This window comes from Fundulus heteroclitus, chromosome 17 (genome assembly GCF_011125445.2).
Source record: "Fundulus heteroclitus isolate FHET01 chromosome 17, MU-UCD_Fhet_4.1, whole genome shotgun sequence".
Classification (NCBI taxonomy): domain Eukaryota; kingdom Metazoa; phylum Chordata; class Actinopteri; order Cyprinodontiformes; family Fundulidae; genus Fundulus; species Fundulus heteroclitus.
Window position 1 is genome coordinate 15600529 of NC_046377.1, and position 144179 is coordinate 15744707.

Below are 144179 nucleotides of genomic sequence, written 5' to 3' on the forward strand. Positions count from 1 at the left end.
AACACCTTAGACTTGCTTGAGATGCACAGAAACCCAGAGCAAATTTCCAAAATGCCTCAAGATCTTCCATTAATGCGGTGTGATCTTCTTAAAGGCTGAAGAAGAAGAAAAAAAAAATCACAAGAACTGGAAAAAATACTGCGCAGTGTATAGAAACAATTCTGTAAGGAAAGCCTTTACCAATCGCAGGGTGAACATGGCCCTCCAGAGGATGTATTCGGTACTGCAACCAGCAAAAAAAAAGGCCACGCATATATCAAGAATACAAACAGAAAACCATTACAACAACTGTAATGGTTTCTGTAAGGCGTTAGAAATGCCAGCTTGAAAAATCATTGATTAAAGGTCTGTTTCTCCAATTATATATTACTAATAGTGCTAGCTTTCTCTCCACTGAGAAAATTTATTGTAGAGGTATAGCGCCAGTGTTGCATCTGAGAGAAATTTTAGAGTTGCCAGTCCCTTGCTTATCTCACTTTGCCCTAACGATATCACTTAATTTTGTTGAATTATAGGCTTTATTTTTAATAAAAAATGTGTTAAAATCAGATGACAGTAATGAGTGTGTTGCTGTTTATTGCAAAAGCTTTATTAGTTGGACCCAGGAAAGTGACAGGTGGGTCATTGATTTGCTTCTGACTTAAGGCTGCGCCTAGGAGGATGGGCGTCCATGTCCTTTTAAAACACAGCAGTGCTCAAACTGCAGGTTGTTCAGGTTTGAGCTGCAAGAACTGACAAAGAATCCAGAATAGGCGTGGAGACGTTTTCAGAAAGAACTGAGCGAAAGTCCGGTTGCCTCTGATTTAAGCTTGTTTGCTGTTTAATAGTTGGTTTATCTGCTTATATTTCAAACTTTTCCCAACATAATTTTAGATACTAGATCTAATTAAAATACTGTTAAATGTTCCAGAGTGAACATTTAAAAAGGAGTATAATGTTTAGATATTTTTCAGGTGTATTTTAGTGGCAGCAAGACTTCGCCTTACAGGTCTGGCATAGCCACAGGAGGTTTTGTTTAAGTTGAGACATTTTCAAAAGGGTTTAAGGGGGACTTCTGGAAATGACAAATACAAAAATTGTTCTGAAATGTTGTTATTATGTGGACAATGTCTACAAACCTTGAATTGATGGGTGACATTGAGTTTACTTGTGTGGATAGGACCTCAAAACTGACTCACATTTAAATCCTGTCCTGGATATAAGCTTCAAACCACAATCAGCATTTTGATACTTAATTTTGGAGAAAAAAAAAACATGGAACATGGAATTGTTTTATGTTGCCCTTTTATTGAAAGTGAATTGTGTTGGAATCGTTACGAGGTATGATTTCATCTTTGAGGTTCTGTTTTATTTATGTAATAGTCTTGTTTCTGTCACTTTTTAAGATTATTTAGTTTATCTTTAAGACAGGACTCACTGACTGAAGGAATGCTGTATTTCAATGAGACTTTCCCATCTAAATAAACTATTTTCTTATAATTTCTCCTTCTTATAGTGGTGTCATTTTCCTTTTAGCTGATCCATAAAAATAATACTTAAAAGGATTAGCTTGTTTTTGCATATCCATTTATCTCTTGTCGGTAGTGTGTTCATCAAAATATTGATAGTTGGAACATTCTTTCTGAATGTTTGCACAGGAATAGAGATGAGTAAAATATAATTTACTAGTGAGCTTAAATAAGGTAATGAATGAAATGTGCAGGCTCTGCCCAATACGTTTATTATACTAATAATCAAAAACTGCACCAAAGATTTGGAGGAAAACTAAGGGGTCAGCCGCAGAAAGCCTTTTGTCATTGCCAAAATATCAAATACTGCAACTTAAGAATCCAGAATGTTGGTCTTTCATCTTCAGAAAAATACATTTGGGAAATTTAATCACATTCTGATGCCAAAGTTGTGCAATATTACCCAATGTGAGGATAAATACAACTGAAGACCATCTATTCAGACTACTTGCTGTCCTTCCTATTGAACCAAAGGACTGCTTCAGAAAGAGAAATCAGACCACTGGGACTGGTCACAAAACAGCAGGGAGAAGAAGTACTGAACACGTCAACATTTCTTCTAAATAAATACATTTCTTGCGAGGCTGTTGACATGAGAGCGACACCAGATGACATCAAGAAACCCTATTTATAAATTTTACATTTGTAAAAACGTGAAAGTATGAAGAAAAAGTATTAAAATATTGAAGACACACAGGAATATGCATTGAAGGTCAAAGGAATGACTAAAATCAGCCATATTTATAAAGCAGTTCTGCCCTTTATTAGTGCCAGTTAATAACAGCTGGATTAGCAATAAGAAATGGCCTTTAAAAAAGTTATTACCAAGTTATCACTGACTAAGGACGCAATGATGAGTAACGGGAATGCACTCAGTTTAGACCTCACGACCTCATTGTTGCAACACTGGTTACAGACACATTTCTAAACTTCTGAATATTCAACTTAAGCCCCAATAAGGCCATCGTTCCATTGGGAAAACAAGAAACATTTGCTTTCGCTTTAAAACTGCCTGGAATTAGCAGCTACAGTTTTTAATGAAAACATTAATGCACCCAACCGTTAAGGCCCCATACATTCTCATCACACAAGACTCCACTTGTTGAGGAAAATGCATGTTGAGGCTAATTAAAAGTTTCCTGCAGACAGTTGGACAAGCTAGTGAAATACCGGGAGAAAATATTTCTATTATGACAAGCAACGACACCGCAGACAACCCCAAAAACTGCTTATACCCCAAAAGTGTAGCTTGGGGGCAGGAATATCATAACGTGGGCCTGATGTAGTACTGTCTGACTTTATGTCACTGAAAAAACGATGAACAGCGAAATGAACCGAGACATTCCGGATGAGAATCCAAAGATGAAGAGTAACATTTTCTCTGAGAAAATGATCCCAGAACATTTCGTTTGTTTCAGAGAAACAGAGTTAAGCCACCAGAACGGCTAGAGCAATCGCCCAACGATGGTCCAGATAAAAATTCATGAAACTAACTAAAGAGCAGAGTAACAGTGAGAGTTTTTAATAATTCATAGGTCATTGTTCAGTACTATAAAAATCTTAAATTATTCATTAGTTTGGATATCTTTGTATATTTGGATTGCTTTGGCTATGTCTAATACCTGGAAGGGATTTAATGTCAATACACTCAGAGGGAATAATGTTACTCAAAATCAAATACAAATGATTTACATAGAGCTGGTGGATGGGTGTGTTGCTTTTTCACTGAGCAATCCGTCTTCCATGTCTCAGATTGTTTTTTGTTTTTTAGTACGGGGCTATGACAACAAAGATTTAAAAGAAATGCAGATAGTGAAACTTATCCTCCAGACCAGACATCAGTGCTGATTCTATTCTTTTTCGGGTTCACATCCAGTTATTCTTATTTTCTGCTTGCTGTGTGCACTACAACCTCACAGATTTCCTGACAAAGGTGAAAGGAGGGGCGGGCGGGCGGCTCCAGTGGGATCTGGCCCTCTGCCATGTCAGCTTACTGGAATTGATTAAAGGATGCCTTCCAATAAATATCTCTTCCCAGCTTTCCTTTTTTTGAATGAGCTTAAGTATTTCCTTGTGCAACGACCTCTTACATAAAACAAAGACTAGTTATTGTGTAATAGTAGTTTGACTGGGAGGTAAAGGAGTTTCATTATGTAAAGAGTGAAAATGAAACTTCTGTTTTTCACATGGAAAACCCTAAAACATATGTTTGCCTCAGTTAATAAGGAGTTTAGCATGGATAGAAGTAAATAGGTTAAAATATTTCTTAGTACTGGGAATGTGTGGGAAGATCCAATGTTCAAAGTTTACCAGGTTAAAGTTGCTACAGCTTTTTGCAAAAAAAGACTTCAGCAGGACTTGATGGTATCCAGAGGAGGCGATGCAATCATTTGAATGAGGTGCGGTAGATCAGAGTCACACCTAAAACATGCAGGCGCCTGAGGACCAGGGTAGGAAACCATTGCCTTATAGTATGGAGTAAAGTAGCTTTACTTGGCAAAACCTTAAACAGCTTTTTTGTTGTCGTTTCTTTATCTTACTCAATTTAAGCTAACAATCTTCTTACACACAGCACCCTCTGATATTATGTGCACCCCAGCGAAAAGTTAAAATGAATGATTTACAATATTAAGGAAGGTCAACATAACAACAACAAAAACTCCCAAGCTTGCTGTTAGAGAGCTGCAGCAAAGAGTGGCTTCTCGGATGCATAGTCTCCACACATTTTTTTTTAAAGCGTTTCAGAAATATTTATTAGCAGCACAAAATATATATTTTTAAGATGTTTCATCTTTACCAGACAGATTACTTTTTAGCCCTTATATACTTTTAAACTTTTTGTGGAACTGATAAACTTTTATTAGTACCACAAAATACATATTTCTGGTGACTTTCTCTTTTTAACAAAACGTGGCTTTTGTGGTGGTTATGAGATAATCTAAATTATTTATTATTCATCATAATAAATATTTATCATTCATTATTTTTAAAAGAGACAAAGTAGAATGGAAATGGCAATGCAAAATGGGGAGCTTGTTGGTGCTGAAACTAAAAAAATATTTAGCTTTTTTTTAATCAAAAGCAAACCTGACTCATGCCAGATGTATGTTGCTCCTCCTAGCTCCTAGGCGGAGCGACATGCGTCTGGCTTGAGTCAGGTTACAATTTGACCACAAATGGATCTTGGTCGTTTTCTTATACACTGCACATACATTCATGCACAGGGAGAACATGCAAATTCTATACAGAAAGACCCCAGATTGGGCTTTGAACCCAGAACCTTCTTATTAAGGAAGGTCAACATAACAACAACAAAAACTCCCAAGCTTGCTGTTAGAGAGCCGCAGCAAAGAGTGGCTTCTCGGATGCATAGTCTCCACACATTTTTTTTAAAGCATTTCAGAAATATTTATTAGCAGCACAAAATATATATTTTTCAGATGTTTCATCTTTACCAGACAGATTACTTTTTAGCCCTTATATCCTGTTCTACTTTATTCTAAACAAAGATGTTTAAAGCCAGTCTGGCTTTAAACCCTTTTAAACGTTTTGTGGTACTGATAAACTTTTATCAGTACCACAAAATACATATTTCTGGTGACTTTCTATTTTTGGCAAAACGTGGCTTTTGTGGTGGTTATGAGATAATCTAAATTATTTATAATTCATCATAATAAATATCATTCATTACTTTTAAAAGACACAAAGTAGAATGGAAATAGCAATGCAAAATGGGGAGCTTGTTAGTGCTGAAACTAAAAAAAATATTTAGCTTTTTTTTAATCAAAAGCAAACCTGACTCATGCCAGATGTATGTTGCTCCTCCTGGCTCCTAGGCGGAGCGACATGCGTCTGGCTTGAGTCAGGTTACAATTTGACCACAAATGGATCTTGGTCGTTTTCTTATACACTGCACATACATTCATGCACAGGGAGAACATGCAAATTCTATACAGAAAGACCCCAGATTGGGCTTTGAACCCAGAACCTTCTTGCTGCAAAGCAACAGTGCTACCAACTGCACACTCTCTGGCCAAATTTAAAGCATTTGAAAGATAATTTGAAATAAAAATTTTTGCTTTCTATCAGCTCTCCCCAGATTAAATGGGTTTAACATGCTCTCAATATGAGACAACAAAAAAATACTTAAATAGCTCAAGGATTTAACAAGAAGAATAAGCACAAAATCTGTTTCTCGTGCTGCAACAACATTCCTGCTGCCAACTGCTTAGTGGAAGATACAATCATGATCTTAATTCAATCTGCCTTTGCTTCCCATTTCTAAAACTTTGTAGTTTTAGTGGCAGGTAAGAACCTTGCTGTTGGACAAGTCGCTGTAGTGGTTGTTGCTCCTTTTGGAAATATTCATATTAATTGTGTGATTTCACATGAAGAGCCCCCTGGATTGAAAAAAAAAAGCATGAATTGCTTCCAATCACGCAGTTTAATTTGTGAATGACTTAAAATAGTGCAATATTGTTCAAGCAACAGCAAACCATGCTTTTGTTTTTAAATATGAAAGGATTCTGTCAAAAGAGGATCCTACATGCTAACAGATATCACAGCATGTGCCTCCCACCCCTTTCAGTGAAAACAACACATTCAAAGCAAAGCAGCAGAAAAAAATAACAGTGACTTATACCATATAATAAATCAACATTTTTGACTTTTTGATGTAATGCTGCAGTGTAGTCACCCGAATATACATCAACACTCATGGCAGGTTTTCATGAAAAAAAAAAAAAATAACAGGGTCCAATAAATGTGCACACCTTAAACCAACACTTTGGTAAAACACCTTTTAGTTGTCAGTCCTCTTTTTTCTGGCAATACTTTTCACATTAATGAAACACTTACACATAAAAAATAACATCTTGATACCCTTTCTGACCCAGTCAAGAAAAAAACACACACAGGAGAAAAAAACAAAACCTGACAATGACTGTAAGTTTATGTATCCTTTTATATGGCTGCACACAATCCTATAGAGATATTTGTATAGTGTCTATATAAGTTTCGCTGGTAGAATTTAACTAAGGTTTTTTAACTATTTATGAGATCGTAGGTAATCCTTCTGAGTGGAGCACAACTATCATCCCTGAGAACCATCTGGAAATAGGGAGTTGGGAGTTAGATTTCCATGTAATGGCTCTATACTTTCTGGCAACACACAGAGCCACTTCTTAGAACTTCTGTCTGACTTTTTTCCTTAATTGTGTCCCCAAATTTGTAAAGTCTCCTGATAAACATATTCCGGGATCTAATGGAAATTATATAATGTTATAAAAGTCATGCACAAATGTGGTTACTTATTAAAATACTCACGTGCTGTTTGGGAATGAATCCTCTTCAATGCCACATCTAAAGCAAAGGACCAAAAGTAGTTTTAAGAAAAAAAAAATTCTGCTGGACAGATTGTACTTCTTCCTCAGGTCCTCAAAGAACATCAGGGAACGGTCCTCATAGCAGTCTTGCAGGTAGCCAAGCCCTTTCTGATGCCATTGCATTGGAATCTTGTTACCCAATGATAGAGGTATGAGTCCATTTTCCTTCAAAGGTGTGCGAGATGAAATAATGTTTTCAATACAATATCTTTATGGGCTCTATGCCATCTTTTAATCAAATGAATTAAAGCACGATTCTTCATTATATTAGGAATAGTTGTAGGTCTTCATTTATAGTTGTTCTTATGAGATACCTTACAGTCTTGCCATTCCATATAAATGTTCTGATATGTTTATTGAGATATTTATTTCTTTTTTAAATTATGAGGTGCTGGTATAGGTAGTGACTGGAAGAGCTGCTGCACCCTGGGTGACATATTCATCTTAATGCAATGCCTTCTGCCAATCAAAGTAGTAGGTCTACTCTCTCCCTTTGTAAGTCCTCCACTACCTGATTACCCAGTTCCAAATGACTGCGTTTGTACAGCTATTTAAGGTTCTTATCTACCATCACCCAAGGTATTTTATTTCATCTGGCGACCACTTAAATTGATCTATTTGCTGATATTTAATGTAAGCAAAATTTAAGACTGGTAGAATTTCTTTTATTTTCCACAATTAACTTTATATCTGGAGATGAAACCAAAAAAAATTAAAACTGTCAAGAATACGCAAGGGACTCAGATGGGTTTGTTTAGCAGAGGAGTATGTCATCTGGTAGAAGATTGATTTTGTGTCATCCGGCTCACTTTATAGTTTTTATCTCTGGATCCTGCATTAATATCTTGGCCAAAGGTTTAATAATGCGAAAAGTTCTGGAGACAGAGGACAATCCTGCCTGCTGGATCTGTTTCAAGATAAATCTGCAGGGATATGACCATTTGCTGTGATCATAGCTTTGGGTTTCTCATAAAGTATTCTAAGCCCCTTGATAAAATGACCACCAAATCCAAATTTGGACACGACTGAACAGATACGACCATTCCTGCAAATCCAAGTAATTGATGGTGTGCAAAGTAACAGCTATACTGGAGGTTGCTACATGAATTATATTAAATAACTTACTGAAGTTATTGGCTGAGGATCTCTTCCAAATAAAACCAGCCCAATCAGAATTCATTAATTTTGACAGTGACTCAATCTGTTCACCAAGGCTTTGGAGAACAATTTGTAATTGGTGCCCAAGAGCGAGATTGATCGGTAGGTAATAAGAGCATTTAGGGGATTTTTGTCTTTTTTAACAGATCACTTTACTTATAGCTCTTGAGAAAGACTTGAGGAGAATGCCAATCTTCTTTGACTGGAGTCTATCAGAACCCCAACATCTTGACCTGGTAATTTTTGTCTATTCAACCTCTCAAAAGCTCTACAGATCAATCAGATGGCAAGACATTCCTTGTCCATGGCTCATTTGAGGTAATCCCACAGATTTTTTTATTTTTTGTCAGACTAAATTCTGGTTTATGCTAAATTTGAAATGTATTTTTTAAATCTACCCTCAGGTTACATTACAATATAGAGTGCAGCAGTGATAAGGATGTGATTCGTCCCTCTAGAAAACAGAAAACACATCTCCCCTGCCCTGTAGTCCAGTGGCGGTGGGCTTTACTCCACTGGATGCGATGGTTTGTATTGGACTTGGTAATAAGGCTTGGATGCAGCTGCTCAACGACACAAACACATTATATGAAGCTCACCTTCCACTTGAGAAAATGTGAAGGTCACCTGAAGTTTGGAGATCTGTATCTACTGTCTACTGACTCATTATAAAGTTGCCGTTCTCTATTGCTAGACACACACCTAAAATCTTCTTACCCTGCTCTGTGATTGTTGATGCCCCACCACTTCATGGCCGAGTTCCTGCCATTTCTCATCACTTTCCCTTTGTTATAATAGCACCAAACAGTTGACAGTGGAACATTCAGTAACACGGAAATTTTATTGCAGGATTAACGCTATATTGTCCAAAATATTCACTTACCTGCCTCGACTCTCATATGAACTTCAGTGACATCCCATTCTGAACCTATAGTGGTCAGTATGACATTGGTCCTCCCTTTGCAGCTATAACAGCTAAAACTCTTCTGGGAAGGCTGTCTTCAAGGTTCTGGAGTGTTTCTGGGATTTTTTTTTACCATTCTTCCAGACACACATCTGTGAGGTCAGACACTGATGTTGGACGAGAAGGCCTGGCTCTCGGTCTCCACGCTAATTCATCCCAAATGTGTTCTATTAGGTTGAGATCAGGACTCTCTGCAGGCCATCAAGGTCATCCACACCAAACTGTCTCATCCATGATTTTATAGACATAACCTCTGGGTATGCGGAATCATACAAAGTGAATTCTACTGGAACTAAGGAGCCAAGCCCAGGTTTGAAAATCAACCCCATTCCCGAACCTTCCCTCCACCAAACATTACACTTGGCACAATACAGTCATAACTTCCTGGATCAGATCAGATTACCAGATGGAGCGTGATAGATTCTTGTGACTAATACGTTTGTGTAATGGTATGTTTTTATCCCGTGTACCCTTTTGGCACACCGCAGCTTGAGCTTAAATGAAATGAAAATAAGAAAATGTTAGGAAACACTGAATAAAAGAGCCAAAATTTACCTCTGATACATCAGCTTCCCTATAAAAAATGATTTATGTAAATCCAGGAACACTAGAAATGAAACAAAAAGGTGCTTTAGCAACAAATCATTTTAAGGGTGCTCACATTTATGCAACTGCACATGTTTTCCTTTGATTTTCAGTTGTACTGTAAAGGAACATAAAAAGGGTTTTGTGTTTTCAAATGTTTGTAAATATTTGGTTTCCCCAGTATGTCACAATAAAGTTGGAAAATCTGTTAGAGTGATTTATCACAGCCCAATTTTTTTTTACATCCCATTTGAACAGGCATTTAAACAAGGGGGTGTGCACTTTCACCTTATCTTTTTTCATTGTGCAGAGATAAGCAACTAATACATCATGTGACCATAACCCACCAGCACGTTTTCCAGTAAATTTCATTTTCATAAAAAAAACCAAATGACAAAAAGCACAGGATGTGAGTCAGAGGGACGATACCACGAAGAGTTGTCTACATTCATGGTTTCGAGCGTAAGATTTCCTGACTAACCTAGCAGGGTCAGACTCAGGTTTGAGCCAAAGGGAGGTAGGAGGGGTAAAGACCCAGGCAAGACCAGACAGGACTTGTGCTGGGAGCAGACTATTTAAATGAGATCTGTAACAAGGGATGAGCTATCTCTTTCATTCATTGTCTCTGGAGAAGAACCAGAAGTTGAAACACTAAGGTAAGGAATATGATTTTACCAAGGGTCCTGGTTTTATGAGGAAAAAAGTAATTTTCACCCTTCATTTGGCTTTTAAATGGCATCCAAAAATGTTGTCATTGAAAATCAGATGTTGAACTGTAATACATTACTTTGTGGGGGATTAATTAATTTATTGTGTGAAATGCATTTGCATGACTTTCTCCATTTCATTTTTTTTTTTTAGATGTGTATCCACCTAGCCCTTTTGTTCATTACTCTAATGGCAGCACCTGAGTGCACAAGTCTTCCAACAAAGAGCGACTCTATCAGAAATAACATACACAACATACTAAACATTGCTCGGATAACTCTAGTCCACATTCAGAAACTAAGGAATAAGGTATGCACATTGCCCGATGCACCAAATGCTTTAAATGGGGTTTGAACTAGATTATTTTACCCCATGAAAAGAGCAGCCAGAAGCATCCCAACTAACTCCTTCTCTTATTACTGTTCTCCTCTGCGGCAGGAGCCCCCACAGATCGAGGTCTCAACTCCGCCCATTGATGGACTGACTGGTATCAGCCTCTACCTTGAACATTTAGATCACGAGCTGCAGAGCCCGTTCACAGATCTACTGAGTCAGATTCAAGTTGACGTTTCCAGCCTGGACAGAAGAGTGCGCTCTCTCGCCTTAATGATGGACTGTCCCATCCAGGGGAAACCGAGTGTGGAGCCCAGGGAGACTTTGTTCCCCGACAGTCAGCACTACGTGACACTGGCAAAGGTGCAGCACTACCTGGAGAACCTTCCTACGAATAAGGACAAACTTGGAATCTGCTGACAAATGATCATGTTTTACAAAATGTTGCAATGGTGACAATGTCATCATGGCTGAGTGTCTTTGGAATTTACAGATTTTATATTTTTTTGTGAATGAGTTTTATTTACAAAGATGTTTGTTAACTATTGAATACTTAGGCCAAAGAGGACATTCAACAGTTGTTAAATCAAAGATTACACTAAGGGAGCGTTTGCTGCATAAAACACAAAATAGCTTTAATAAATATTTATTTTTCTTGCATGGATATATTTTGACTATACAGTTTGTTTTGTTTGCAGTTTTTTTACATAACATGTGAAGTAATGCCAAAAACTGTTGTAAGCAGGAGTGAAAAAAATGACAGTTTGTAGGGGCACTTCATTTAAAGAAAATTGTGCAACCAAGTTAATATATTATTCATTTGTATAGTGCTTTTAATTATTATTGTCATTATTTTTAAAGTGATTTCTGATTTATTTAATGAAATAAAAAAAGGAATTATACATTTTCCAGTGCCTTGAAAAAAGTAAGAACCTGACTATATTTGTCATATTTTCTCATTTTGTTACCACTTAAAAAATGTGTTTTGACCATTAACCAAAGTATTTTTAAATTGTCTTCAAGTTTTGTTTTTTACAAAAACGTTTCATGAGACTTTTGCAAGATTATTTTATTATGCAGGTGATTTTGCTACTTTACAGAGATTTCTGGTAAGTATCATAAACACCAAAAGTTGAATAAATAAACTGTGACTCATGAAACATTGGCAAGTGGAGATACATTATATTTGCCATGCGTCCCATGAATAACTCATGGGTACTGAGACACTTTGGCAACAACATTGATGTCATGTTAAAGTGCTAAACTTAACATTCTTGCAGACTGACACCATTTCAAAAGGAGGGAAACCTTGCTCTCTAAAATAAAACATCAAGACCAGACTTTCGGAATACTGTTTTTTGGACAGATGAAGTGAAAACTAAATTATATGGGCACTAGAACAGAGGACATGTTTGTCATAAACCAAATACAGCTTCCCAGGGAAAAAAAATCTCCTTTGAACTGTGATACATGGAACTGGGAGAGTCATGGTTTGAGAATGCTTTCCAGTAAAATGGAGTCCACACAGAATCGGTATGTGTCAGAAGGTTTTTGAGTAAAATGTAAGACAATCTGTAAAAAACTAAAAAATCATGTAGCGTTGAAACAGAACTGGACCTTGACCGAAAAACACCAAAAAAATCCACCAAGGACTGGCTGAATTATGGACACGTACAGTCCTGGGCCTAGTCAAAGCAGGGACCTTGAGCTCATTGAGATACCAGGAGGTGGCTAAAAAAGGGATGCACATGCAAATAACTCCTTTCAACTTCTCATAGCCAACAGTCATAGAGGGAAAAAGTTTCTTAAACTAACACTAGGGGTCAGGATGTCCCAACTTTTATAACAAGTATATTTTGTTGCTATATTTTTCTTAATGGGAAAAACATAGTTAATATTCATTGTTTAAATAAATTTCCATTTCTCGGAAAATGAAAAACATGATTAGACGTAGATATAAACAAAGGTTTCTTAATAAAGAGCCTAATTTATTCCCATGACTTTATCTCTGAAACTTTGAGCATTTAAAAGTTGTAAGGTGGCTTCTGGTGCAAAAAGTTTGATGTATTTTACACTGAAACAGTTTTGCATAAGATATTAGAAATAAAAATTAAAATAACTATGTAGTCTAGTAGGTCACTGGCATCACTCACACTTACAGCACACCCAATACCTGATCCTAAAGCTGACTTGTGGTTTGATGTCCAGCAGAGGTAATTGTAGCCTCTGGCTTGTTCTCTAAAACTGACCTTTAATTATTAATGTAATTCAGAAACATCAGACAGTCATGATCCTTTCCTTTGTACAGGAAAGTTGGCAGTTTTCACTTTATAGTTGGACAACAGGTACAGACAGGGGCGGTTCTAGACCAAATTTACCAGGGGGGCCAAGGTGGGGCCAGTGTTTTTTCACAGGGGCACAGAACAAAAAAATTAAAAACAATAAAATGGCAATATTTAACTGTGTAATAATATTAAGTGAGCCACTTGTGGCTCTGGAACTGCAGGTTTCAGACCCCTGATCTAGCAGTTGAAAACTTTGCCCCCTGCTCAATACGGCTAAAGCTAAACGTGAAACATCTTAAGTTTTAAATTCTTTTTAGAGTAAAGCTGTATAGGTAAAAAATAATATTGGTCAAAGTGACCAATCAGTTATGGTTTCTTTGCCATTGCAAATAATTATGAGAAGTTTATTTAGCATCATGCTTTTAGTACAGGGGCCACAACAGGGGCCAAGGCCATTTCTACAGGGGCATGGGCTCCTGTTGGCCCCTGTCTAGAACCGCCCCTGGGTACAGATAAATAAGATCTTCCTGAGAGCCAGTTAAATCATCAAGTAGCTCTAAGCCATCCTCAGAGATGGGGCTAGTATGTTTCCTATGAGAGCATAAATATATTTTTAATGATTTCAACTTTTTGAAAACATTTACTAATGTAACTGCAACAACTGCAATGCACAAACTAGCAAGAAGCACAACCTATTGGTGCGTGCCAAGGAAAATGGACCAAGATCTTAATTTGAGGGTCTTAGAAACATGCAAACGATGATTAAACCCTTCAAAATGATTCTGAAGAAAACCAAAGCAACTGTAGTAAGATACATTTTAAACAGACACAATTATTTCCGACAAAAGCCTTTAAGTTTGTAGATGCTTGGTGCGTCTTCGTTCTCATTCAAAATCAGGGATGCATTTTATGGGTCTCCGCTCAACGAAGTGTTTTCCATCAGACAAAAGACCATAAGCTCTACGTTCATCCTGATATTCTCTACATCTGGTCACTGCATCCCTGACCTATTTTATGAGTGGCTAGGATAAGCCCCGCCCCCAAATCCTCACTTCAGTAAACTGGAACAAAAACCCCTCAGTATCCTTTCACTGGCTGCACCACTGGCCTCCAGCCAACGCCTCTCTACCTTTTCTGCTAACTCAGACCATCCACTGATGATACTGTCAGGTTTAAAGCTGTGAAATATATGTTGTCCAAAATATCCTATATGATCAGAACAACAAACTAAATTAATACACTTGACAAATTTGAAATAATCTGAAATAAATAAAAATGTTATTTGCAAACCTCAATTACAATGAGACATAAAAATAAAGGTGGTTTAAAGGTGAGGAAACTATTTAAAAGTTGAAGTTTTTCAATAAAATCAGAGCTACAAGATAATATAGAGTTCATTCTGCTAGAAATAGTAGTTCATGTTGTGCAAGTGTAATGAACATTTTTAAAACTTAAATGTTGCCAAAGCTGAAATTTTAGATTTATTGGGAGGAACAGACGGAGTTTAGGAAGTGCTGCAATGTGAAAACATACTCTTCTGGGTGGCATCGCAGGTGGGCGGCGTGCGTGGACTCCTTCCACTTCCTGCTGTCCACAGACACTCCCCTTCGCCTCCAGAAGTCCATCAGCTTTTCCAGGACAGCAGGGCAGCACATTGCATCATTTTCGCTGTAGAAGAAGAGGGCCGGAGAAGTAACCGGGCTGTTGTGGAAAACCTTGACGCCGCTCTCGTATATATCTGCAGTTTGGGACTTGAAGAGCCTGAAGTAGAACATGGCAGTAGTTTTGATGAAGCCCTCTAGACGTGGCATCAAAGTCTTGCCAAGCCCTGAAAAATAATTAAATGTATATTGTAGCATTATTGATGCAAATAACTAATTGGTGCAGTTTAAAGCCCGAATTTCTGTTATCTGATTACCATAAAAACTGTTTATACATTGAAACAATAATTATCTTTGCTCCTTAAATATTATAAAAACAGCACAGAATAGAAGCAATAACATGTGCCTTGCAAAAGTACCCCTTAAACTTCTTTTAGACTTGTCAGGTTATAATGATAAACTTATATGCATTTTATTAGGATTGTATATATGGTCAACAAAAAGTAGTGCATGGCAGGGAACATCCCCACTGTAAAACTCGGTGATGGCGGCAGCATGATGCGGGAATGCTTTACTTCTGCAGACACGGAAAACCTGTTCAGTTGATGCAGAACTCAATGCAGCCCATGACTCTAAACATAGAGCCAGAGCTACTGTAAAATGGTATAGGTCACAAAGCATGTTCATCTGTTAGAATGGCCTAGTCAAAGTCCAAATATAAACATACATCTGGGGGGAAGTTTTTGTTTTCTATGTAATTGCAGCAAAAACTGGTTCAGCAATTGAAATTTGTATTTGTAATTGAAAAGCAACATGTTTTAACACTTCTCAATTATAGACAACTTTGTTAGTCTATCACTTACAATTTGAATAAATTACTTCAAGGTTTGTGGTGTTCTGTGGTGAACAAAATGTTAAAAAGAAATATGAATACTTTTGCATGGCACTGTATATGTTTGTATACAGAGTAACAGAGTACATCAATTACAGAGTGGCAACAAAACTTTAAATAATTGGGAGAATTTGCCTTTATTATTGGCCTTAAAAGACAATGTCACAATTAATATTCTATTATTTGTTTTTTTTTTATTTGACTTGGCTAAACTTGTGATAAGAGGTGTGTGTTTACTTATTGGGGTGTTTCTTAATAAGTTGGAATTCAAAAAATAAACAATGACTAGTTTGCAAGACCTAACTAATGTCCTAAACAGAAAAAGACTGGAAAATCCTATACTTATCACAAACTGGAGCAGTAGGTCAGCAGTAAATTAATTATAGAAAGTTCTGACGCACAAAACACAAAAGTAACCTGAGCTCCTGTACAATCGGGGGGCATCAGTCTCACTCACCAGTCGCCATGTGATCCAGAGAGCCAACCACTAGACTGTCATAAATGTGCCCTATCACCCTGTGCGCCAGGTCAGCGTGCTGTTTTGGTTGCTGAGTAATGTGGGTGAGTAGCTGGGTGAAAGTGAATCCACCAATGGAAGAAGCGTGTACAAGTACGAGCCTCCCGGTGAAAGGAGGCTCCTCTAAAATATTTAAAATGTCCAACCCGTAGTTGAGCCCCCATCGAGGCCAGAGAAAGTGCATTACGCTGCTCTGGACGAGGAGGAAATCCATACCACGGTCAAGATAAAGGTCTCTGTACTTGGCCACGGCCCCAGGTTGGGCTCCGAGCCAGGAGAAGAAGAGGAGAAGAGGGCGAGAACTGGACGCAGCATCTGACTTCGTTTGGGAGGAAATAGCTGTGTGGGAAAGTGTTTCTGAGGACACTGAAGATGAGACGGAGCCCGGAGAAGCTGTGGTCTGAGAGTCTCTGGCGAGGCATACTGTCTGCTGCTCTGCCGCTGTCACTGGAGTGTAGTAATAAATTATACCGTTGCAGATTCTCCTGGCTACAAACCTCCCTGACGGGACTGGTTCAGATGTGGTTGCATCAGTCCTGAAAAAACTAGAAAAAAAAAAGATCATATTTAATAATAAATCATTCTTGTAATCTAGGAGGAGAGAATAAAATTGCAACATTCCGAAAATATTTGAGTTTTTTTAATGAGCTAAACATGTCCAAGATAACTAGAAACTGGAAATGGCAGTGAGTTATGAATTTATACAATGCTGAATAAACATTTTAATAAAACAAGTATGAGATAAAAACTACGATTCTTTTCGTCACCAATTTGTACAGCTTTGGTTCCACATGCTGTTATATTTCATCTCTTTGATTTGAATTAAAAGCAATTCAAATTGACACTGAAACTTTTCTTTTAAAAAAAGGATGCTAAAAAAACAAAATTTTGGAACATCTTTTTACTATTTAGGCTGTATTACTAACAGGTTAATAAAATGAGCATGAAAAGAATAGCCCAGGGGATGTTTTACAATTAAAGATGTGGAAGATTTATACAAGAGTGTGGATGCAAAATAACTATTAATATGATCTTACTATTACTAGTCTTTATGTCTTGCTATTACTATTACAACTGTTATTGTCGTACTACTACTACTACTAATACTACTACTACTACTACTACTACTAATAATAATAATAATCATCATCATCATAATCCAACACTGGGGAAGCCCAAACAATGACAAGTATTCCTTCATACTGGTGGGAGGAAGGATTCTATTTAAGCAAGGCAATGTGAACAGCAGCACAGTAAGCTCTGATTGCCTAAAGCGTAATTAGTTATTGAGCAAGAGTTGTTATGAAAGAAAACAGACTGTTGTTAAAAGATAAAATGGTGCAACAGAAGGCTCTTTGTCCAAATGGTGTTGAAACTGGCTGACCCTCAAACTGTAAATCAGCAGATTTTTTCAGCTAAGTTCAACCTTTTGTCTTTTTACACCGACACCGTTTAAAAATGTTTGCAGTTTCTTCTCATTCAAGTTTCATTAAAAAACACATGTAGATTAATTGCTAGATTCAAACTTAATTCCTGATTTCTTTGCAAACTACCTAAACATTTTAGCATTCAAAACCACTGGACTTGTTAAATTCACTGCAATGTGGACCTATACATCTTTAACAAGAGTACCAACGTGGTATAGAATAGAGTAGGGTGCTGGAGTCTGGTCATTGTTTGGGCTATGATTTAAAGATTCAAAGTTCTTTATTGTGACCGCGTGTTACCCTGGTGAAATTTCTTTTTGGCCATTCCAGCTAAAGAGAACATATAAGAAAGAAAAACAAACAAACAGGCAATGAACAACGATTACAGTGTTTTTTCCCCCCATTATAGCGTTCAAGAGAGATTAAAAAATAAAAAGATGAAGATTCAAAAGTTTGTGTGAACTAGTTGTCCTTCATGAGTCACAGATAACAGATAAAGGGGTAATAAGATGACGCATGCATTCACACACATACATGATACACACATACATACATATTTTATATATATATATATATACATACATATTTTATATATATATATATATATATATATATATATATATATATATATATATATATATATACACACACACACACACACACATTATATACACATATATATATATACATACATACATATACATACATACATATATTTATATGTATATATGTTCAGAGATAACCAAACGTCAACAATAGCGAGGCACAGATTCCGGAAGCTCCTGTTTCCTTTATAATAATAATAATAGAAGCTAAATGTAAGGCTGGAGGCGGTACACTTGATGTCATTTTAATACACACCCACCGGTTGTTAGGAGGATATCGGCAGCCTGTCCTCATTTTTCCTGAATTATGTCAAAGCAACGTTTCATTTTATGTTTTACCTGGTGGGGAGCGCCAGGTTTCCCATGACGAGAGACTGGAAACGCGTCCTTGTCCGCTTAGTGGTCTGGAAAATTACTTTTGCATGCCTCGCTCAGGATCGCCAAGGAGCCAGCTCGCCGTGGCAACGAATAGCCGTGGATTTAGATGACAACCGCGCGCCCGTGCCAGGTTCACGCGCTCCACACGCCCCCAACTAAAAACCCGCAATATCCCGTGCACGCGCTCTCCTCATGCGCTGCTCGCTCCCGTAACCAGAATTTAACCAGATGAGTTTATTAACCTATTTCGGATTGTTTGGTGGCCACAACGCAAAAGAAAGAAGCGAAACGATACAGATATTAAAAACATTAAACGTTCTTGAAATGTTTATCTTTCAACAGAGAAAATTCCAGGCTTTACAACCGATAGTTCAAGGCCACAGTGTGATTCAAGGCCACAGTGTGAATGCAACAAAGTCACACGGACCACCTCTGTGGGCTAAATCAGGAAACATTAGAAGGTCATATTATGATGGTTTATCCTGACCTACTAAACATGTACCTGCAATACCTCTCAGCGCCACAAGATGGAGCCATGTTACCTTGTTTTTCTTTACAAACCACTACAGGACGGTAGGCAAGCTATGATAAGCAGATACTGTATGTAATTTATATATTTTAGAAGATCAAATGTTGCTGATGTAAAAAAAAAAAAAAAAAAAAAAAATTCAAAGCTGAAAAGTACCGGGGTACTTTACTTTAAAAAGCATATGCAATGAGAAAAATATTCATATTTTCCACACCATATGTCAATGGCTATGCTGAATCTTGTTTTCTCCGAACCTAGAAACTATTTTCAAATTGTGACTTAAGCCTATTCATTTGTACAGCAGTCAGACATGATCAAATATCCATCCAACTTAAGGCTTACTGGTCCCCTGTAAGATGCCAAAACATATCCTACCCATTGAGGGGGTGACCCCACTCGGCTGTGGTATCAGATAGTAGCAACACATTCTTTAAGACCTGTAAATTTTGAGGTGGGGCCTCCATGGATCAGATTTGCTCTTCCCATCCCAAAGATGCTTGGTTGGAACTAGATCTTGTGAGTTGTACTCTTTAAAGCATTTCTGAATGCTTTATTGCTTTGTGGCAACTCAAATTGTCCTGCCAAAAGAGGTCACAGCCTTCAGGTATGGTGTAGCTATCCAGACTGCTCGGCAGACTTGGCCTCAAAGACAACAAATCTTGAATTACTGAATTAATTTTAGCTATTTCAGCTGCACTTCGTCATCTGTTGAATCTACTTACTACTTACTAATCAACTTAGCAACTTACCCCTCTTCTGTGCTTTGTTTCTAGCAGATCGCTTCTCCTTTGTTATATTTACAAAATATGCCACAGATAATATTTTGATGCGTACTGAATAAGGATGTATTCATGAAATATGTGTGGACTAACAAAAATATTTAAAGTAATATTGAACAAGCACAGAGGAACTACAGGAGGAAAAAGATTTTGATTTGACCTTGCTTTTTACCTTGTTTGAACGTTGATAAAGGATGAAAGCACGCATGCACTATGTGGACTGTAGTCTGCTTAGAAAGTCAACAAACTTTAATATCAGACATAGATAACCTGAGTAAACACAAAAAGCAATTTTCAATTATGATTTTATTTATTAAGGGGGGCAGGGGTTTCTGTGAAAATATGTTTGCTGCCCTTGTTTAATCATACATTAAACACCATAAACCACATATTTTGAAAGTTGAGTTTAATTTCACAGACCGCAGCCAAGCGTGACTTGCAGAATCCAACTTTACTCTAAGTAGAACCTCTCCAACATTTTAAGAAGTTCAACAACAGATGGGGAAACAAAGTCATTGACATTGATCAGTCTACAGAGTATTAGAAAGCCGTTTTTAAGCTTTTGCAGCTATAGTGAACTACAGTGAGAGACATTATCCACAGCGGGGAACCTTCCCAGGAATGGTTGGCCGACCAGAATTACTCCAAAAGTGTACCACTGATTTAGAAGAGTTCCCAAAAAAAAACAAGAAAACATCTAAAATACTGTAGGTTTTGCTTGCCACAGTTAAGTGGCAATGTGTAAACACTAAGGAGACAAAAACGTGGGCTAAACTTTATTCACAGTGACTCATTGCCAGTGATCGCTAAAACTTGATGGAGGTTGTTGTCATCAAGAATGGCTCAACTAGTTATTAGGTTTAAGTAGGAATTATTTTTCCTCATATAATCTTCACTTGAAAGCTGCATTTTGTGTTTCTGGTAGTCCACGTTAGACTTTTGAATCTATTTGATCATTTGAAATGTGAACAATAAAAGGCTATGGCAAATTAAAGACTTTTTCAGTGAACTGTATTCATTTGGGAAACAGAAAAACATGTTTTCCATGGCTCAGCTTGAACATATCTGGGCTCAGCCAGCAAGGAAAATGTTTAAGTTCCATAAAAAACATCAGTCTTGCCCTTCCCAGGCCATGTTTCTGAAGTAGGTTTTACACCAGCAGCCCCTCCCTCCACTTTACGCCTCTTATTCCCATCTTACATCATCCTTTTAAATAGCCCTCCGCCTTCATCGCTGCCAGTTTTCTATACATACCCCCCAAATCCCCCTCAAAACTCACCCTCTAAGGAAAAAAAGCTGTGAGGGCCACCTCTCCATTTGCTGCCACAGCACCCCATGGCCTTTCCTTTTTGTATTGTTTCAACGTGGCCTCTATTATCCAAGCAAAGCGAAAGTTGGGAGGGAGGTGAATGCATAGAAGAAAAAGAGGGACCAGAGGGGGAAATCTGCCCTCTCCGTTCTATAATGCAGACGGGGTCCACCCACATCAGGGTGTGGAAATTCCACTGCAGCTTCCTGCTTTTTCTCTCTGTCTTTTCCTTTTTCCCCTTCGCCCAGCATCACGTGCCCTGCAGGCGTTTCACGTGCACAATGAAATCATCACAACAAACTGCATGTGAGGTGTCAAAGCACCGCATCCTTTAAATAACTTTTTCTCTTTGGCAAGTATGTTATTTTTTTTGGGGGTGGGGGGGGGGGGGGGGTTACAGTAAGGAAATGGAAACTGCAGAGTTAGTAGGGAAAATGTAATTAGATCAGACTATAATACTCGGAGAAATTAACATTCTTTATGGTGATTTGTGCTTGAAGGTTTTTACAAAATATAATATATAAGGAAAAAATGGCTTGGGGCCCAACCATATATTCTTCTCCGGGCATCTTCTCAAAGTTCTTTAGTTGCAATGATACTCCAGCAGGTTCTTGTCCTGTTATTTGGCCAGAACCTGAAGCATAAATCTTTAAGACAGCAACCTATAAAGTTTTCAGTAGCAGTAAATCATATTTTCTCTGTCATAAAATTAGGGTTTGGGTGATTAAAAAATTGGAATAGAAAATACAGACAAATAAAATTGTGATCTTTAACCTTGAAGAGTTGACTTGCTTCCTGCTGTCAAATGTTGGAAAAGTGTTGCTCCAACTTAAAAATAAAAAGTTTGGTGAATGAAAAAAATGAAAATAAAGTGCTTTGCATCGTTACAACAGAAGCTTGTGTTCCTGCCAACTGTCTGTTGAAGGCTGTATTAATTCTGTTTAGGGGTTTCACAGAATAATTAATTATAAACATTAAGAATGCTTAAGGGGACTTATTTTACATTCATGAGAGAAAGAGCAAAGTGATGTAAAGTAAAGCTATTCATCTGAAAAAACAAAGCAAAAGTGAGCAGACTGCCAGTGAAGACTGTCCAACATTCTTTAAGCAGGTTTTGATTTAAAACCTGTCTTGGGAAATATGACCCCTTATTTTTGAGGAATGCTTATTTTTCCATTCTTTGTGTGATTTTTCTATTTGCTTGTACAAAGACAACCCTAAGCAGAGTGAAAACAAAGAAGTTTGATGGTAACACTGCATTTTTACAAATGACAATGCTGATCGATGGTATTCAGCCTCTTGGAGGCTCTCCTCTGTAAAATAGTTCAAGCTCAGTCAAACTGAATGGAGACTGTCTGCAAATATCAATTACCACAGATTCTCAGTTAGTTTTGTCCCTGCCTTTATGCTAGTTTTCCACCAAACAACGCATTTTACATGAAGGTAAGTGACTTTCAAGTTCTGTCCAGAGCAGCTCCTAACACATTTTCTGTATCTCCTACATCACTTGTGGCAACTTGTAAACAGGACTTCTCATGGCTTTCATACAACAATGGCATTTTTTTTGTTGTCACTCTAGTGCACGATTGATGCAGTAGCTATCGTGCCAATGGAGTCTTCCCTCTGAGCTACAGTCTCTTTAACTCCTCCAGAGTGACCATGGGTCTTTTGGCTGGTACACTGATTGATGCTTTCCTTGACTCAGCTGTCATTTTAGTTGAACAGACATGATTCAATAGGCATACTGCTTTGTTATGTTGGATTAAACCAGTGGTTCCCAAATGTTTTTTGTTGCCCCCTCCCCTCTTTAAAGAAGGAACAATTTTCCATAACAAATATAACATAACTATGGTTTCTAACAACCTGAAAGTTTCAACTGTGACACACTTTTTTAACAATATAATATTAACAATATAGATGGCTTTCAGCCCGACTTGTACCTGCAGTACACTTTTAACTAGCTATGGACCTCATATGGAAAAAATAATGTCAAGCCATTAATATTAAAGACACAGATCAATTTCCTTCCACATATTAATTATGCACTATGTTTAGGTCTAACACATAAACACAATAAAATTATTTGAAAAATACATATTAAAGTGCGCACACTTCTGTCAGACAAATTTAATGTCTCTGTATCTTCTAAGACACTCCTCTATTTAGATATCTAATCATATCTTAACTGCTTTTGTCTGTCAAGACTGTTCAAGACATTACAACCATACGTATCATCTTTGTTAGCAGATAATATTGTACAAATGTCAGCATGTAGAACATAGCGTTTGTAAATAAAAATTATCATGCCACACCATGATGTAATGTGACCCAGAAAGAACTAAAAAAAAATGTTCGACAGCCCCATCACAGTTATTCATTAATTCACTCATGCATTGGAGATTGCTGTTATTAAACCTCTGTTTTAAATAATTTCGTATTTGTACACTGTGTAAAGGTTTAGCCGTTTTGGGGAAACGGATATTGATATTTCTGTTATGGTGGCAGAAGTACTCTGTAGCAAGATAAGGATACACAAAAATATGCTTTCAGTAAAATAAGCACAAACTGATAAAAGGACAATTATTTTAGGCGGGTGTAAAATCTATTTAAATAATCTTAAATATAAAATAACAAAACAGAATGTACTCAAGACAGGGCCTGAATACATGGGAGAGCCCATAAGCTCCCATTGTTGTCTCCAGTTTTTTTTTTTTTTTTTTGAGGAACTCTCTTTGACCCTCACAATCACCCATTGTCCTGGACTTTCTGTCAACTGAAGCCAGCAGCCTGTTGAAGGAGAGATGACAGTCACACAAATGCAACACTGAATTCTTGCTGTCCCAAAGACGCCACCAAGGCTCGAGAAGGCACGAAACACACAGTGTCTCATGTACAAGAACAGAGCCATTTGTGACAGTAATAAGGCAAGGTAAGTTTATTTGTATGACACATTTCAGTAACAGGACAATTCAAAGTGTTGTACATGAACAGAACATAAGAAACATTACAGAGGAAAGCACATTGCAGTGGAATAGTAACAGAAGGTCAAAGCTATAGTTGGTAATCCTGTTCAGAAACACTTTTTATTATACTGGGTAAAATCGTCCTTCCATCCTGAAAGTAGTCAGTACATTATGTATTCAAAAAAAGGAGGTTAAAAAAGTTTATCTGTGGCCGCTGCAGGCCAGTAAAACCCTAACCAATCACTGCTCTTCCCACCGAGGAGCAAAGATTTGTTCCTGCTTCTTCTCTTCTCTGTCCCTTAGGTTATTTATTGGTTGTCCCACATGCCAATCATTCTGAAGAGCTCACCTAACCCCAGTGTGCATGCACGTTCCTTGTTAGTTTCTGTTTACTGGCTGTGCATGCACACTTCTAGTGTTTATGTATCCGGTTAGCTTAGCGGCTAGGTTAGCAGTTAGCTTCGGTGTTAGCCGTTCATTGTAGCTCCGCTGCTCTCACCGTATACTTTGAATGTGCCTGGCAGTCACAACAAAAGAAAACATGTTCATCAGTGGCGGCTGGCCCATAGGGGGCGCTCGGGCGCTGCCCTCCCTAGATGTGGAGGGGAGAAGTCAAAATATATAGAGATTTTAAAAGTATTATTAATGTCAGTTTTTACTTAATAGTACGTGGCTACATGTAATAAGAATTATTAAAACACTTCTACTGATTTACTCTATCATTTAACAGTGCATTTCCACCAACAGAACGTATCATTTCTCTTCTTCTACACTTTTGGGGCTGTGACTGAAGTAGCCCTACAAGTGTAGCGAAATAACCAATCGTATACTGTTGCTAGGGAAGATTTATAAATATTTGGCCAATCAGCATCGCCAAAATGAATGGCTTTGGGGCTCCTGGAGTAGTAGCCCTAGCTGCACAGTGATAGGTGCACTTCACGCGTGACGTCACGAGCTACATCCGCGCTACATCCGGGTAACGTTGGACGGCAAACACAGCACTGTTTTCGCTTACCAGCGTGACAAAACGGGTGAATTAGAGCGTACTTTTAGTTTATTTTTGGAATCTAAACAATGCCTACGACTTGTTGTGCTCCGGGTTGCACACAGAGGCATTCCAAATCGTCGGATGTACGTTTGTTTCGTTTACCGAAGGACAAAGAAATAAGAAAGAAATGGATCATTTCAATGAAAAGGATGCAGGATGCCAATGGACTGGGGGAGCCATCATACTAAGATAGAATTTGCAGTCTACACTTCATCTCCGGTAAATACAACTTAATTTTGCACTAGTCATTGTTCTACTACTTAAATCATTATATAATTAAAAAATTAGGATGCATATATTATAGTCAAGACGTAAACGTTTGTTTTGTAATAATATACGTACATGTACAATGTATGCAAACCCTCTGGCATGAGTCTGTGAAAAGGATTAATAAGACAAAAACACCAAAATAATCCTTTGTGAACGATGTTTTTTTTTTATTAATTAAATGCTTATTGTGGAATCGTAGTAATTTTCCGACTTTTAATTTAAATGCATGTACTGGGTTAGGCAGGGAAATCTATTGGCCAGCCCCACCAAGATTTTTTTTCACCAGCCGCCACTGATGTTCATGTTTATGAAAAGAAGAGGAAGGCCTCAGTAGAAAGAAATAAGACCAGAGTGGATTTGGGAGATTTTTTCAGGCAATCCCCCTGAAGGGCAGAAGAGCAAGGAAAGAGGGTTTTGCACATGCGCAGTTTTCAAAAAGAGACTTGGGGAGACATCCGGAAAAAAATTTGGCGACCCTAGCTTTAAGCTATGAGACAAGTTGGACTATAAACATCAACATTACATTCAAAGGCAACTCTACAGAAATATATTTTTAACCTTGATTTAAAGGAACTCAGGATTTTACATTCTTCTGAGAGTTTGTTACAGATAAGTGGAGCATAAAAAATAAATGCTGCTTCTCCATGTTTGGTTCTGAGTATGCGGAGTAGATTTGAGCCAGAAGAACAGAGTGGCCAGGAGAGTTGGTACACTGATAAGTCTGTGATGTATTTTGGTGCCAAGCCATTCAGTGATTTATAGACTAACAGAAGCATTTTAAAGTCTCTTCTCTGAGATACAGGGCTTAAAAAGTCTGATTGATTTAGGCATACCTGTGAAAACACTGTTGCAGTAATCGATTTCACTAAAGATAAATGCATGGATTCGTTTTTCGAGATTCTGCAAAGACATTAGTCCTTTAATCCTGGAAATGTTCTTTAGGTGATAGAAGGTCGACTTTGTAATTTTGTTTATGCTGCTGAAGGTTCAAGTCACCCAGGATAAACAAACATGTAGACACACACACACCATTTGGGACCAAGTTATTACTTCCCAAGTCACAGGTAAGTATCAAGTCGTTATAATCAAGTAGGCTACTAAGTCAAGTTCAAGTCCTGGGTTTCAATTAAAGAGTTATAATGAGCTATCCGTGAAACACTATACACACATAATTGTTTGTTTAAAATGTCACAAAGCATCTAAAAATGCTTTCTGTAAATGTTTAATATAACCCTTTTCCATTGCAGGCACCTTAAGCCATTGTCTGGGATTTGGATAGCCCTCTGCATGTTTCAACACAATTTTCCCCCAGTAATTTCAATCAACCGGGTTCACACTTTTTCGGCTAAAAGGTCCTGGTGTGGGAGTAGGACTTTAAAATTTTAAAGTCCTACTCCCAAGTCACCAAGTCATCAAGTCAAAGTCAACACCTCTGACACACACCTGCTTGTATCTAAAAGCAATTTGGAGAAACCACGATTCAGTATCCCGAGAAAACCCACAAATGCAAGGTGAAAACATACAAAACTCCCTGCAGAAAGACCCCAGGTCAGAATTCTTTTTTTTTTTTCCTAGGTCAGGATTCTAACCCAGAACAGTGCTAATAATCATATTCATTTTGAAAGAGTTGTCAAAAAAATAACAGTCCAATTGCTAGAAACATAAGTACAAGTTTTTTATTTCCTTAACTGTTGTGCATCTATATTTGTATTTAACAAATTTTTAAATAAATGAATACAAACAAAGAAAAATAGCATGTTGTACAATTGAAATATGAACTATAATTTAAATCATTAGCCATTTTATTAGAGTTTTGTCAAAATGTCAACATCTTAAAAAAGCTACACTCATTTGCTTTTTTGTTAGGCAATATGAGCAAATGTGTAAATCCAGAATCAAAATCATGTACCATTGTTGTTATAGTAAAGCGTTCCCCAGGCATAGTTCATAGCTTAAATATCTATCTGTCCTAAACTTAGCTTCACCACTGACATCACTCTCCTTTGTGGAGCAAAGCCTGAAATCTAAGCAAATATCTCTAAAATATGAAAGTCATTTATTTTAAAACTTTCTGCAGTGGGTCAAAATGGGCTTGCTACATGCTTGAATGAATGATAAAAAAAAGAAGGAGAATCCCTTATGATATGATGATCTGGGCAATCTTACTCCCAGACATCAGAATGATGTGCTAGAATTTCAATTATTTTATATGGCAATCCAATACATTTGAATAAAAATGCTCATACAAGGGAAATTAGTTTTCAATACAAACTTAAACAAAGGGGATAAGAATAGAAATGAGAGTCAAGGTGAAGCCTTCCATTATCAAAACGATCTCCCCTGAGCTGATGGGACCAAGTCAGACTGAGGAGGGGGCTTCAACACTGCTTCGAGCACTCAGGCACCGTTCAGGAAATTATGTTTCCTTACTTTGCTGATTGTTTCTATTCTTGATAGTCCAGGGGTTCATTTAATCAAACATGTTAAGACTATTTTGCCAAATAGTTTGTTGAGTAACACCCCTTTACTGTAGGCTCCAGATGTCATCAGAGATACGTTTGTTCTTTGATTTCAACACAATGCCTCAAACTGTGCCCAAGTTTATCTGCTACTTACATTGTGTGTTGCTTGATAAATGTTTGCCTTTATAGTCGAATAGAATTATAAATTAATAGGATTAAACAGTCCTTCTCATTTTAAACTGTGCATATATAAAAATTATAAAACATAAGCTATAAAGAGATCTACAGGTGTTCACCAAGGATGGCTCCTTGGACCATTGTTGCTTAATCCTTATATCAATGACATTTAACCATGTTATATTTGTAACATCTTCATGTAAACCATTAGTACTTATTATATATGTTACCAGAATGAAGTAGGTTGAGCACTACAGTTGACAGAGTATTGTGTGGAAAATAGTATTTTTTTTTAGTCATGTCATCTTAAAAATATTAAGTTACAGCACTAAATCAATGTATGCGTAAATACAAAAATAAACTATACATTGTTAACCTTCCAATTTTAAATGCTTCAGCCTTTAACTAATGACATGTGAAGAAACTACTTTTTTGTGTTTTTATTACTGGTGAGCCAGGCCATTTACGGTAATCTGTCTGGTTCTATTTTCTTTACCCTGTAAAAAATCAAAAGCATGGACTGTTTGGTTAACATTTTGTTAAAAAAAAACAGCTACATGCAAAGGTCAGCAGTTTCAGAATGAGTGTATAAATGCATGAATGTGTAGGCTTTGCGTTTCATTTTCAGAAAGCTTGCTTCCATAAACCAACATTGTCCCAACTGTGTGCCCCGGTGTCCATGGTTGTGGGTGATCTTTGGTAATGAACAATTTGCTCAGTGAGGTGTGACCGTGGGCAATATGACGGGAGCCGTGCAGTGAGTCAGAGAGAGAGACAGATACCAACAGGGGGAGTATGAGAGAGAGAGGGAGAGAGAGAGAGAGAGAGAGAAGAGAGAGCGAGTGGGAGGGAGGGAGACTGGAACTCCATTCCACACAGGCAAACCCACAGAGGCTCGCAAAAACCACCTCGACTGCAGCACACACTCTCTCCCTCTAACACCACTGGATGTGGATTCTCCATCTTACTACATACATCTGCAGGTAAGCGGCTGACATTCTCTTCTCCACGTAAATGTCTCTGTTCAACCCTGAATGTTTAATTCAGCAGGCTTGTCTTCAAGGATATTGAACGTATGGGTTTGACTCATGCTGTAGCTTGTAGATGCACACTGTGGAAAACAGCTGCAATAATACTGCTGGTAAACAATCCAGAATATGCAAACTCACTGTTTTTCCTCACAAATGCGAGAAATTAGCCAGGCTGTTGACATTTAAATACAGAAGGATAAACTGGTAAGAGTAAACCATTTCTCTTTCAAACAAGGTTTATGTTCAGAGTGACATTGGTATAAGAATCATGGTAACATCTGTCATTTGCATGTTAATCCATAATTATGGTGTAACCATGACTGTTCATCCCATTTTCGGTGAAGGATACTGGTGACATATGGAAGCATGTGCATCTGTTTTGAAACATTCTCGCCAAGATGATTGGAAAGGGACACTGCCCATTTGCACTTGAAAGCAAATTCTACACTTCTCCAAATGCAGCAGCAGAATCCAAATGGTTCTCAAATCTGTGGGATTAGCGCAACGTCTTTGGCTTCGGCTGTCACCATGGCAAAGGCAGCAAGTGGAACGCTTTGCTAGAGAGAATCCTTTAAAGTGAGCAGGTTCGGTGCATTCATCAGAGCTCGGATTAACACAAGCGACTAACCTGATCAATTCATGTCTCACTCAAGCTGTGTTTCAGAGCCTATTTAAAGTGGTGAGATAGATTATGCACTAAATTAATAAAATAAAATGCACCGCGTCTTGTTCTGAGTGGTGCTAACTGGAGGTACAAACTCACGTGCCAAGGATTACGAAAGCAAGGAATTAATCTTGTTTGTAAACAGTAGGAGTCAGGATGCCTTCTGGTTGTAAAGCCACCTGTGGTCAAGTCACCTGTTGGAGTCAAACTTCTGATACAGTCTTTTCTGAAACAGCAGTGTCTTATCTTTTTTTTTTTTACTATTGGTCAAGAGAGCAGCTCTCATTAGGGTCGATAATGTCCAGGGACTATTGACTGCAGCTGGTTGCATAATTCAATCTGCGGGTCTGCTGCAACTCATGAGTTGATTACAGGACCTCTGATGTGGAAGATAAAGTTGAAGATGAACATAAGGAGAGCTCGGTCCAGACTGTATTCTGACCCAACTAAAAGATACATACTATATTCTTTGTTGAGTTGATGAAAATGATACATAAATTGCAGATTTTACAGTCTTAAAATCAAAACAGTTAAACTCAGTGACAAACCAAAATCTTAAAATGTAATTTAAAAAAGCCTTCAATAAAGGAGTATTGCAGTTTTCCTAAAAAATATGCTAAAATGTTAACTGGCAGCTTTGTGTTGCTAACAAGATGCCAAACCAATAAGTTAATACATGTCTTATTTATGGAACCAGTGCAATATCAGAACCCAACAACCAGTGACTATGGTGCTTTGCATTAGAGTACTCCTTAGCCTTTAGCATACAATACCCCTTTTTTTCTAAAGCTCTCAAAAAAAAAATAAAAAAATAACAAGGCAGCTGCCCAATGCGCTGTACAAAAATATGTAAGAGAGAGAGAACATAAATAAAACAAATAAAGAACTGCAATTAAATACATAGAAGTTACAGAAAATCTTAAGTAGTACAGGTACATACAACGGGTAAAAGATTAAGACATAGATGCCAACTCACTTTGGGTTAAAAGCCAACAAAAAGTGTGTTTAAACCGAGTTTTAAAAACAGCAAGAGATGGAGCTTGCCTGACCTCCAGATGAAGCTCATTCTGGCTCCCTCTCTTCTAGATATATCTAGTGGGTTTATAAAAACGCTTTAGAACAGTCAAAAGCATTTGGTCAGCTGATGTACGAGTACACAGTGTCATGTACGGGTGAAGCAGTTCCGACAAATAAGAAGCGGCTGGATCATTAAGAGACTTAAAAACCAAGAGAATAATCTTAAAATGGATTCAAAACAGAACAGTAAAGAGATGCTAAAGCTTGAGTTATTGTGGGGCATTTTGTTCCAGCTGTAGACATGAGAAGAAAGCCTGGCTGATTGCCAGTCAAAAGAGAGTTACAATAATCCATGCGTGAGGTGATAAAGGTATGGAGCACTGTCGCTAGGTTGCATCTAGACAGGGGGGAATTTGTTTTTGACTGCCGCTTCCACTGAAAGAAATAGGACTTAACCACAGCGTTGACACGTAAGTCATGTTTTAGGCTATGGTCCATTTTTACACCTAAATCAGTGATGCTGGGTTTTTCATGCGGGGCCAAAAGGATAAATCAAAGGAAGGGATACAACTGGAGTCGCTGTTTAAAAAGCATAACATCAGTCTTTGTTTCATCAAAACTAAGGAAATTCAGTACCATTCATTGTCTTGATGGCAACAACACAAGGAGAGGCTAGACACAACCAATGTTTTAAAGGGAAATAGGCTTGACAGTCATCAGCATATAAATTAAATGACACCCAATGCTTTGTAAAAAATATTTCCTTTTTTAACAAAACAATTTTGCCCAAAGTTGTAAGACAGCTGAAAACATAGCTCAGATTTTTTTGAATTCTGATAAAAGCTGTTAATATATATTACCTCCTTTAGATATATCTACTGCCATTTTCATTTGAATCCATATTAGCTGGTCTCAGAGGCTGAAGCTAACGGCTAGGGGCCAAGACCAAACCAGACTTTAACCATCAAAAAACAAGTTCAGTCTCAAAAACGTCAAAGCAGTTTATACAAACACCCTTGAATGAACTTTTAAACCATTGTCTTGTTTGTATTGGACAGTTATTTACATAGAGGCAGATGGTTGTTTACACGAAAAAGGAGCTATTCCTCTTACAGGTAGAGCATTTCGAGTCAGAGCAACTCTGATATAAAAATAAATCAGACTAAGAGATCAAAACTTCTTTTTTACAGTTTAAGTTAATACTGTCATCACTTTTTACAGTGCCCTCATTTTTTACTAGGAAACTGTAATTCTGCCAAAAAAGCATATGATCATACAGCATATGTTTCACACAGGAAGATTATTGTTGGTGCAGCTTCTAACTCCACCACTTCCCATGGCAAAAATCATCAGCTTTTGTGTAAATAACCACCAACATGGAAACATGATTGTAGTTTAATGTCTTGTAAAGTAATATTTAAAAAAAGTATTTTTCTTTAATGGAGTCATTTTAACATACATTTCCCTTTAGATTTGAGATTAGCCCAGAATTTCAGCCTGCAAGACTAATAATATAGATTTATGCTATATAAAAAGGCAAAGTCAGTTATATTTTGCAGGTAAGACATTAATTGCTTATAACCTTTCGAGTATTTGTGCTTACAAGAAAAGATCAAAAACTGGCAATTATGATTCATCATCTATTTGCCAACAGTTACAGTGTCCTTTGCTATTTTGTACCATTGTAATTTTGGTTGTACAACATGGGTCTGTCTGTCAAACTTTTTGCACTCATGATGTGGACATGTTAAGGATTGAAAGATCAAAGTGATCTAATCATAGCCTCCTTTAAGGAATTTTGGGTTTCCCCTGAGCTAACGCGTGTAAGCGCACCCCTCGTGGATTTTGCTCCGCCTGTAGGCTTAGTAGGTTGGATTTGGTTTACAATGAACGTCCTATATTAGACCCTCTTGGAATGCTTAGATAAAGCCTATATTGGCAAGAGCAGTGCAGTTTCTCTGGAGGTCTCAACCAGGCCACAAATGGGTGTTAAGAGAATCAGTTGAAATCAAGCAACACACATTGGAACCATACTGGCCTCCTTTTTAACCCAGAGATGTCCAGTATCAAACTTATATCAGCAATTAACATGGGGCCACTATCCAACTTATGGGTAAATTCTTTCAGGGACAGTTTTTTAGTTAATTTATGCCAACATTGTCCCCATATGTAAATGTCTGGGATGAGTCCAAAGAATTGCTCAGAGCGATGTTAGTTTGATTTGGGGTCAGAAAATTTATTTTCATGAGTCCTGGCAGAAAATAAAAGAAAACAGTGTGCAGTTAAAAGTCTTAAAAACCTAACTGAAATCAATTACATGGGTACAATATGGCAGCACGAAGGGACAAAATGGCAAAGAGGTACAAGTTGGTGAATGGGCAAATTACTTTACCTGAAACACCAGCAGCAGAAACAATAAAACTAATAGCGTGAAATTGTAATATTGTTAATATAACTATCAAGCTGAGAATAACACTTTCTGTGTTTACAACTAGAACAATTATCTATTTGTTTAAATTGAGAATACATTTAGATTTTACATTGCACACAGTTTTAAATGCTTAAAAAGAGCTCTTTTATAACTGGTGAACTTAAATTTGATGAACACAACTGTAAAATCTGTGTTTTGGGTGGAAGCTTAAATATTCTTGGGCATCCTAAGTGGCAGTTTAGTTCACTTAAATCACTCTAAACACGATGGGTTAAAAATAAAGTCAGTAGTAGCAATCCTTTTACTCTGTGGGAAGCACAATGATTCATTCTAAAGTGCAAAACTGATCTGGAATGTCCTATCTAATCAATCTTTATGGTAATGTCTGAGCAATAAACAGGGCATTGTGTTGTTGATGTTTACAAATACGTTAACCAACAGATTTAAATCCAGTGGAGCAAATTCAAATTTATGCTTCTTTATATGTTAAGCATGTAATTTAATAGAACCTCAGAACAAAATTCAGGTTGTATTTTATACTTGATAGATCTTGTCGACCAACTTTTCTTGCAAAAAAAAAAAAAAAAAAAAATGCTCAACACTAAAGTTAATTTTTCCCATATACCACTTGACATGAAATACCGTCCTGCTGTTTAAAAAAGAGCCAGTATCATTGAATTTTTGCAGAAATGACATCTGGAAAAGGCCACTAAATGTGAAAACCAGTTAAAGAGCTTTTACCGAAATCATACAAGATCACAAGAGAAAAAAACACGTGTGCCCACATGCAAGAGAGCTTACATATAACCATGGAAATAATACTATAGTGAAAAGTTCTGCTTGTAAATATGCACACCCACACATGCAGGGGCAAAAAAAAAAGACAACCATCACCCACAGCAGTAACCATTTGCAGGAACGTGAATAACTCCATTATCCTGGACTGTGTCACAGATACAGAAACCTCAGTATGCCTACAGTGGGTTGGTTAAAAAGTAATGACATTGGCAACTGTCATTTCATCTGTTTGTGGATCCCTGGGTTGTAGAGCCTCTCTTTTAGCCTATTAGCGAAGACAAACAGCTCTACCATGACAATGTATCTCTATTCCGATCCGCTATGTGATTCTTTTACAAGTTTAACTACAACAGCAATATTATGATCCACCAGAGGCTTGCAGAGGCAAAGTCCTGGCGTCAGATCAGTAAAACAAAACGAAACTTCCACATGAAGCAGGTTATAGTAAGGTGATGGCAGATTAAGATCAAGATGGCTCCTTGTAATCAGAAAGTGAATCAAGTGTGGGCTTCTCACAAGCGCACAAAGAGACGCAGACAATATGAGCATGACAGAGACTGCTGCAGAGTTTTTTCTGCTGCACTGATAAGGCCACAATAGAATGATAACATGGTGGGTTTGGGTTTTTGTCTCTCCACTGCTGCCCTTGTTGTTTGCTCTGTGCACCTCCGCTTCATTGAACGCAGCACAGTATCAGATCCAAACTTCCATCCGAAGCAGTATGCCAAAATGGCAGCAAATTAACCGAAGGCAGTTGTTAATTTCCTGACAGACACTTGTTATACTTTCGTCAGCCCATGATTTAAGCAGGCATGAGTCAGATGTGGTGGGTGATCATTGGGGGAAAAAAACAGTTGATGAGCAGCTAATGAGGAAACTATGTGTAACTTGACTGTTCATTACTCATAAAATTGTGGATGTGGCAATCAAACTGACCAAGCGAAAGCTTTTAACTCCAAAACCACAATTGTTGTGGCTTGTTCAAAAATTTTCTGATTTTTCTTTTTTTCCCCGGTATCATTCTTCTTATTTTTTCTCCTTTTTTTTTGTATAACTAGATGCCTTTTCTGTGGCTCACTGTGGGAGTATATAGGGTGTCAGACATGCTTCTAACAGGTATCCAGTCCTTCCATAACCAAACTAAAAGGTTTATTCATATATTCTGCACGGAAAGCTTGATGCCTGTGCAGGTTGGGCTCTGCAAGGGCTGCCTCTCGTCACTGATCCTGTGGATAGTGTTCATGGACAGAATCCTAAGGCATTGTTACGGAGATGATGTCTCCATCTAGTTGGGTAACGTCATGCTCCGTGTGCTGCTGTTGGTATCTTTAAGCCGTGACCTTAAGCAAGCACTGGAATGGTAAAAAAGCCGAGTGTAAAGCTCCAGAGAAGATAGTCAGTTGTGTGAAGAAGAAGTTTTCAACCAGAAACCGGTAGACTGCTTCCTATAGTTCGAAGGTCAGCCTTTGTCTCAAGTGGAAGAGTTCACAACTGAGTATTAAGTGGGTTTAAGTGTGATGTTGTGTTGTTCATGAGTGACTGTAAGATGGAAAGGAAGATGGATAGAAATACTGTCACCTAATAATAATGCTGGTACTGCTCCTGTCTGTTGTGGTGAAGAAACAGTAAAGCCAAATGTAGAGCTTTGGTTTCACTGGTCAATCTACGTTTAGACTGATGCCTGTGGTCATGAGATACAGATCATGGTAGAAAGAAGGAGATCCTAGATACAAACGAATAAAACAAGCTTCACTCCTTAGGGAGGCTGGGATCAGTTTAGAGAAAAGGTGAGGAGCTCCGTCATCCCGAGGAAGGTCATAATCTTCCTTCGGAGGTTTTATCAGCCTATCTTACTGAAAGGAGAAACTTGGCAGACCAAGTAGGTGCGGGTGGAACTTTCTATCCGTTCTGACTTAAGATCAGCTTGGTGAGACATGCCCTGGATTCCTTCTTAGACCCGTCCTCCCTGACCTGATTTTAAATTAGAGTAAGAAAAGGGATAGATGGACAGATGAGGTTGTAGTCAAAGCTTTTGCATCAGGAACTCTATTCAAGTGTTGAACCAGATATTTGGGCATGGTGGAGCAACATGCAGATTTTATCATGCAAAGGCTTGAGGGGTGATAGCAGGCAAGGGCTTTATTGTCTTTTTAGGCAGAGCCACATTCTTGCTCTCTTTCCACATTTGTTATAATATTTTAAAATGTGTGATAATCAAGCCATGTCAGAAGCTCCCAAATGAACAGATGGATATAATGGGTTATATCAGCTCAGTGTATGATGTTTCACTTTAAATACAGAACCAGCAACATACTTTTCAAAAGTATGGATCAGTTTACTTGGGCCTTTAAAAATAAGTTAAAAAAGCAATATGGTTACCACTTTATCCAAAATAAACAAATTTAGCATTTGATTGTATCAGGAGTTTCAATTAAATCTTAAAATATTAACATAATTCAGAACTAAATGTGTGACAAAAAGTATCCGATATGCCGTAATCAAATCAGACTTGATTATTTTTCAGATTCTATGAGTTTTCCTTTTACGTGAAGATGCTCAATGAAAGTGATACTGCAGTGAAATGTGAGAATGTAAGCCAAAATAAATTATACATAGCCTCTGCTGCTTAAATAATAAATATTGTCAAGGTCAAATGAACAGCTAAGCAACCAGAGACATAATTTACTTCATAGCATTAATTCTCTTTACTGTCCTGTTTATTACCATAATAACTGTTAGCAAAATTCCTCTAAGAAACCAGAAGGAAGCGCATGTGTGGGTGTTTACACCTACTACAGAACAGTACTAGTAGGCAAAAGAGTACACGGTGTGCTAACATACAGACTTCAGTCCGAATTCGACTACAATCATGTATCTGCATATCTAAACTATGTGCAGGTTTTTCACTACAAGCTCCAAGGAACAGCTACCAAAAATAAGCATCGCCCATATGGAAATTGATTTTCATGCTGCTCAATCACAGCTCCAAAACTAGAGAGTGTGTGGGAAGCTCTATGTTTAACACACTGGTAGTCAAACTTCAGACTTTTAAGTGAGAGTGCTTGATTTCTGGAGGTCTAAATATAGGGGGAAATGGCTTTTTAAACCTGTAGCTTACTGACTAGTGAGCCTTTTTGGCTCTGGCTTATTGATCTAGTTTATGAGCCTCTAAAGGGAAAAGAATAAAGTTAAGAACACATTTTAAATCAAAATAATAGAGATTTATTAGAGCAGGAAAACATTTAGAAAAGGAGTAAGAGCATCATAGGGAGAATAGAGAGGTTCAGAATGGTCGCAGCTTTCTGTGAATATTGATGTTTTTCTCACTCCCACATAAAGATCTTTGTCGGCTTGAAAGAACAAATAAATCTGAGATTTAAAGGCAACAAGGCCGGAGCCTGGGGATGTTCAGAGGAGTTTAAGTACAGCGGAAGCACACAGGTTGTTGTTCTCGCAAAGGAAATTCCTTTGGTGCTCCAATCTTTTCACTGAGGCAACAGGCTGGTGACTTTGAACCATCTAATGCTTTACAAAAGAATAGGAGGTCCCCTTATTCTTAAACTGAAAAGCCAGACTCAACTTCTCTACAACCCCCAACTCAGTACAACTCAGAAAAAAAATTCTTGACTACTGCTTTTTGGTTACATTAAAATGCAAAAGGATGGGTGTTGTGTTTTTCACCCTGTCTTATTACTACTGGATATCAGTTTTGTGTTTGAAACTGTTGATTATAACATTACTGTTTGACAGATTCCAGGAAAATGGGTGTGAATTTCTGGTTCTGTATTCAATCACTACTTTGAATTATTTAATAATCATAAATCTAATCAACAAAAATCACTTGCGAGGTTCCTCAAGGCTCAATTCTCAGTCCATTTTAATCAGCTATTAAAGGTTGCCGGTAGCTAAGATTATGGCCTATTATAACAGTGCTTGACATTATGTACGCTGAGCAAACAGAACTTTATTTATCTGTCAGTGTATGACTAAATACCTTGCAGTCACTGGTTAAGTGAGTCCATAGATAGGTCTGAACATCACAAGGGGAATGTGGAAAAGACTGAAGTCATTTTGTTTGGTCCTAAAAATATGTTTTATTTTCAAAACTCAACCAAACTCAGTGTGGCTAAAAACTACACAGGGAAGCAAGAAATAAAGTTACATTATCGACTCAGACCTAAAACGTAACAATTACCTCAAGACTATTACAAAAATATGCCCACCGCCATCCTAATCTCATTGAATGAGGTGTTTCCTAAATGCTGCTACTGGAGCCCTGACTAACATCAAGAAAACAGATTATATCAGCCCCGATTCTTAAAACGTAAAAGGATAAGTTGTAAAATTGTTTTTGATTTCTTAATAACTGAGTGAGTTGTTACTTAGAAAGTTTTGGCTGTTTTTCAATTATGAAAAAAAACATTGTTTCTTCCAGCATTCCTTTAGAATGGAATATTAATTAATCAGTTCATATTTACTGTGACTCAGCTATTTGTTTTAAATTAGCATTTTGCTGTGTATTCTATGCTTGAATCTTTCTATATAAATTAAATTCTTGTTATGAATGTGATTGCCTTTACATTGTAATTTCTTGTAAAGCACTTTGAATTATCTTATGCATGTATGGTGCAATGCAAAAACCAAGAAGAATTAACTTGTAAAATGTTTTGAACTGTGTTATTCAAAGTTGGGAACATAGCATAGTTAGCTGCTCTCTAACAGTATTTGCTTGTCATGAATTTTAATCATTTCTACACTTATTTTCTATATGTGGGGCACTAAGTAAAGCTCTTTTTTTAGTGTGCTTCTTGATAAGCTAAACAAACAGATGCCTTCTCTGTCAAGTCAAGCCACCCCAAATGTTGCAGAGGAAAAGTGTGTCACCAATTGTCCTGTGTGTTCTTGTCTTCTAGGTCATTCAGTAGAGAAGCCAGTGCTATCCGCCTCAGGGGTCAGAAGAACAGAGAACAACATGTGACAATCAGTGCTCCACAGTCGGCAGCATGCTTCGATTTTCTCGGACCTTGGCTCTCTTCTTCTGGTATTATTTGCTATTTCACAGCCAAGCTCTGGCCGACGAAGAGGCCACTGGGGAACTGACACCATCAGGCAAAAATTCACCTGAGGAGAAATCTAGCTTTTACTCGTGGTTTCCATCCATACCCAAGCTTCCTTCCCTGCCCTCTTTTGGCCTTTTTGGGAGCTCAGATGGCAATAATGAAGAAGCTGTCTCAACGGCAACTGCCAAAGGGGTGACAGAACTAATTGGTGTCCTTCAAGACTACACGGGATCAGGAGAAGGGAGCAATTCTGAGGAATCTCAGCAAACCACAACATTGACTCAAAGGCTCTTTATGAGTGTGGCAGAGATAGGAACTGAACCACTTCCTGTCGGGACATCAGATTTGCAACACAGCAGCATATCTCAGAGCAATAGAGAGGCTTTTGTTTCTCCCACAAGCAGCTTTATCAGAACTACTCTGTTCACCGACAGCCCTCACAGAAGTAAAACTCCTGAACAAAACACAACACATACCCCAAGATCATGGAGATCCACAACAGTTGTGATGTCTAGCACAGGTGTGACTCAAACGCCTCTTCCAGATAAAGAAAGTGGTTATCGGGAGGCTATTATTTTCACAGAGAGGATTTCTTCAACAACCCCACCAGAAACTACAGTTTCCACTGCCCTAACATGGAAAACCGCCCAAACCACAACACCCAACCCAGGACTAGTGGAGACGGCTCAGACCAGCACACACCTTGTGGGGCGTGTTACTCTTCCCACCATTGCAGAAACAAATTATTTTGGGGAACAAGAAGATTTAGCTGTCAGTGTTGCTCTTCACTTATCAGAAGGATCATCAGAAATCCCCCCCACAAGAGGTAACTCAATCCTGGGCGTATCTGAGACCAGTCTGGTGAATACTGAAGGGTCAGGGGTGCTTTCTACCACTCCAAGGATGAATCCCACCATCGTGGAAGGCACAATATCAGATATTTACCCCACGCAAAACCATTTAGACCTGGATTTCTCTGAAAAAATTACGGTGAATGCTGAACAACAATCAGAAGTATCCCCTGCTGCCTTCAGGACGGATCATAACTTAATAGTGGAGATCACGACATCAGAAATTCATCCAACAAAAAGCCATTTTGAGTTGGATTATTCAGAGACCATTATCCCAAACACAGAACAACAACCAGGAGTATTGCCTACCAAGCTCAGGATTGATCATAACTTGGAAGTGGACGGCACAACATCAGAAATGTACCACACACAAAGCCACTTAGACTTGGGCTTCTTTGAGACCGGTATGAACACCAAACAAGACCCAGGAGTCCTCTCTTCTACCCTCAGAAAGGTTCTCAATTTAGGGGTGGAGAGTACAACACCGGAAATTCAGACTACACAAAGCCATTTGGGCTTGGGCTTCTCTGAGACGAGTACGGTGAATGCCAAACAGCCTGGAGTATTCTCCACCACCCTCTGGGTCGATCATAATTTATCTGGGGAATCCATACCAAGCACGACTCAAAGCGAAAGGACTAACTTTCCAATAGCAGAAGGTAAGCAGACTCAAGCAACTCTGCAGACACTGAATTGATTGAGTAAATGTAATCTATTCAGGGCAATCTCTGGAGTTCAGTTTGTTCAATGACATCTCTGCTATAATGCCCCAGATTTACTTTAAAGCTGGATTCTATTAAAAAGTGTTTTTATAAGGGTACATATTTACATTTATGTAGCAAAAATAGTCCCAGTTCTGTATAAAATATGTTATTTATCGTATCAGTTTCAAATCTATCAAAAATCAATATGGAGGGTGATTCATAACTGCATAAGTTAAAGAGGAATACACAAGTTTTAGATATCATAACTCTATCATCAGAATGAAAAATATTGATACTTCCATTAAAATTAAATTGAATGATTTGCTAACAGAAACAAAACTTACTAAACTGTGAAATGTATTCTAAAGATTTCCCTCTTAATTTGGATTTTATGTGATGTAACTATAATTTAAGGTGTGGAGGAACAAAAAAGTAGAATTCAACAGGATTATTGACCTCAAGGTGACCTATGAGTTCCCAACCAGAACTGCCATGATCAGAGAACGCAGCAAAAGATTGCAGCTGCTTCGGGTTCTGTTCCTTTTCTCTCTCGCAGATGGACGGATTTCCAGGCTCTGTCATAGCAGCCGTTCTGTCTGAACAGTGCGCTCACTCTGAGGCTGGAGGCAGTAAAGTCTGGTTGTCTTAGTGTTTCCTCTCTTTTGAATTTGGGACCAAATTGTACACAGTGTCAAACGGTAAACAGAGAAGATCCAGGTTTTGTCTGGAGAGCAGGTGCCTGAAGGCCAGCCAAAGCAAAAGCTTGATAACCCTTTAAAGAAGAATAAGTAGAACAACAAGAGGTAGTGTGGAACATAACCATCCCAACCAAAATCTGATTCTTGACCTGCTTTGAAAAAATAGGAGGAAGGACATCTTTAATGGTGCTGAGGGTTTCTCTGTCAGTAATAAACTGCTCTTAGAGATTCTCCCTTGTTATGACATCAGGTAATGATCACTCCACAAGGGGAAGAGTTTGGTACATGTGTGTTTGTGGCATATAAAACATCCTATGGATAGATTCTGCTATTTTTTTTCTTCAAATCTTGTTGTTTACATTTACATAGAGAAATAGTTCCAAAAGACCAGATAAAAATACACGGATGTTGTCAGATCTATTTTACTGGGTCACATACCTTAGGACATATCTTTGTGCCTCAGTTAAACATCCTACAACGAAAAGTTGCCAATGGTAAATAAAGAGCCTAAAGATCCCCTTTAAGAGATATTGAGTAACTACAAAATAAATATGTATATAAAAGGAAGACCAGAGAATTATGCACATCATTGTTTGTGCAGATGACATATTTGAAATATTTATCTATTTTTGAAAATGCAGTGTAAAGTTCAGTACATTGTTTTAAAAAAGACTTTAAAACATTTCTTTTTAGCAAAGCTTTTGTTCCCCTTTAGATGTTTTTTCTCTCTTCTAAAAATAGCTTTTTTATTTTTATTTTATTTTATACTTTTCTCTTTTTTTACTTGTAGTACTTTAAGATCTTTTGATGGAAAGTGCAGTATAAATTAAATGTATTATTATTTATTATTATTACATTTAAGGAATGTTGCATATATGTCTGTAAATTTAAAAGCAATGAATTAGACTAAAAGTGTGTTTCAACGGTAAATGGAAATGTGGTTTTAGTAAAAAGTTGTCCTACAGAAGACAAAAAGATTGAGATTTACAGCATAAATTTAGGTTCAACCTGGGTTTGTTTCCCTCACATAAATGTTGATCCTTCCATTGTCATGAGCTCATTAAAAATATTGATGGATAAAAGAGGAGATTTAGGCCTGAGCTTTGTTTATTTTTAGATCGTATAACCCAGTGTATTAAGAATTAATAAAACAATAAAGGTCCATTTAAAAATTATAATCCCCATAAAATGAATTACCTATTAACTGTGGATCATTTTAAAAAGGTTACAAAGTTCTCAGCTTAAAAATTAGATAATTCAGTTTAAGTAATACATTATGTTTCACAGGCACTGAAGCAGCTTTTTGATTAGAACCCTTCAAAAACACGTTGCATGTTTTGAAAAGATCAGAGACGTTATCAGTAGGATAAAAGATAATTTCAGCTCAATTTAGCGTCAAGGTGAAGGCACTTTCCAAAAGCCTTTTAATCAGAGTGTGAAATATCTCCAAAGGTCAGATTTCTAAAACTTCGTGCCACTACAAAATTAAAAGCTTGGAATCAACTTTCAAATGATACACAGATGAGTAGCTTAAAATGACATTTAACAGTTTTTAATGTGATATTATGTGATTCGGTGGTCAAACAGTCAAATGATTGGATCGACAAACTCGTAAAGAGAGAATGGCCAGCAACATAGGAGCTCTTAGAAATATGAGCTTTAGAAATAACAGGAACATAATTACAGAATCTTATTAAATTTCCAGTCCATCCATCAAGAATAAAGCAATTGAAGCCATTGAGCAATATGCTGTGGGTGACTCGAAAGACAGTTTGGATGTTGTTTACTACTATCATCTACCCTAAATCCCCATGTTAATTTTCCATTTCACTGTTACTTCCAGACGTAATACATCACACCCCCTTTGAAATCCTCTCATACTACCACTTCAACCAGCTAGGATGAGTTTCTCAAAAGCAAAACCACTTCAACTGTGCATGAGTCACCCTGTAAATAAAGAGAAGACAGTCTAATGTGCAGATTTTACCCTTGCACGAAAAGGGAAAGGTGATGAACAAAGCCAGCTACTGCTGGAGTGTATGTTCCAGGAGTCTCTTGTTTGACATTGAGGCAGTACCACCGTTTTTCTTGCCCAACCCCCATACCTGGTGTGAGGCTGGTGTCTGTATGCTTAATGAGATTTCAAAAAGAGATGCTTCATGCAAGTACAGACACATTCATCATGTTGGGTCAAAGGTTGGACAAGAAAATGATGAGTCGATTATTCTAAGCAAAGGAGGGCTTTGGGATGCATTTGATGAAATCCTGATTGATGAGCTTCCATTGTCTAATGTTGCCACCGCAACGCATGTCTTTTAATATATACTTTAAATACACCATGGCATTTAAATGAATTTCAGACTGTAATTTATGACATTGTGTCATCTTATTTTCATTTCAGAATACTCTGAATACTTGGCATTTCTGATTGACCCTCACGTTCCTCCTTAGCCTGCATATATTTCACATCAACTTCATTGTTTAGAGCTACAGTTTAGATATAATTGCATAGGTTTCTGGGTTTTTTAGCACTGAAAAGCTCATTTTCAATGTTCAAAAGCCACTGTACGTTCCATCTTGGGGAACTGATTCCGTTTATCATATTTACAGGTAATATCATACATTAAGAGGTATACAGTGAAGCCTTCTTTTATATATCAGCTGTGTTGGAATGCACCAATCCCAGATCTTGATCTCGCACCCTGTGCTGAATCTGCTGGATGTTTTGTCTGTGGCGACTGTTGTGTCTGCTCTTGTATGCAGCTGTGCACCGTACGCTGGCAAACAGCAAAGCGAGGGGGTTTCAGCTGGGCGGAGAGGGCTTCTGTGTTCATGTATCAGTATTCTGAATGCACACTCAGCGAAACCACCATCTCTCCTGTGGGACCGTCTGTTTGCCAGTCGCTATTAGGATGGCGAACAGGCTTTGGCCATTTGGACTGATCTGTCTCTCCCAACCCCCTTTGGTTTTTAAAATTGTTTTATCTTTGTAGAAACACAACCCCTTTCACTTTGTTCTATGGACATAGAATTCAGCTTTAGGGACACTGATGGTGAGAGATAAATATATATAAATAAGTGTACACACAGTAAAGGTGAATCAATAGGTAGTTCAACATGCACTACCTAGTTTTGCAGAATGTGACTAATCCCATCTCTAAAACATCTTCACCACAAAAGCAGGTAGCCTTTAATGTATCAGGGGAGCATTTGCTGTGTGGCCTTGCCCTTGAGAAGGCTGTCAGGAATGAAAACGAACAGCAACGCTGCACATCTGTGCCAGATAATCTATTGAGGGACCATGCAACATGTGCAAAGCAAGGGCAATTATGAGAGAGGAGGACAGAAATAGAGGTTAGGGATGTAGGTTTTTGAGAGGCACTAGTATTAATGCATTTAATTTTATGCTCCCCTCCTACCACTGTTTCTGGGATAAATCAAGAAGAATAAACCCATAGCAAACAATTTATAGCCTGCAAGGATATGTCATTATCATTGTATGACAGATAAACTTTTTTTTCTTGTAAGAAACCATTTTTTATGTCTGACCAAATGTAGGATTACATTTTAATTTCTGTACTATCTTTTTCTTTATGAAAGTCAACCAAAAAATATCTTATAATATCTTACACAATATTTTGACTTTTTATTTTATTTTATCAAAATAAAACTATATCAGTATTCATTTTCAGCTGCACAATGACACAGTTGGTAGCACAGTTGCCTTGTAGCAAGAAGGTCCTGACTCCAACCTGGGTTTTTTTTTCCTGTGCATGCGTGGGTTCTCTCCAGGTACTCTGGCTAACAGTCCAAAAACATGACTGTTAGGTTAATTGGTTACTTTAAATTGCCCTTAGGTGTGAGCGTGTGTGTTTATCTGACCTCTCGCCCATCCGACCTATCCGTGTGACCCTGCACAGATAAGCAAGTATAGAAAATAATGGATGTTCATATTCAACCCTAAAGACCTAGAATAAAAATGGAGAAGCTTATTTTTCCCAAGAGTAATACTCCTTTCGGCCACCAGAGGCACTAAAATAGAGCCCAAGCATGAGAAGTGAAATGGAAAGTCAAAGGGCTGTAATCCAGAAACCAATCCCCTCCTTTCTAATCACAGTCAGACTGTTAGGAATATTGAAAAGAACAAAATCAACCAATTATTGAATTGTAAGGTGGAAGAACAAAAAAATATTGCTTGTTTCATGAACACAAATAAATAAATATACGGAAGGTTATTTTCTTGTTTTCTTGAAAAAGTAGTATTTCTATAGATTAAAAATAAATTGCTGACAGATTTTGTTCCAGAAAAGAAAATCTAAAAACTTAAAATGACTGAAAGGTCAAACTTTTGAATCTTAGAAAGAAAATCAATCTTTAGAATAAAATCAGATATAAAATTATCTGCGATCCCAGAACTAAGCGTGAAAGCATGAACAGTGACTGGCCAACCCGTTTAAAGAAAATGAACGATTTTGGTTTTATAGGTTTTAAATCAAAAGACTAACATGGTTGAACTTAAGTGTTACACCACTTAATCAATCTACCATCAGTGGTACACAGGCTGTACCACTGATGGTATACAAGAAATATAGATATTAGAAAAGTCAAACAGATTAGTTTTTATTCATAAACTGTGACTGGAGATCCAGTAGAACAAAATATAAAATGAAAAGCTGAAGAGAAAGCCAAGGAAATATGATATAAGCACTTACTGAAACCTGAGGACTATTTATTACTGAAGGAGCAACGACCAGATGCAAGGCAGGTGTAATGATCGAGAAATTGCTCTCATGTATACAGAGTACAATTTAAAAAAACAGAAAGATCTTAAACCCGACATAGAATGACAAAACCTAAATAAAAAATAAAAACCCTGGCACAAAAAATCCTTCTGTATCATTTTAGTTTTCACCACAGTTTTCAGCCTGAATTATCCAAAATAGAAGAAAAGAGCTGCATGATGGAAACTTATATAACAGGAAAAGAGCAAAACAGAAAAGTCAAAACATGTCGCAGCAACCCTTTATTATTATCCATTATGATGTAGATTATCATAATGCTGCTTTCTTCCACTCTGCCCTCCAACCAATCTCTGCTTTCTCGGTCAATTTAAACTCAGCCTGTTTCTAAGGAACCCATGGGAGATTTCTTTTCACAAGACTCACTCAGGCTTACACTGATAATGATGAAATATGGAGCAACATCATCTTACTGTAGACTACAATTTGGAAGTCTACAACACAACGTGAAAACTGCCTGGCCAAAAATCACAACAGCTCAGATTTTTGTGGGTTCTACATTTTACACTCATTGTTATTGTTGCTGATTGTGATAAAAAAAAAAAAGAAAAATGATTTAAAATCCAAAAAGGGAATTATTTGCTAATCATTTTCAGATATTTTTTGTGATATGTAAAACATATTCTTGCATTTACAAACAATGAATTCTAGTCCTTTGTAGTCACATGGCATTTTCTATAAATATTTTATAGCTTTTACATACTTAAAAATAGCAACAACAACAAAAAAAAAAAAAATCTAAGAGTGAGAAACCTCCAAAAAACACAAGGGGACCTCTTTAGGAGATGATAAAAGTATATTATGTATGTACTCATTAGACATTAAAATGATAATTCAGCACTAGCCTGGAAAATTGACCTGCTTTGCAACTAAAATGGAAATTCTGCTTCACCAGCCTCCTTTACAACCCCTTTTGATTTTATTTTGCTATTCAAGCATTTTCTGCAAGCAGTCGATCATTAGAAATGTTGCGTATGATGAGCTAATGACCCGGAACCCGGCTGTTCTTACATGATTAAGTGAGTTTGTGCACATGTTTACTCTCATTAAACCATTTGCAGCAGATTTTATTATACATAATTTAATCTCCTGTCACATGAACATGTGACGTTGTCTGTAAGCAGATGTAAGAAAATGGACTGAGCTGGTTGTGCAGAAAAGTTTTACAAGCTTATCTTTATACAGAAAGTTTTTAACTCTACAATTTATCTTTATTTTCCCATTTATCTCCATCAATAATAATATAATTTTAAATTGTTCAACAAAACCACATCTAATCAAGGTTTGCACCTTATATTCTTACATTTGGTATACCCCTGGTACAACACTTGCCTTTACTAAACAAAACACTTTAACAGTTAACACTTTAACTCGCTCAATGTTGTCTAACTTATTATGGCTTTGACTTAAAGGTAAAAAAGTAAAAATTTCCTGCTAAATCAGATTAGCATTTCTAGAATAAAACACACAATAGGAAAGTTAAGTAGCTTATCCGTATTTCAAAAACGATATCAAAGAGTTGCCATGAAAAAAACAAGAACAAATGAAAACTGCTATACAGCATTGGTCAGAAGTTTACATTCGTTCATCCTGGGAATGGGCAGCATACTGATTTGGGGATTTTAATTATACATTTTAGCTGTTATTTTTCCAGGGTTTAATGACAATACAACAAATAACTGCAATGATTTCTTTTGAATCAATTAGGTGCACACATATGAATACATTGTGGATAATCTCTCATCCCCACAGGCTATTATGTATTCACTTCTTATTTTCACACACATTCCTGAAATGTCCCTTAGCAAACTGCACCTGAATCATAATCTTTTCTCAGACGTTAACAAGTTTCTGGCATCGTTCTAGCTGGATATTCGACCACTCCATTTGGCAGAATTGATTGAGTGCATTTACATTAGTTGGTTTCCTGACACAGATGAGGCTTTTGTGCAGATCTACAAATGTTCAACAGGCGTGATGTTGAAGGCTTTAGAGAGGTCTCTTCAGTCACTTAATGCTTGTGTTCTTTATTAGTTTAATACCATTTTGTGACGTTTTATTTTTTTATTTTTAATAAAGGCTCTGTGTAGCTTCCAACTACACAGAGCATTTATTTTATTATTTTCTCAATGGAAAACATAAAGGTGTCCCAAGTTTCAATCCTGTGACCTAAACCATCCACCATCAGATGAAAAGAAATTATTGAGGATATTCAGGAACATCACAGAAAACTACCAACGTTTAAATCTTATATTAGAAGCCACTGTATTTTAAGCAGTATGAGGAAGACTTTTTGAAAGTGTTTTATTGAAGTGATCCTCTGCATCCAGCAGCCTGTTTACAGTCTTCAGAATTATCATTATTAACGATAATAATGTTTATACTTATGCAGCTAGTTTTATTCTTAAAAATTATATATATAGGCTGTTGCACATTTTAGTAGAAGGTGTTGATATTACAGGCGCCTCATTCTTGGGTGGCACTATCTCAATTAATGGCAATATAAGGTTTGCCTCATTGTAGACAGCAGGTGTGTAATGATGTGAAAGTTTCCTATTTGAAAATGAATGATCATTGCATGTATATATATATATATATATATATATATATATATATATATATATATATATATATAAATATATATATATATACTAAAATGTGCAACAGCCTACATGAAAGAGCGAAACGCCTTCTGGGGAAAAGTTGTATGGTCAGATGAGACAAGGATTAAGCTATTTAGCTATAATGACCAAAGGTTTCAATGGAGGAGTCAAGATGAAGCACTGGAACCTAAAAACACAACTTTTAAGCATGGTAGTAATGTCAGTGCTAATAAAAGTTGCCTGTCTGTGCTTAAAGGCCAAGCATTTCAGCATTTTCTGACAAGAGTGCACAAATATCCAGACAGACTTGTGCCAGGATCTTGTTCATTGCTCCTGTAAGTGTGTGCATTCTCTGGAGATATAAGTACTGTATGCTGTTATGACACTGACACTGTATGGAATAGAGAAAAATCCACTGTAAATAGAAATTAATTATCATATAATTTATGTCTGGTATTAACAGTCCATCCAAAAATGAAAACAAAAGAAAAACACCAGAATGTTTTAAATAACTCATAATAAGCCCAAAATTTCTTCTATTTATGTTGATAATGTTTATGTAAACCTCTGCCCAGAGCTGTACCACTGACCAATATCAGATTTTTCACATCTCTATTTTTCTACACTTGTGCTTATTATTTTCCTCATGATCATTTTAATTTTGAAGAGTTTTCTGCATGGAGTTTCAAAATCGTTTCCCAAATTGTATCTGGTATGATTGGTATCCAACACTGAAGACATAAAAGGTCATCAATTTATACCTAATCAAAAGACAGGAATTTGTATTACTTTTAGCCATTAAAGTCTAAAACTTCAGTTTCCCAGTGGTTACACTAGTAAAGAGTCTGGATTTGCAGTGAGCCAGGATGTACACACCCATCCACATAAGGATGTCAATGTAATTAGACCACAGAGGCCCAGTCTACTGTTCTATGGATGGCTGCCTGCGTCTAAGTGGTTGATAGGCCAATCCCTGACAGAACTGGGTTGAGAAAAATCGTCGTTCCATTTCCTACAGAGTTAAGTCTCAGATATGCTGTGTGCAGCGTAAAGAAACGATTCAACTGTCCTTTGGGTTTGCTAATCTATTTTGCTTTACCAAAGATGCAGTGCTTCGTAAATGAAATTACGTCAAGATCACTATGAGGCAAACCTCTATGTGTCTTCCTAGATCTGCCGGGCGAAGAGGCTAAGGAGAAGGATGAAGGTGTGGTCACTTCAGCTACAGGCGGGGTTGCTGACATACATTTGACAGACACTTCCACATCATCCGCTCAGCTGCTAACAACATCCACGGCACAGAGCACAGGTGAGTAAACACCGCAGCAAATCATTACGACTTCATTTAAATGACGGTCCTGTTTAATCATGTATTTTTAACAGAAAAAGGCTGTTTGCTGCCTTGTTCATAAGCTCTCCTGCATGCTTCAATATCTGCAAATGTCTGAGATGACTGGAAGAAACAATTACCCTGCATGCTTTGCTTGAAATTACTAATTGCTTCCAGTGGGAGAGGAAAACTGCTCACACAAGCTAGCTGCTTTTGAGAGCACCAGAGACAGAGAGGAAAAAATGGGGATAAATTCCCACCCACTGAACATACATGCCTCTGTCCACTCTGTCAGATATAAAGACAATAATGGGTTCAAAGACAAGCAGCTACCACTGAATTAGCTACAAACACACTTCTTTTATTGGCTGATTAGATAAGAGTGCTGCAGTTTTTGCCAATAGGCCATTAATATTTCTTTCTCAAATTTGCTGTCGCTGCAGTCCTAGCTATTAGTCATTCAACACACAAGCACAGTTACTCCAGCTGGCACAACTAAATAAAGTGGGATATCCTCAACGAGTTCATTTCTTTCTATAATTCAATATGTTGCTCGTATAAAATATGGATTAAAATTTTCTTTTTTTATTTAATTACATGCCACCCATAATCATTAAAAAAAACTGAAATTTAGAAATGTATCATTTCTGTAGCTATCACAGAACTATAACTGTGTGTAATGAATCTATGGAAAGGGAAAATTAATTTCCCTTTCCACATTTAAATACTGATATAATAATGTTAATAACAATTTGAATTTATTGGGATTTATACATAAAAAATAATTAACTTATTTGCTAGAATTTCCCTTTGTCAGGCATTGCTGTAGTCAGAACTTCTAGCGTTACAACATTTTACCTATAAATCTTTAACATTTAGCAATAACTTCTGTGTTGTGCTAAAATAATAGTATACAAGATATTGCTGGAAGAACGTTAATTCATGGTGGATATTAATCCAATCCACAAAACTAGATTAATGTACTGAACAAAACACCAACAGTAAAAACTGCACACACGTTAGAACTATCTGCCTAAATGCCTTCCACGTGATAAAAAGATTTATAAACAAACCCACAACAAAGAAAAGGCTCATGGGAGTTTAAAACTATTTTTCTAACCTCCTGCAGCAGCTAGTTGTGCTGTATGCCGACAATATATGTACATAAGCTGGAAGAAAAAAGGCAGGTTTGCTTTCAGTTGGGGTGTTTTATTTTTATTTCTGCTGTCCTCTGGTTTTTCTGACATTAGAATGCTGGTTCAGCCAATGTTTTCTTACACCTGTGATGTGAAAAACTGATTTATTAATTTAATATGCTAACCCACACCAGTTGGCTTCTTGGCCGAGTGCCATCCTTGTAACCATCACATTTAAAACAATGTATAGAACTGACTTCCATCCCAGCTCCTCCTTGTCATCTTGCATCTATTTTCATTAGTGCTTTGGTTTTGCCTGTCCACCTATGAAGAGTCGTGATATACCAAAAAGTGAGCTATAATTCGAGATATGTTACTGCGAACAGAAACAGACCAATTTCTTTGACAAACTTGATCTGACTCAGTTGTAAATGAAACTTCTAAATCAAATAGCCCATTTAAGACCCACAGAAGCTACAGTTATAATAAAACTTTTTTACCTTTTATTACACCATGTGTGGTTTGACTTATGTCTCTAATAGTTAAGTTTGGATCTGCAATGGCTTAATAGTATGCCATTGGGGAATTTAAAGCAAACACCCCCACAGTGAAAGTGTATAAAAACAGATTTTTCAAAAAGTCAGTTTTAAGTTGTGCTTTAAATTAAAAAGCCTTCATTGCTACAGTTAGGTACATTATCCTCATCTTTACTGCCAGGATCACTGCTAGTAGAAAAGTGTAGGTCAGGGATGTATTCACATAATGTAAAATGATCAAATATTGTTATGAAGCCAGTTTTAGCAACTAAAATTGTGAATACACATAATTACGAAGCTTATTTCTGGTCTGACGTGTTTTTGAATGAATCCACTTTTGGTCCCGTTAACAGCAGCAGCTGTAACCTACATTAGCTCACCCAGAATAGCCGATGATGTGAAGGGATTTTCAAAAATAGACCTGTCAAACCTTTCATGCATTACTGATGGAAAGTCATGGGCTATTTCATTTGGTAGGTCAAAAGTAAGTGAAAGAAAAAAAAACAATTATTGTAAGTTGGTCCAATAAATATACCCAAAGTGACTGATGAAACAAATTAGCAGTAATTATACACACTGTTGACAGCAAGGTTTTTTTTCACTGCCTAAACTGTTTAAGCAGCTGTTGTTTCACAATTCCTCTCAAGTAAACTTGTCCTTCTTCTCATAATGTTTAATTTAACTTCCCTCAGAGCTCCCATTTAATTGCTTTTGCAGAGGTAAACCTAATGGAAAACAAAGTCAATCAGCTTCCAACTACACAGAGTCTTTAGTTTCATGTTGCAGAATCAACTTACTGCCAATCAGAAATTTATGTGGGTTTTGTGGTCCTTTGAGGCTAAATAGAGTGCTTTGTCTTTATTGCTCCAGCTCATCTACAGGTTAGGTGCCTCAAGTGAGACATTGCAGTCGTTAAAAGTGAGGCTGAAAGATATTAAAACATAAATACAGCCCTGTGCTCCAATTGTGGATTTTCTTTTTGAATATTCTGCTGTTAACCTTCATTAAAAATGGAATAGTCTCAGCTTAGATTTGTGCAAAATAAACCTACAGAACTTGCAGCAGAAATCATCAGCTACAGATAAATTAAATCCCCGATTGACTCGTAATTTTTTTTAAGTAAATGGGAGAAATACGAAGTCCTCCCACCATTTTGTTTTATATTCCTCTCAAATACACTATTATTTATATTTACTTTATAAAACAATATAACCAGCTCTCCAAATATGGAAAGTATGACAACTGCAAACATACCAAGACATGGCCACCCAACCACCTAAACTAACAGGTAGGGCAATAAGAGGATTATCCAGAGAGGTAGCAAAGACACTCACGGTGACTCTGGAGGAGCTGCAGAGCTCCAGATATCAGGTGGGACTATTGGTTAGGGCACAACTATGTATCATATATATCCCGCCCCTTTGCTATGGAGCCCTTAAAAACTTCTGGTGCAACTAATTACCTTCAAAAGTCACACAATTAGTGAAACGAAGGCCACCTGTGTGCAAAAAAACAACATTTTTTTTGAAAAGCTTGTGAACCTTATATGGATCGGTCCCGAATGGTTGAGGTGGGAGCGTGACAGGATGGATTCCCGGGTGTTCGTGAACGCACAACTATTGCAAGACTTCAACTTGCAGGCAAGGTTATCAGCACCACTAAGCAGGAAGCATTACACCATGAAGACCAAGGAGCTCTCTTAACAAGTCAAGGACAAAGTTGCTGAGAAGTAAGGGTCAGGGTGGGGTTATAAATAAATTACCCAAATCCTTGATGTTACCCCAGATCATCAGCAAATCCATCATCTTTAAATGGAAAGTACCTGGTACCACAACAGACCTGATCAGTCAGTCTGCTCCTGAACCTTCAAGTGTTGCTGAAGTTTTCATCTACCACAACAGACTTGCCAGGAGAGGGCACCCCACCATTGCTCACATACCGGACAAAGAGCTTTAATCAGAGGCAGCACAGAGACCAAAGGCAACCATGAAGGAGCTGCAGAGCTCCTCTGCAGAGAATGGAAGATAATTAGACATCCTGCACTTGAAATAAGATGATGGAGACGAGTTGTTCCTATTTTAAGCGCAAAAGTCTTACCCCACTGGCAGATCATCTTATTTACCTACTGAAATCAAGGACAGATACACTCATTTTAAGAAAATATTACTTATTTTTAGGTCCATTTTCGCAGTGTAGTGTTAAAAATAAGATGGGAAATTTTGAGTTTGCCAAAAAGGCACATGGGCAACTTCCCAAATATTTGGAGGAAGGTGCTCTGGTCAGATGAGACTAAAATTGAAGTTATCAGCCACCAAGGAAAACGTCTTGTGAACACATTGCAAGCCACTGCATGTTGTCTCTGTTGGTATCCATCATGGTTACTTTTCTGTTTGCTTCTGATGTGTCAACACAGCTTAGCACGAGAGACTTGTTAAGTCAGGAATGTGTCAGATAACCAGGCAGCATGAAGTGGAATGTCATGCTCTCATGTGTCCGTGCACCGTAGCCACCCACAGCGAGCCGACGGATCAAATGTGGCACCAACTGACAAGAGCAAAAGAAAAACATGAGTCTAATTCAACACCCATCACTGTTTCCACTCGGTCTGACTCACTGGCTTCACTGCCCTGAAAAAAAAACAACAACAAATGGCCAGACAAGTCATTGACCTGACACTGTGCCAAACACCACTTTCTTTATCGGCCATCTCCGCATTTAAAATACCCACAGCTGTGTTTGTTTAACATTTCAGCCAAATTTCCTAAACCGCTTCTAATCTGCTGCTATGACAAAATCACCGACCTAAGGTGTTTATATTCTTGGAGTAATACCATATGTTCTGATATAGTGCCAAGCAAAGGTTTTAACATGCCAAACATTTCCTCTTAACAAGCAAAAACACATAAATTACCATTTTGTGATAGACCAGCACTACGCAGCGCACTGTCAATTGAAAGCATAATTATACTGAGTTTTTATACAAATGTATTCAGACCCCTAATTTTTTTGTCTGTCCAACCCTCTTTTACGTCTTTAAGTCTTGCGCAATTGCAGGCTGAACATTAAAAACTGGCTCAAGCTCAGTCAGGTAAAACTGTGAACACATGAGAACAGAAATTATAAAGTGCCAAAAAGTCTGAGTTAGATTCAGGTCCAGACCATTCTAACACATATTATCTAAATCAATCGATACGTCCTGCTGGAAGGTAAACTTCTGCCCTAGTCTTAAGTCTTTAGCAGCCTCTAATAGGTTTTCTCCCAGAACTGCCCTGTCTTCTATTCAGCTTCCCTATCCCTGGTGTAGAGAAGCAGCCCCATAGCATGATGCTGCCACCACCATGTTTCACAGTGGGCTTATAGTATTCAGAGTGTTAGTTGTCCACCAAATGTATTATCTTGCAGGGAGCTGCCATGTCCCTACGTGACATGTGGAATGAGGCAAATTGTAATTCCATTCTTAAAAAGGATAAACTGATCAAGATCTGCCTCCCGCTAAAAGCTGACAGCAGTCAATCTGTAGTGAATCTGCTAAAATGTTTAAGGGATGTCAAAACATGGATGAAGCTGAACATTGTGTCTAGATAAAAACAAGTCTGAGGGGATTCTCTTTGGTAAATCTGACCTGCAGACAGAATGTAGCACTGCTACTGGGCCTCTAGACTCATTTGCTTCCAACTCTGTCAGAAATCTTATTATTATGTTTGACACCGACCTCAAATGTGTTAGGCGGGTCTGTGCAGTAGTTCACCATTGCCTTTACCATTTGAAGTTGATAAACAAAAGTAAGTCCCATCTTCCTTGGAATGTCCTTGAAAGTGTTATTTATGCTTTTATTTTAACACTAGACTGGATTTCTGCAACCCCCTCTGCAGTGGGATCAGCAAAACCCTTTTCCGTCATCTTCAGCTTGTCCAGAAATGCTGCTGCGCACTTGCTAACTAGGAAAAGACTACTTGAACTCCTCATCCCTATTTTATCTTCTCTATACTGGTGGCCTGTTACTTTTAGAACTGAATGTAAGGTTTTACTTCAGGGTTTTAAATCTCTAAATGGCCTTCCACCACCTTATCTCACTGAACTTTAACATAAACACAGTCCTCGAAGGACTCTGAGAATCACAAATCTTTATCATCATTATGCGTTAACACAATGACGTTATTGATAAGACAGACACCGGCTCAGAATGTACACAGATTGCACATAACATGCAGACTCAAAAAGAAATAATCTCTCCAAAACCCTTTCATTTCTTCCTGAAATCAGTTGTTTGTACTGACCAACACCACTTCCTGAGAAGCTTAACGCGTACAAATAGTCCTTAGCATCTATTAAAGACTCAAAAAGTCAGATAGCAGTCCCGGAGATGTGAAAAGCCAAAGCTTTGAGTCGTTCTGATGACTCAGCTGGTGACTGAAGGAGACCGAGCTTTTTCAGCTGCAGCTACTAACCTGTGAAACACTCCCACAATATCCATAAGGTCCACCAGCACCTTGGATGATTTTAAACTACATTTAAAAACTCTTCTGTTTTCATTGGCTTTTGTTTATGGGGAGCTTGATGTCAGTGTTGTTGGTTTTTGCTTGTATTGTTTTATTTATCCTAACTGACGGTGTTTTATTGGTCATCCCATTTACTAATTTATAGTCTTAATTTTTGCTTGGTCACTCTATTGTGTATGATAGTGCTACATAAAAAAAAAGATCTATTGATTTAAACATTTGCTCAGTGTTAAGGACAGAAAGTTTCTCTACTTGTGAAAAAAAAGTTCTTAAATACTTCTTATTACATAGTAAATACATTTGTGGCCACAATAACCAGATCAGGATATTATAATTAAAATGTATTCAAGTCGTTTGGCTGATTTAATGGCTGTATAATATTCCTTTCCTATCTGAAACTAACATCCACATCGGAAATGTAAGATATATAAATACGCTGACATGTTTGCTGTCACAAAGTAATGATTGTGGAAACGATGCAAAAGAAAGTCCTTAAAACAGCATTTTGTTTGAAAAGTCATCAGACTGTAATATATAAAATAAAAAAAAAATCCATCAGCTCCACAACAAAGCCTCTTTAAACAGCTCAATTATTTGTTTTTTTCTTTGCTCCTGTTGGGGAAATGAGTAAGTTCTGGATACTTCAAAGCACTCTGTGACGTAAAGCTGCTGTATCACGCCGACAGATGCACTAGTAGCTCACTGTGGGGTCATATTTCCTCAAGCTTGACATTTTCATCAGAGCCTAGGACAGCTATTCAACACTGAGGTAAAGAAACAAGAGCGAAAAATGACAAAGATAAGCAGCATATAGAGGGAAGACCGGAGTTAAATGTTTTAAAACTTTTGAAGCAGTTAGACGAGACAGCTTCCAATATTGTTCCTTGATTGTCAGCCTTCTCTACATTCCTCAAGATTAACACACTTGGGCTGAACAACACCCATTGGCCTTGTGCAATGCATCAAAAAATGCAAGAGAGGGTAATAATATTTACCCCTCAGCAGTAATGCAGGGATAATAAAAGATCTCTCACACCCTTTCTTTCTCCCCCTGCCGCTCTAGAGCCAGACATCATTAACATAATACAACAAGCAGCAGTCTTGCATTTAGTTTACACACCTAAAAGACAGAAAAGCCAACAAAGCAGATAATAGCTTGTGAAAATTCTTTTACATTTAAGGTCTGTAAAAGAAAATAGTGTAGTTTGCTAAAAAATAAATAAATAAGTTTAGAAATAGCAGACCCACCTATGGGTGTTCCCCCTGTTTTGCCAGCATGGGTTAAAGGAAAATTATCAGCAGCAGCAAATTAGTAGGCTCGAAAAGGGAGGGTGAAACATAGGATTATATCTTAACTTAAAAAAAAAAAAACAGAACAGAAAATGTCAGAAATATCCTTGCGTGACAGGAAAGGGATGGTAAAATGCTAACATTTCCCACTTCTCTAAAGCTGCCTTCAGTGTGATTAACTCTGTTATCAGTTTATTCTGTCTGTTGTTCTCTGTCATTTGGCGTCCATTATAGCACCCAGAGGTTCATGAAGGTGTTTTTGTCTCTGAAGCGAGCAGCAAAAATGACTAATGAGTCTGTGTGTGCAAATCAGAAGCTGCTTCTCCTTGTGTGTTGCACTATTATAGCTATGAAAAGCTGGCAAGCGCTGGATAATGACTATTAGGAAATAGAACAAGCACAAAAATGAGAAGCTCGGTGATGTGGAGTCTACAACAGACACAAGCCTTCAGTGTGAACTCGCTGGTTAACATCCAGTAATAAAACCTCACTGGCATATACAACGAGGATTAGCTTTGCATGCTTCTCTGGAAATTTCACACAAACACTTATAGACACGGTTCCTCCCTAATCCTCAAAGCTAAATGACTTCCTTTGTAGTGCCAAAACATGACAAAAGTAACATGGAAAGTCCAGATGGCTTATGTAATGCAGGAAAAAGTAGCTCTGTGGTTGTGAGTGGGCGCTTGTGCGCGTACACACACACACACACACACACACACACACACAAACACACACACTTTTTTGGTTCTAGCTCAATTTGAAGTTGTCTACTTATTTTTCCACAGGATTAGCACATTCAGCACTTATTATTTTTGCATCGAGGATCAAAGAAGATTTGTTTTCCAGTTAGTTTAGACTTTTATAAAATCCTTTCTTATCCTTATATCTTCTTAAATGTTATAAAAGATTTTTTGCACTGCTAGGCCAGTATTGGAAATGATCCATCATCTTGTTCTCACTTCTCAATTTTTGACTGCCACTGTAATCTGACCTATACTATCAGATATGTAAAGTGAATTTAATCTTATCATGGTCTTTTGCTGCAGGGGTTTCCTCTGAATCTCCATCTATACTTCTGTATGCTGAAGACTGGATGTCTAACCTACCAAGCAGCGACAGCACCTTACTTCCAGACTGCAATAAAGAACGCTCTGGAATCTGCAACCTCTCCTACACCTGGGATGCCACTCCTTCCCTGAGCATGAAACCCACACAGAATATCACTGCCACAAACCACTCCACCAACCCCTTCCCAATCCCTGCTACACCCATGTTGGTGCCCTTGTACACAGACTGGAACAGTGCCATGGCGGCCTGGGGCCTGGCATGGGAGGCACACGTCTACGGTGCAGGTGGCGTCTTTGCATTGCTAACGCTTGCCTCTGCACTCAATCTGCTTTGTTTGCCACTGAGATGTCCATCAGGGTGTGGCTACTTTGCTCTTGTTAGCTTGTTCCTTCTAGCTGCAGGATGCACCAGGTCCTTCTCCCTTCTATATGATGCCTATGGCCACCAGGATCGCATATCCTCCACAGAGGCCTCGCTCATGCTCTATGAAGCACCTTTTCCCTGTCTTACGGCAGCATTTGGTTTGGTTTTTCTTCTCCTCTCAATGCGCTCAAGAATGCAGCTCTCCTATTCAGCCTTCCAGAGACCCTGTTTCCTGGCCTGTCTGGTTGTCTTGCACTTTGCCGCTGCATTTGGTCCGGTGACTTTCTTTAAGTTCTACCAGCAAAAGCCCCCTTTGTGCCTCTTTCTGTCATTGATCTCCCGGGGAGCCTTTGTGGTACTCGCAACATTTTTATCTGCTGCCTATTTTGTTTTCTATATCTATGTCCGGGCAGACTCAAAGCACATCTATCATCTGAACAACACATCTCCAACACCTGCTGAACGCTACAACCGCTGCCCATTTGCTGAGAGCAGGGACTGGAATCGCGCGGCTTTAACCGTTTGTCTTTCAGCCTTGTTCTCTTTAGCGTGCGCAGGTCTGCAGCTATACGCAATGCTTAATGCTATGGGTGTTATTGGTGGAGAGGAAGTCTTCAATCCTTGGCCCTGGTGGGCGTTCCAGTTTAGCTGTAGACTATGTGAGCTTGGAGTTTGCCTCACCTTAGCCTTGGTGGTTGCCCAACCAGTTTTTTGTTCTGACCAACTTCCAGCAGCTGGAAGCTGTTGGACTGAACTCCTAGCGTCCAAGTCCCCCATCCTGCCCGGGACCTACCAGTGGACACTCAGCCAGCAGGAGAAGCTTGCAATTGTTGACACCGTTGGGCTCGGTGAGACGGAAAACCTTCCACTGTACACTCTGATGGATGAGAGGCTTGGAAGCAGCCTGAACGGCTTGGACCTCCTCTACCACAGCAACCGGGCCTTAGCGTACCGAGACCTCGACTTGGATTTAGGCTTACTGGGTTCGGAAAAACCTGAGGATGGAGGAGGCAGAGAGCCTTCGGGTGGATCCTCGTTTACAAGCGACTCCACTACAGATCTGCGCCCCCCTTCACCGATCAATTTGCGGCGCAGCATAGACGAAGCACTCTTCAGCGAAGCCTTATTTCCCATGAGCCTCTTCAGCCCTATTCGCTGCAGTGACACATCGGTAAAAGACCACTGGACGCTTCCGAGCAATGGTCCCTGTGATCCTCTCTCCACCGACTCCAGTCTTTATCGAACCTCATCTTGCCTAGAGATGTCCTCTCAGCCACAGTTCCCTCCCACCCAATCTCAAGGTGTAGCCACAGACGGAGTCCCAGCATCTCCCTCCGTGGGCTCGTCGTCGAGTGGTTCAACCCCTGAACGTTGGAGAGGCAGTTCCTCTTCCTGCTCTCTTTACCGTGCCTCGCTTGCTGGCTCCTCGCTGGTCCTTTGCCCAAGTTCTGAGAGACATACGCAGCAGCTTCCGCAGGAAGGGGGCTCCGATGTGGAACCCCATAACCGACCAAGAAGCTACCAAGCCCTGGGAGCAGCGTCGCAGGAAAGCCTGAGCCTGTCAACCGAGACAGATCGATCTGTGCAGCAAGAATTCATCACAGTTTGCAGACAAATGGATTCTTTAAGCATCTGCAGCGAGACTATAGATTTATAAAATGAAAAAAAAAAAAAGGAGACCTGGATTAAGAAGGACCTAAAATGAGCGTATGCTATGTGCATCAAATTGACTGGAATTTTAAAATGGTGTTTGATAGTGCATGTCAGCTTTACATACATCTTACAGACTTGAGATGCCAAAATGTTTCAGGGGGTTTGATGAGACTTCTTCAAGCATTTAGTGAATGTCCCTGTGAGTCCAAGTGCCAAGACTGTCAAAAGCCAAGAGCTGTACTGTTTGTACATTTTACATGTCTTATAAAAGGAGATGAAGTGTGTTAAATTAAGACTTACTTTTGCTAAGTGGTGAGATGACAAGAAGCTATTTGTACAAATGTTTTTTATGGCATTCAAACATTCCATTAAGTTGTACTGTGACCGATATAAGCTCTTAAGTGCTACCGTTGTAATGACCTCCATAGGTTTACAGTCGTTATAGCTAATCCCTACTCTGGATGTTTCTTTTGTTTGTTTTTTTTCTCCAAATGTAAGAGCCTCACACCTACATATTTCTCAAAGTTATGGCACACCAGTGCCCTCTGCTGGCAAAGGCACAGTGTATTTCGCAGCTGTTTCAATACATACAGTGTTGTAAGAAGAAAAAAAAAGTGTTTGGCCTCTTACAGATTTTGTCTGTTTCTGCTTTTTTGCCACACGCTTCAGATAATCAAACAACTTTTAATGTTAGACAAAAAAAACTAAGTAAATATTTAGCTCACTTTTTAAATGGGTCTCATTTATTAAGGGAAAAAAGCTTATAAACTTATAACTGATTGTGACCATCCCACTCTGATATCGTTACTTTGATTTAGTTCAGCAATCTTATTCTAAACGTAAGACCGCAAAATGGTGTCTGGACGATCACCTTTAGTGTTTTCTGCAAACGTCTATTTAAAGTCATTGGAGGACATAGTGCATGTTGCCAATTTAAGAGTAATTGTGCAGACTCACAGATAGCTGCCATCAGTTGGAGAGCTTGATTGAGGAGATGTTCTTCTTCCTGGTTAAGAGAAGCAGGAAATCTAAGGACCATTCCACTAGAGGGATGCCCACTACCCACTGAAGGTGGGTGGATGGAAACCACTGATGACTGAACAAACATGGGAAACAAAGAAACATGGCCTGTCAAAAACACTATAAAACATCCAGTATAATCAATTAACGTTGGTGATACTGAACTTACAGCTCACATTATCAGGATTTCCTCCAATGACGGTGCAAGAAATTTTAATAAGAATCCTGAGGAGGAATATGAAGATATTTACTTACACCAATAACATGTTAATAATGTCATCTTGAAAGCCTTTGCTGCATAATAAACTCCTCAGGCTTATTGTCCTAAACATCAATATTTAAATTGATCATTTCGTCATACAGGACGGTATTATTTAACATGGCTCCAAAACAGTCATACTGCTGGCCTTAGCACAATCTAATTTAAAGACATTTACAGCAAATAACGTTTTTAGATGTTCAAAGCTCACTTGGAACACACAAAAAAGTATATAATTAAACATATTTAGAACATAGTAAGTACATTATCCAGATTTCTTGCCTATAAATTTTATAACTTAGCATAGTTTCAGGGCAAGATTTGCTGGACTCTTTTAATTATATAACTGAAGAAGTATTGCCCACGTTAGCTGTTTTTTTATTTTTAGGTTTACAGCAGAAGAAACAAGTCCAGTGCCCAACAGAACCAGAGCAACTACGTACCTTTGTCCGGATATCCCGTTTATTTCTGTCGTTTCTATCTTATTTTACTTAAATGTAAATGTCCGCTCAAAGTGCAGCTCTGACTTTCCTTTTTTAATGAGATGCACCTGCGATAACTGACGAGGGTCTGAGGAGTGGGGCCCCTTCAGGGAGCTCTGCAGAGGTCGACAGCTGTCATTGAAAACTGCACATTGCCACTATTCCTCGTCGATTCTACGTTGGTCGTCCCTCGGTAGCCCCCTTCCAGCTGGGTTCCCAACGGTACACCTGGCGAGCAGCGCCCCTGGGTGGGATCCCATTGTCTCATCAGTCTGCAGAATATTTTCCAAAATATATTGGGGATCAAGAGATTTATTTTATTAAAATTATAGATTAGCTTCTACGTTGTTCATACTTCTGCCATTTTTAGCCAGTCTCTTATTTACTAATTCATTAAAACTGATCTTAACGGAGGAAAATGAGGCCTGCAGTGTTATGGAAATTCTTCCTGGATGAATCGCTGATTTTCTCTTGAAATTATTTTGGTGACCCATCCAGTTTTGAGAGGGTTTGTCAACGTTTCATGTTTTCTCCAGATGAGAAGAGCTCTCACTGTGGTTCAAGGAAGTCTTGGAAGTGGCTTTCTCGCCCTGAATAACTTTCTTATCTGGTTATGGATTTATTTAGATCAATGTGTCTTTTTCACATCTTGCTTCATGTTATCAAACAGGTTTTACTTAACCGATCTCTTCATTACACCGGCCAAGCAGAAACCAGGCGTAGGTATGGGAAGTAAAGAAAAGGACCCAAAACTGGTTCAATAACAGCACTTTAAACAGACTGGTTTGGAAAGTGTATTCCCCTTATTAAATTAACTGATTTCTGAATTCTACATTTGGTCAGTTTATTTTTGTCAGAAAAAAATAAAATAAAAAAATTCGTTTGAGCCAAACCATTTACAGCACTTTCAAATCCTGACAGTACTCTCTCCAATTGGCATACTAATTTATGTTGAGAAAAAAATATATATGTTAAATGTTTTTATCTTCTTTTTCTTAAGTCTAAGAGTAGATTTCATTATATGGGTTCACAATGCTGATTTTTAATAAAGACAGGAGCTCATGCACAGTATTATGTATGTATTTATTTTAACATATTAAACAGCTAAAGCAACCTTCCTCTTACGAGTGTTTTTACTGTAAACATCTTTCTCGAAATCCCAGGTGGCTTTACAAAACGAGTCTTTTCCCATCAGTTTACAAAAAAGGGGCTTTTATTAATAATAATAAAAAAAGAACATTTGGTTTTTGGCTGCAAAGTGTGCCATTTTGTGATGGCAACAGCTGACAAACGGAAACTTGCACAAAGAAAAAAAAAAAAAAGAATATTAAAAAGTCAGTTGTGCTTTCTGGATAGACCAACAGGTCTCAGTACTTGACAATTAAATCCTAAACGGCTAGAGAACCTGTCGTAAATGGAGAACTGAAAAAGAAAACTCTTCAAGCTGATTGTAGGCAAAGGTTTCTTCATATACAGATATATCCGTTCACATTTTCTTGCAAATCAGTCTGCTGTTAGTTGAACTTGTGTGGCTTAGAGAAACTACATTAGGTTAGAGGAAACAGATAGCAATTGTTCAAAGTGAAAGTCCTCGCCATACTTTTTTTTTTTTTTATCAAATCTTACTCCGACATCAACTGAAGGAAGGATAAAGATACTGTCGTTACGCACCGAGCCGTCACGTGTCCATCTCCGTTTCAAGGCATACCTCTGGTGAACAAATAAAAACGTGCCCGACAGGAAAGTAACGAGAGACGAAACTGCAAGCAAACTGCTGCACCACTTTTGGTTTTAACGTAAAGTTAAAAAGAAATGTAAAACAAAACAAAAAATAAGTGTAAAATACGCTTGGCAGTATGTTTGCAATCCAAGCAGAATATAAATACAGCCACACTTGGCTTAGTGAAAAAAAAAAAAAAAAAAAACATGCATTATCAAAAAAAAAAAAATACCTTCCAGCTCAATTCAGTCGCCAGGACCAGACAGGTTTATTATAAAGAGTTTTTCTGTGAAAAAAATTCAGATTACGAACAAGGAAATAGCCACTTTGCTTAAGTGCTCATGACTGACCCACTATATATCCTAAACATAACTGATACTTATCGTCTTTTGGTCCTTTTCATGTTAAATATACCGACAACACAAAGACGGGCTACTGTTTATCTGGCTCAGTATGATTGAACTTCTAAGTGGAAAACACCGCCGTGGATCCGGTCCACTGTTCTGATTTGATTAGCAACGATGACGAACGCCTCGACTGTAAGAAAGCACACCACACCGAGTAAACAACGTGTACTGTAACATAAGCAGCATACATCTGTGATGACCTAAAAACGAGTCATTAGGAAACGTTTGCCGCTACGGACCGGCACAGCGCACAGAGAAAGAGAGAGAAAGAGAGAGAAAGAAAGAGAGAGAAAGAAAGAGAGAGAAAGAGAGAGAATATGAAAGAGAGGACAGAACGAATAGAAGATAGATAAAGAAAAGAGAGAGAGAGAGCGAGAGCGAGAGCGAGAGCGAGAGAGAGAGATGCTGCACACATTTACGAGCGTGTTGTCGAACTTGGATGAGTGAACGTGCCGGCGACGCATTTGCTGGTAAGAATGGAACCCAAACGGGCCACAGGGAGACGCTGCTGAGCTGCATCCCCGGCCGTTTCTCAGGGGGACAAACAACAGTGCACCTTCGCTTTGTCCCAACTGCACGGTAGTCACACACAACCTGGAATTCACTCGGTGGTCTCTCGCAGGGCTATCGGCCCACGCGCAATAACCTGGTTTAGGGCTGCATATTCTTGATACAAAAAAACAACAAAACCCCAACAAAGAAGAAGGAGGAAAAAAAACAAAAAAAACATAACATTAACCCTGATGCGCCACTTCTTAACAGCAGAATTCGAGGTGTTTAGAGAAGTCGTGTCAGTTTGAAGGATCTCCATTTGCTACGATGCCGCCCTCCTCTCCAAATCAGCCGTCGGTGATAAGTCAGGGAGTGGGCACAACGCACGGGAAGCAGAGAGGATGTCGTTGCGGATTTTGGCAGAAGTTTTTAAACATTTGGTCACTGTCAGATTGGATCGTTTTCACTCCTCTGACCATTTAGTAAAGTCGCTTCTCATATCTGTAGAGGCAAAGGCAAAACAACAAAAAAAGAGCATTTACTCTGTAATAAATAGGATGTTATTCAGTTTGTATTCATACTTTTTAGTTGTGCTTACCATTAAAAGTCAATTTCAATAAACTTGAATACATCTTTGTCTTTCTGTAAGAGTAAATAAAGCCCAAGAACCTGAAGATGCTAAAATTTAAAGAGAACAGAGTGACGCAGCATGTTCATCTACTCTAAAATGTTTACAAATCATGCAGCATTCACTACCACTAAAATGGGAAAACCAACATTTAATACAACCTCAAAAATTTGTAAAAAAAAAAAAAAAAAAAAAAAGCCTTAAGCTTTATTTCAAAAATGCATTTTATAAGTATTTTTTAATAACCAGCTCACAAGTTACCCAGGGCCCAGGACGAGAACAGGCCCCCAGCATCACAGATCCTCTACCTTGCTTAACACATTCATCTTTGTTCCACAGCACACTTGGGTGTGTTTGCTGCTAAAACTTAACAATAGCCTCATACTGAATTATGTTTTTATTTCATCAAGCTTACAGAGAACACTTTTTAAATGAAAACTGTATTTGGGATTAGCTGCTTATTTTGTATTAGCAATGTGCTTTGCGCACGCTAGCATTTATTCAGATGATCCCTACTTGCTAAAACCTGAAAGAAAATGTCCTTTTTACGTATTTTTTGACAGTTAAGTATCTCGTCTCTTATGAGTGAAGAATCTGCTTCCATAAAAAGACTCAGAGTATAACAAAAACCCTATGTTTACATTTATGATAGTAGGTCAGAAAGTGTTTATCTTTGGCCTCACTTCTGCATTATCAGTTTACAAGTAGACTTGACCTCAAGATGCAACTCTCTGTCGCAAATCAGAGAGCTTTAGATTGGATCGACTCCAACATCGTCCTCTAAACTGTGCGTGGTGGAAAGATAAACATGAGTCCTTATTCAGCCTGGTTTGTCACAGTTCAAGTTGTTTTAAACTTTCTATAGACCATCAATTAAAAACATGTAGACATACTCATAAACTTAAAAATAAGTAATTAAATAAATGTGTTTAATTGTTTCTAAGCAACAACAAAGAAATATTTTATTTATTATGTGAAAAAAAAAAACATTCCCATGCAAAATATGCCCATTTAACCGACATAATTTAAAATCTGAACATATGTCATCATAGTCTATTTAATACAACTGCAGATGTCTGTGAGGTTTAAGTTATTTCCAGATTTTTAGATTCTCTGTTTGTTATTAGAAACCATATTGATCAAGACTTAAAGAATGCAAGTGACTAGATGTCTAATATATTTTGTATTTTATAACACTGTTCCCGGTACAGCGTAGCATATTTACAAGTGTTGATAAAGCACAACTTATTTACAAAGAATATGCCACACAAAGTGTTTCTGAAAAAATACAGAAGTTCTATTTTTGTTTTCTACTATAGGTTCCTGCAGAGCTTTGCAAAAAAAAATAGGGCCTGTTACAACCCGTTTTTTTAGTTACTTACGAGTGTAGTCCATGAACGCCTCCCTCCACCTGTGCAGACATGGTTCGCTTCTCAAACTTCAGCTCCCCAGAATACATCATAGAACTAAGAAAGACAATCAAAATAAATGAATATGGTGTACATAGATATTACAAGTCAGCTCCAAATAAAAGAGAAAACTCACCGGAGGATAGACAGGCTCTTTGCTCCGATGTCCTGGCAGCCATGCTGGATCCCAGCTATGAGGTACGGTACAAACTTATGGATGGAGCCTTTGTCCTGGACCGAGCCCGACACGCCCTGAGCTACCTTCACCTTGTCACCCTCACTGTAGAGAAGACATCATCCACTTAATATCCAGTTCAATCCGACAGAAGAATTGGGATCCTGACTGTTGTGTCCACACACACCTGAAGTAGCGCTTCTGGCTGCTGGTGCTTTTCTCCATCGCATCCAGAGAGCCCATACCCCGGTACTTCTTCAGCCGCACGCCGTCCGAAAAGAAGTACTCTCCAGGAGCCTCGGTGGTTGCAGCGAGCAAGGATCCCATCATAACTGTTGCAGATAACCAGAAGTTTCACACGAGCTACGACGACAGCATCTATTACACGATTCAGTCTGTAAAAACCTTTGGGTCTCACCAGTCGATGCTCCGAGAGACAGCGCCTTCACCACATGGCCCACGGTCTGAATACCACCATCCGCAATCACCGGTACGCCAAAACGTCTTGCATACTCGGCTACTTTGTACACAGAGGTTCCCTGAGGTCGCCCACAGGCCATCACTAAAAAGGCATGGGGAGAAAAGTCCGGGTGATGCACAGCAAGCATTTCATTTCTGCATCGCCACCGTTGTGCTCCGTTGTCCTGTACCTTCCTGCGTGATGCAAATGGAGCCACAGCCCATCCCAACCCTCAGAGCATCCGCGCCGGCGTCGATCAGATTCTTGGCCTGAGCTGCTGTGACCACTGCAGAAAACCAAAAACAAAAAAGAAAACACACTAAAGAGGTCTACCTGTGACCCAGTGCTTCATTTTAAGCTTTACTTTGCTTATGTTTGGAGGCACATAAGCAACAAACTCACCATTTCCTCCAACAACTTGTAATTCAGGATGCTTCTGTTTAATATAGTTGATCATGCTGATTTGAAACACTGAGTTGCCTTGTGAAGAGTCCTGGAAATACAAAAACATCTCTGGTTTAGGTCAGAATAAAACTGCACTTCAAAAGAAAATCCTGAACAAGATGCTGTGTAATTTTACATTAGAAACTTGAAATAACTTGTCTTATCAGATAATAATAATGCTGTTTTTTGCAGGTAGGAAAATAAACGTAACATTTGTTAAGTCTATATATTTTTTAAGTATTAAAGGATGCTAATTCTACCAGCTTTTGCCCTAAAGGGTAATACCTACATGTATGCAATCAATGCAAAGAAAAGCTTTGTTCCAGCCTATTTGTCTACATGCAGGGTTCCAACACAATGTTTCCATGCCTGAATTTCTTTTTGTAGAGTCATTTTTTCAGAGCTCTTTGTCATTTCCCCCCTTTTTGAAATGCAAATACAAAGAATCACTATGACTTCATGACAGATACATCTGTTGTGGCTAGACTTTCCATCTAGGACCTGCAAAAGCTAAGAAGGAAAGGAGAAAGGAAAACATTTACACAATATAATTATGAATAAACTCTAGTAATCCACATATTTTAATGCATTTTTCATTTTACTGCAAAAATCAGTAATTAAGTTACTTGGTTAATTGTTGCTAGCGCGTACTCCAGGCGCAGGCGACCTTACATGAATGCCCTTCTAGTTTAGACATTACAGTCAGGCAATCTTGTAGACAGCTCAGGGGTCCGATCAGGTAGTGACAGAGTACCGTAATGCTCCAAATATCCATTGAGCAGAGCGTACTTGCACATTTAACAGATTTTTGAAAGCAATGTACCACATAAAATTGGTAAGCACAACGGTAATCATATATAAGGCGCACAATACATTTGAGAAAATTTAAGAATTTTAAGTGTGCCTTATAGTCCGAAAAATATGGTACAAGAAACAAAAGCTTGGAATATTTCGTTCTGTATGTAATATATCTATAAAATAATTTTCACTTTCTGAAAAATACTAAAAAAGTTACTTTTTCATCAGTAATTTTTTGAGGTTTACCTGTACAAGTAACTCAATGATCAACAACACCCACCAGGGGGCGCTGTGTAGCTAAGCTCACTGTGGGGAAGACACAGAAACATGTTCACCACGTTCTCGCAGCAAGTCCCTAGACCAGGGGTCTGCAACCTGTGGCTCTTTGGACCTTCCACAGTGGCTATTAATAACTTTGGCAATAAATGATATTTTTGTTATGGTATTTAAATGTAATAATATAATAAATGCAGGTTTTAGCCATTTTTTCTCAGACTAATTGCTTTTAATTTTCACGACAGAATGATGCTAAAAGTGCCAGTAATATTTAATTTTAAATCAATATTTTTTCATTATGTTGGAAACTGATTATTTTTTTTTTTTTTTACATCATTACCTACAAATAACATCCTGTCCATCCTATTTTTTTCAAACCTCAAAATAGACATAAAAGGGTGTTTCTTTAATGATGACAACAGATTTCCTACAGTAGATCTTTATCACAAATGATAACTTGTCTTTTTCCAAAAGGCCAGGCAACATTTGCGGCTCTGAACAAGTTTAATTGAAGTGGACTGTAGGCAAAATGGCTCTTTAGACTGTAAACGTTGCAGGCCTCTGCCCTAGTTGATCACCCTGCTGCAGGTCATGCCAGTCTCGCTTCAAATGTTCCTGCTTTTCAGTCACCGCTGAAAACCCCTTTCCCCTTAAAAATAATGATAAAACACATATTAAAAAAAAAACACCTACCAGTACAACAACATCAACCCCAGCCTGCACCAGTAGGTCCAGTCTGTATTTATCATCCTCCCGGGTACCGATGGCAGCGCCGCAGAGAAGCTGTTTGCGGGAGTCTTTCGACGCTAAAGGGTAGTCTCTGTTCTTCTTCAGATCCGTCCTGGCAATGATGGCCACAAGCTCGTCGTTATCATTCACAATGGGAAGCTTGCCTGAAATGAGATTGCCAGAGAGCGAGCTTAGAAAACAACACGTGGGGAACTGTTAAAAAGCGCTTCTTTAAACACAATAAAGTTCACCTTTTTTGCTCCTCTGCAAAATATCATTGGCTTCTTTCAGCGTAACACCAGCTGGAGCGACCACCAAATCCTCTCTTTTCGTCATAGCCTGGAAGATTACAAGCATGACCACAGTAATAAAACTAAATCAATTCATGAAAGAAGAAAGAAAAAAAATCCCAAAACTGCAAAACAACACACCTCCTCCAGAGGTTTGCTGTAGTCTTTCTCAGAGAGGAAGTCGATATCTCTGGAGGTGACTATCCCAACCAGCTTGCTGCCCATTTTCCCCGTCTCTGTGATGGGGATCCCGGAGAACCCGTGCCTTACTTTGGCCTCAAACACATCTCCAACGGTGTGGCGTGGACTCATTACGACTGGGTCTGTGATAAAGCCCTGTTCGAACCTCTGAAAGCAAAAGTCAACAAAATCTGGATTCGTTCTGTGATCAAAGTGGGGTTTGATTTGTGAGTGAAGCAGCAAACGTAGCACAAAAAAACGCCACACACAAAAAGTTATAATAACACACCACACAAGAAAAAAGATAAAAACATACACAGCAACAACAAATACATGCACACGCAAAAAGAGAAAGTTACCATATGCTATGTAAAAAAAGATAAGAAAGAGAATTAGGGAAAGTCAAGAGTTTCAGATTAACCCTTTGATTTGTCATTTTCCCCCTTTTTGAAAGACTTAAAAAAAAAAAACAGTAAACCCACAACAATCTCTGCAGTTACAAATAAATATAGCATGATTAACACACACAAAAGGAGAAATTATTCCTTTACCTTGACCTTCCGGACCTCGTTGGCTTGGAATTCAGGTGTACAGTTGTGATGAATGAACCCCATTCCTCCCATTAGCTGCCAAATAAAAAGCAAAGACTCCATTTAACCTCAAAAAGTTGCCATTTTAGATGAAACATGAAAATATTTGCTCCATTTTCTTACCGCCATCGCAATTGCCATGGCGGACTCGGTGACGGTGTCCATGGGGGAGGAGATGAGCGGGGTTTTTATGGTGATCTTCTTGGTCAGTGCCGATGTTAGGTCCTGCGAGAAAACATTTGAGTTGGTACACGGTTCACACTTCGTCCAGCAGGGGGCACAACACACCAAAGAATCTAAAAATCATTGTGGGTTCAGATTTTTAGCTGCTCATTAATGCAAAAAAGGAAAAGTCCGAAAGTATTTTAGTTTGGTATTACTCTACGATTTAAGATGAGAAAAACAAATTAATTCATCCTTTTTTTAAACCTGCACTGTGGTTCATGACGGTTTCCCTAAACAACAGCATTTACCTTCACTTCTCATCCACTCCCACAGGAACCAGTATTTTGGGTTTTTCCACTTGTGAAAGATAATTTAAAAAAACAAAAAAAAAAAAAAAAAAAACAGCAGCATTCCTTGCATGGGAAAACCAGAGAATCAGTCCCACTCTTGTCTCAGAGTTAGTCTTTATCTGACACAGACGTAAACTATGGACGCAGCTTGCTGTGTTTCTCAGGAGTTCATAGCAGAAGGCAAAAAAAAGAAAAAAAAAAAAAACACTAAATTCTGTTTTAGGGAAACTAAGCCAGAGAGGTATGTCAAAAACCTCAAATTTGAAAACATGTTGCACAACATCATGAAACATCAAGAATCACGGCTTATCACATCCACAGCAGAACCCAGAGAAAGATCAGTCACACTTCTCCGTCTCTAAGGCAGAGACCCTTCAAGCAGGTTCACGGGCTAAACTGTAATGATCTACCTGTGTGTGTTCTCACTTTGTTTATTTCATGTACCAGCTTCTAAATCTGAGTCTGACTCACAATTTTACGCCGCAAAATACAAACATGAAGAAGTTTGATTTGATTTGTGTCTGATGACAAGCGAGTCAGCGAGCTACGCATTGGTAGAGCAGCACAGAGTAACAGTAACAGAATGCTCCATAAAGATGTTAATCAGAGAAATAAGAAGTTATTTTCTGATTGTTTCACAGTGATTACATCCAGCAGGTAAACACGCCCATACCAACACATCTCGGCTCTCCGCAGCCCCTCTGGTTTTCCTGTTTCTGTCTGAATATGCGCTAAAACCGCATCTGTAAAATGAACTGAGCCTGTCTGAATCACAATGAAAAGTATTACATGGGACCAGTTGATTGAATTAAGCGATTGTCTAACTTAATAAATAATTTGGATTTTGTATTGAAAGTTAGCAAACTTCCAGAGCTATGTCACAGGAAGCCCAACCTTTATTCCGCTTATGGGTGCGCAAATAAAAGGACACTACAAACCACATCCTGGGAAAATACCTTCCATAAGTAAGATTTTATGATAGATAATCCTCATGCTTTACAGTTACAGTTTGTCTGGCATCAACACAATATGTGATTTATGGGGGGGGGGGGGGGGGTGAATATAAAGTATTTTTGCTTTTGCTATGATTTTGTAAAGTCTAAGATTCTAAGATTTGTAAGTTTGTTAATTTTGTTTTTCCCACATTGCTGTTTGTATTATATCATTTTTAAATGCTGCTATTGGCGTCTCTGCTCTCACACGAGAAAAAAGGAAATAAAAGTAAGACAAATTTTCTTGAAATGAGTGTCTTTGTCCTTGATTTGAGCAGATAAGTGAGATTATCTGCCAATGGAATAAGGTTTTTGCACTTAAAATAGGAACAACTCATCTACATCATCTTATTTCAAGTGCAGGATGTCTAGTTATCTTATTTTAGGTGTAATAATACTCATTCTATTGGCAGATACGTTTATTTATCTGCTCAAATCAAGGACAGGTACACCAACTTCAAGAACATTTTACATACTTTTTGTTTCCTTTTTGCAGTGCACCTGTAGATCAGTGTTGTACATCAGTGCTGTGGATCAGTGCTGTGGATCAGTGCAGTACACCAGTGCTGTACACCAGTGCTGTGGATCCGTGCTGTACATCAGTGCTGTGCATCAGTGCTGTACATCAGTGCTGTGCATCAGTGCTGTACATCAGTGCTGTACATCAGTGCTGTACACCAGTGCTGTACACCAGTGCTGTGGATCCGTGCTGTACATCAGTGCTGTACATCAGTGCTGTACATCAGTGCTGTGCATCAGTGCTGTGGATCCGTGCTGTACATCAGTGCTGTGCATCAGTGCTGTACATCAGTGCTGTACATCAGTGCTGTACATCAGTGCTGTACACCAGTGCTGTACACCAGTGCTGTGGATCCGTGCTGTACATCAGTGCTGTACATCAGTGCTGTACATCAGTGCTGTGCATCAGTGCTGTGGATCCGTGCTGTACATCAGTGCTGTACATCAGTGCTGTACATCAGTGCTGTACATCAGTGCTGTGGATCCGTGCTGTACATCAGTGCTGTACATCAGTGCTGTGGATCCGTGCTGTACATCAGTGCTGTACATCAGTGCTGTACATCAGTGCTGTACATCAGTGCTGTACATCAGTGCTGTGGATCCGTGCTGTACATCAGTGCTGTGCATCAGTGCTGTACATCAGTGCTGTGCATCAGTGCTGTGCATCAGTGCTGTGCATCCGTGCTGTACATCAGTGCTGTGGATCCGTGCTGTACATCAGTGCTGTGCATCAGTGCTGTACATCAGTGCTGTACATCAGTGCTGTGCATCAGTGCTGTGGATCAGTGCTGTACATCAGTGCTGTGGATCAGTGCTGTGGATCCGTGCTGTACATCAGTGCTGTGGATCCGTGCTGTACATCAGTGCTGTGGATCCGTGCTGTGGATCCGTGCTGTACATCAGTGCTGTGGATCCGTGCTGTGGATCCGTGCTGTACATCAGTGCTGTACATCAGTGCTGTGCATCAGTGCTGTGGATCAGTGCTGTACATCAGTGCTGTGGATCCGTGCTGTACATCAGTGCTGTGGATCCGTGCTGTACATCAGTGCTGTGGATCCGTGCTGTACATCAGTGCTGTGGATCAGTGCTGTACATCAGTGCTGTGGATCAGTGCTGTGCATCAGTGCTGTGGATCCGTGCTGTACATCAGTGCTGTGGATCAGTGCTGTGGATCCGTGCTGTGGATCCGTGCTGTACATCAGTGCTGTGGATCAGTGCTGTACATCAGTGCTGTGGATCAGTGCTGTACATCAGTGCTGTACATCAGTGCTGTACATCAGTGCTGTACATCAGTGCTGTGGATCAGTGCTGTGGATCTGTGCTGTACATCAGTGCTGTGGATCCGTGCTGTGGATCCGTGCTGTACATCAGTGCTGTACATCAGTGCTGTGGATCAGTGCTGTACATCAGTGCTGTGGATCCGTGCTGTACATCAGTGCTGTGGATCCGTGCTGTACATCAGTGCTGTACATCAGTGCTGTGGATCAGTGCTGTGGATCAGTGCTGTACATCAGTGCTGTGGATCAGTGCCGTGGATCAGTTTGTGGTTTGTATTATATCATTTTTAAATGCTGCTAAGCCGTCTCTGCTCTCACCTGTGGATCCGTGCAGTATATCAGTGCTGTGGATCCGTGCTGTACATCAGTGCTGTGGATCAGTGCTGTACATCAGTGCTGTGGATCAGTGCTGTACATCAGTGCTGTGGATCAGTGCTGTACATCAGTGCTGTGGATCAGTGCTGTGGATCAGTGCTGTAGGCTGTACATCAGTGCTGTGGACCCGTGCTGTACATCAGTGCTGTGGATCAGTGCTGTACATCAGTGCTGTACATCAGTGCTGTGGATCAGTGCTGTAGGCTGTACATCAGTGCTGTGGACCCGTGCTGTACATCAGTGCTGTGGATCAGTTTGTGGTTTGTATTATATCATTTTTAAATGCTGCTATTGCCGTCTCTGCTCTCACCTGTGCATCAGTGCTGTGGATCAGTGCTGTACATCAGTTCTGTACATCCGTGCTGTACATCAGTTTGCGGTTTTTATTATATCATTTTTAAATGCTGCTATTGGCGTCTCTGCTCTCACCTGTAGATCAGTGTTGTACATCAGTGCTGTAGATAGATAGATAGATAGATAGATAGAATTTGTGTGTTTATTAGATTAATATGTAACTGCAAAATATTTAAGTGCGTGTACATTTTTAATCCGGTTTGACTTCAGTTTAAGTAGTGTTGGTAAATATGTGTTGGTAAAAATATGTGTAATCTGTCTGAAAGGTCCCCAGCATTGTGAACATATGATTAAAATGAGATCTGAGCTGCCTTCTAGTCATTCTGACAGCAGCTGTCTGATCTGTGGTCTGACCCAAGATGGCCGCCCTGTAGGCACGTCGGCCTGGCGGCTGGCAGCGGCCAATGGGGCGTCTACGTATATAATGTCTATGGATAGAGACGGTCACTCAATTTAATCTCGTAAATAAAACTTTCGACCCGTTTTAAATGTTTCCTCTGCTGACGTAAACGACGTGAAGTCAGGAGAGAGAAAGAGACATTTTCTGATGCTCGCTCATTTTCTTCTTCCGGATCCGTTGCATTTCTCTCCTGTTGCCTCCAATTCATCACTCCCTCTCCTCCTCCTCCATCACTAACTTTCACCTTACATGTCTCACCTGCATGACATTTTCACTGGTTTCAGCCAATTGAGCATATCTGCCAGAACGACGGAAGCAGAGACCACAAGCAGCCATGTGCACATACACAGCACAATGCATACATTTCATCTTAAAATGAAGCATAGAAGAAGATTTCTTTTAAATAAATACATTTTAGTGTTAATACTATAATTTATTTTTGGAGGAACAGAACACCTTTTACAGAATAATCCGACAGTCCTCCGAACCACCACTCATCCCCCCGGAAGCCACACATTTCTTCTGGTATGACCCCAAAACAACCTACTTAAAGAAACAGTAAGTGTGCAACAGCACTTAGCAATAAAGTATAATATGGATCATTACTATCAATGTTGTTTATTGATTAAATTTACAGGTTTTGATTTTAATCTTTACAAAGGAAATGTTTATTGACACGTCTTTATTGTGTGGGGGAAAAACACCGTCAAACGCCGCCATTACAGTTTTCAGGTCGCGCACCCCCTAGTGGCAGGTCGCGCGCACCACACTTTGGGAATCCCTGGCTTAGTGGTTAGCTGTTCATTGTATGGCTGACAGTCACAAGAAGCAAACTGCGCACAAGTTTATGAGAAGAAGAAGAAGGCCTCAATAGAAAGAAATAATGAGTGAATTTGGGGGGAAAAACTTTCACATGAACCCCCAGAGAAGCAGAAGAGCAAGGTAAGACAGTATGAAGTTATTCAAAAGGGCATTGGGGAAACAAGTGGAAAAAAAGGCTGTTTTCATCTTTTTATTATTAAATAATGTCAAACCTAGACTATCACACTGCACATACATAAATACAGCTTTAGTGGGCTGCAAAAGGCAGGCTCTTTAAAGCTGAACAAGTCATAGAGAGAGATTATAGATCAATTAAACTAAAACCTTCATAAATGGATGAAGATGGAGATTTTATTTCATCTAAAGGCCGGAGATTAACTCATCGGCTGCGAAAGGCGGATGAGCCACTGACCAGACATGAATGTAAACATAACGGGTGTGGGTGCAGACAGTGGCTAACCACACCAAGGAAAAACAGCAAGCGAGATGACGTGGGTAAGAAATGGAAAACACTCTTTTATAAACCAGCTCGAATTAGAAAATAAACTTATGGTGTGAAGTAAAAGATTTTATGTGTAGCTATGCTATTTAAAGAAAAAAACTTTTTAATTATGAGGGGAGTCAAGCAAGCTGAAGAAACATCTGGCTTATTTGGAAAGTTTTAGGCTACAAAGAAACTCCTTTCAAAAGTGACTAACTTCTAAGGTCCTTCACGTGAGAGGGCACTCACCACTTCATCTGAGGTAAAGTCAATGAAGCCAGGTAGAATCAGGAAGTCGCTGAAAAACAAAAGAGAAACCAGAATGTAAGGGATAAATAATGAAGACTTATGCACTGTCAATACGGTTTCAAAAACACAATCAGGCATGATTAGAAACTGCAGGAGCTACAGATTAGGTAACCGATTTTACCTAATGAGAGCAGATAAGATCATAAAACATTTTCAGGCCAAATTAAACATATGCAGCATTGCTCTTTATCTTATTGTTAGCGACACATGAGGCGTTTCTTTATGGGTCCCAGAAAACATAGCAGAGCGCATGTACCTGTTCAAAAGCTACAGTTGACCTCTTTGAGTTCCTGATCTGTTCAAAGGCGACAGAAACTAGAATCATTTGAGGAGGAAAAGCTAAACGCAGGAATGGTGTTTTCCCCTCTCCAGTCAGTCGGTGTGTATTTAGTGTTTTTTTGCAGATGGCTGTGAAACCATGCAGTGGAGGAATGGAAAGGCCCAGGGCTAAAAGGCAGCTTTGTATTTTTTTTTTTTTTCAAAAGGAAGACCGTAGGAGAAGCATGTAGTAGGACTAACTCAAAAAAACGAGAAAAGATGAGCACTTATGGGATCCATGAAGAGTGAAGGAGAAAGAGAAGGATAAGTGATGACTTTAATCTATTTTTGCTTTGCCGTGGGTGGAGACCCGGAGGGCCTAAAATAGAATCGCTGAATGGGACGCTAAAAGTCAGGAGTCCCACCCACAAACAGCCAGCAGAGATCCACATCTGCTAACGTTTAGCTGGAGCCTCAAACCTCGGCTGCATCACATTGGCATCAGACGCTGAGCCAAACAGACTCTGCATCCGAAAAGGAAACAAAGGCTGGCTCGTGGCCTCATTGTGGTTTTCATTTGAATGTTAAATGTAGACAAATGCATGATGCTAAGAGGGAGTGTTTGAAAGCAAAAAGCCAAAGGTCACTACAACTCTTTGCTTGCTTGTTCCTGTCCTACGCAGATAAGGGAATCTGTCTTTTTTGCACACAAAAAAAAAACATCAAAGAAGATGAAATATATCCTCAGAGTATTCTCAAGATGCAGCATAAATTTGAAAACATAATATTCCTGTGAATTTATGTTGGTACACAGTAAGTATAGGCTTCCATTACAGTAACAAAGAACGTTATTCTGCATGCCAATCAAAGCCTCACGTTCTTGACATGCTTGAGATGGTCTTGTGGGTCAAGGTTATTGTACTACCATAGGATATAGAGGATGCTTTGACTAGACAGTGTCATTTGGTTGAAAGACATTCATACCCAGTGCCTTTTCCAATTGTTGTTTATCACATAAACATCTCAAATTTACATTTCTTTTAATGGCATTTTGTGTTATAGACCAATACAAATTATGTTTAAGACCCAGTCTGAGGTGGGAGGAAAACTAGGGGGAAAAAAAAGCCTACAGAGAGAAAATAGACAAGCAAAACTAAAAAGGTATGTTTCTAGGGGGACCTTTTATTGTGGGACACCACCCAAAGAAGGCACCAATTGAGGTTTCAAGGCCAGGAGTTTGGACGGGGGAAGATGAGCAGACACAATGAATCAACGAAATGGAAAGGCGGTTGGTAGTGACGATTTAGGATGTAATGTTGTCGGGGTGGATGAGGATTGTAGTGGAAACAAAGAAGATAGGAGTGTGACAGCATCCAAAAACAGGAGAAAGCGGAAAAAGCAAAGATTAGAGGAAGATCATTCAAATCTACAACAGTCAAATGACGGACGCTCCCCATGAATGAGAACAAACCCGAGATACGAAACAATCAATATAAAGTCACCGTCAAACTAATCCAAGAGGGAGAATCTTTGGTTGAGTGGAATACTATTCACTTTAAAGCAATAAAACTGATTAGTGAAATCCGAATTCCAAAGTTTTACACAGCGGTGTGCTTTTGTTGCACTGCAGAGAGTTTAACAAGGCAAAGTTATTAGGATAAATAAGATAGATAATAAAAAAAAAATGTACAGTGCACTGCTGATCTACTGGGATTTTTGCACACAACCATCTCTAGGGTTTACAGAGAGTGGTCCGAAAAAGAGAGAATATCCAGTGAGGCAGTTCTGTGGGTGCAAATGCCTTGTTGGTTGCCAGAGGTCAGAGAATGACCAGACTGACAGGAGCTGATAGAAAAGCAGCAGTAACTCAAATAACCACTCGTTACAACCAAGGTACGCAGAAGAGCGTCTCTGAAGACACGTCAAACCTTGAGGCGGATGGGCTACAGCAGCAGAAGACCAGACCGGGTGCCACTCCTGTCAGCTAAGAACAGGAAACTCAGGCTACAATTGGCTCAGGCTCACCAAAATTGGACAGTAAAAGATTGGAAAACCGTTTCTTGGTCTGATGCGTCTAGATTTCTGCTGCGACATTCGGATGGTAGGGTCAGAATTTGGCGTCAACAACATGAAAGCATGGATCCATCCTGCCTTGTTTCAACTTTTCAGGCTGTAGGTTTAATGGTGTGGGGGATATTTTCTTGCCACACTTTGGGCCCCTTAGTACCAATTAAGCATCGTGCCAATGCCACAGCCTGAGTATTGTTGCTGACCATGTCCATCCCTTTATGACCACAGTGTAGCCATCTTCTGATGGCTACTTTCAGCAGCATAACACACCATGTCATAAAGAATCATCTCAGGCTGGTTTCTTGAACATGACAAGGAGTTCACTGACTGAAATGGCCTTCACTGTCACCAGATCTCAATCCAATAGAGCACCTTTAGGATGTGGTGAAACGGGAGATTTACATCATGGATGTGCAGCTGACAAATCTGCAGCATCAGTGTGATGCTATCATGTCAATATGGACCAAACTCTCTGAGGAATGTTTCCAGTACCTTGTTGAATCTACGCCACGAAGGATTAAGGCAGTCCAGAAGGGAAAAGGGGGGAGTCCAACCCAGTACTAGTGTAGTTGAAAAAAATATGTAGAGGAGTCATAAGTGGGGTCCCTCTAAAAGTAACCATTGAAGAAATTCAAGAAAATCTGGTAAGCATAAATATGCTGAAAAAACTGCCAAGATTCAGTGCTGCAACTGTGGAGGCGAACATACTGCTGCAAGTCGAGGATGCAAAGTTAGTAAACGAGCAGAGGAAATTCAGAAAGTAAACCTTGCACAAGGGAGCACCTTGCTTGGAATAAAAGCAAGTTTTGAAAATAATTTCTTTAATTTATTTTTGTGAAATGAAAAAGGAGGGTGGAAAAAGGAAATAAACTGGATTTGGTATTATAAAATCTGAGATTTTATTTATAAGACATTGCCCAGTCCTAATTACTGGAGTCCTGAGAACACAGTAAAACAAATATATTTAGTTTTGGATGGCCTGGTAAAGCAAAAGCTCAAAATGCAGAACTGCATAAAATAGATTTATGTCCAACTGTACCTCCTTCCAATATTCCACACTGGCTATTCAAATGCTATTGTGGCTCATTGGAGCAAAGGGGTTGCAAAAGTAGAGACTTTTAAATATCTGAAATTAATTTTTAAGTTTGTTTAATTTTAACCTAAAAAAATGACAGCTTGCTTTAATTGTAACATATTGCATTACATTTTTGTTTGATTTAAAGGGGGGGGGGTCATCTTGTTTAAACTAGATTTGTTTCTAATTAATGGTAAATTGATCGAACTTTAAATTTGGCATGTTGAAGTTTAGGTGGTAAATGTTTATTTTCCTTCTTTTCTTTAAAAAGCTTGTCAACCTGATATTGTCTTCATTGAATAAAGATAAAACACAAATAAAGGAGTTGTCCTATGTGTTCCTCCAGGTTAAGGCTTTTTTAAGTTTGGGCAGGAAGGTGAACCTCTGTCCTTAGCATATTGGCATATTTATCTCCAATTTTTGTTCCACCAACCTTAATATATTACACTATGTTTGGAAAGCACTGCAGTTTAATCCCTTTTCTGGTGCAACTCTCATTTTTCCACCAATTTATCTCTTGAAATTAATGGTAAAAAAGTAATAAGTCTTCTGATTCCTTGCCTTGTATACAAATAACATGGATTTAAACATTTAGTAATTAGAAGTATTTAAGTAAACATGCAGGCGCACCCATCAATCTCAAGCGTCAACTGAAAGCTGAAGTGCAATTTCAACGTGGCATTTAGTGATGCAATCATACAGGAAGTTTCTACTCTCACAAAAACAAGCTTGTGTGTTCCTGTGTCATCTTCTTCTTACACTTTTCTTTAGTAAGAAAACTCACTAAAAGACTTTAAACATGATTCTTTTCCTTTTATTTATCAAAAAAAGTAGAGTAGTAGATGGGGTCCAATCATCTTTGCTATAGTCGAAAGAAAACAAAGAAACCTTAAATTAAGTAACAAGGTGCCCATTCAGGCAGCTATTAGTAGAATCTAATACGAAAGCAGGAACGTTATCTGATTACTAAACCACAGCGAAGCAGAGATGGGATGAGGAATGTTAGGAATACAGTGATTTTCAGCAATCCTTCATGGGTTAGCTGCAGAGGGATCTTAAAACATTGATCAGCATTTTAAATGGATATAATGGTTAAGGGTTTTTCTAAGTAAAAAGAAGCTGCCCATGCATCTCAGTGTAAAAAAAAAAAAAAAAAAAAAATTCAAATGGCTTTGAGTTGTATTTATCTACAGTTAAAACCAGAGGTTTACTCACACTGTATAAAAAGGAAACATTACCTCTCATTTTCTCTCCCTGTGACAGTGAATCATACGGTTGTTCCGCTTCAAGCTATTCTTGATCATCAGATTTAAAATACCAATAAACAAGAATTTTAAGGCGAATTTCTCACCTAAGGTGTGAAAAATGGTTTGCGTTCTTGACTAGCTCAGAACAAAGCACCTGCTTCCTGTATTTACTTTTGGTACCCTCTCCAACCGTATGGCTTGGGTCAAATATTTCTGGCCCATTCCTTCAGACTGAACTGTCAGGTTATACCATACACACACCTTTTGAGCTTCATTATCGCATGGAAAAGGCATTCCCCCTGGTCTCCCTCCCTCCTCAGATCGTCGATCTGAACGCACGGCCTCAGAGGAATTTCAACACGGAGCACGGATTTCATCCGACGTTTAAAACTGCACCCAAGTTTACTTTTTAACAAGTTCTATCTATAATGTGGTCAACATATGTGTTCTCGCTTCCAATTTACACATTTAATAAACTTCTCTCAGCATTTTTTCCAACGTTTCCTTGCTTTTTCACCATGGGAAATAAAAAAAGATTCTAATTTTTAATCCTCACTGCCATTCATGAGGTGCTTTGCATGGGCCATTTATGGTTCAATCTGGGCACAGAGGGCTGAACATGAGGCAGAACCAGGTACGCAACTGTTCCAAGTTCAGGTGGGATCTAAGGAAAATTGCATGCTGTGAGCGCGCGCATGGTTTTACAAATCAGTTTCTCTTTTGCCACACGCCGTTTTCTTTTTTGGGCCTATTTTGGGCCCAAAAAAGCCCTTTTAGTATGGATTCTATGTAAAGTTTAACAAATGAGACCCATGGACCTTTTCATGGCCACTCCAAAACACTGAGCTGTTGTCCTTCAGCCACTGTGTAACAAATTTGGCAGGCTATTTAAGAGTATTCCCCCCCAAGACTCAAGATTTGTCGTAACACTTCAACATATACATCTAAATGTGTCTTGAGATCTTGGTTCAGTAGTTCCACAAAACGCTTGTTCCTCATGACGACATCTATTTTGTAAATGCACCAGTTCCTATTGCAGCAAAACATCCCTACGCGATTATGCTGCCACCCGCATACTTCACAGCTGTGGCGGTGTTTATACTCGCATAAAGAGCAGATGACTGTGGCACCCTCACACATCTGGAAAGCGTACCCAAGAAATAACTACACCGTTGTGGTTCTCCTGATATATTGCCAACTTCTGTTGATTTTTCAATGATGTTACACAAGAAGGAAGGGTGCTTGAAGTGTTATCTTAAAATACACCCACAGGTGTGTGCCTCCAGTAGACTCAAATGTTGTGAACAGCCTGATCAGAAGCTTTACTTTATCTTTACTTTACCTGCCCCTTCCCAGACAAGGCAGTCATTTTAATACATATAAACTTCAGACTTTAATATAGCGTATATACAGTAAATGTATGGCTCCAACTATGAATTTTGAGTCACAAATCATGGTTAGCTGAACCGTAGGAAATGTGCCACCAGCATGCCAAGAGAAGCAAGAAAGGGTGAGAAATGAGTGTTTAATTAGACCCTCTGAGAGAGTAAAGCCTGTGTAAGAAATTGCATAAGGTGTTAGTCATGCATTCTGTGTTTACATGAGAGGTCAAGCACTTTACTGATCTATTTAAAAAAAAAAATTTAAATAAACAAATAAAAATAATAAAATTATAATAATATGTTATGCACATTGGAAGTAAATTTTATCCCCACAACCAAGATCAGGTTAAGCAATCAAGGAAACTTTAAGCACTTTAATCCGTGACAACAGTCTAAAATTTTGGTGATAAACATGATTTTTATTTTATTTTATCAACAATAATTGGCTTCGCCCCTTAAATTCGGCATTCTGGATAGACAGAGGGTTTCTTTAATAGTTTAAAGATGATTGGTTTACTCACTTGTAAGTCAACCCATCGCCTTTAGAGCATAGCTCTGCAGCCGTATGGCCATCCGAGACAACACACTGTTGGTCAGATCTGCTGGTTCAAAATGCGTCGACCATTACAAAGAACTAGCGTGCACACTTAACCCACTAATGCGTGAAAAATGAGGCCTTAAAAACTGTAAACCTTTTGAGTTGGTTTACCTATTTTATAGCGATATGTGGAGGAAAAAATGTAATTAAAAATTTTTAAATTTTTAAAATTGAATTTTGTGACGCAAAGATACTTACTTGTATGTAAGGCCGTCACCAACCGAAAAGAGCTGCTGTGCCGACAGTCCGTCATCTGGGATGTAGCCCGTACCGCCACTGATTAAATAATCCGCCATGCTGCCAAAAGATCACAGAGAGGCAACTTCAATCAGGAGATCTGATTGAGAAATGCAAATATGCACATGAAGAGAGAGGTTTTAATGTGCCGGAGCGCAAGTGATGTAAAATGCATCATCTCTCTCTATAAATAACGCTAAATAAACCCACTGTTACTCTCGCAGCTAAAATATTGCGTCACAAATATAAAAAATTAATAAAATGACTACAGTGCAATAACCCTCACATTAGCCGATGTGCAGCAGAGACCTGGACATCGACCTACTAACCCACAAATGCACTGCAGTTTGAAGTTAAAATCCTTAAACAGAGTTAAAAGTCATAGTATTTTGGTTTCTACATAAGACACCCCCCCCTCTGCACCACCATATATCTTCTCTGGAGCATTACCGGCCTGGTGACCCAGATTAGATTATCGGCAGCTAGCAAACATTAGCTGCTTGCACTCCACACCCGTAGATAACAAAAGTACAGGGCTTCAGATCATTCTTTGTTGTTTACATGAAGGTGCATCAAGAGAGCATCTCTCACAGGCAATCCATGGAAGCCCTTTGTATCTATTACGGGTGCGGCTTATCACTACATTTTGGGAACGACATGCAGCCCACCATATGGCATTTTTTCTAATCTTGTTTATCTTTTAACTGGCTTTAACATGCAATGTAGCTGATTTTCTGCAACTAGAATCTGCTGATAATAAAAACATAGCTTGTAGATGAACATGAAACCTTATAATGTGTATGCAAAATTAAAGCTGAGGCGCACATACATCACTAATACAAAAAAATGTTCTGTTAAATAATAAGTTAGCAATTTATCTGCAAAAGCTGCATTTAATAGAGTTTTTAAGGAGGTAGCCTATAGTCAAAACGAAAACATATGCAAACCACTTGAAAACATGGATATCATTTATTTGCATTTATGCGTTTTAATCATGCCGAATTAGAAATGAGGTTCACATACATTCCTTACACTGTAAAAAAATATCTCTAGATAATAAGCTGCTTATATGGAATTAAGTTTTATTTTATTTCGGCTTATTTTTAAAGGAAGTTTGGTACTGGACGTATCGCTTCCTTCTTCGTTTGCACGCAGGACAAAAAAAAAAGCACAAAAATAATGTGCTCGTTTGCAACATTTACTGAAACCTCTGCAAAAGTTGCATGAAACAAACAATAGGCCTATTTATTTCATGGGGGAGAAAATACGCATGAACACCTGTTTACACACTTCAGTCGCTACATCTAAGCTAGTTCAATGATTAACATTATTAGCGTTGAGCAATACATGTCTAATTGTACCTGCTCCTCACCCACAAAGCTTAAATAGCACATTACACCCCAAGCTGGAAACTAATAACATTAATATAAACGTTAAAGCTCTAGGATAAACCCTGGTTTAAACGACGTTTTATAAAAAAAAATGGACACGTTTACGCAAACAAAGCTATGTAAATTAAATACAAGAAAGTCGCACAACTGTGTATGTGCTGTTAAACTGGCTTTGAAGCCGATATATTTTCCTATAAACAACAATAAGCATGAACTTGCGTGCAGCCACATGAGCCACAGGCAGACTACCAGACATGTGGGAGCAACGCTAGCTTTAGCATGTTAGCAGCTTTGTTACCCTGTTTTAACGCGCAGCCGAGGCTTCCTTGGACTTTAGGGTCCACGACCTCCGCTTTCACGCCGCTTAGCAGCCACCAAGGCGGCTCAAACTGTTTTAAGTTCACCCCAAAAGAGTAAAGACGAGCATCTTTATCCGGGTATGCTAGCAGCTGCCACCCAGACCAGATGCCCCACGTTGACAAAAAACAAGGAACAACTTTCCAGCTGTGAGGCGACGCAAAAATCGTGCGAGGGTGACGATCAATGCCACGTTACCTCATTACCTCGCAGAGAAATGAACCAGAGAAAAGCAGAGGTCTCTATGTGAGTCCCGGGTCTAGGTCTGCAGGAGGTTGAGAAGTGGCTGCTTGGTCGCTGTTTGCAGACTAGTGTTGATGGTTTATGTACTGAGAGCAGCGTCACAGCCCCTCTTCTTTCCCCACCTCCATCATAAGACGAGTCAACCCTGCTGCTCTCAAATCTGAACCGAGAAGCAGGGACGTTTTCTGCGTTTTTGTCGCCCTGGGCAAGATGGACGAATGCCCCCCTAATACAACCATGTCCATGTGTAAACTCACTCTAACTGCAATGTAAAGCCATTGTCCTCTTTCATATTACATACATCTATCTCTGCTTTGCCTGTTATTGCACAATGAATTAACATGACATACATGTTTATAAAAAGCATTATTTCACTTTTTTTGAAGTTCAATATAACAGTTAAACCTTTGCCCTGTGACATTGTGACCTGTCCAGAATATACCCATTTAACCAGTGACGATCTTTAAAAGCGTAAGTTGGTTTTTTTCTGAGCACAGAACACAAGTCTATCATTGTAGAATGGTTTAGGATGGTGTGTAATGTGTGCAACAGTTTTGCTGTGCTTGATACAACAAAAATATCATCGCAGAAAAAAAAAATTAATTTAAAAAGAAGTAAACAAAACAGAATTTCCTCCAGCGCCCTTTTCACCAATTTACGCCCTAGGCAATTGGCTGTGATCCCTAGGCGACGAAACGGTTGTGTCCATTCAGAGTTTTGTTTTTCTACCAGAATACTACCATATTTTTCGGACTATAAGTCTACATTTTTTTTCATAGTTTGGCCGATCCTGCGACTTATATTCAGGTGTGACTTATATATCAAATTTAAATGGTAAGTTATCTTGACCAGCATGAATCAAGGAGTAAACATTATTGTCTATAGTATCTATATATTCATTGTAGCATGATGGAGGAAAAAAGCTTAGCGCAACGAGAGGTATTTACCCAGTCCGTATATATGTTTTTTTCCTCTTAATGACACATTTTTTTGACTGATGCGACTTATATTTCGAAGCGATTTATAGTCTGAAAAAACACGGTACTTGTTTTTATGAGTCACACAGCTGTGGGTCCATAGATGGTGGAGGTATTAGCCGGGCCGGGGCCGAGACTGCATGCTAGTTATGTTTGCTGATGCAGTGCTAAAGGTGTTTCAGAAGTCATACCTCTGGAGGTTTTTCTGCATTGTATTAATTCAAAATTAAATGTATTTTACCTGCTAATCTCTGCTGTTCAACATTTACAAAAGTTACAAATGAAATGAAACAGAGGCTAAACACAGGGCAATCCACAGGGCAATCTGGAAAGAAGGCCTGTTAGACACACATGGCGTACCGTACCGCTTTCTTTTTTGCTTGCACGCAAGACAAAAAAACATAAGCAAAAACAATGTGCTGGTTTGCAAAATTCACATTATATCAACAATTTATTTCCTGAGGGAAAAATTATGCATGAACACCTGTTTACACACTTCAGCCGCTACACTTAGCTAAGCTACGAAGGTCACACGTGTGTGTTTTGCTACCTAACGATAGTAACGCTTCAATATTTGGTTCCTATTCTGCTCGTGATGGATGTTTACCTTCTTGAATGTACTGCTATCAAATGAGTCATTAGAAGGGCCCTGAAATATTGAGGAACAGGCTGAGATAAGTCTATACAAACATTTATTTGATTAGACGGGGTGTTTAAGCAGCTTGGTGTTTAAGGAGAGCATTATTTTGTGATCGTGACAAACTCTCCCAAAAACACATTCGAGTTTGTGGTCCTAACATGACAAAGTGTGAACTCTTGAAGAGGTATAACTACTTTTAAAACACACTATAAGCAGACAAAAAATAAGTAAATATGTGATCTTCTTGTTCATCGTCTTAAAAGTTAAACACGCAAAATATCAAAGATTGTGCTTCTTGGCAGGTCTGTTAAATAGATGTGCAAGAGCAGATATCTTATGACTGCCTACCATAATCAAAGCAGTCATGGTTATTCCCTGTTACCAATTGAAGCATCTTGTTAATGCTTGGACAGGCTGTTTGAACTTTGGTCACATTCACATGATCCTAATTGGGCTGAATGCACAGAGCGGTTAAGACCAGCCCCATTTCATTCACATGAAACCAGTTAGACAAAACCTGTCTGTGCAAGGTCGACAAGGCAGATGCCAATGGGAGAAGTATTTCTTTCTTTTTTTTTGCCAGGAACGAGAGAAACCGTATGTCTATTAGGGCCTTTATTTCTTAAGTCTATTATGTTACTTTATATTAACTGCTTTCTTTTCACGTCACATGTTTTAGTGGATGCAACAAGGAGGTCATATTTGCCAGGATAAAAACACACACCGAAACCAAACAACATTCAGCTTTTACAGCAACAGCTTCCAAAGTGATTCCGAGCTCTCTGCGCACAAACCTCACAAGTGATAACTGTTTCCCTCATGAAGTCATGCATCCTGACTGTTGTGTTGCCCTTGCCAAACACAGCTGATGGCTGACAGCCCAAATAATTTCCCATTGCTTAATGACAACTATATTTATCCGTCAACGCCTCACTGCTGCTCAGAAAGTGAAAAAGGATTAATGCCAGAGCTTTGCTGTACGTGCCTTTGGGCAGAATGTTGATGTAGGCTGACTACTGTAACTCACGCCCCTCGCTGCATTAAGCTTTGGTGAGTGGTGTTCGATATCTGTCGAGATGACTCAGGAGGACCTACTCTGTGTTTTTCTGTGATAGTGAATATGGGTCACTGCTGATATGGGTCAGTGGGTCCTTTATGCACCGCAGCTATTCTGAGCACTTGATGCAGCGTTGTTTATCCTCCCGACTGCGTGTTGCTTTGCTCTTGCCTTTTTGGTGAATCGCAGAGCCCATCTGTCCATGCGCGCAAGGAGGACCAGGGGGGGACCAGGGTTCAAAGTATCACCTGTCAACTCAAGATAAGCTGTTTCTGTTGTTATAGGGCTGGCTAGATCAACACAAGTTGGATATGTTAAAACCAGGGACTTGCAAGGTGCGTGTAGTTAGTTTGTTATTTTATAATTATAGTGGGTTATTTTTAATTTTAGTAACACTCCAGTTAAAGGGATGTAAGACTTTGACAAGAGTTTATTACCATCTGTTCAGTTGGTTCTGGGATAGATGTGTCTGTGGAGTACGCCACTATGGTGCATCGTAGTGAGCAAGCAGGGAGTCCTCGGAGTGGAGGGAACCTTCTTCTCAACCTGGTTTCAGCTTCCGCTCATACTATGAAGTGAGGCTGCATCAAACCAACGCTCACTGCCTCTCGTCTCGTCATTTCTCCTGTTTATTCAGGTATTATTGTATGAAACACATACAAAATAATATATACAGGTTATGTATGTCAATCTGATGCGTTTTAAGCAACTTGAGGGTAGTTTAACAAACAGTAGTCCATGCCAGCAGAGTTTTGATAAGGTGGAAGCCAGATTTAGTAATGGCGGCGCTTCACCGTCACTTGAACTCTTAAGAGTAACCAGTAACTTATATAATCCCAGACATTATGTTGTTGAAGGTTATGTGTTATTGTTGTAGAAAATATACAAAGAAAATGGATTGATTCGCAGACCAAGCAATAACTAATTGGAATATATTTCGATTGACACGCAATTAACATGATAGGCTTGTTTACTTTGTGGAAAGCTGCAGATGTACCTAGACGTGGAACCACTATTTTCTGGTAATAAGATGAGTGTTAAAGCTAAAGACCATGCATTTAGGAATTAACCAGATTTAACAAGGTAATTGTGGATAGACTAGAAAGTGATTAAACATGATATTTGATTTTTGACATGAACTGACTGAACAGAAATGTTACTGGAAATTAATTCTTCATTCTAATCTCATGATTAAAGATACTGTGAAACGAGGCTGCATCAAACCAACGCTCACTGCCTGACTTTGAATGGTGTTAAATTTCTTTTTTTATTATTCATGCTTTTTGCTTGTAAAAATCAAAAATTAAAATTCCTTTTGCGGTACTTCATCAATCCAGCATGGAATGAAGGTGATCGGCCTGCAGTTCTGTGCTCCGGTGCTCAAATTAGACTCAAAAGCACAGTGGACAGACTCCAGCAGATGACATGACTCCCCACTTTTACTCTGGACTTAGTTTCTATGTTTCTTCAAACTTTTCTCCACACTTTTGGACCTTTAGGAAAACTTACTCTTATTTGAAAATAGTACACAACCCAGTCCTTCTCCTTAGCCCAGGTAAGACACTTCTGACGTTGTCTCTGATACCGAGTGGCTTAAAACAAGGGATGCTACAATTGCAGTCTACGCCTTTTAAGTCACAAGGAAATGTTGAAATGAGTTTGTTAATGACTGTTTCCTTTTTTTCTATTGCATTTTTCCTTCCACTCAACTTTCCACTAACATTCTTGGATATAGAACTCTTTCAACAACCAGTTTCTTCTGCAATGAAACCCTCCTTATAAAAGGTGTAACTATGCTTTTTGATATATTTCTATTTATTTATTGAGATATGCTAAGTACATGTGAATGGACAACTGTCTAAAAAGGCAAAAATCTAATTTTGTCTGTATCTTTTCATCACCTTCACTAATATTTTTTTTTCTGAGCCCTATGGAAAATAATAAAGTACAAAAAACTTGTGTTTTTAGTGCAAAATGTTTTGTATCTTATGTTGAGTACTCACTTTTCTGGAGAAAGACCTGCTTGAATCCGTGTGGCGATGTAGCGCTGTGCTGCAGTTTCATGTCCATAAACAAGAGGAATGTGCTGGACGTGATGATCCCCTTCCTTGGACAGGGCACTCATATCTGACGGCTGTGTGTCCCCTACAACCCTCCGATAGTCGGTCTGGCTCTCTCTCACGCCGTCCACAAAGTGCCCGTATTCAAATCTTTCCATCGTCGGCCCTGAGGTCTGACCCTGAAACTGGTGGGGCCTCTCAGCCTTGTTGTGCAGCCAGTTATGTCAACAGAATCTACAAAATAACAAAGGACGTCCAACAGTCAGTTAAAATGCAGAATCCATGTGGAAATCATATACAAATGAAGAATAAAAAATGCAAAAAAGGTTTAAAAGTCATTTTTTTTTTAAAGGATTCTAATCTGAATCCATGGCATATGCTCAGTTCTTCTTGCTGTTGCTTACCAAACCGTGAGTCTAAAAAGAAAGGTGCAGCCTTTCTTAGACTGCTCCGTCTGCTGGTGCACAGGATACACCTGCCCGCTGAAAGATACTAGCCACCTCTAGGCGTGTCAGCGGAGGGCGTCACCTAGGAGATTGTCCCACCGAGAGGGAGTCGCCGTGGTAATGACGTGTGGTAATGATGTTGTTGTTGTTGTTGTGGTGAGCCTGTTGTGCTAATGTCTCTGAAATCTTTGGAGAAGGAAAGGTTTTTCTTCCATGTAATGTCCTTGTGTGTATGTGTGTGTGTGTGGGAAAAAGAAACCATTGCCCCGAAGCTCTGAATATGACAAGAATGGCTTGAGTGGTGCTGTCCTGCTGAGTGCTCCATGAAGCTCTCTTAATGTCCTGCTCTCTTTCTAAGTATGGGTTAATCCTGCTTTCTATCAGTGGCATCGCGTCATGTTCACAAAGAGGATTTCGGTATTAGAGGGGCCGCGGTCTGGAAAGAGAGCAACACATTTTTGCACCTGCGACAGCGACATTAATATGGCAAAGGTGTTATATTTTCCTCGATGTCCGGACTCAAATCAGCACGGTGCACATTTATTAGTTATTGAATTGATATTGATTCTGGTGATAGGTGTCAGAATTTTTTTTTTCTGCAGAGCTTGCACTCCATGCTCGACTTAAAAGAACGTTTGACAATAGAAGTCAGAGATTCAGTCTAACTCAGCATGCTGTGCCAGAAGGTCATTTGTGTCATGACATCCATGAAAATAGATTGCACTGATGTGTTGCGCAACCTCCCAAAACGGTTTCAAAATCCTTCTCTTCTAAAATAGAAATATGCGGCTGCAAGTTTGCACAAGCGCAGAATGACACAGTACCTCTTGAACTTATCCACATTTTGCGGTGTTACATCCACAAACACTACTTGGGATTGTATGCGATAAGCAAAAACAAACTGGTGGTTTATTGTGAAGTGGAAGCAAACTGTTTCCAGTTTGGTTACAAAAATAAAAAATCTAAAAAGTGTGGTGCGCGCCTGTATTTTGGCCCCTCTATGCCGAACCCTCTGTTCAACCAATTAGTTTCCTAAGTAGTAAAAGGTGGCCCACTGCTTAGAGCTTCTCTCAGAATCCATCTTTAAGAAATGAGTATGGCACAACTTGACCTGTCCAGGATGCACCCAGCCTCTCACCTAATGATAGCTGCAGATGGGCAACAGCTACCCCAAGACCTAACAAGGACAAAGGTGTAGAGAATGGATTGGTGAATGGATGGATGGATGGATGGATGGCCCAGCTCTAAACCTACAAAGACATAGGCATCCACACAAACTGACAGACTGACCAGGGGAACCTTTATTTAGAGACATGTGGCCTCTTCTCCTTTTTTGAGTGGGGCTGCAGAGATCCTCCTCTAAATAAGGAAAAACAGCAGAACTCATGCCTTTTTGGAAGAGTGGCCAGAAGAAAATTATTGTTGAAAAAGAAAATCCAAAATCCACTGTGCATCACCCAGAACCCACCGTCCTCACACTGAAACAAGGTGGGGGCGGTATCATGCTGTGGGCATGCACCACCTCAGGATCAACAGGGAAGCAAGGAGTATTTGTTTGGAAAACGGACCGAGCTAAAACACAATCTTGGAGGACAACATGTTAGAAGCACCAAAAAATAAATAAATAAATAAATCTTGAAACTCAAGAGAGTCTACACCTAAATCTGATTCACAATTTGTGACAAGATGTTAAAAGGAATGTTCACAGATGCTCTGAATCCAGGGGACAAAAACGTCAGTTTCTAGTAGGTTGACCACATCTCAAATAACCTAATATGAGACAACAGTTTGCCTGAGAGGGATAATGTGAGACACATTACCAACACAATGATGACGTCCATACATTTCAATGCAACACGGATCGCACATTACAGTAATACCTGCTTTTCCTGTTACGGCACAGCAATGAATTATCGCAACACATGATTTATTAAACGTAAAAAAAGTTAAACAATGCTTTTCATTCAAACTTTTAAATTTTAGCCCTGTGATAGATTGCCGACCTGTGCAGGATGGACCCCGCCTCTCGCCCACTGGCTGCTGGAGATAGGCACCAGCCCCCCAGGACCCTGCACGGAAAAGCATATAGAAGATGAATGGATGGATGGGATATTACACTTAACAGAAGTTTAATAAAATTGCTCTAAGTTTATCAGAAAAAAAAACGTTACTAGCTTTAAAAGTGTAGTTAAATATTGTTTATGTTAATCTTGGCTGCTGTACCTTGTCTGTCTGGCAGGTATTTTTGGGTTGGCGTAAAATTGACTCCATTGCTCAGCACGAGGCTTTCTCTGGCTCTGTGTGTTTCTTGTGCAACTCACCGTCATGAAGCAACACTTTTTTTCTTACTTTGATGTAGTTTCCCTAATATTTGTTTTATTTTACAAGCATTGTGGTGCCCAGCTGGTCATGAGGTGGGACGCTGCTGCATATTTTAACTGAAAGCTGATGCAGCTCTTTAAGGAGAGCTAAATTTATGCATTGTTTTGTGATCAATTGTGTACAATATCTCCCAAAAACACATTAAAGTTTGTAGTCGTAACATGACAAAAGGTCAATACTAATTACTTATGTAATTAGTTTTGCAACGCACTAGAAGCAGACAAACCAGTTCGAATGTGAAGTGATATTTCATACTGTGTGTGCTTGACTTTTAACACAGTGAAGAAGAGGATTTTCTCGCGTGGCGGGTCTGAGCATCCTGGCGCCCCGCTGGTCCTGAGGCGGGACGCTGCTGCATGTTTGAATGACAGCCGTTGCAACTCTCATTGACGATGACTGCAGCTTTGCACTCTTAATTTGAGAAAAGCACATGCTGAATCATTTTTCGGACTTTTCAGACTCTGAACCAGTCAAATGCGCGACATTGTTTCGGTTTGTGGGACACCGGGACAGAAATAAAAAAATGTGGCACAGATGCGTAAATATGTTAGAGGAATACCCCCAAAAGACCTTCAGCCTTTATTGGAGTGAAAGCTGCTTCTACAAATTTGACTCTAAAAGGATGAATGTACAGTGAATGGATGCTGCACAGATTTTATGTAGAAAACTACTAGGATAACCACACTTGCTTTTCTCCTACTCTACAATTTTGCACAAATTTGTATAAAATTCAAATAAAATGCATCAACATTTTTTAAGGGGAATGAATACTTTTTGCAAGGTTGCTGTTACTGCTGCCGTTTACATCTGAAAGGTTGGCACAGGTGCAGTCCAGCAGATTTTAAATGTAAGTTATTTTAATGTGTAAGAGCTTTTGTGCAATTGACAAGCCAGCTGACTGACAGATTTTGATAGATGGTGAGATGTTAAAATGGAAAATCCATTTAGCAAGTCCTTGAGGCTCAATCCAAATCTTCCCATACAGCTCACCCTCCCTTTCAACAGGTTACAACAGAAGCCTCTAAGCAATTAAGTGCACATATCGCCAGAAGGCTGACCTTCAACTTTAAAGCAAAGATGTCTAACATCTCTCTGCTCTTCTCCAGTATGGCTGCCATACCAACTTAATTTCATCTAAGAGTGTCACATGCAGCACAGCCTTCCTCTTAATCGCACACGTGCCGCTCCTCAGTGGATTACACTTATCATAACCAACATCATGTGCACAGCGTGGACAACCACTGACCCGATGAGACAAATTAGAGTCATGAGATGGAACAGGCCAGTAGCTTTTCCAGTAGAAGAGTTCACCTTTTGTATGGAGGGGGCCGTGGGGGGAGGAGACCATGGAGGACAAATCTCAGATGATGCAAATCGATTTCACTTCAGGCATCTTTAAAGGAACAGGGGCGTCCTTTTCAGCGGGTCAAAGTAAATGCATTTTCCCTCTCATCATTTTGTGTCTCTGAAGAAAAAAATAGCTTCTTTGCACATATGATCACTGAACTCTTTTGGATTCATCCAGTATGTGGAGAAATGTAAGGATGCAATAAAGATATATATTTTTATTATTTATATCATAATCAATTCAACTGAGACAAGGTAATTGTACATAAGTGTGTTACTTTATTGTGACTTTGGGGACTTGTTTCTCACTCAGAGCATTAGTCACCAGTTTCAAAGGTCTGAATTGGGACTTCCTGAACCTATTTTGGTGTGACATTTGTGTGTTTAATGATTAATAATTAAGAGGCTGTTTTGGAAAATGCTAAAAAGAATTTAGCTAATGTGGTTGTATAATATGAACACAGATGGGAAACAAAGGACTAAATTAAGAAGGCAGTGAACCGAGCTACAGCGGAAGACAGGAAGGCAGTGAAGGATCTAGGGGTAATGGCAGTTCATATTAGATTTTTTTTTTCCATGATTGTTTTTAAATGACAGAAAAACCTGCAATTTAAATCTTTGATGAAAAAAAATCTGAATGTCACCCCAAGCCTGCACCATGAGCTTTAAGCTTCTGAGAGAAATAAAGCAACCACTGTTTAAAACTTGATTGCGTAATCAATAAATTAGAATACTATTGAAACTCTTATGACCTATCCAGGTTGTACCCAGCCTCTCGCCCATTGAAATTCTGGAGGTAGGCACCAGCACCCCATGCGACCCCATGAGGAATAAAGTGAGTAAGAAAATGGATGGATGGATGGATGAAACACTGATTTACAGTAATTCAGTTCACTAAATGAAACAAACATTACATAATTACACACAGACTGATGTTTTCAAGCCTTTATTTCTCTTATGCATGATGATATTCTGCTTCTACTCGTGAAAACGCAACATTCAAAATTAGACTATTACATCAGACCAATAAAAAAAACACTTAATATGAGTTGACTTAATTAAAAGTGGGTTTAATATCTGCTTGAATTTTGTTATTTTCTAAAGGTGTTTTTGATCAGAGAAATGAGCCCCAGTGGACTACACATTCTAATTTATGACTGTATATGTTTGCTTTTCTGACATATTTCCAACAGATCGACACATTTGACTAATTGATTTCTACAGTTTTTGGTTCAAGATTCAAAACATAAACTTACAGCCAGGCTTTATTCTTGTGTTAGAACAACAACGACCCTATGCAGGCGACTTAAACCAGTGAAGTTTGTGCTCTTACAGGAGCTCCAAATAGTCAACTGCTGCCACCTAGTGGAAACAATCGAACGTTTCACCATCTGTGTAGTTTTGTTCGGGTCGTTTACAACAAAACTGCACAGTTTTTTTAAAAAACTCGATCCATTTTAGAGTCATTGCCACAGTCTAAGACAAGTTTAGCAATGTCTTTGTTTTATTGTTCCCCGTTTTGTAAAAGATTGCAATAATAGTCACTTTGTTTCATACAATTGACCTTTTTCACATTTTGTCACATTTCATCTCCAACCTTCAATGTATTTCATTTATTTCATTAGGTTATTATGTGACAGACCAACAAAAAGTAGTTCTTAATTATCAAATAGATACAAGACCTTTTTTTTTAAACAAATACAACTCTGCTTTGCTATCTCACTCTGCTATCCCTGAATAAAAATCCAGTGCAACCAATTGCATTCATACATCCCGGCGTAAACCGAGTCCGTCTGTGTGTAATTTAATCTCAGAGCATTCATCTGTTGTGTGAAAGCTTTAGAGATGCTTAAGAGAACATTAGCAAACAAATAGCCTCATGAAGACCAAGCAACACAGCAAAGCCAGGGACAAAGTTGATATATTCAAACTAATAAGCTGGAATAAGAGAGCATTAATTAGAAAAGCAGTCAAGGCATTCATGTTAACGCCAAGAGACGGCTATTTGGCACAGACTTCACAAAATGTGGTCCTTGTGGAAAAGCGGTAAAGAAAAAAAATGCCCAAAAAGCTTCATGAAGTTAAACATTTTCCACAATCCAAGAATGGGACAAAGCAAAGAAGAGAATTTGCTCTGGTCAGATGGGGCCACAATAAAATGTTTTAGTCCCATGAAGGAAAACAAAGTAAACTTTTTTCGTGTTAGGAGTGTTACAAGTTAACCCAGAGTGTAGATAAGAACATATTTACAGCAGGTGAGAAGGCCAAAAAAATCCAGAAGAATAAACAGAGCTCTGGAAACAGGGAACTCTGATGGAGAACTACAGGGAAACTCAACAGAAGGTTCAATGGAGAAACTGGCAAAAAGGAAACGTCAGGTTATATGTAGGAGAAGCGCAGGTGGAAATAATCAAGAGAGAACGGAGGAGCAGCTGACATGAATTAAGCAAATGTGCTGAGGGGTTTAAAGCTCAACGCTTAAACGTTTTCTACTGAAAAGATACAGAAAGGGCAACAAAATGTGCACTGAATGAAACAAAAACTAACTTTCCAATTTAATCCATAAAACTAAGAACTATAATATGAACAAAACACCTGAGGACAAATAGCGTACAGGAATAAGTAAAGAACGCACCGTGTAGGAAACTTAGCATCAAAGAACTAGTCTAAATACATACACCAAAGAAAATCAAAGCACTAACACCTGGAGATTGTGACATCATCACCCTGAACACCTCTGACAGGTAAATGTGGCGGTGGCAGCATCAGACTGTTATCCATCGCAGGGACAGGGAATCTGCTAAGGAAGATGAATTTAGTTAAATACAGGACAACCCTGGAAGAAAACCTATTAGAGGCTCTTCAGATTTGTGTTTTTTTTAACAAATATTTGCTTCAAAATTTACAATTATACCTCGGATTGAAAATCAAGCGTCTTGTCTTGTCTTGCTCTTTACCTCTGCAGACTCCTAACAGTACACAGTTGTGTATTTATGGCAGAATCTTGACCAAATACATAATTTTGTCTTCCACGGACTCTTTTTGCACTAGACACGGTAACGGGAAGCAGAGAGAAGCATTTTAAGTGTGTGTAATCTGAACTGCTGGCAACCTTTCAGAAACAAAGTGGTAGCTTGTGAAAGTTTGTGATAGCATTTGTCGTCATGCACAGTAAAATGAACGCACGCAAAAATGACTCATTGCTTATTACTTACGAGCTGACTCTAACCATTTACCAGAAGAACGCTTAGTGCTCGTTTTTTTTTTCTGTCGTCTTTCTAAACCCTGAACATAACATGATTCTGGGTTATTAAAACTAACATTTAAAGTAAATGACAATAAAGGTTGTCTAAGTCTAAGTGTACATTGACCATGTTTTACAGTTTACAATGACACGCCACATTTTTTCATTGTCAAGCTTGAGCTTGTTTTGTATTGAACTGATAAGCCTAACAGAGACCTCCTACGTGCCAATCTCTTCATCTTGGAGAATGTGAAAGAAAATACCTGCTTCTGCTGAGATACAAACCCCAAAATACTGCAAAATAAAGTTTCCCTTTGCGCCACCTGCGCACCATTTTTATTAGATTTTTTAAAGCTACCAGTCATTGTAATTTTTGCGAGGCAGTGTTACAAGGAATGTACAAGGAAGACTTTTGTGAGCGCGGAGTATTTCATCAACAGTACTGCTTAACCTGGTTTTGATTTAGGATGATTCAAATGGGTTGCACTTCTACTTAATGTGGTTTTCAGAGTGCAGACTCGCAAAGCCTGTTGCGCAACTCTGGGTTTTCATCTATGAGAAATCATGAGACTTGATCCTTCCTGAGGACTGAAACGCTACAGCTATGTCACAGTTTACTCTCCTTCCACAATTTTCTTTTAGGAAAACAAAATCTGAATGAAGAGGTTATAACCGTTTCATTTTAGATCTCTCTCTGGAGAATTGGAATCGTGCCTGTTGGCTGAGAAGTTGGCTGATAAGTAAAAGTACATCCTATGTCTGCAGGATTTTACCATGCTCAGTCTTCTGGAAGGATAAACGTTACCATAAGGTGGAATTTTCGCCCAACATGTCTGACCTGGTCTTTTCTGGCTACCGCGTAAATAAGTGTATGTCTGTCTCCTAGCGGTCATTCTTTGGCGGTGAGTCAGGGTGAAGTTGCCAAAAAGCTTTCTCGTTTGACTCCCAGTACAAGGAAGTGAAATCATGTGTTCTTCATCTTTTCACTATTAGTCACCCTAACTGGCCATAGGTGTTAGACCAATGAAAATGGTTTTAGTCCCGCTGTCAGTAGAAGTTAGGTTGTCTATTTACATATTGATTCACAAAGATATTCAATCAAAATAATATTATTGATACTGTTTAATAGTTATTTTGACCTATATTTGACAATATATTGACATGTTCAGGTCATTACCGTGAGGCAGACACTGTACATTCAATACTATCTCAAAACCTTCCTCTTTGATCTATCTTACAGTCAGAAGGGCAAAGGTAATCCTCATCTGTTTCTCTAGTTATGCTGCTATGGTCCTAGACTGCAGGAGATCATACAGACCACTCGCCCCTGACTTTTACACTTTCTCCTACTACTCTCCACCTATGCATAATTTGCAGTTACTGCTTTAACTGGTATTTTTACAGAATCCACACCTGTTTGGTTGTGTGTGTCTCCTGGATGGGGGCATAGACTGAAGTAATGCTGACAATATGTTAATGTTCCCTCCATTCTTTTTTCTATAGATGATAAAGTTGCCCTATTAATGATGTGTGTTTCACGGACAGCACTATTATAGGAGCTGATGCTTCTACTGATGATGTACCCTTCCTGCCATGCATACCACGGACCGTGCTGGCTCAGTGATTCTCTATTTAACATGTTTTCTTTCTTAAACAGGATCCCCTAACAGAGTTGCTGCTATTGTGTAACTGAGACCCCAAGGCTGGAGCCTGAGTTTGTGCCTAAAATAACATCTTTAAATGTAATTCCGTTTTTTTTTCCTCCAGCAGTTACAAAAAAACAACAAAATACCTATTAACATAGTGATTACTTAAACAGAGTTTGTAATTGCTGAAAAGTTACATTCTTCCCCCAGTACTGGGGGCTGGGGATTACTCCATGCACACAGTTTTATTTATTTTTTTAGCACTAGAGAAGCACACCTGGATCAGTGTTTTGCTCTGTGTTTGATTTCTCTTTTCTCAAACCCCAAGTCGGTTGTGACTGATGATGACTGTTCACACTGAGCCATCTAGAGGAGGTTTCTTCTGCTTAAAAAGGGAGTCACTCTTTTACACTGTGACCACATGGTTTCTGAGTATGAGGAATTTCTGCAAAGATTGCAACTGTCCACTGCTGTCGGGCTGTTGCGAAGACAGCGAATCAATGCAATTGCCTGTAATTGTCAAATCAGTTATGTTTTAAATTTTTGTTTTGCATTACATTCACGATCAGAATCTCTGGTTTCTGTATGCTTGATTTAGATTGATATACATTTGATTTTTAATATTTTTCTGTTTACCTGGAATTAAACTGCACCTCTTTTGTGAAGTACCTTTTGGCATATATGGTGAATTTGGCAATAAATACACAAAAAAAGTTTAAACATGCATATTCAGAATAAGCGAAACACATATATGAATGGTATAAATATAAGTAAAAAATAAGTCACTGCACACCTACGGATGCAGATAAAATTAAAAGAGCCTCTATGGCATTTAAGGTGCTATGTACAACACCAGATTTTTTTTTTTCAGTTTTACATTTCACTGGAACCACAAAGGCTTCATTCTATCTTCATATTATGCAGGTGTTTAGTTCCCAAGAACTGTAGGTTGATGATTAAGTGTTAAAGGAACGGTTCCTCTATTTCTCAAAGTTCATCTTCATGTTTGCTGACAGAGTCGTGTGGGTTGTGAATTTCCATGTTTGGCCTAGTTTTCAGTTCTTGAGTGAGCAAAGATTTTGAATTCTCTGATGATGACTGGTTCATTTGGTCAAAAATGTTGTGATTAAGTCTTCAGGTTTTAATACAATACCACAGCAACTTACCGTGTTTTGACATAAACCCTCATTTACTTTAGCTGGTCTGTATGTTTTTGCTTTCATCCATGTTTTTTTTTTTTTACATTTATACCTGACTGTTCCTGTACTATATCAAGAATTGAAATATAATCCTGCATTTAAATACAGACCAAACCTATCCAACATGACACATTTGTTGGGTGCACCTTTTTGATAATAATAATTGAACATCAAATAATTATCAAAATACTAGTTTATTTGTGGTGAAAAGCAAAGAGCCTATTGTAGCATACAGTGCTGTGTAAACATTGTGTCCCCTGCATTATATGCATTTATTTCAGGCCATCAAAACAATTGCAATATCAGGCAAAATTAGATTACTAGATGTAACAGAAGGGACACCTTCCAATGGTGTACATCCTCATCTTTGTTTGTCTTCCTAGAAATCTGGAAGATAGTAAAAATTGTTTCTGACAAAAGTGAGATGGTCTTTGTAACCTTTTTGGTCAGCAAAACCTTTGGGATTTGAAGTGTTCCATGGATGCCATTTTTGCCCAGTCTTTTTGTTTTTCAATAAGTGAAACCAACCTTAACTGAGGCAAGCGAGGCCTATGGTGCCTTAGATATTGTTCTGGGTCCTTTTGTGACCTCCTGATTGAGTCATTGATTTGCTCTTGGATTAAATTAGGTGGGCAGGCCCCTCGAGGTCCTTCACCAATCCTCTATGTTTTCTACTGTTTGCAAAAAAAAATCTGATTTCTACTGTTTTTTTTTAGTTTTCTTGCAATGTATTATATCAGGGTTTAGCTTTTTGAGCTTCAATATCTTTTAGCCTACTTCATGTTATCAGACAGGTTTTATTTAAGAGATTACCTGATTCCAAATGGGAGCAGTGATCCAGCCAGGATGTCACTATTGAAATTGAACTGATATAAAATGATTTTTATTTTTATGATTCATGAACTGAACTAACAAGAGGCAATTAGTTGACAACATAAGGTCAGATTAGTTTGTTCCCTTGAAAACAGAATTTGAAAACTAAAACATTTAAGAGTGACAGAAAAGCAAAAGCAATAAACCTGTAAGGGGGTAAAACCTTTTTTATTACACTGTGTAAGTAAGAACCTTCATAATTATCTGTGTTAAACTGCAAGTCTGACTTGCGTCTCTAATTTGTACCTGATTTAAAAAAAAATGCCATTAAAGTACATGACCTTAACTGTAGGCACTAGGAAACTTGACCTTAGAGTCCTTGTCTTAAAAATATATAGGTCATTTTTTTTTATCTGACCTAAATTTAAAGTTTTTGCCATAGCACTTAAGTAAAACCTCTGAAATTCTGTTCTTGCTTTTGTTTTTTTATTATTAGTGCCCCATCTGATCTGAACTGATCTGATAAGTGGAATATAACCCATTTTACACACCAGGCAATTTTGAGGGCATATATCTAAAAGAAAGTAAATAATGTTTAACTTCAAATCTTGCACAATGCACCTTTAAAATGTGAAACACATGCATCGTTTGTTTGTTTTTTCAAAATTATTACTTATTGTGCATTATTTTGTTATTTCTTGAAAGATACCTGTCTGATTTCCAATGAGAAACAAACTTCTTTCCGGACTGAGAATAATTGTACATCTAAAGCTGCCATGATAATTTTGTGCTTAACTGTAGGTACTAGGAAACTTGACCTCAGAGACCTATAAATTAAAAAAATATATAAATATATTTTTTTAATGTGACCTAAATTTAAAAGTCTTGCCATAGAACCTAAAATAAAACCCCTGAAATTCTGTTCTTGCTTTTGTTTTTTTGATTATTGGTGCCCACATCTGAGCTGACCAATGAAACCTATAGAGGCAACTGCGGTAAATAGAAGATAACCCATTTTACACGTCGGGCAATTTTAAGGGCGTATATGCAAAAGAACGTAAAAAAAACATTTAACTTCAAAACGTGCACAATGCACCTTTACAATGTGAAAAATCAATCTTTTTTTTTCAAAATTATTACTTAAAACCCTTGAAATTCTGTTCTTGCTTTTGTTTTTTGATTATTAGTGACCATATCTGAGCTGAACCGACTAATGAAACCTATAGAGGCAACTGCGGTAAATAGAAGATAACCCATTTTACACGTTGGGCAAATTTAAGGGCATATATGCAAAAGAAAGTAAATAACATTTAACTTCAAAATTTGCGCAGTGCACCTTTAAAATGTATTTTTTTTTAATTATTACTTAAAACCCCTGAAAATTTGTTCTTGTTTTTGTTTTGTTTTTTATCATTAGTCCCTGTATTTCATCTACTTCCAAAAAAAAAAAAACTCCTGTCAACCAGTGTGGGGGGCATGGCTGGAGGTCGTCCCTCAAACATGTAGAACTTAGCTCCGGCCCTGGTTAGAGTGAAAGCTTTCGAAGAGAAGTCAAAATTATGGCACACGTGAAATTTGCGTCCTGTGATACACCTGGGAGTGGGAGTATGATGATACGTTTCTTATTTAATTTGCACGCAAGTAGTAGCTTAGTTCAACAGAATCATTAAACCATGCAACGAATGCTGAATGACGAACAACATCATTGCCAATTTTAATTCGGCATTTAAAAAAAAAAAACTCCAGTGGAAAAACCCCGAATGTTGCCAAGACGTTCAGGAAGTAGCAAGCTGCTACATGATCTACAGCAGCCAGCCAGCAGAGAGAGCGAGAGAGAGAGAGAGAGAGAGAGAAAGAAAGAGAGAGTTTGGTGTGAGGACAGACTCAGAGCTGCCTGGTGCGCAAACGGACTTCTTCACAGCTGTCCTGTTTTCTGCTCAGCTCCAACAAAGCTGCGGAGGAGAAAGAGAACACGGGAACAACTCCGCTGATCATCGGTAAGCCATCGATTTTCCTTTTTTTCTTCTGCCTGACAAAGCTCACTCCAAGCTGCACTCGCCGTTCCCCGTAAGCAATTCTCAGATCCTCCTATTTCTGTGCATTTATTTAGAAGCTTCATTACAGTTTTTGGAGCTGCAAAGAACAACCGAAACCGATCGGTGACACATGGCAGCAACGTGTATAGCGCGATTTCAAGGTTTCTATTCTGTCTCACAAGATCCGCTTTTTTTTTTTTTCGGAGGTTTCTGAGCACGGCTTTGTTTTTCTGTCGCGTTACAACCACAAACGTCAATGTGTTTGTTGTGTTGGGGCTTCGTGCAATGATAGATCCACACAGCGCCCGATTGTGGAGTGGAAGGAAAATGACACATTTTTAATTTCTAAAAAAAAAAAAAAAAAAAAGGTGTGCTGTGTGGATCTGTATCCATCACACACGTTTGCTCCTCTAAAGGAGAAAAAAAAAACATATTAGAAAATCCTTTGATATTGTGTGTATAAGTAAATAAATAGACATGAAATGACATTTGTGTTGTTGTTGTTGTTGTTGTTGAAGGTAACCAAGTTGGTCCTCTGCAATCATGCTGGCCGCTGCTGTACTCAAGCTCTACACGATCGGAATGGCACTCTCCGTGATGGCAATCCTTTGGGGGATTGCTGATTCCTTCGGAGGGCTCATGTACGCCCAGAACCACCACTACATCCACGGACTGGACACCCAGACACAGACACAGAGGCAGAGCGCCTCCAGGAACCACCTGCGAGGACCATCTGTGACAAGGAACGTTGGCTCTTAAGGGACCCCGGGATGCTGAACGCGTGGGACCTTTTCTTGACTTTTTGGAGAGACTTGAACTGTACATATCTGTAATGCCAGGGGATGTTTTACTCTGTTTCCCCATCTGCTGTCAGTAAAACACGGTGCAGCTATTTTACATAGCAGCTACAAAGAGCTTCAACAGATATAGCAGCACTACTGAACGATTTGCACTGAAACCAGAATGTTTTTGTAGCCGTTTCTGAAATAAAATGTCTTCTTTGTGATCGTTTGACGAGTTTCAAGTACATCAACAGACTCTTTTTTTTAATACAGGGCTTGCAGGAACGACACAAGTTAATCAGCCAGGATTATGACTGAGAGCCCGCATGATCAACAGGTCCCGTGAATGTCTGAACAAAGAAGAACTGTGTAATAGCAGCTTCCTTTATATGGACTGCAGTTTGTATTTTAGATTACTGGGTGATAATCGTTGCTCAGCCATTGCTCTGGTTCAGAAAAAGGGAGCGTTACATACTCAGAAGTTGGAGGCCAGTGAAATCTTTGACAGTGATTCATCGCTAGAAGACAAAAGTGAGGGCACTATTGACGCAAGTGTTCACCTTTATGATTTTTTTTTTTTTTTGTAGAAACCTACACGAACCGGTTCTAATAAGAAGCGTGGGTGGTGGAGTCTTTTAAATGTTTTTTTTTTTTTTTTTGTTAATGCCATCCTGATAGTGTTGAGATTGTCACGTATACAGACAGGCAAGACCAGCCATCAGAGCTGGCGAAAAGCTTTAATATTTCATGTTTTGACAACCCCTCATCAAGCGCTCTAAAAATATGGGTCAGTAACTTTTACCGTTTGATTATTGGCATTTACCGTCGCCCTTTCAATAGATAGACGGATAGATCCGTGCATTTAGGGAAATGTGGTGAACACAACCTGTTGAGGTCGCTGAGAGCTATAAGGTGCTGATGAGGTTAGGGTTGCTGCTCCAAGTCTATGGAATGATCTTCCCCTCAAAATCAAATGAGCCACTTCACTGTCCACTTTTAAAACTCTTTTTTAAAAACACATTTTTATTCCTTGGCTATTAATACAACATTAGACTATCTTTTTTTTTAATCTGATTTATTGTTTTATTCATTCTATTATCGTTTTAACTGTTCTTATTGAGTTTTTTTATCCTTTTTGTTTTATGTTTTAAATGTTTCGTCTTCTATGTGCAGCACTTTGTCACAGCTGGGCTTGTTTTAAAGTGCTTTATAAATAAAGGTTAAAACTGAGCAATAGAGAAGAGAGTGGCTTTGAATGTGGCATGGTTGTTGTTACTAGATGGACTTGTCATCATTAGTATTTTTAAAATGCTGATCTACGGGGATTTTCATGCAGAACACTCTCTGGGTTTACAGAGAAGGGTCCCATAAAAGGAAAAACATCCAATGGACAAAAATGTCTTGTTGTATCACGAGATAAGAGCAAAATGGGCACACCAGTTTGAAATTATATAAAAAAGAACCAGTACCTTTTATTCCTTGGTAAAACCAAGGAATGCAAAATATGATCTCTAACCACACGAGAGACTGTGGCCTGAAGCATACTGGCTGCAGAAGTAGAAAACCACATCGGGTAAAACTGGACAATAATAGACAGGGAAATTTTGGCCGTTCTAAACTAAATAAGTGTACTCGAATTAAAAAGTTTTTTTTTTTTTTTGTTCATTGTGAGCTAATATTATTGCAATAAAATATTTTATGAAGAAGGGTGTAAAGAATGGTGCTGGCATAGGCAATCATTTCTATACATTCGAATAAAAATTTAACCCGAAATGTTTGTATTTGCAGCTATATTAGATCTCTTTGACATTATGGTTCTTTTATATGTTAAAAAAGACTCAGCCAAACATTATAATCCATTATTTGTAGCTTCTGCGATGGACTGGCGACCTGTCCAGGGTGGACCCCGCCTCTCGCCCATTCACAGCTGGAGATAGGAACCACCATCCCTCATGACCCCAATAGGGATCAGCTTGTTGGAAAATGGATGGATGGATATTTGTGGCTTTTGGATATCTGGATTCCTTTCGCAGTTAAGGCAATGTATGCTGCGGTTTTGTCTCCATCATACCTCTGCACTTTGAAATATTTAACACCTTCCGACTGACGCTCTATTTGTTGTCGCTCCCAAAACCTAATGATGACACGGAAATTGGAACAACACTCACATAAAGCTGACATGTCGTTTAACTGCTTGGCTTGGCTGAAGATTTTAAAACTGTTTACAGAATCAGCCCGCGGCACGACAGCTGCACCTCGTTGGCAAGGAGCACTCTCAGATGAATCGCCACAGAATACTTATTTTCCTTTTGGAGAACTTTAAAATCACTCCTTGTCTGTACACGTCCCCCCTTTTAACACCGGCACTCATAAAAAACATGAGTAAACACTAGCATCAAATCCTGAAATGTCTTGAGGCTCTTTGACATTTGAGGCTCACCCCGGTGGATGACGTAAAGATCATACCTGAAAATTAGTCAACGTCGTGCATCTCTTCTATACTACCATGACGGAGCCGGGCACAGGAGCTAATATAACCAGACAATGGAAAGTTTATTTCAGTGATTTTATTCAAAAAGGGAGACTCATATAGGCCATAGATTCAACACATGATTGATATTCAATAGTCTTTTTCCTTTAGTTTTGATGGTTATGGCTTACAGATAATGAAAACCAAAAATTAAGTTTCTAAGAAAACTAGAATATCATATAAGTCAAATAAAAATGTTCTCTATGAGGTTCAGTATGGCTTGTTTCCTTTGATCCAGGGGCTGTGTTATCATGATTATTGAACCTCATATGGGGAGATTTGGCAGTGTGGATGGTGCTACCAAGTCCAGCAAGAAAATCAAATCAGCATCTTCAAAAATCTTGTCAGCTGAGTGAAGCATGAGGTGCTCTATTCTGACAGATGGTGGCGCTGACTCGGACTTGATGAAACACTGTTGACCCAAACTAGCAGCAGACGTGGCTCTCCAGATCTCAGATTCAGAGCCAAGCCCTTCATCTGCCGGACACTGGATGCCAAACCTGAAAGGACTTTGAACCACCCAACAGAAATCCAGTCCTCCTCCTCTTAGCCCTCGTAAGGAACTTCTTACATTATGTCTCTGGTTAAGGAGTGGCCTAACACAAAGAGCGTAACCTACTGTATGTCCTGGATGTGTGTGTGGTGACTGGTGAAGCACTGACTCCAGCTGTACTGCAAATCTTTTCATAAACACTTAGTAGGGCTTTGCTTCACAGTCGCCTGCAGGCTGTAATATCATTGCTGCTTTCTCCCATTCTTTTTACTTGCTGTTTACGGCGCTATATGGAATGACCCTTTGTAGCTCAGGTACTGCTGGTGGTACTGCAGTAAATGTCTGCTGGACAACTGTCAAGTCAGCAGGTTTTCTCCCTGATTGTTAAGACCATAACATTTGTCCATATAATGATTTTCTAATTATTGTTATCTTTATTTATTATTTTTTGCATTAGAAATGTCTATGTTCTTTAGTTGTAAGCCGTAGTAATCATAATGAAGAGAAATATAATGAATTTATAAAAAAGTTTGTATCTGATTTTGATCGTTTTTGTTGGCATTTTTCTCACACTGATTCTCTTTGTTTGAGATTTTCCCTACAACCGCACACAGCCATGCTCTCCTCTTGGTGCACCTACTTTATCCACTGTGCTCAGTATGTATCCCTTGGATACTACAATACTTTAAAAGCTACTAATAGAAAGAATTTTTATTTTTTTTTATTTCAAAGCAAAGATGTCATTAACGTCAGTCCGCACCATGAATAAACTTAATTTGTGCCTTTTCTTCAGAATTAAATTCATTATGAGCCCGTTTCAGTAAATGAAGTCTATTTTAGTCACATGCTCTGCTGAAATGTTAATCCTTCCTGCAGGTCATATGAATGCGGGTGTAAGCACCTGCTCTCTCAACGCAGCACTTTATGTTAATGACCCGTTCGAGCACTCCCCACCCCCCGCTTGCTCTCAGTGCGCAACACCTTTACCTGAGCCAGAACAGGTTCCCTGAGACCCTTTCAGTCCCTCTGAGAGTCCAACAGTCTCTGCTGACATGATCTGGACCACTGCGCTCCTTGGCGGGCTGTGCGTCATCCACCTTGCCATCCCTCTCAGAGCCGACAGCAGCAGCCCCTGGGGGAGGACGGTGACTCTCCGCCGGGGCCAAATGCTCCCACGCCCCCGGAGGGACACCGGCAGCTCCACGGACACCTTGGACACTTCTCGTGGTCCTACCTTCACCCCCTGCCGGCTCCCGCTCACCCCGACTGAGCACAAGATTCTGGATGACAACACACAGGAGGTGAGAGTAAGAGGCTCTGTGGCTGAAAAAAAAAGGCACCTGTTAATAAGTAATTAAGATTTATTTGAGGCCAGAGCTGCGACACAAAAGGGAGGCTGATTAATGATCTAAAAATATGTTGTTTATGAAAAATGAAATGATTCCATCAGCGGCTCAAGATGTAAGAGCCAAGGGAAGCACAAAAGAATGACAGAAGTTGGAGTAAACGTGGATGTAAACTGGTTTGAGCCCTTTCTGTCCTCTTTTTCCTCTCAGACAGGGTTTAATGGTGATGATGGCTCCTATGTGATCCTCACATGGGTGGGTGATGGGACAGGAGTAAGTATCCCTCATGGCCTTCTTCATGCACACATGCTGCTTTCCATTTTAAAGCATAAATATGGGTTGTGCTTAAGTGGAAGCTTGCTGTTATCAATCAAACAAATACAATTATTTAGCTAGAATTATGTTTTATGTGGCTTGCACGTGCTAAAAATGATGAGATAGTCCAATCAGAGACAACAATAAACAAGTATGACGCAGTTGTGCAGTAAGGAAGCAAATGCATTTTTAAAGAAATGTAGAAAGACCTGCTAGGATATCTAATAAATAGGTTGGATTTGTACAAATAAGTCCTTATCAGAATTCTTGCAGCAAGTACCTGCAGTGAATACGTGGCTTCCTTAGTCAATTTTAATGATAATCAATTTTAAAGAAATTAAAGCTTATTACAAGGTCTCTAGAGTTGACTCAAACAGAAAAGGGTAAACTTGAGCAATGCTCAGATAACAAGATGTTGTCTTTGTAACCTTTTCCAAATTGTTTGTGAGCTTAAACCTGAGTAAACTATAACGCCGAAGCGTTGAATTTCATCTGATGGCTTCATTGCCCTGTTTGACTTTGCTGTGAGAACTTCTTTCCCTGGGAAACTAAGTTTTATGCTAAAGCTGAACTCATTTCTACTGTGAAGTGAGAATAAGTATTCTCATAAGTCTATGGGTAACACTGAGAACTGCTCCAATCACACGGTGTTCTCCATGTACCAGGTGATTCTGGTGCTGTCAACCATCAGTAGTCCGCTTGATTCTTACCTAACAGGAGGCTCCTCTCGACTTTACCGGAGGTGAGGTAGAATTTAACCTGCATGTTCGTCCTACTCAGCGCAGAGTGTTAATGAGTTGGCTTTTTTTTTCTTCCCAACAGCACTGATTATGGCAAGTCCTTCCACGACATCTCCCACCGCATCAACCACACTTTCATCAAGGAGGAGTTTGGAGTCAGTGTCGGACCAGGACACTCAGTGAGTTAACAGTACAGCCATCAGTTTGCACGGTTGGAGAGCGGTGCTCTGTATTGAACTCATATCTGTCCTCCACCATCCTCATGGTTGATAAGAATCCAAGAATCGCAACTGTGTGAGGTTACAGAAGGAGTCAAACTGAAAGTGTTTCAGTTGCTGAAGAGTGTTGCATGTGGTGGAGGGTGTGTTTGTATTTGTTGCCTGTCCTAGAGTCAAAATGTTAAAACATGACAGACACAGTGAGATGCTTGAGGGTAACTCCTCTGGGTTAAGGAGGAACATAAAGGTCCAGGAGAAGGTGGGCAGATCCACATAGACCGTGTTTGGCGGCTGGTGGAGACTAAGTATTTGATGCTACAGCATCTTAGTTTACGTCCTTCCAGGAATGAACATACAGCAGACTGGATGGGGTTGGAGGGGAGATAGGCAGGTGAGACTGGGGTACGTTGCAGTGTGGTGCGAACGGCTGGCACCAGGAGGACGGCCAGAGGAACAACGAGCAGATAAACTGAGGAGATCTTGAAAGGACTTGACACAGTCAAAAAAGTGAGGAAGCAAAGCACTGGAGCCTGGGAACTTGCAAATGCATGGACTGGTTTTGCTGAAAAAGTTGAACAAAACACTGATTCAAATCAGAACTTCAGCACAACAGCAACACAACAAACGTAGGCTTTACTACCACGCCAAGTGAGCAAACAATCTGGCATCTGTCTTGTGGTGTCTGTTCCTCTTGTATGCTCCTTCTTATTAGTACGAGCAAGCTGCAGCTATGGATATCCACTTTCCAGTCACATCCTACAAGGAAGTGCTGAGTAGAGACGGACACATATCTACACAACAACCTGTACAGAACTCCTTGCATCTGACGAAACTTCTCTCTCATTGAATGCCCCTCACGGCCATCCAGAGGTGAAAGGAAAAGAAGCCTGAAAATAACGAATGAGAGAAGGATCCATGATCAAAGAGCGAGGAATGATTTTTAGGGCTATAACCCTTCCAGTAGACAAATTATTGTAAACCACGACCACAGTGTTGAGAAACTTCAATGTGCCGGGCCATCAAGGCAGGATGAGCATCAATGAGTCAGATCAGCTGGAGGGCTAGGAGACATGGGACCTTGGGTGAAAATTTAGGTGATAACTGATAATTGATGGCTGCAGAGATTTTCAGTTCAGGCAAGATGTTGGCACCAGGAAGTAGGGTTGTTGGCACATACACAACGAAGAGTGTTTTCCAGTTCCTGGTTAAGACATTCATATTGTCCATTACTTTGGGAGAGAGGCGTGATTTGGCACCAAGCACTGAACAAAAGTCCTTCCAGACTTGGACTATTAACTGGGAACCTCTGTCTCAAATGAGCTTGGTGGGGATGCCATAGTCTGAAAACATGATGAACATGTTGAACATGAGAAGTTTAGCAGTGTCAGCAGCAAAGGGTCACTTGGTAAGTGCAATGAGATGACATGCTTTGGAGAGATGGTCTATGGTGGTCAGGACAACACTTATCTTTGGAAGACAGGAGACCAGTAACAAAATCAAGAGCAATGTGGGATCAAGGACAGCTTGGAACAGGAAGAGGCAAGAGAAGAACTGAGCAAGATTAGTCTTTTTTCTGGCACAAGTGGTGCGAGCTGAAATATACTCCAGTATATCCTTTTTAAGTTTGGACCACTATAGTGGTGGAGAAGGCCAATGGTGTAACTGGTCCCTGGATGGCATGAGGAATGAGATGGGTGAGCTCGTTGTATAACTTGTGAATGGGCAGAGGGTGGCACACATAGAGGGCCTGGGGCTCCCTCTCCAGGGGAGAGGGAGCCCCAGGTACTCAACATACTCCTGTTGAGTATGTTGAATGAGGCTCCCAAGATCCTGGGACATAGATCCAATTGTGCAGCACTGCAGGAGGATGGGTTCTGATTCATTTGCTGTTTCTTCTGAGAGCTGTTATGATAAAGCATCAGGTTTAAGATTTTTGGATTCATGGGTAATAAGTGTGTCAATAAAAATTGAAAAGAGAGAAAAACAGTGATCAGTGATGACTGACGTGAGTTTAATCAGTTAGTTGACTGTTGACTGAAGATAGGAGAGGTTCCAGTGCTCTGTCCAGATGATGATGGGTTGCTCCTTGACCTTAAGTCAGTGTTTGTTCATCTAGTGCCGACATAATGACGAGGAGTTCCCGATCTGCAGTATCGCAATTACATTCTGTAGGGAAGAAATGTTTTTAAGAGAAGGTGCAGGGGTGGCATTTGCCATCAGAAGATGCTTGTTGAGAGAGCACTGCATCCACTCCTGAATCTGAAGCATCCCCTTCTGTGATGAATTGTTTTTATATTCTCAGCTAAGAGACAGTCAACATGTGAGGTACACAGATCAAGAACACACCCTAAGGAAAAACAAATTACGCAGTTTGATCTCGATGGGTAAAGATAGGAGCTGTGGAGAATCTATTTGTTTTAGTTCTCAGCAGGTGTTTCTGCTTTGAGAGACCAGACAGAAAGTTTCTTAATGGAGTTGAGAGACATGAGGGGGAAGCTACAGGACTAATATCTCTGATGAAACGTCTGTAGAAGTTGTTGAATCCTAGGAAACGCTGAAGCTGTTTGCTTGGAGGTGGGAGTGACAGTGTTACCATGCAAAAAGTGTGAAGACACATTTCCTGTTATCTAATCAACTCTACTCACGTTGGCTGTAACCACAGATCCACTCAGTGTTGTTGAAAATTTGCAGATGTTCTCAACTGCCCAGAACGTCTTCTTCCATATATTTGCTGACACTGCATATGATATAACTGGGATTTATAATGGCTTTATTTAAAGTGGTTTTCTCCAGTGATCTACTCCTCTGTGAGAACCAGATTTGTTTTTTTTTTTGTACAGCTAATACTTCCTCTATCAAGAGATTGTACCAAAACGTGAAAAGTTCAAGCACTGCTGCAGGGCTCTGTCTGCATGATAACTGATCCAACTCGTGTCTCTTCACGACCCATTTTCATTGCAGGTGATCCTGACTGCAGACACAGCCGTGGTGGACAACCCAGGAGGGATCATCTTCACCTCTACGGACGCTGGCGCAACATTCAAGTTCATCCAGCTGCCTTTTCACCTGGCTCAGCCTATTACCTACCACTTCTTCAACCCTGACTATCTGGTGGCCCTCAGCATAGATGTAAGGCTTTTCAGGGTTCCCTTCCATGCTCATGTCTTTCATCTGTGGTATCCTTCGGTTGGTTTTATATTCTCACACAGTCACACAGTCAACATGTGAGCTACACATATCAAGAACACACCCTAAAGAAAAAGCAAATACTGCTCTGTTTCCTGACTTGCAGGGCGGTCTTTGGCTCTCTCTGGACTTTGGTGCTAAATGGACAAAGGTTCACGATGGAGTGCATTCTTTCTCATGGTGAGGATAAACAGGAAACTGTTACTGAGCGTAGATTACTAAATGGCTAAGACAAAACATTGCTACGTAGCATCTGGCAATTAGGAGAGAAAGCCTTGTAGGGTGTCATACTCTACAGAAAAGAGTTATGCTGTAAAAAACAACAACATTAGTAACGAGAATCTTGTGACATATTGTCTGTTTGTGTAATGTTTGCAACTTCCCATTTTCATCAGGGGAGCGGGAAAAAACTTGTTCTTCAGCTTCAGTCGGATTGATGCTGGTAAGAAACAACAAAATTATAAAAGGGAAGTAACAATCATTGTTTTAAATGCATTGTTCAGAAAGAGTCTTAGACACTTTAAGAAACAGTTTGGACAATGCTTGATTGAGTCAAAGAATTATCTGTAAACACAGGACACCCCTGGGCTTCTTTTTAATGGCTGTGTCATACCAGCCAGTCGTGGTCGATATTAAACATAAAAAATTAGACCACTACCCTGCCCTACATGTTGGTTACCCCACACAAAAACGTTAAAAGTCAGGTTTTGTTTGTCTATTTGTTCAGCGGCACCAAGAGAAAGTTTCTAAGGGAGGCTGAGATGGGCCCCACTGCTCTTGGGGTGTTGCTCAATTTTAATTTTGCTTATTTAATTACTGTTATGGAGAAAAAGCAGGGAGGCTAGGTCAGGAGAGTATTGCAGAAATTCATGCCCTTTGAACAGCAAAATAGATAAATTAATAAATAAAGTGATGCAACTGATTTACAAAACCAATGCAAGAATTGTTACACTCTAGTAAACAAATTAGTCATTAAATAATCAAGTTTCATAATAATGAAATTGTAATTATAATACAAAAACATGTTTTTATTGTTAAAATATATCAAGTATTTCTTGGAACTTTAATTATCTGCCACATTTTGGAATCATGACTTCAGTACTTTGTATTTATTATTAACTAAAATGTTTCCCATTTACTGTCGTACTTTTCACCAGCTAATCATAATTTAAACCGTCACTGTGGCTTGTCACAGTGAAAAAATGAAAACACGAGATTGTTTAAACAGAGAAAAAGAGTCATAGGTATTTTGTTAATAAAAAAAAGCAAAACAGGAAAACAAACATGAACTCATATTTCACTGTTTAAACACATTACAATTTAGCTTGAATGAAAGGCAGACACAGCTCACTCAGAAACCCTTTCCCTTACTTATTTCATCTAATATTTTTTTTAAATATGAAGCTAGGATATAAACTGTATGCAACTCAAGCTCTGTTTTTCTTTTGTCTGAGTCAATGTTGTTTTTTTATGTGCAATTAGTTTATGCTTTTACTCTTCTCTTTTTAGTTGAAGCAGAAGAGAGAGGGGATTTAGTGCTGAAGAGGACGAAGGATCTGGGGAAGACTTTCACCGTAATTCATGAGGACATCTTCAGTTTTGGCTACATAGGAGCTTTTCTTTTCTTCTCTGTGATGGAAGACCCGGTAAGATGAGAGGACACCAAACCATCCTGATAATAATCCACATATCCTCTCCGTGTATATGTTAAGCGACGCGCTGTTTTGTTCCCAGAGGTCTCCCCGTGTCATGTATTTTTCAGCAGACCAAGGCGACACCTTCAGTCAGGCCCTTCTGCCGTCTGCATCCACCGAGCAGGTAAGAAGAACAGAAATGTTTGAATTTGTGGGTTTGGGTTGCTCAGATTAGGAGTTTTTTGCCTGATACTGTAGTTATTCCTGAACATATATTTTCCAACAAATACTATGATAAACTTAAGTGTGGCTGGTGCTGACAATGTTTTCACCTGGGACAGCCATAAGCTAACATTAGCCTGTTTATGCTCTGTTTTGACGTGAGTCAATAAGAGTTAGACCCGTATTTTCTTTTAATCCGCTCTAGTTTATCATATGTGGACAAACTTTATACACTTGTTCTCCAACTTCATTAACATCATTAAATGGGTGAAGGACTGACAGCTGTCAGAGTACAATGTAGTTTGTCCTATGACATGAGAGAGACAGGAGACTCCATTGTCTGCAGCAGACAGTGGAGTCTCTCTTTCAGTATGACGGTCATTGTAAAAGGAGCATAAACTTTACCTTGTTATCAACAACTCTGATTCATGTTTTGCAGCCCAGTTTTGCAAGCTAAGGACACAAACCTAAGCTATGATTTTGAAAAAAATAACTGGCCATGCAAATTGTGGCCGCTCCCCTCACTGGACAAGTGGCCTCCATAAAGCCCCTGATCCAGTAGGTGTGACGTTATTGGGGAAGTACCTTAGTACTTAGTACCCTTTGTGCCTTGGTAGTTCCTATCTGTTAAATTCAAAAACTAAAACATGGGTTGGCTAGTTTGTAAGTTGGTAAAAGTGATAAAAAAACGCATCACTTGCAACAAAATACTGTCCATCTTTCATATTGCTTCATTTTTGACAACAAATAAGATTAGAAGTGACCGAAAGAAACCCAAACTATCACAACTAGCATCAGATTTACCAGATAGTCCAACTTTAATATGTTAGAGGCTGACAGGATGGACTGCTGCTGATATCACTTCAACCAAACTCCTGTTAAGTGTTGAAAAAATCGTTTATGTCATAGAAATTGGTAACCACAGCTCAACAGAGTGATGCAATGTATTTCAGTGTCTTAAGTGGTAACTGTATCTGATTAAATCCTGAAGACAACCTTTAAGGTTAGCTGCAGAAGGTGAAGCGATGAATATGAATCCAGTTCTGTATAATAATTGCTTGTGAAATCAAGCTGTAAAATGATAGTGAATGCAGCGATGACCATGCAAAGTTACTTATGAGCCTATTTTTTATCAACCTATTTAGTAGCTGAAGCTCCTTTGATTTGTCAATCGTTTGCCAATCGCTTTCAATAGAAGATATATATCTCTTGTAATGAGGGTGCTTGTCATCCAGTAAGTTCCTTTAGTGTTTAAAAAACAGAGCAGCTCATGTTTATTATTGCTTAACCTGTTGTAGTTAAACTGGCTTCACTTTAAAAAAAAAAAAAGAAGAATGCTGAGGTTCAAGCAGTTTCCAGTTTATGACATTCTTTACCCTTGGTGTTTCCTGACATGTCGTAGAAAGGCGTTGCAATTTTGAGCTTGACAGTTCTCGTCCCATGATTGGTTTCAACAGGACATTTATTTCAAACAAGATACAAAAATGGTTTCTGTATGGACTTTCGACAGCCCTGACCAAAAAAAAAATGTATGTCCTGTGCTCAAAAGGTGGATCCGTGTAAGAAAATTAACCCATTTAAATAATTACTGCCAATTCTGCAAAGAGAAGGGGGTCAAGCATCCAGGCAGAATTGTGCCAGACGCTTGTTTATAGCGACAACAAGTGCTTTATTAATAACTTTCTATGGGACAAACCAGATATTAGAGGGTGTGTGTGAATATATCTGAGCAGGTATGTGTGACATAGCAAACAGGCATCCGGACTGTTCGCAGTTCTTTCTGAAAACGTTTTGACACCAACAGCTTCTAACGTCAGAAGCTATTGCTTCGAAACAATAGCTTCTAACGGTCCAGGACTGTGGTGGGTGGTTCATTGATTTGCATCTCCTGTGCCTAGGAGGATGGGCCTCCATGTCCTTAAAAACAGCAGCGCACCAACTGCAGGTTGCTCAAGTGCGAGCTGCCAGAATTGACAGACTCTTTTCATAAAGTACTAAAAGGAAAGTCCGGTTGCCTCTGGTTTAAGTCTGTTTGCTGTTGTGATGACCCAGATATACTGAAGATTTTCACAAGCATATGTGTGATTGTGATTCCCTTCAGGAAAAAGACTCATTTCAATGCATCAATAAGTGTTGAACATGAACATGAAATTCATGCTCACAAAGAGTTTATGTAAACTTCTGAACAAGACAGAATGCAACATTAATTTTTTTTAGCAAATCTTATAATCAGAGTGGCTTAGGTTATCCTATTTCTATTTTATAATTGCATTGTATTTTATGACTGTGTCCAGCACTTTGGTCCTGTCGGTGTATAAAGTGCTTCATAAATAAAGTTGGTATGGTATGGTATGGTATCCTGAGCTAGCACAGTTACCATAAGTTCTGCTGCAGATTTCTTCTGCTAAAGGGAGTTTTCCTCTCCACCATCACCACATGTGCTCAGTATGAGATCTTGCAACGAACCGTCCTCTGTCTCTACATTCTTGTTCAGGGGAAGGGATTGCCACAACGCCGGTGACTCAATTCAGACTGGATTTGATTGCATGGTTTTATAACTAATATCAAACTGGAATTGAATTCAGATCTATCTGGACTGTCTGACTCAACTGACTTAGTAACTCTACATATAACCTGATCTGTTAAGCTTGTAAAGTGCTTTAAGATGTAATTTGTTGAGAAGTGTTGCTACAAGTAAATTGGTTGGGAAACTAGGATGATCTCAGTGGACATGCAGGCCTTTTAATGTTAGGCTCTTTAAATGTTTCCCCTAGAGCATAAAAACTGTTATTTACCTTTCATTTGAGTTGAGCACTTCCTTGCCTTGTTCACATACTATAGTTTGACAACAATAATTTTCCTCCAGAAATAAAACGGGTATTTTATAAGGAGCGTCTAGATAATTTTTCTGCTGACTTTGGTGAAAACAATGACTAAATTACTATAAATCTTCTCAGATTTGGCTTTTACAAATTGACGGTTGTTAGGACATTGTTTAGAGAGGCTGGATTAAGCTGAAACAAGAACGGCCACATTGCCCTATTCCAGCACTCCCTGAATACACGCCTGACCCAATGAAACTCCGGCCCACACGTTATGTTGACACCGCAAACAAAGATGTTGTCTCGCAATGATTAGACTGTGTTTGTGAAGGAGATTAAATTAGTCATCAAAAAGGAAAAAAAAAAAACTACGCACTTCTAGATCTTCTCACCCTCATACTGTCTCTCTCTACATTTGTGCGTGTGTTTGCAGTTTTACTCCATCCTGGACGGCGATGAGGACATGCTCTTTATGCATGTGGACAACCCAGGAGGTATCAGACAAATCCCCAGGCTGAGTTCAACTCCTCATCTATGGAGTCCCACCCCCACCCCAACATTTTATTTTGCTTTGGGTTTTTTCAGTCAGGCGAAAGAAAGCGAATCCTAAAACATGCCTGACTTATTTGCGCTTGCAAATACATTTAAGGCACGCAAGAATTTATTGCTTTCTCAGCTACTTTTGTCTTTGCGATGGAAACTGTTGACAAGAAAGACCAAACTGGTTTCACTGGTTCTGTGACGCTGACTAATCATCCACAGCATTTCATAAATCTGCATTCAAATCCAGTTTTGATCCTCTTCTTCCTCCTCTTCTCTATTATATTCGCCTACATTTCTCTTGCCCGTTCAAGCTTTTCTGGTTGTTTTCTTATTAAAATGACCTGCGCATCTGCTGCAGTTGTTGCTCCAATGTCAGCTTAGTGGGACTTTTGAACTGCAGAGATAAATAGGGGAAACATGTGGGCAGAGGGGGCTTTATCTTCTGTTGGCTGCGGGGAGGAAGAATTAGGTTACGCTGCAAAAACGGGCAATCTTGTCTGTGGATCAGGGTGTAACACGCATACTCTTCATGATGTCCATCACGTCTCTCAGCAGTTTTTGTCCTTCCGGCCTTAAGCCAACATCTGTGTAATATTCACACTCATAACATAGGATTGAGGACTTTAAGCTGTTTATTGTCACTTTCCAATTCGTGTGTCAGCGAGTCATCGCCTGTGCTCCCTTTCATGTGATTTATGTGCTAAATTGCAAACCAACTGTTTAAACACACAGATTCCAACATTATCTAGTCATGCCTTCCACTTGACGTTCGGGTTATTGTGTATTTTGTTTGTTTTCATGTCAGACACCTTCTTTGGAACCATGTACACATCAGATGACCGTGGAATACTGTTCTCCAAGTCGCTGGAGCGACATCTGTTTGCCGGACACAGGAAGAGCGATTTCACCAACATCACCTCTCTGAGAGGAGTTTACCTGACTAATAAACTAGACGTTGGTAAGTTTCTTCATCAGTCAGGCTCTTCTACACATGTTCATGCGCACAAATACTACCAAAACAGAAACACACTCTCTTGCAGGATGAAAGCTTCACAACTTGAGTCAGAAAGAAAGTCATTTGGTCTTCATTTGATCCTGAATTCAGCGAAATACAACCATGAATAGTTACCATATAGGATATTTTAAAGTGTAATTTATATATGAGAACAAAGATTCCCAAGATCTGAAGCTTCAAGAGGCACGCTAGGTAACAAAATGCTTAAGTTAGTGGTAGTTTGAAGGCATTTGTTAAGGAACAGCTCAATTAAGGTTCTAACATTTCAATTATTTTGATTTGAGGACTTTGACTAGACCAATAGTTCTCAAACATTTCATTACAAACATTTCATTACAGCCCTGGCTGTGTAGGGCACTGGGCCAAATCTAGGGCACTGGGCCAGAGGCAGTTCTGGAGCCCTACCCACACAGGTTTCTTTTATGCATGCTAATTACAATGTATTTATAGTTAGGTAAACATTGGGATTAAGGTGAAAAGGTTATATCCATAGGAAAATAGTCTTCATCCATCCAAAATAAATGACTTAAATTGTTACATTAAATGCCAAGCTTGCATGTTACAATGTAGCACAGTCACTGAAATAAACCACAAACAAACAAGGAGTCTGCAGCATATGCCTCATATGAGCATTGTCTTTGTCTATGTTGGATTTCTAGACTTCCCAGCCAGAAATACAACAAGAACGTCCCCTAAAGTTTCCCATGTACTGCTATACTGATTGACATTTAGAAAGAGTAGTGGAGAAGGATTTTGGTTTGGTCAAGTTGTTGTGTTTTGTCAAAACAAGAAAGAAAGGAAGGGGGAACAAAAGGAAATTGTGATCCACGGGCACTAAAAGATTTATGAAGCTTATATAATTGTTACTTCGGAAATAAAATGTATGAGCTTCAAGTTGGAAAATTTACCAGAGTTTGACTTTTTTGATTCCTATACTAGGACAGAGTCAGAGGTTTCATACAAACCTCAAACGCAAAATCCACTATGACTGCCTAACACATCATAATCACAGTAAAAGACTGTTTATTAGCACTTTTGATTTTATTGAACTGATTAAGCCTAAAGGGAAATACATGTATCCAGCATCTAATAATACAAAATACTGATGAAGACATTGCTAATAACTATTCAACACGTTCCCTGAGCGTATCAGTTAGCAAATCTCGCTGGGTATTGAACAGCTAACAGAAACACGGCTAATACTGGTTTGACTTCAGAGATAAAGGGAACACAAAGTAGCTGCAAGTATTGTCGTCAGCTTCAGTTTGTGTTCTGGAAATGAAATGAAAATCAATTCTTTTTTTCAAGAAGTTTTAGTTAAAGCAAAGATTACAGCTCTTAAACATTTACATAAAAGTTTATCCATATTGACCTTAAAAATAAGTGAGTACCATCAATGGCAGCAGAGGCACTACTTTGAGAACCATGGCACTAAACTATTTGTAGATCTAATTGGAAATAGCAGACGTTAGATTAGCAGTCTTAGCTTGATAGCTCCCAGGCCCAAAAGGACTCGAATAGAGCTCAACAAAGATGTAACAATTCATCTTACACATTTACTCCTCAAGAACTGATTAAGACTCAATGGGACTAGGTAGACATGTAAGGGATGAGAAGTCCATTAATTTTGGGCATCATCCCTTCTTTCTTAAGAAATAAATGTTAAATCAATCATAAATACTTTAAAGGTATATAGTCACATAATATGGTTATAAAAAAGACCAAAACCACTTGATCATAATAAGATAAGGTTATATACACCAACACTCCATCTTGATAGTTAATTCGCTCTTGGGCGATCAAATATAAACAGATGTGGTGACATCTAGTGGCAGTATGGCAGAATTATCATAATGCCAGTTTGCTTAATAAATAAATCAACTTTTAATAATGCCGGACCGAGCCTGATCCTCTGCAATACCTCACAGTAAAGCATCAGCTCTGTGTGATCGAAGACCAACCGTTATTAGTTAAATACACCAATCTACAGTAACTTTAAGAGCCTCATATCAGAACATTTACTCACGTCAACTCTGTGATCACATCTGAGCAATTGCCAGGTTTAGCGTCTGCTTCAGTTCAACGTTCAAACTGTATTCCCAGCGACATTCCAGTGTTTTCCTTCTTGGGGTCATATTTGTTTGCGCTTTTTTTCCACTGGATCATGGACCATTCTTCATTGTTTCGCTGGGAGATGCTAATAGCCGTTAGCCACGTCCTTGTTTTAACCCCTGTTGCGCATGCGCAGTATGTACTTCAGTTAAAACCGTAAATAAACACAAAAGGCTTTATTTAGTAACAGACTGAGCAAAAATAAAACATATAGACACCAAAACAACAACTAATAGTCCAGTAGGACATGATAATCTTCCATAAAAACTTTGTATGCAACCAGAGTGAGCAACTGACGTATAAAGGGGTCAAATAATGTGGCTATGCACATTTAATGTTTTCTTTTTCACCGTCAAAATAACAAGTTTTTCACAAGAAGCGGCTGAGAGGACTATTTAATATCTCTCGGTGTGACGCCTTGCAAAGGTAACCAGCGTCAATTGTCTTGCCCTTACCAGCTAATATTTGAGCTAGCGCAAAAAAATTGAACAATTAGGCTATTTGACCTGAACTTATTTTTTTTTATAGGTGTCCTATAACACATTTTAACTAACACTCTGCAGCCAATCAGAATCGAGTATTCACCCAGACCATGGTATAATAACAATTAATGGGGATACAGATAAGAACAGTGGATGTTGCTTGGGCATTCCTTGTAAGCAGTCTTATTGGCAATGACTTTATTTTTTACAGCTGATTCTACATGTGACACTATAATCACAGAAGTCTGGCTTGCCTCCTGCAGGATAACCAGCTGGGTTGCTGGACTCTTAACAGTACAAATCTGTGTCAAAAGTACTCTGCGTGTTAACAACTGTTCAGGCAGGGTAGGCAGAGACGGTTAAAAACAAGACAGTACAGATGTAATGTTATTGTTTTGTTTTGTTTTACTGAAAGTGTCCTAAAATATGTCTTAAGCCTTTAAGCCTTTATTGACAGAGCAGCTACTAAGTGTTCTATAGACCCTGTCTGCCTTTATTTTGAACAAAGATGGGATCAAGGCTTGATCAGTAATTTCAGGTTACCATGGTTCTGTGGTCGCAAAACAAGCTTAGATTGTAACTCCTCTGTAAACAGCTGGTTTGGGGTAGCTGTGTTGATGTACGGGCTTTTGTTCTTTCACCAAAACCACACCGTCAAATATCTGAAATGGGCTTTCTTTGATCTAAACCTCCCTGCTCCATTTGCCTTGTGCTTCATTTGATATTTTTTGCAAACCGCAGCTGTCCTGTTTTGTTCCTCTCCTTGCACCCTTCTAACGCTTCCAAGCAAGCCATGCTTGTCCAATCATTTTCTAATCATAGTGTAAAGAGTGTAACCCTGTCCACAATGGTCTCCATTCAAAGCTGTTGGTGCATTTTTTTTTAAGAGTTTCCCCAAGCATTGCTCCTGGTAAACTTGTTGGACATCCTCTTCTGGGAAGCTTGGCAGTGAACTTGACTGTTTTCCATTTATGATTCATCTTTTTGGAGGTAAAGTTGTGGACCTCAAACAGTTTGGAAAAAGGTTTTACTAAATAAATAAAGCTTAACAGAGTTTTGGACAGCAGAACTACGGTAAGATCATTGCTAAATCTGGTCATTTTTCTGTTTCCAGATTGCTGATTGATTTTTTTACATAATAATAATAATAATAATAATAATAATAATAATAATAATAATAATAATAATAATAATAATAATAATAATAATAGAGCTACTCATGCTTTCTAAAAATTATTCAATCAACACATCTGATCTCAAACATCTGGCTGATACTTTCATGCTGCAATGATGGCTGTAACACAGTGACTTTGTTGCTTTTTTATTTTAAACAAATAATGACACAGTAAAGTACAGTATATTATGCATTGTTATTCATCTGAGTTTGTTATAAATGTATTATAAGTAGTGCAGTGCATAAGAATGGAAAGATACTTTCCCTCTTACATGACTAAAATCTGGAAAAAAAAATTTTTTTTGAGCTAGCTGCCATTTTAATAAGTAAAAAGGCTCAATTGAACAAACATCTTTGGGTGAAAAAAGCTTGTGGTTTTTACTAGGATAAATGATAGGATAACTTTTAAAAATGACAAGAAAATGTAACTCCTTAAAAGCGACCTTTCGAAAAATGTGGTGGTTTAGCACGTCACTATTTAGCTCTCCTGCCACCAAATCCTGCCAAATACATTTTAAAGCAGCTCGTGACCCCTTTCGTTCTGTGCACGTCAATATAAACTCAATGCATCTGTGAGTGTTAACTTTGGTTTTACTTTAGATAAAAATCAAAAAAGCCGATTCCTGACCGTAGCTCTTTGTTTTATTGCAGATGGCCGAATAAGATCTGTCATTTCTTTCAACAGAGGAGGAACGTGGAGGCAACTGAAGAAACCAGAGAATGTGAATTGTGCAGACAATGCCGGGCGTGTACGTTAATTAAGAAAAATGCAAAAAGATAAATAAAGTTTTCATTTATTCAGTTTAAATTTCTAACTCTGCATTTGTTGGCTATTTTTAACAGTGTAACCTTCATATTCACGGAGAACACAGTCGTAATAACAACATAGTTCCCATGCTCGCTCTGTCTGAACCAACCGCCATTGGTCTCGTCATTGCTCATGGTAACTCAGCAGAATTGTACCCCCTCTGTTTTATTTGTTATGATAAACCCTAATTATTATCTCTTTCTCCACCAGGCACTGTGGGCGATTCTCTGTCGTCATCGCAGCACCCAGATGTGTTTGTTTCCTCAGATGGGGGGTATAACTGGAGAGGGACCCTCAGAGGGCCTCACCACTACAGCATCCTGGACTCCGGGGGTCTCATAGTGGCTGTGGAGGCCCACCATGAAGGACAAGTCAAGACCATTAAGTAATTAAAGCAATGATTCCCAGCCTCAGTATTAGTGCTGTTTGAAAATGATGCACGCCTAAAACCGTGCCGCCGATATCCCTTAACAGATTCTCCACTGACGAGGGCCGGTGCTGGAAGTCGTACAACTTTACCGAGCAGCCCTTCTTCTTCGCAGGCCTGGCCTCTGAGCCAGGCACCAAGGCCATGAATGTCAGCGTGTGGGGGTTCAGGCCGGAGGAAGACGGCCAGCCAATGTGGGTGGCCGTCACCATCGACTTCCAGAGCCTCATTACCAGGAAATGTAAGTCAGGAATGACGGAATGGTTCAATACCCCCAGGATCACAGAGCATATTAAGCCTGTGCTTTCCCAGACGCGCCGCCTCGTATTTCTAGGACATGCTGCCACATAGTGGTAGGTGGACAAAGTTGTTTTTTTAAATGTGAAAACTCGATACTTTGCACCAAAGATACTTAAAAATATTTAATGAGAGCATAAAACAAGTACAACATCCAGCCTAAGAATTATAGGTATTTAAATCTTTAGCTGCACGTGTTTTTGACAGTTTTAAATAAAAGCACCCGGTCTACCCCGGAGATAATATAACAAGTGTGCACACAGCATTACAGGTCCTCTACAGTACTTAACAGTGAACCCTGCATTTTTCCATAAATTTATCCTTTTTTAATGCTAAACCCACCTTCAGTGTTTCTCTGCAAAGCACTCATCTCAGTTACATCTGATCAGAGCGCCCTGTTCCAGTTAATATATTTACTGTTACCATTTTGAGCTTAACAGAAACATTAAAACACCGCCATCATAAAGGGGATTTTCGCTAATCGTACGTGTTTATGTTTTTTTTTTTTAACCGATTGCAAGTGATACTTACACAGGGATTGGGCTTTCTTTGATTTTCTTGCCAGGTAAGAAGAAGGATTATGAAGAGTGGCTGGCTCATTCCACAGACAAAGGGGACTCAGAGAGAAACGGCTGTGTCCTTGGTATGAAGGAGACCTATAGGAGGCTGAAGAAGCAGTCGGTGTGTAGAAACGGGCGAAACTTTGTGGTCACCAAGAATCAAAGCCCCTGTCCATGCACAAGAGAGGACTACTTATGGTATGCCACATTTTTTATAATCTCCTAATGAAATTATAGAGATTTCAGTCTCAGTCAGTGGTGAAATGCTTGTAATAGCCTCACCAAAAACAGCCTGTGTATACGAGTGGGAGGCTTGTGTTGTGTTGCTCGCATTCCTGTAAACCTCTTACTCTCTTTGAAAACAGTGACTACGGTTACTATCGCCATGTGAACACCTCGGAGTGTGTGAGACAGCAAAACTCTCCAATCAGAAACTTTGAGATGTGTCTGGATGGAGAGGAGGATGAGCTCCTGACAGCAGGGTAACGATCAAAACTATTTAAACAAAAATATCGTAATGTCTTTTTTTATTTAATGTACACTTGGGTCCAACTCTGCTGTGCTTCACAGAAATATTCACACCCCTTCAATTTTTTCCCCACACACGTCAAATTACAACCACCACCCAATGGCAATGTGTTTCATTGGGATTTCTATGCCTGACTTAAGTCAATTATTTGGAAATCATAAAAGTGTTTCATTTGCATTCATCCACTTTGCTTTGATACTCTTAAACGAAATACAGTTTACCTGTCTGTGATTTAATCTAAGTACAAACCCAGCTGCCCTGTGAAGGCGTCAGAGGTTTTGTTAGAGGTGAACAAACAGCATCATGAAGACCAAGGAGCTCAGCAGGCTGGCAGTTCAAAGCAGGGTTAGGTTAAGTCAATGTTCAATTCATTGTCCAAATAAAGATATGGCACAGCTCCAAACCAGCCAAGATACAGCTTTATTCAAAACTGGGAAGGAGAGCGTTTTGAGAGAAGTGAACAAGCACCAGTCCCACTAAGAAAAAAAATATCGACTCAGAGGGTTGTTTACACATGCATACCACGTTTTCAGATCTTTGTGAAACATTTTAACCGTGTAATGTTTTCCTTCCATTTGACAATTATATGGGTCTTTGCTTGGTCTACCATGTAAAATCCTAATAAATGACATTAAAGTGTGTGCTTGTTGTATGACAAAACACACACACATATATATATATATATATATATATATATATATATATATATATATATAAAACTTTTTGAGGTATGGATACTCGTCCAAGACAAAGTCTTCTCAAAATGTTTACAGGTACCGAAAAGTCCCAAGTGACAAGTGTGAAGGTGGGTTCGCCCCACAGGATGTGGTGCAGACAATCATCCGACCGTGTGGAGTTAAACCCACCCCTGACCCTTCTACCAAGTCCACATCTACAGTTGCACACTTTGACACACCAGTGAGAACCTGCTTTTAAACAGTTTTCCTTTGTTTGGGCCTCTGTTGCCGTCGTTCACTATTTTGTAATATATTTTCCAGAGAGAAAGGCTTGTCCTGATCCTGGTGTCTACAGGAGCAGCGGCTATCGTCCTGGTCGCCGTCGTCTCTGCAGTCCTTGCTGTCAGGAGAAGGGTTTATGGGGCCGGGTAGGTTAGACACAAACACACACCTCCAGCCTGCAACATTTACCCACTGAGTGCTAGCAGTTGATTGTGGTTTCTGCAGGATTCCCGCGTATCGCTTCTCGAACCTACGCATCGCGGATGACAATAACGGCATCACAGCAGACCTGGAGAGTGCTGCCAGCAGCAACGGTATAGCCTGCCAGCATGACTCAGACATGGTAAGAGTACTTGAGAACAGTTTTAGGACTTTTTCCCCACATAATTTTATAAGCTTGTGATTCAGAGATGATGTCATTTTCACCTGTGTACTAAATCTCTTATGCTCTTGTTTTGCCAGAATCTTCTTGAATGAAAATGAATGAAATTCAAGAAAAAAGACAACAATTGAAATCGGTCGCACAGAAGACACTGCTCTAACTAAAAATAAGGAAAAAAACATGAAAATAATAACTGTTAATTTATTAAGTTCATCTGTTTTGTGCCTTCTGTATGTTTTTTTATTTGCACAGTATTTTCTATCTTATTTTATTGACTGTTTTGCAAATAGTTCAACAATATTGACTGCTCTTTATGTCTTTTTTTGGTATGTTTAATGATTTCAAATAGTTTGCTTTCATAAAATGACCGACAAAAAAACAGTAAAGTATGTGTTGAATGTGCTGTTGCAATTTGTTCCGTCTTTCTCAAAATGAGTGAAGAAAAGGAAGTCAGTGGAGACAAAGATTTTGTCTGACAGATGTATCACTCGCACAAGATTACTGTGAATGAAAACTTCATTTTGATTGGAAATCTTCTCAGTCAATGGATAACACATTTTGAATAAAAAACAAATTGCCTTCCTCAAACTGTTTTTTGAAAAGGTGAATTCACTTCAATAGGTGGTTCTAGATGAAAACAGATATTGTTATGATTTTTGATACAAAGTTACAACTTTCTTTTTGTGGTTATTTTTAAGTCTATGTTTTCAGTAAGTTATAAGAATATCAAAAGGGCTCACACTTGTGTAGCTGCTGCTTAACCAACTTCAATGTAAGAACTGGAGCTCCTATTTATTTTTCATAGAATTTTTGGACATATTTTACATCTTTGTTGAATCAGTTAAACATGGTTGAAAATAAGGTTTTAATTTTCAAAATCACTAATAATTAAGGTTTTCTGTGCTTGTTGAATGGGGAGTTTTATGTCTGGATTAACTATTTATAACTATGTTTTGTTAAAATGCGCTTGTTTGTGGATGTCTTGTGTCAGATTCACCAATAAAGAAAAAGAAACAAAAAACAAAGTTCACTCTTGTTTTTGGAGCTAACTGGAAATGCTGCAAGGAACATGCCAAAATATAAATAATAATAAATACGAATAAGTATTCTTTCTTGTCCATATAAAGACCCATTCAAATAATTGTTAAATGTTTCTTTTTTTTGTGGAACAAAATATACATTTAATTGTTTATTGAAAATTTTGTGTTTCTTTAGAACCTTGTGGGAGTGGTGGTCAAATGGTTAGAGATCCGAGCATTTGAGTCTTAGAGACTCAAGGTTGCTTAGGTTGCAAGTTTGAAACTCAGTCTATCACTCTGGTTCCCTGAGCAAGACCCTTGACCACAGCTTGCTCCTCATGTGCCAGTCAGTGTTGGCAGCACATTGCTTTCTAATGGATGGATCAAACACAGTGACGACTTTCCTTTCTGTGGGACTAGACAGGGAAATACTTATTTAACAATAATATGTAGCACATATCATCAGCAATGACAGACCCCTGTGTAGCAGTCTGCTAGTACTATTTTGCAGCTCTGCATAGGCACCCAGTCGTACGTCTACAAGTTAAAAACAAATGTATCATCCAGACCCAAACACCACAAAGACATTGTTAAACTACTATTTGCTGGAATACCTTTTGATTCAATTTAATCATCATCACTCAATTTCTTTGGTAAGTCTCGGAACATGCCACATCGTCCAATATTGGCCTACTTTACTTGCAAAGCTATAGGGTAAGAGAACTATCAATATAAACGCATGTGTACGTGATGAATTTGTAAATGTAAATCATTAAAGGTGAATAAATTTAAGATTTGTTTGTGTTGCTGGTTGTCAACTCATACACACATGTGACCTCACATGTTTCATCTGTGAGAATACAAGTTTTGAAGTTACAAATACAAGTTACACAGTTAGAACTTTGCAACAGTACAAGTACAAATCACAAATTTAAGAGTAAGAATAATACATTTATGATTACAAATCAAATTTACGAGTACGAATCCCACATTCATGAGTATGGATCCCCAAATTTACGAGTACAAATCTACAACCCCGATAAAGCTGTTCCACTCCTTACCAGCTGGCAGTAATGCACTTGAATGTTTTTTACCAACCGCCATTAAAAAAAAAACAAGAAGAGAAAGAAAAAGAAAATAGCACTTGCATTCTCACAGATGATGTCACATGTCACCAACTGGTAGGGTGTGTGTAATAACTCCATCAGGGGTTATTGACTTACATTTACAAATTCAGACACACGTGTACGTTTATATTGACAGCTATCTTATAAACACAGCCCACCTCACGGAAATTAATGAAAATAGTCGGAGAGACGTGCACCTTGTAGTTAATTTTCAGAAGGCTGTAGGCCCAGATTTGACTTGGAAAATGTGCGTTTCCTTTACATAATGACGTCGGATTTAAAGGCTGTCCGAAATCGGAACATCAGTACGAAGCTCCTTTCCTAACCACGATAGAGTTCTTTCTGTTGACCCCATGAAAGGTCAAGGAGCGGTAGCTTGGAGCTGAAGCTAGGTGCTGTAATCAGAGGTATTCGGATGGAGCTCTTGTGTTAAAATAATAGTTATAATAACAATGTTTTCACTATAATATAATTATAATAAAAACATAATCATATCATTATTATTATTATTATTTTATTATTATCTTTATAGCGCTTAGCTTGTAAACTCTAAGTCTGGATCATACCCCGAAACAGTAGGTGGCAGTAGTGCCCCTTTAAGTTGGTCACCAACCAGCTTTAAAGTTTATAGCAGAAGAAGAGCCTCTTGTGTTTTTTCCGACAGAGTGAGACATCTGCACTTGTTTTCCTCACGGCCCAGCTGTGCTAACCGGAAGCGTCTGCGTTATCAGTGTAGCGGCGTCAGGGTTAGCTAGTCACCAGATAAGAGAGAGTTTTTGAGCCATTATTACTGGAGTGGGTAAGTAACAGCAGTCAATGGTGAAAACGCTATGATTTACGGTTTCTGAACTGCACTTATTTCAAAATGAGTTATCACAGTTAGTCGTAGTTAAAGCCGGCTCGCGCGAGTTAGCGGTTACAAACAAACAAACAAATAAAAAGAAACAGCTTGCTGTCGGTGTTCGGTCACGTTCAAGGATTTGTGTTCCGGTTGCCTTGTTTTAGAAGGGAAATAAACCGAGACGCAGAACATTTATTTAAGGGAAACCAACAGGAGGTGCTAGCCGCAGCTAACGTCCTCCAAAGTGAGCTTCCGCTCCTGTTGCGCGGATGCCTCGAAAAAACACGTGAAAATGACCGTTTCACCATTTTTAAGGTGGCTGGCTGTAACGGAGAACGGTGGCGGGAGGCTCGCTAAGATGTTCAGGGCTAGCGGTGAGTACTTTTCTTGTTTTTCCCCGATCGAAATAAGGGCGCGGAGAGTTTTCTCAGGGAGTTTCTGACGCCCTGAGTGTCTCTCTCTCTCTCCCCCCCCTCCTTTTTTTTCTTTACAGGCATATTGAAGTTAGCGGCGCTCATCTTAGCGTTCCTCCTGGCTGTCTTTCTGGCTTTTCAACTGCTGGAGATAAACGTGGAGTTCAAACTCGGCAGCATGGGTGAGTGACGGCTCTTTTGTCCTGTTAAACCTTATTTTTTTTCTCTCCTGCAAGTTGAACTTAAAGGCGTGTTTGTGATGGGTGACATTCCTGCACAGGCCTTTTCTATACATACACAGGAATATTCTTTGAAGAGGTTCACCTTTTCCCTGGGCTTGGGTGTCAAGGATGATGCTTAATCTGCATTGCACTCTGTTTTAATTTAATTGACTACGCACAGAGGTATCTGATTTAAAGGTTTTTTGTCACGTTACAATTACAACCTTCCATGTATTTAATGGAGATCTTCACACTCAAACACGGCGGCGGCAGTGTCATGCTACGGGGATGCCGCTGTCGAGTGGGGGAAAAAGTAAAAGCGGGCAGTAAAACAGTGTTCGCTTTGCGGAAGGATTGTTTGAAAAGCCGTAAAGCGTTCTTCCTCATTCGCTTTGTTCTCAGGCGCTGCTTTGCGTGTGGTTGTCGCCTTACGTTTGCATGGACCGCATCGCAGCCCGTGGTTGTAACGAGACAAAAAAAAAAAATGTGGGAAAGTTCAAGCCGTAGCTTGATCAGTACCACAAGAGATTAAGAATGAAACTTTTTAGCAGATTTTATTACAGTAAAAGGTGGAACAGCCACAAAGAAAGTACATGAGGCAGGAATGAACTGCCACACTGTAGCCGACGTGAAAAAATACGTATCTGACCTTAAACTCTTCAGGGGAAAAAAAGATTAGCCACAAGTAACTCTGGGTGAGAAGTAACTGGTTTCTTTTGTTTCTCTCCGACTGAATCTTTTCAATGTTTATTCACTTATCTGTTTCTCTCCTCTCTCTCTCTTTTTTCCTTTCTTTTAGCCAGGTCTTTGCCGGTAAATGAAGCACGTAGGTATTCCCGAGTTTTCCGTCTCTCATTTTCCTTTCTTTCTCCTCAATGCTTGTTATGGCATGATGCAATCCCTCCTTGTTTCTCTTATCATTCCATGCTAGTCGGCATCAAAATGGTAATAATGTGTTTGCATAGTTAAACGTGTCCATGTCCTCCTAGATAAAATGCATAGTTTACCCTTGCAGATTAGCACGTTTGTATTTTTGAAGAATTTTGGTAGATTTTTCTTTTAGGACCATTTATTTGCACCCCTGGTAACAGTTTGTTAAAAAAAACAACTTAAAATCAGATAATTTGTTGTTTTTTTTGTTGCTAATTTGATATTGCAGTATTTTCATGTATAGAAAGCCTTGAAAAGAAAAAAATCCTTTCCCTTTTTTAATTTAAATACACACATTCAGTGCGACGACTACTCTGCAACAACGTCTGAAAATAGGACAGCACTTTAATTTTTAATTAGATTTCACACGGTTGCAGCCGACAGGGAAGCATTTTCAGTTTTTAAACACTTTTAGATCAAATAAAACATTTTATTTGATTAAGTGTTCATAAGAAAGTTCCAGGTCCTTTGAAGGAGAAGCGGACCAACAACTTCACAGGTGCTCCACCACATTTCCTGGTACCAGTATTTACTGCAGTCAAACGCTGCTCATAACAAACATACCCGCATAGCTTCCTCAGGACACTGGTTGCACAAAGAAGAGGGATTCTTACCACTAATCTGCACACAGTAACTGCTTTAGATTGTATTATCAAATGTTATGGAGCTCAACACAGTCAGTTTTCAGGGTTTCAAACACCTTTTTATTGGAAGTTTATTGTTGCGATTAATCCAAACTCTCTTAGTGAGGAAAGATTTGTCCCGATAACGATTTAGAAGCGGATAAAATCCCATTCCTGCCAGCGGTCTGCACGTCGCTTCTAGGTTCATGTGCTTCTTCTTGTCTGGGCTTGGCTTTTCTCGCTTTCTTAACAGAACTGTGTGTCCACAGAGACGAAGGCGCCGGCGCATAAATGCGGACTTTCCAAGGCGTGTCCACCTGGACACTTTGCCTTCAAGCTGACGAGCGGCGCCGCCAGCGTGGTCGGGCCCAGAATGTGCCTGGAAGACAAGCTGTGAGTTGGCCACAGTCAGCAGAGCTTTAAAACGTACCGGGGAGGGGGGGGGGGGTGCAGCAGGATCTGTGGTCGTAAAGTTCCACCTTCTGTAACGTCAGAGGCAACAGTTTATGATATGAGCTCTTTATGCTGCTGGGAGTATAGTTTAAACATTTGTAGCTATACCGCTTTACAATATTTTATTGTAAAGCGGTGTCAGGAAGAAGAAGATGCTCTAATATGGTCGTCCTGCTCTCTTGTAGATTAATGAGCGGCGTAAAGAACAACGTTGGGAGAGGGATCAACGTTGCCTTGATCAACGGTAAAACACAGCGTCCCAGACTGAAATCAGTCACTTTGCTTTATTAACCAAATGCTAACGTGCTCTTTTTCTACTTCTATTTCTAAATTGAAATTTAACCATTTTTTTTTCTTCTCTCCAGGAAAAACAGGCGAACTTCTAAGGACGGGTTTTTATGACATGTGGGCAGGAGGTCAGTATGTGTCGGCCGTGTTTCTCTTGTGGGCACATGGAGGCAGTCGCGCCGCGCTAACCGCCTGTGATCCTCTGTAGACGTGACTCCGTTTATCAAGTTCCTGAAGGAAATTGAAGATGGGACAATCGTAATGATGGCTTCGTTTGATGACCCCGCAACAAAGTGAGAAATTGTTCCACTAATGTATTTGACGGCTTTGCTTCTATCTGCTTGAATTAGGCCGAGTGTTGGGGATTTTTCTGCAGGTTCTGACACTGAAACGTGTTTTTTATTTTATTTTTTTTGGTTCTTCAGGCTGAATGATGAAGCCAGGAAGCTGATCACCGATCTAGGCAGCTCAGCCGTGGGGAATTTGGGCTTCCGGGATAACTGGGTCTTTGTCGGAGGGAAAGGCATCAAGACCAAAAGCCCATTTGAACAGGTAACACAACCCCCATAATCCCACAGCCTTTGAGCAGCTTCTCCTCTTCTGTTGAACAATTTAAAAAAAACAATCATCTCTAATTTCAGCTGAGGTCAAACAAATGGAACAACATCTTTTTAAGACCTCAGCATTCAGAAATGTCTGCTGAAGAATAACAGAAGTGTTCAATAAGAGGCTCAACGTTTACCTGGCAGGTTTATTAAGCGTAACACTACGAGCGTATTCAAATTTCATTTTAGGATCTTAAATTCATTCTGAAATGACAAACTAAGATATCGGTGATGCTAAATTAAACACACTTTTCAAAGTTTTTATTTTTCGATAAACAAAATGACAAGAAAACCACAATCAACACATGCATATTCATCAGTATGAGCACCAACACTACAAAAACGGATCTACGAATAAGTCAAATGTTCTTAAAATTTGTGTTTTTGTCCTAGATTTGAGCAAGTAAATAAGATTATCTGCCAGTGGAATGAGTATTTTGACCCCTAAAATAAGATAATTAGAGACCCTGTACTTGAAATAACATGGAGATGAGTTGTTCCTATTTTAAGTGCAAAAGTCTTTTTCCATTGGCAAATCATCTTATTTACCTGCTCAAATCAAGGACAGATACTAATTTTAAGTAAATATTACTTATTTTTAGTTCCGTTTTTGCAGTGAACTCCACCTTACATATCCATATATGAAAAAAAAAAAAAAAATGAAAAGTGAGGTGTGTGATGAGTTAATGTCCTAACTTAGAATTTGTTTGTATAGGGTCTCTTCCACCACTGGCCTGTGTTTAACCTGTATCCATCTCAATATTTACTCAGATTAACTTTTCCGACCTTGTCAAACTAAAGCATCCGACCGTGTAACCGTGACGCTGTCAAAACTACGTTTCACCAGTCAGATCGTTGGTTTTCTGTTACAGTGTTCGGTCTCATTTATTAAGAGGCCGCTCTTCCACACGTTTGCTGTGTCCATGACAGGGTTTGTATTTTTCCACCAGTGTTCTCTAATCGCAGTATAATGTGTTTTTAATAAATGTTTAGCTTGTCAATGTAGATATTTCTATCTCCAACATACTTTTTAATCAAGACAGTATTTTAGACTTTATATATATATATATATATATATATATATATATATATATATATATATATATATATATATATATATATATATATATATATATATATATATATATATATATATTAGTTTTTCTTGCTCTATTTCTATAAAAGTGTTTATTTTGTACATTTATTGTTTGCTTCTGTTCCAAATGTTAAAATAAACCAGTTTTTTTTTTTTTAATACCCCTTTGTTTGATCAAAAAATATAGATAACGGTACCAATAAAATACCGTATCGTTAAGAGTAATAGTATCGATAAATCCTTAACGATACCCCTCCCTTTTCCTTACACTTCATTCTGAGGACACTGGAGTTTCTTAAGGAGCATCAGTAACAGCGGTGCACATTTCTTTCTAGATTTTTGAAAACAGCGTATCGTTTTCCCTGACCTTCATATTTATGCACTACTTTGTGGTGGTTTGTCACATTTTTATCCCAAGGCCCTGTTACAACAAAAAGATCCTGTTTTCCTTTCCTAAATGCCAACAAGTCTAGGCTTTCATTTCGGATTTGTTCCAGTAGAAGTTCATCCAAATGAACCCACTACACCTTTAAGACGCCTAAATGTGTCTGTTACAGATCCTTCATTGCTCAACATTGATTCTGTGTCGACGTTGTTTTAGTTTACAGGAACAATTCATTTCTCTGGTTTGCTGTTGGGAAAACTGAGCCTGTTTTTGTCTCTTTCTCTCTTCAGCACATAAAGAACAGCGCAGACACTAACAAATACGAGGGCTGGCCCGAGGTCTTGGAGATGGAAGGCTGCGTACCAAAGAGGCAGGACTGAGCTCAGCTTTGGTGGCAGCGGCCATCCCCGCTCAGATTAGTCCGACCGCTTTCCATCGAGAACCGTTACGCCACACTTGCGTTGCTAAAGCGTTTCAGATTTGGACAATGGATTTGTTTGAAAAAGAATAAAATCATTATATACTTTGGAGCGGCAAATAAATGCTCTCAGCGCCTTGCATTTTTGTTTGCATATGTTAAGATATGTGTTTTCCGATGGTTTAAATGGGACAGAGAATACAGCGCACTGAATTGTTGAGTTTGGTTCCGTTATTTTTTTTTTCATCACACTTCCGACTTTTAGACCCAAAGACCTGTTTTTGACAGACTGTTGAGTTTTTGATCAAAACGAGCGTCGTTTCCCTCCTTTTTTAGCTGGTAGCTAAACTTTGTATGACTTTTATATACACTGCCTTAATAACGCTTTTAATGTTTTGTAGCCAACAGGTGTTCTTTGTTCAATTTGATCATTTCCCAAGTTTTGTTTTGTCTGGTTTTTTTTTTTGTTTGTTTTTTTTGCAGAAAGTTATAAATAACATGTTATGCCATTGTAACCAAATGTACCAAATTCACTGTGAAATGTGTAAATATTTCTTTAGACAAAGAGTTGGAATAAGAAAATTTAATTTAAAGACTATTACAACAGTAATATAAAATCTTAGAATAAATAAATGATATTGAAACCATTTTGTCTGCTCCTTTTCCTTGGTTTGTCATTTAAAGTTTAGGCTTTTTTTTTTTTTTTTTTAAATGTAGATTAATAATAAACTTTATTTGTATTGTACACTTTAAAATCTTACGACTTCTCAAGGTGAACAGCATTTAGGGAGCGTAAAGTCGTGTTTTACACTTGAGGTTAATATACAGTAATTAGGCAATACTCACACTTCTTTAATGATGAGAACCACAGGGGTAAGTTTACTAACACAGGTGTGAAGTGGGGCAGTTATGCAATAATCACAAAGTTGTTCTGATTACTAGTTTACTGTTAATTTGTGGCTCCGGAAGATGAAACACAGACAGAACCCAAAGTCTGTTCTGGTTAATGTTGATCTAGTGGGTTATTTCCAAGTGAAACTGTTTTGTGTAGCTCAGTACTTTGTTAAAGTTATTTTAGGTTTAATCGGTACCTTTTAAAAAAAAAAAAAAAAAAAAAATGGCAATACAAATAAAAAGGGTTATGTGGAATGTCACGGGAAAAAGTTACAAGTACTCGCATCTTTTTTTGTAAAACAAGACCGGCTTGTAAATGGAAACAAAAATAGAGAAGGATAATTTATTAGAAACTTTATAAACGGGCAGATCAAAAGTTTGTTTCCAATGGGTGCAGTGGAGGAAACTCCATGATGAGCTGGGAGCGTTTCAAACTTCCCGCCCATCCTTCAGAGGACACCGTGTTTTACTACTGTAGTTTAAAAAAGGGGGGTGGTTAGCAAAGTTTTCATGTCATTACAAAAATCCTAATTTGAACTTTCAAATGATTTGAGGATCCTCTCTTCTTGAAGAGTGGTAGTAGATTAATTGTACAGATTATGCGTTTAACACAGGCCGAACATGCATATCCTAACATTAAAGTACAGAGCTGGTATTTGGTATACAGATACATGAACTCGTTAAATCAAACATGGCAGCATACCTAATAACACCTGAAATTCTGCTTTTGGCTTCAAAGTGCCACCCTAACAACATTAGTGGCCACCAGAGGGCGCCCTGCTTGTACACAACTTCCAATTCCTCAACAAAACTGACCTGCAGGAGGCGCCATTGCCCTATATTTTATACAAACCCCATTCGTTCTGTTTTGTTGTTGTGCTCCATGTAAACAGCAGAGATAACTTTGTAGAGTTTTTTTTCTCTCTCTCTCTGCCTAGTTCAGGATATAAATATTTCAGTTTGACAAATGTGTCCTCTGGCCATTTTTCTTGTGATGCAAATAACCATCAACTATGTCAAATATTTTTTTTTCATTTCTTGGCTAATTCTAAGTGTGTAAAAAGTCCTGATTTACGTTACGTTTTATAAACAGACAAGACCAGGAGCTTAATAAAAATGATTGAATGAACAGAAAAATAGATGATTGGAAAAGAAATCAGCCATCGTGTTCCTTTTATCACTGCTCATTGGACTTCTGTTCTGCATCAGGTGTTGCACGCAGATATCCATGCTCCCTGTCACTTTGAATAGCATCCACCGATCTGCTGCATTATAAGTGGCATCCTGCACAACCGCAGAGAGCGTAAAAACTCCTCCGACGTCATGCGAGCGCCACTCACACCATTCCCAGGCCGTTTTTCCGTCCCTTCTGTTTGTTTTACGGGCCTATAAAGGACAGCGGTAACCCTGTTTGTCCTCTCCACTCTTGCTGGTTATATGGAAACAATGCACTGTTTTTTTTTTCTCTCTCTTGTAAAGAAATGTATGCGCTTGTGTGCATGACGTGCGTGCTCTCATTCTCGCAAATGTGGGCAGAATGCCTCCAGAGCTCCGGAAAAACAAAGTGTAGGAGTGGATCACCTCTGGCCTGTCTTATGTAAAACCAGCTATACAGTGTGAACGCAGCCTGTCTTCGTTTTAGGAACCGCTAAACGTCTCGGAGTGGGCCTGAAGGCACAGAATTATAAATTCAGGTGGCCTGTGGGAACTGCAGTTGCTTTGTTTACTCCTATCTTCGTGCTCCTTGCATAAATCTCCCCAGCGAACAAAGGTGGCCGCCTCTCAAAGAGCCTCTGAAGGGCTCCAACCTCTCTTTGTGACCCCTTGACCGTTGCCCTTTGACCACCTGACTAAGAAAAACCCGTCTGCCAAGCAAACATTTCAGGAGTCCTTTCTGTAACAGCCATGAACCGTTCGATTAAAAATGCTCATTTTCTGATCGTGAAACCCAATCAGTTTCAGCAAAAAGTAGATATTTCTAAACTAGACAGGCTGAAAGTAATTTCTAAATGTTTTGCTGCATGTTTCAAAAAGCAGAGCACGCTTCCTGTACGTTTAATTAGCAGAATTAGGGCGCTGACAAATACTGCAGACCACGCTGGACGCCAGCACTCCTCCTCATTCCGGCCTCCTCGGTCCGCGGCGTCACGAATGCCCTCTGACCTGTGTGCTCTGTGATTTCTGCTGACAACAACAATCCTCTGGGAACATTTTCCAAGCTCTGGCCTTTTCAAAACAGGTTCTTGTCTCGGCTCCCGCAACCGTCCAGACGAGTCAGAGGAGGTCAGAAATGCAATGCATCAAGGCTTTTTGATAGGATTGAGCGTCACCGGAGCATTCGTTACTCGCAGGAAACCTTTCGGATGTTGCATCTTGTACTGTACTTGTTCATAAATATACAAAACTGAACCGCTTAATGCGGATTATATATTGTTTTAACTGTTTTTCTTATCAAAGCGGTGGTCCGTCAGACTTTCAGTCTTTATGAAATCTTTAAAAACTGTTTTCCTCAAGATCGGCAGCTTGTTTGGGCTTTTTTGGTCCACCAGCAGACTGAAGGAGCTCAGATCAAGCCATCAAAATCTGAACGCATACATTATACTCCCTGGCAGCGTTTCTCTTTTCTCATACTGAACTCCAAACAAAGCCTGCCCTTCTTGTTTACTTTCAGCTCTGTGCATTAACCCTCCCCCCCCCCTTCCTCCAACTCACCCTCCAAGTATCTTCCACAACTGTTTCTTTCAGGATCTTCTACCCCCCCCCCCCCCCCTCCAGTAACCTCGCCCCCTTGCTTTCTACCCCACCTCCAGTCCTGTGACCGCCCTCCCAACATACATGAATGCACACACTGATCCAGGCAGCTGTGTTTACACTCTGTGGGTCTGTGGGAACTTCCTGCTGACCTCAGCACAGACACCACGCAGACCAGGGATGCTTGCGTGGATCGATAACTGATTCTGTGGACCTTTGCTTGCTTGAGGTTGAACTTCTTTGTTGTTGACGAGGAAGCTTACGCGCAGTTTTTTTTTCTTCTTCTTCTTCTTTCTCCTGTCTGTCAGTCTGTAACTAAAGGTCATGTCGGAGTAACGTGTTCAGAATCAGAACATCTTGCCGCGTTTTTATCGTTGGTAACGTCTAACACCCCCCCCCCCCCCCCCCCCTCACTCATGTACATGCCTGCTCCTCTTTGGGCCTGGATGGAAAACAAAGGTTGCATTCATTGCCATCATCTAAATTTTCACAGCTGCGACTGCGGGTGAAGGAAGCAGAGGCGGATCGGATCTCTGCTGGCGAAAAAAAAAAAAAAAAAAACTTTAGTCCCAGTGTAAGCGCGACCTTTTTGAAACCACAAGCCAGTCTGAGTGTGCTACGCTGCAGCGATTGATTGTTGTTGTTGTGTGACAGCAGTCACTCTGCTTGGGGAAGCTGCTCTAACTGTGCACTTGGATGCAAGCGTTCAAGAAAACCTCTCAGTTGGGACGTGGCATAGGATGCACAGTGGAAGAAGTTCATAGGAATCTAAAAAGATGTTGAGGCTGAATTGAAAAATGTAGAGAAATATACCCACAGGGGAACAGAGAGGCAAATATGGACACATCTAAACTAGAGGTGCCGATTAACCTAAGACGCATGTTTTGTTGGTGGGTGGGAGGAAACCAGAGCGGCCAGAGAAAACCCCCACATCATGCAAACTGCCATCCCATTTACTAATTTATTTCGCTTGAAAAATGACATGACAGCTGGTCAATGCGCAGTACAAAAACATGAAATAGAGAGAACAGGAATAAAACAGCTACAGGTTAATCCATGGGAGCTATAGAAAATGTTATGTTGTACCCAGGGAGGCCCCGGCTGAAGAGTCGACCTGTGGCACTGTTCCTCTACCTGTGAGGAACAGTGCAAAATGCCAGGGCCACCATATAACTCTTTAATATTATGCTGCGCCTTGTGAAAGTGTTTGACTTTTTTTTTTTTACATTCTATCACGTTACAACCATAAACCCCGATGTATTTTATCGGAGTTTCCCCGTGTCAGAGCAGCGGAGTGGTGCACATCTGTGAGGGGGAAGAACAAGGGTTTGTGGTTTTCAAAACGTTCACGAATAAAAATCAAAAACGTATGGCGTACATAAGCTTTGATGCCCCCTCTACTCTGTCGCCCCTGATGAAAATCTCAGTATAAATACAGCTGTTCACTATTAAGGTGTGGGTGGATCCAGTTTTAAACCACCAGCACTAATTATGCCATATGAAATATGTCATAATTCTACTTTTTTTTTTAAAGGGAACCAGTTTGCATTATCTTTCATGGCTGTCTAGAACAATTTTGTTGCATGTAATAAAAAGATAAAGCCGCTTGTTTTCTTGTGTTTCACGCAGACGCTCTGGAGGAACATTGTTTACGTGGCTTATGGACTCCTGACCATAAAGTCTGCCTTATCCATTATGCAACAGTCTAGACAGCGCTGCTTTTAACTTTTCCCGATCGAGTCCATCCCTCCTTAAACAGCGATTTCACTCTAAAAGTAATGGATAGCGTAACAGCAGCCTGTACTTTTCTTTTTGCGTCACTAATATCGGCTTACTGCGCCCCTCATAAAGACTTCAGGAGCTGTAAAAAACGTAATATAGAGATCAGGTTTAGGACCTTCCATGAAAACAAAACATTTATTTACCGGGAAAGAGTAAGCTTGATCAAATAAAAGGAAACTCGTTTACTTTTACGATCAGTACATCTGGTAACGTCTTAAATAATCAGTTTTAAAGTTAACCTTTAAATTATGGAGACTTTTTTTCAGAACATTTTGCAACCCTACCCTGAGTTCAGACCTGTCCCACAACCTGCCAAGCATGCGGGGACGAGCCGTAGCCACAGTTTCAACATCAGCAGCTGCTCCACAATCATAACCGTGATGCTCAATAGAAATGAAGAAAATGTACAAAAGGGAGGTTCCAGACATGGGTGGGCTTCTTTGTCACCGGCTGGCTCTGGCCTGTGGTTTCACTAAGTCATGCACAACAGTGACTATGCAGCACACGCCCTCTTTAATGTTGTTTTTCCATACGGGGACGTCGCAGGATAGCTTTTCCTTCCTCAATAAACGGCTTTTGAAGAGCGAGACAAATACTTTCTTACACTTTCAAGAATATTCACGCCCCAATAAACAGCTTTACGTCTTGTCACATTACAACGTAACAGTTCTATTGTTTTTTTTTACAGGGATTTAAAGTGGCACACTGACACAAAGGGCAGAACATTTGTAAATCTGAAGGAGAAGCATTTTGCAAAGGTTCATTTTTAAATAAAGCCCCCCCAGAGTCAAACTTCTGCAGATCTACCTTTGATACCCTTAAATAAAGTTGTTAGGGGCTGTAGCTGTCCTATAGAAACTTCCTTCCTTGACAGCAGCCGGGATTTTTCGTCCAATCTGTCCATCACAGAAACCTGTAGATAAAGCTAAAAATCATATAACAGCATCTTGTTTTTCATTCTTGTGGAAGCAGTTTATCCTGGCACCTCCTTGCTGATTGCATCGCTCTGACGGCCAGCTCGATCTGGAAATCAGCTCGTAGTCATGTGCTCTGTGCAAATTTAATGTGATCGAATCTGGTAAATCGTCTATTAAAAGGCAAACAATCACACTTTTGGCTTCAGGTTTTATTTTTTTTATTAACACATTTCTAACAGAAGCAGGAGGATTTTATTTCCTTGCTGCACTCCTGCTTGGGCTTGGGACTTTCCTATTGTTAGTCCTGCAGCTAAGCTTAGGAAATACGAAACAAAGGTAAAATATTTAACAGGTTAAATGTTGCATTTCGTACGGAGCAGGCAGAAAATGAAGTGAATCCTAAATGATTTCCCCTCATGTACAGCTGCCTGTCTATGTAAACTGACAAAGAACTTAAGATCATTTCCTCTTGGTGAAAGAAAAAAGCTCAGATTATTGTACAATGAGACGAAAACACAGAGCCATGAATATTTTAAAACTAAGCTGGTCTATATAAGTTAGCACAAATACTTTCAAAGAATAAAAAGTATAAATGTTTCTTTGATATGCATCTCAATTGTGTTTTTATTTTTATTTTAATGCACATTTATGAAGTTTTTTTTATGTCCCCCTTACATCATGTTCATATTTTTTTACACTATAAACATCAATAAGTTATTTTTATGGGTTGGTTACTTACATGGTTTAGTTCTCCATCACATTTAGGGTTTTATAACTAGTTTATGTTGAGCTATCATATACATTCTACACAAAATGCAGCCATAACCTGACAAATGTATTGAGAAAACATGAAGATTTCTGCAATGCAAAGTTGAACAATTTATCAAATTGCACAGTGCTAAAATCTTATTAACCAGAATATTGTATCTTCTCTGCTGTTTTTCCATGCGAATGTAGCTGTGCAAGTCAATTGCTAATTATGAGGTAAAATTATTTTCCACGTATCTCTATAATTTGGTTCTAATGCTTAGAGGGAATTTGTTTCAAAACAGGTTCAGGCTGAAACGAATAATAATGCTGGTCAAACCATCAATAATTTCCCATTATACACAACTGACTAACAGCATGAAGGAACAGGCGAGGCAGAAGCTAACCACACAACAGGAGAAAATGTCTTGTCGTAAACAGTGTAAAACAGTAACAATATGACAAAAGTAGTCGTTTTAAATGCAGAACTTTTTTAATAAAAAAAAAAAGCAGTTGAAATGTGCAAAAAAGTTTGTGTTTCACATTTCTTAATGGCCATGCTCAGCTCTGGCTGACTTGCTTCACCCAGACTCTCCTTCACGGCTTCCAAAGTCAGCGGAGCAGCTGCTCTCAGTCATTCCAAAGAAGACCAGGCCGAAGGTCAGAGGTGATCAGGCTTTTGCAGCCCCTTGGTTATGGAAGGGGTTGCCTCTACGAGTTAGGTATGCTCCCTCCAGTCTTCTTTTAGATCCTTTTTGAAGACTCATTAGTCTTCCCTGCATTGTTTTTAACACAGCAGATGTTTGAGACATAAGTTGTTTACCAGCGTTTTGTGTCTGGGCACATGCATTTACTACGTTATTTATTCTCTTAACGTACAGCACTTTTATTTATAAATGTCATAGTCTCGCCATATATATATATATATATATATTTAAAACAGTTTTGCTGAGTGACTATTTTCCCTGTAAACATCTCAGAACGGTCAGCAGGCCGAGCCACAAGAATAGAACGGCCGTCGCGGCTGTGTTGCTTCAGCAGTTTTGCATGTATACTTTGAAATCTTGCCAAGCTAACTGTAAACATTACTGCACTTGAGATCGCCCCCCCCCCCCCCCCCCCCCCTTATGAACGTAGCACTGTCTGCAGGGTGTTTTTGCTCCCATAAAAAGGATGCAGGTGTGTGGGTTTAACCTCCACCTTCGTGGCGCGCCTCGGCTCACATAGATACGCAGACCTTATGGGAACGGCCCCCCGTTTTGCGTCTCTCGGTGAATCCTGGCGCAAAATAACTTCTGGCTGAACCCGTGAGGAGTCTGAAGTGTGAGCTGTTCATCACACCTCATTGCTTCACATTTTTGTTTGCATTTAAACGCCAGCCTCCCAGGCTCCATGCATTGGACACAAACATGTTAAAGCACTCAAACAGAACTTTTTTTTTTTTTTTAGGGGGGGGGGGGGTGGTGCAGCAACTGCTGAATGTGCAGACTGCATGAAACCAGGACAGGCTGAGCAGAGCATTACCTCAGAGTGCAGGTGGGTGTTTATTCACATAGATTAGTCACTGCA

The 144179-nt window shown here is 39.1% G+C and overlaps 6 protein-coding genes and 2 long non-coding RNA genes across 21 annotated transcripts in view; 6 read left to right on the plus strand and 2 right to left on the minus strand.

Moving 5' to 3' along the window:
* Positions 1 to 106, plus strand: part of LOC118566599 — a 6813-nt gene extending 6707 nt beyond the window's left edge. The window contains exon 2 of the long non-coding RNA XR_004933131.1: positions 1 to 106. This exon is cut by the window's left edge and continues 1672 nt beyond it. This is a non-coding gene — a long non-coding RNA (uncharacterized LOC118566599).
* Positions 107 to 7579: 7473 nt separating this feature from the next.
* lepb (leptin b) lies at positions 7580 to 11656 on the plus strand. Its single transcript, XM_012869759.3, has 3 exons — positions 7580 to 10255; positions 10461 to 10616; positions 10746 to 11656. The coding sequence occupies exons 2-3, from the start codon at positions 10461 to 10463 to the stop codon at positions 11058 to 11060; spliced, it is 471 nt and encodes a 156-aa protein (XP_012725213.1). The 5' UTR covers positions 7580 to 10255; the 3' UTR covers positions 11061 to 11656.
* A 2141-nt stretch (positions 11657 to 13797) lies between these two features.
* On the minus strand, positions 13798 to 21061 carry LOC105931183. Of its 2 annotated transcripts, none has more exons than XM_021320126.2 (3): positions 20933 to 21061; positions 15876 to 16480; positions 13798 to 14753 (listed from the first exon to the last, which is right to left on the minus strand). In XM_021320126.2, the coding sequence occupies exons 1-3, from the start codon at positions 20968 to 20970 to the stop codon at positions 14407 to 14409; spliced, it is 990 nt and encodes a 329-aa protein (XP_021175801.2). In that variant the 5' UTR covers positions 20971 to 21061; the 3' UTR covers positions 13798 to 14406. The 2 variants fall into 2 exon arrangements, with proteins under 2 accessions (XP_021175801.2, XP_012725211.2); XM_012869757.3 differs by lacking the exon at positions 20933 to 21061 and adding an exon at positions 18307 to 18510.
* Positions 21062 to 28726: 7665 nt separating this feature from the next.
* On the plus strand, positions 28727 to 64102 carry LOC105931181 (proline rich transmembrane protein 4). The gene is made up of 4 exons (XM_012869754.3): positions 28727 to 28865; positions 38737 to 40393; positions 49710 to 49847; positions 58379 to 64102. Exons 2-4 carry the CDS (start codon positions 38827 to 38829, stop codon positions 60418 to 60420), a joined length of 3747 nt encoding a protein of 1248 aa, XP_012725208.2. The 5' UTR covers positions 28727 to 28865; positions 38737 to 38826; the 3' UTR covers positions 60421 to 64102.
* A 699-nt stretch (positions 64103 to 64801) lies between these two features.
* impdh1b (IMP (inosine 5'-monophosphate) dehydrogenase 1b) lies at positions 64802 to 90924 on the minus strand. 12 transcript variants are annotated; one of them, XM_036149303.1, is made up of 18 exons: positions 90816 to 90924; positions 90355 to 90645; positions 83648 to 83746; positions 83373 to 83450; positions 76760 to 76808; positions 70899 to 71000; positions 70737 to 70811; positions 70545 to 70550; positions 70147 to 70353; positions 69967 to 70054; positions 69680 to 69879; positions 67871 to 67961; positions 67659 to 67754; positions 67427 to 67570; positions 67196 to 67340; positions 66970 to 67113; positions 66807 to 66890; positions 64802 to 65297 (listed from the first exon to the last, which is right to left on the minus strand). In XM_036149303.1, exons 2-18 carry the CDS (start codon positions 90567 to 90569, stop codon positions 65276 to 65278), a joined length of 1845 nt encoding a protein of 614 aa, XP_036005196.1. In that variant the 5' UTR covers positions 90570 to 90645; positions 90816 to 90924; the 3' UTR covers positions 64802 to 65275. The 12 variants fall into 12 exon arrangements, with proteins under 12 accessions (XP_036005196.1, XP_036005194.1, XP_036005197.1 ...); XM_036149301.1 differs by having other exon boundaries at positions 83373 to 83453; XM_036149304.1 differs by lacking the exon at positions 70545 to 70550 and having other exon boundaries at positions 83373 to 83453.
* A 12264-nt stretch (positions 90925 to 103188) lies between these two features.
* LOC105931173 lies at positions 103189 to 104534 on the plus strand. The gene is made up of 2 exons (XR_004933164.1): positions 103189 to 103485; positions 104043 to 104534. It is a non-coding gene; the product is annotated as an uncharacterized LOC105931173 (long non-coding RNA).
* A 3570-nt stretch (positions 104535 to 108104) lies between these two features.
* Positions 108105 to 128092, plus strand: si:dkey-159a18.1 (sortilin). Its single transcript, XM_012869692.3, has 21 exons — positions 108105 to 108630; positions 108886 to 108948; positions 109656 to 109732; positions 109813 to 109909; positions 112910 to 113077; positions 113241 to 113314; positions 113530 to 113576; positions 114644 to 114780; positions 114869 to 114952; positions 118246 to 118306; positions 119161 to 119313; positions 123790 to 123887; positions 123982 to 124081; positions 124157 to 124331; positions 124421 to 124614; positions 125236 to 125428; positions 125596 to 125712; positions 126533 to 126677; positions 126758 to 126864; positions 126944 to 127061; positions 127181 to 128092. The coding sequence occupies exons 1-21, from the start codon at positions 108382 to 108384 to the stop codon at positions 127193 to 127195; spliced, it is 2472 nt and encodes an 823-aa protein (XP_012725146.2). The 5' UTR covers positions 108105 to 108381; the 3' UTR covers positions 127196 to 128092.
* A 1823-nt stretch (positions 128093 to 129915) lies between these two features.
* Positions 129916 to 136166, plus strand: fam3c (FAM3 metabolism regulating signaling molecule C). 2 transcript variants are annotated; one of them, XM_012869756.3, is made up of 10 exons: positions 129916 to 130045; positions 130403 to 130461; positions 130581 to 130682; positions 131521 to 131547; positions 132544 to 132667; positions 132913 to 132971; positions 133093 to 133143; positions 133224 to 133308; positions 133441 to 133567; positions 135392 to 136166. In XM_012869756.3, exons 2-10 carry the CDS (start codon positions 130446 to 130448, stop codon positions 135479 to 135481), a joined length of 681 nt encoding a protein of 226 aa, XP_012725210.2. In that variant the 5' UTR covers positions 129916 to 130045; positions 130403 to 130445; the 3' UTR covers positions 135482 to 136166. The 2 variants fall into 2 exon arrangements, with proteins under 2 accessions (XP_012725210.2, XP_036005075.1); XM_036149182.1 differs by lacking the exon at positions 131521 to 131547.
* The last annotated feature ends 8013 nt before the right edge of the window (positions 136167 to 144179 follow it).

Bases quoted from the DNA above. Each gene is read 5' to 3' on its own strand.
- lepb (XM_012869759.3), top strand. From the start codon at position 10,461: ATGTGTATCCACCTAGCCCTTTTGTTCATTACTCTAATGGCAGCACCT. The intron at 10,617-10,745 runs GTATGCACATTG...CCTCTGCGGCAG, and splicing joins TTCAGAAACTAAGGAATAAG to GAGCCCCCACAGATCGAGGT.
- impdh1b (XM_036149301.1), bottom strand. From the start codon at position 90,569: ATGGAAAGATTTGAATACGGGCACTTTGTGGACGGCGTGAGAGAGAGC. The intron at 83,747-90,354 runs GTGAGTACTCAA...ATCTTTTGGCAG, and splicing joins GCAGGTCTTTCTCCAGAAAA to CATGGCGGATTATTTAATCA. The intron at 67,755-67,870 runs GTGAGTTTGTTG...GGTTTTCTGCAG, and splicing joins ACAAGTTGTTGGAGGAAATG to TGGTCACAGCAGCTCAGGCC.
- LOC105931183 (XM_021320126.2), bottom strand. From the start codon at position 20,970: ATGGAGAGGTGGCCCTCACAGCTTTTTTTCCTTAGAGG. The intron at 16,481-20,932 runs GTGAGTTTTGAG...TTTTTTTTCTAG, and splicing joins CAGCTTTTTTTCCTTAGAGG to TTTTTTCAGGACTGATGCAA. The intron at 14,754-15,875 runs GTGAGTGAGACT...ATTATTTTTCAG, and splicing joins TCTGGATCACATGGCGACTG to GGCTTGGCAAGACTTTGATG.
- fam3c (XM_012869756.3), top strand. The intron at 130,683-131,520 runs GTGAGTGACGGC...CCTTTCTTTTAG, and splicing joins GTTCAAACTCGGCAGCATGG to CCAGGTCTTTGCCGGTAAAT. The intron at 132,972-133,092 runs GTAAAACACAGC...TCTTCTCTCCAG, and splicing joins CAACGTTGCCTTGATCAACG to GAAAAACAGGCGAACTTCTA.
- LOC105931181 (XM_012869754.3), top strand. From the start codon at position 38,827: ATGCTTCGATTTTCTCGGACCTTGGCTCTCTTCTTCTGGTATTATTTG. The intron at 40,394-49,709 runs GTAAGCAGACTC...GTGTCTTCCTAG, and splicing joins TAACTTTCCAATAGCAGAAG to ATCTGCCGGGCGAAGAGGCT. The intron at 49,848-58,378 runs GTGAGTAAACAC...CTTTTGCTGCAG, and splicing joins ATCCACGGCACAGAGCACAG to GGGTTTCCTCTGAATCTCCA.
- si:dkey-159a18.1 (XM_012869692.3), top strand. From the start codon at position 108,382: ATGATCTGGACCACTGCGCTCCTTGGCGGGCTGTGCGTCATCCACCTT. The intron at 109,733-109,812 runs GTGAGGTAGAAT...TCTTCCCAACAG, and splicing joins TCCTCTCGACTTTACCGGAG to CACTGATTATGGCAAGTCCT. The intron at 109,910-112,909 runs GTGAGTTAACAG...TTTTCATTGCAG, and splicing joins GTGTCGGACCAGGACACTCA to GTGATCCTGACTGCAGACAC.